Source organism: Hypomesus transpacificus, chromosome 22 (genome assembly GCF_021917145.1).
Source record: "Hypomesus transpacificus isolate Combined female chromosome 22, fHypTra1, whole genome shotgun sequence".
NCBI classification, from domain to species: domain Eukaryota; kingdom Metazoa; phylum Chordata; class Actinopteri; order Osmeriformes; family Osmeridae; genus Hypomesus; species Hypomesus transpacificus.
Genome location: NC_061081.1, coordinates 6,930,236 through 7,056,084, shown reverse-complemented (window position 1 = coordinate 7,056,084; position 125,849 = coordinate 6,930,236). Strand labels below are relative to the sequence as shown.

At 41.4% G+C, this 125,849-nt stretch overlaps 9 protein-coding genes across 20 annotated transcripts; 5 read left to right on the top strand and 4 right to left on the bottom strand.

Annotated features, from left to right (window-relative positions):
* Positions 1–14,349: 14,349 nt before the first annotated feature.
* On the bottom strand, positions 14,350–18,744 carry zgc:55461 (beta-tubulin family protein). 2 transcript variants are annotated; one of them, XM_047045050.1, is made up of 4 exons: positions 18,610–18,744; positions 18,301–18,409; positions 18,079–18,189; positions 14,350–16,858 (listed from the first exon to the last, which is right to left on the bottom strand). In XM_047045050.1, the coding sequence occupies exons 1-4, from the start codon at positions 18,664–18,666 to the stop codon at positions 15,798–15,800; spliced, it is 1,338 nt and encodes a 445-aa protein (XP_046901006.1). In that variant the 5' UTR covers positions 18,667–18,744; the 3' UTR covers positions 14,350–15,797. The 2 variants fall into 2 exon arrangements, with proteins under 2 accessions (XP_046901006.1, XP_046901007.1); XM_047045051.1 differs by lacking the exon at positions 18,610–18,744 and having other exon boundaries at positions 18,126–18,189; positions 18,301–18,343.
* A 2,685-nt stretch (positions 18,745–21,429) lies between these two features.
* LOC124483969 (green-sensitive opsin-2-like) lies at positions 21,430–24,003 on the bottom strand. The gene is made up of 5 exons (XM_047044587.1): positions 23,553–24,003; positions 23,261–23,429; positions 22,203–22,368; positions 21,760–21,999; positions 21,430–21,609 (listed from the first exon to the last, which is right to left on the bottom strand). The coding sequence occupies exons 1-5, from the start codon at positions 23,911–23,913 to the stop codon at positions 21,505–21,507; spliced, it is 1,041 nt and encodes a 346-aa protein (XP_046900543.1). The 5' UTR covers positions 23,914–24,003; the 3' UTR covers positions 21,430–21,504.
* Positions 24,004–34,660: 10,657 nt separating this feature from the next.
* On the top strand, positions 34,661–44,803 carry fpgs (folylpolyglutamate synthase). Of its 4 annotated transcripts, XM_047045465.1 has the most exons (16): positions 34,811–34,898; positions 35,531–35,606; positions 36,224–36,352; positions 37,310–37,363; positions 37,461–37,525; positions 37,700–37,814; positions 38,249–38,326; positions 39,189–39,250; positions 40,118–40,220; positions 40,480–40,557; positions 41,204–41,348; positions 41,576–41,659; positions 42,278–42,428; positions 42,639–42,714; positions 43,039–43,105; positions 43,375–44,803. In XM_047045465.1, the coding sequence occupies exons 3-16, from the start codon at positions 36,320–36,322 to the stop codon at positions 43,749–43,751; spliced, it is 1,488 nt and encodes a 495-aa protein (XP_046901421.1). In that variant the 5' UTR covers positions 34,811–34,898; positions 35,531–35,606; positions 36,224–36,319; the 3' UTR covers positions 43,752–44,803. The 4 variants fall into 4 exon arrangements, with proteins under 4 accessions (XP_046901419.1, XP_046901418.1, XP_046901420.1 ...); XM_047045463.1 differs by lacking the exon at positions 35,531–35,606 and having other exon boundaries at positions 34,661–34,898; positions 41,579–41,659; XM_047045462.1 differs by lacking the exon at positions 35,531–35,606 and having other exon boundaries at positions 34,664–34,898.
* A 46-nt stretch (positions 44,804–44,849) lies between these two features.
* cskmt (citrate synthase lysine methyltransferase) lies at positions 44,850–45,999 on the top strand. 2 transcript variants are annotated; one of them, XM_047045129.1, is made up of 2 exons: positions 44,850–44,921; positions 45,225–45,999. In XM_047045129.1, exon 2 carries the CDS (start codon positions 45,242–45,244, stop codon positions 45,899–45,901), a length of 660 nt encoding a protein of 219 aa, XP_046901085.1. In that variant the 5' UTR covers positions 44,850–44,921; positions 45,225–45,241; the 3' UTR covers positions 45,902–45,999. The 2 variants fall into 2 exon arrangements, with proteins under 2 accessions (XP_046901085.1, XP_046901084.1); XM_047045128.1 differs by having other exon boundaries at positions 44,856–44,971.
* Positions 46,000–46,112: 113 nt separating this feature from the next.
* epdl1 (ependymin-like 1) lies at positions 46,113–48,291 on the bottom strand. The gene is made up of 6 exons (XM_047045130.1): positions 47,990–48,291; positions 47,746–47,780; positions 47,316–47,447; positions 47,015–47,195; positions 46,832–46,919; positions 46,113–46,666 (listed from the first exon to the last, which is right to left on the bottom strand). Exons 1-6 carry the CDS (start codon positions 48,054–48,056, stop codon positions 46,543–46,545), a joined length of 627 nt encoding a protein of 208 aa, XP_046901086.1. The 5' UTR covers positions 48,057–48,291; the 3' UTR covers positions 46,113–46,542.
* Positions 48,292–49,981: 1,690 nt separating this feature from the next.
* On the top strand, positions 49,982–53,248 carry cdk9 (cyclin-dependent kinase 9 (CDC2-related kinase)). The gene is made up of 8 exons (XM_047045127.1): positions 49,982–50,260; positions 50,406–50,519; positions 50,811–50,892; positions 51,082–51,172; positions 51,459–51,625; positions 51,844–52,015; positions 52,170–52,318; positions 52,423–53,248. The coding sequence occupies exons 1-8, from the start codon at positions 50,220–50,222 to the stop codon at positions 52,786–52,788; spliced, it is 1,182 nt and encodes a 393-aa protein (XP_046901083.1). The 5' UTR covers positions 49,982–50,219; the 3' UTR covers positions 52,789–53,248.
* A 3,974-nt stretch (positions 53,249–57,222) lies between these two features.
* Positions 57,223–73,717, top strand: crb2a (crumbs cell polarity complex component 2a). Its single transcript, XM_047044539.1, has 13 exons — positions 57,223–57,332; positions 63,890–64,582; positions 65,174–65,369; positions 65,707–65,846; positions 66,019–66,189; positions 66,338–66,451; positions 66,573–67,535; positions 67,655–68,244; positions 68,396–68,561; positions 68,839–69,709; positions 69,934–70,047; positions 70,224–70,350; positions 70,504–73,717. The coding sequence occupies exons 1-13, from the start codon at positions 57,263–57,265 to the stop codon at positions 70,723–70,725; spliced, it is 4,437 nt and encodes a 1,478-aa protein (XP_046900495.1). The 5' UTR covers positions 57,223–57,262; the 3' UTR covers positions 70,726–73,717.
* On the bottom strand, positions 72,706–111,673 carry dennd1a (DENN/MADD domain containing 1A). 7 transcript variants are annotated; one of them, XM_047044540.1, is made up of 24 exons: positions 111,535–111,673; positions 109,672–109,736; positions 103,307–103,350; positions 97,310–97,359; positions 95,904–96,023; positions 90,777–90,846; positions 90,139–90,219; positions 89,670–89,723; positions 89,208–89,318; positions 87,648–87,748; positions 86,608–86,653; positions 86,163–86,264; positions 85,576–85,701; positions 82,552–82,653; positions 82,362–82,449; positions 82,177–82,217; positions 81,903–81,974; positions 81,599–81,655; positions 80,878–81,021; positions 79,789–79,890; positions 77,785–77,855; positions 76,721–76,858; positions 76,070–76,310; positions 72,706–75,703 (listed from the first exon to the last, which is right to left on the bottom strand). In XM_047044540.1, exons 1-24 carry the CDS (start codon positions 111,549–111,551, stop codon positions 74,627–74,629), a joined length of 3,120 nt encoding a protein of 1,039 aa, XP_046900496.1. In that variant the 5' UTR covers positions 111,552–111,673; the 3' UTR covers positions 72,706–74,626. The 7 variants fall into 7 exon arrangements, with proteins under 7 accessions (XP_046900496.1, XP_046900498.1, XP_046900497.1 ...); XM_047044542.1 differs by lacking the exon at positions 76,721–76,858; XM_047044541.1 differs by lacking the exon at positions 79,789–79,890.
* Positions 111,674–114,216: 2,543 nt separating this feature from the next.
* LOC124484405 (LIM/homeobox protein Lhx2-like) lies at positions 114,217–121,949 on the top strand. The gene is made up of 6 exons (XM_047045307.1): positions 114,217–114,322; positions 115,116–115,268; positions 115,932–116,134; positions 116,535–116,911; positions 119,256–119,461; positions 120,201–121,949. Exons 2-6 carry the CDS (start codon positions 115,149–115,151, stop codon positions 120,489–120,491), a joined length of 1,197 nt encoding a protein of 398 aa, XP_046901263.1. The 5' UTR covers positions 114,217–114,322; positions 115,116–115,148; the 3' UTR covers positions 120,492–121,949.
* Positions 121,950–125,849: the final 3,900 nt, after the last annotated feature.

Below are 125,849 nucleotides of genomic sequence, written 5' to 3'. Positions count from 1 at the left end.
CACCTACTCCTGTGAGGTATGCCCATCCTAGCCAGTAGGGGGATCACAACTGGTTCTAGTGGAGGTAGCCTCCATGCAGCAAGCCCCAGGTAAGTTTCTACGTAACTGTAGTTTTTCAGTTACATTAACATTTAGTCATTGAGCAGACACTCTTATCCAGACCGACTTACAGTAAGTACAGGGACATTCAAGTAGGGTGAAGTGCCTTTCCCAAGGACACAACGTCATTTGGCACAGCTGGGAATTGAACTGGCAACCTTCAGATTACTAGCCCTTATTCCCTACCTGACTCCCAGTTGTTAGTCAAATTTCATTTGAGGTCACCACAGTGGGTGTATCACCAAAATATTGTCTTGACATGAGTGCTCAGTACAAATGGGGCAAACTTACCCTTTCTTTCCAACTTTGACATGGGTAAACTTGTTCTAAATGTATAACTGTTATTCTGAAATAGACAAGAGTATGTCAACAGAATATGAAGGGAAATTCACCTAATGTTGATCTATAGAAGTTGGGAGGGAGGATTGTTGAGAAATGTTTTATTACTTTATTGAGACATTGGCCTTGGCCTTCAGAATGTTTTGTTGAGGAAAGATGGGCATGTTGAGAATATTGCATTTGCCTTGAACAGCCGTGCCTTATTTCACATGTTTATTTAGATGTAGAAATGGATGGAGGGAATGGTCAAATGGGAGGCCACCTGCCCTCTCAGCAGGCTGTGGGAATGTCTGACACAGGCCTAACCCACCACGCCACCCCTGGCTGCAAGGGAGTTTGTTAGCTGGAAAAATTCCTGCTAATTACACTCGCTCCTTTCACCAGGGTCACACTCACACGCTGTTTGCTTGAATGACAACAACTCGCATCCCCTTTGCAAAGAATTAAGTACAAAAACTAAAATGGGGTAGCATCAAGGAACAAGGATTTAAGAGATACGGGGATACCCCTATTGAGTGTATTGTACTAACTAGCCTGAACTAGCCGTGATCATGTTGGACCATAACGTTCCTTTACTGCTAACCGCTAAAGGAACCAGCTGTATCTACCTTTTAGTGTTGTTTTTTGTGTCCTCTTTGAGCCTTTCCCTCCCCCCTCTGCCAGGACTGAGGCTAGGGGCCAGGCTGGCTCTCAGTTGGCTCGCCAGGAACACGGGCCTTCATTAGCACTCTGTAATTAGGAACAGATGCAATTTACAGCACGGGGCCCTAGACACACACACATGCGCACACATTCTTCCTCTAGCTCCAGCACACACACATTCCCTTAAAACACACACACACACTTTTTAACAATACAGACTGGATTTATATATAGCAAACCTAAAGCCTGTTCATAAGGCAAATGCACACACTCAGAACCCCTTACACTTTTAATACACTGAGCTTCTATGTCTCCCCTATTCAACTTCCTTATCTGCCACACACTATACACTTTTAAGAATCACTCTTAAACACACACACAGTTAGGAGCCATATGTGTAATTAAGAAAACTTCCAAATTGATTAGACTGAGCTGTTGTCCCAATGCTATGGTCCCTCCCTCCCGCTTCCAATTTCACCTCCCCCCCCCTCCTCTCTCTTCACACAGTCTCTTCTTCCTCTCATGTCGCTCCACAGTAGGAATGCTTCTGAAGATCCCAAAGCCCCTGAGAAATTATGTTCCAGTTAACAATAACATATTTACATTTTGCATTGATCTACGGTGCATATGTTTTCATATGCTATGTCTGTGCTGCTTCACGACAGCTGTCTGTACAGAAAATTCAGCGCATGTCTGTGTTTGAGAGAGACTGAATGTGTGTGTGTGTGTATGTGTGTGTGTGGTCGGGTGGTAATGTTTGCCTCAGCAGAAGCAGACACCCCTGTGGGAATACTAAAGACATTTCATGGATTTTGTCCCTTTTGTTCTTTTTTGCTCCAAATGAACCTGACTCTCAATCTGATTAGTGTATTAAACATAGTTGACTGATTGTGATAATCATGTTGGTACTCAAAATCGGTCATTTAAAATCGGTCAAGGCCAACAGACACACATTCCCACACATATACCTGTTTAATATAAAGTGCTTTTTATGTACTAAAAGCTTTACACATGCTCACCCAGCCAATACTAAACACATTGCTCACTGTTATGGTATGTGCTATGGAAAAGATGATGCACAAAGAAGATTAAAAAGTTTGTCAGAACACAGAAACTGGAGGAAACTGTCTAATCCACCAAGCGTTGTCTGTTTGATTAGATTTCATGTCATGTTTACTGAAAATGAATCTGACAACACCTACAACAGTCTAGCGACAACCATTTCTCATTTATGGTTTAGATTGAACACCTTTATTATTGGAAAACCAGAAAAAATAAGCTCTAAATTTAGTGGCCGTTTTTTTCTCAGAGAGAAAATGTGTTTAAAGTTTTAAATCTCCTTATTGTAACTTTATCATAGAACTTGGTGGGGGGTGTGTTTTGCTATCATTTCTTTTCCCTCTTTTACTAACATGGCCTCTCCCATTATTAGCATGCGTTGCTGTCCTACATCCTTTTTCTTATTACTCTCCCCCATCCTGCCCATGTCCCTCTCTAACCCCCCACTTTGCAAATCTCTTGTAAGAGAGAAGAGCACAATATCACTAATTGCCCAGTTAAAGTCGACACAGAGCTTTCAAGCCATAGGACCCTAATTAGGCACCTAAAATAAAAGAAGGGTGAGGGGGAAACTACATTTCCCTACATAGGGGGAAATGTGTTGGCAGCTTGGGGAATGTTTTAATGAGGAGGAGGTAGCTAGAGCCCAGAATAGCCATGGAGTCATTTGTTATTGTTGTTCTGGGCACTATGGTGAGAGAAGGCAACTATTTCCGGAAGTGGACAAGGACATGGACATGAACACATCCTTTTTCCATTTAACCCACTATCCCACACGCACACAAATATTTGCATATAGTGTACTGTATAGTAATCTAGATGTATGGAGGGAATACAGTACACTGGCATTCCTTGTATGCCTCATTAAGTTCAAATGAGTCAATTAGGCAACATTCACGCATTTATTGTCAGGATTTAGCCTTGATTAGCGTTTGCAAAGAGATCTAAATATAACCGCATTTCTCGATTCATCTATATTATAATGCAAGAAATCTCTGTTAGTGTCTGTCTGTGCAAGTTTTATAGTGGGATTTTAGTGCAACGATTGTTTAACGACTTGCTCGAGAATTGAGAAGTGTGCAAAGTTATAGTTTGGCAGGTGTCCGTTTCAGAACCCAAAGACGTGCAACTTTCTAAAAGTGGACCATGTATGCTCCAACAAGTTGGAGAGGAGAAAAATGACAAGATATTCTGCCACAGTTATTCTCTCTCACACACACACATTTGAATATACTAACCCTTGCCTTCCCGTTTAAGAAAGTGGCTTGGTTCTTGTCTAGTTTATTTTAAATTTGTGCCTTGATTTTCGACATGGACCACTAAAGAGCCTAAAATGATTCAAATTCTCTGAGAGTGTTTGAGAATATAAACTTAAATGTCTTTAAGAAGACCATATGACTTTGCAAGATTGTGAAATGAGCCATCACTAATCTTCAACCATTTTTCAAATCAAGCTTAAGACAAATACAAGTACAAATCTAAACATTTGCTAACAATGTTGTCTATTTCAAATTTACCAGTACATGTCTGATTTTTCTCAGTAATGTCTTACCCTATGTTTTGACGAGGAAGTTATAATCTTTAGACAATGGTAGGTAAATTGCTATACAAACCATGGGGAAGAAATGTGTGGACCATGGAACACCTGACAGTGACACAACCTCTCTGCACCGACCTCCCTCCACCCAGATCGTGAAGGACGGCCATGCTGTTTTTGATCTGAGAGAAATAGACCATCACAGAGACTTTAGGGAGGGTGATGGAGAGAATGATTAGAGTATAGAAAGTACGGAGAAGAAAAATCAGTCCACTTGTTCATCCATCTCTCCTGCATCCTCTCAAAATCCATCCTTCTTTTGTTTAGCAAAAAAAACAAACCGTTATTTCATAACCTGCTCTCAAAAAGCTCTACTAGCACCGCATAATAATCCCCCTCCATTGATGCCTTGTCTGTACCAGTGTGTTGTTGCATGAGTGCCTGTGTGTGAGGAGTTGAGGGACGGCAGGGGACCCTTTATTGGCACAGAATGGAGGGAAACAAGGAGGATACTCATCTGTTAACATGTGGCTTTTGTTATCAAATAGAGCAAACCACAACACACCACAAAACAGAACTCAGTTTGATATGGTCTCTGTTCTGAGCTAAATACACATGCATACACATTTAGGGACATTTAAGATAGCACATAAATGACTTAATGCCCATTGTGTGCCCCACTAGAGGCAGACCCCAGGGACCAAAAGAAGCAGCTCTGCAGGCATGTGCGGGGAAGATCCTTAAAGAGCTTTGACTCTGCTGTGCTGGAAATGGATCAGACGATCAACATTGCCTAATACACATACTTAATCACAGAGGGAAATACAGATCAACACTGTATATGAAAACATTGCACACAAACATACACTCAGCAAGTCATAAACGTCACCTACATACTTCATAGTTACACACACACATACATGTTCCAACCTCATGACCATCTCATCACAGACTCCTGACAGTATCCCAATAAAACACCTGGCCTAGTGCTTTGTTACTGACTTCTCCTCAGAGGCCACACACACACATGTGCTGATTCACACTCAGCCCACTCCTGCTGCTCACTTCACACATAATCCCCAAATTTCCTGGAGCATTCCAACAGAATGGTCTCCGTCTTTTCCTCTTGCTGTCTTTGTATTTCTTTCCATTGCCTTTCCACAAGCATGCACATTATCTCACTCTCTTATTCAGTCCATATGCTTTCTCTTCTTGTCTTATAACCACTACATAACCATATCCTCAATATCTTCTCTTTCTCTCTCTTTCTCTCTCTCTCTCTTTCTCTCTCTTTCGCTCGCTCTCTTTCTCGCTCTCTCTTCGTCTCTCTCTTTCTCTCTTTCTCTCTATTGGAAAAAACTCAGAGAAACATTCCTCAAGGGAGTTCTACATGAATACCCTAGGATTCACCACTTGTGATACCAGCTTTCAAACATTCTATCCTCACTCAATAATGCAGGTATAAAGTATAACGTAAATACATGAAAATGGGTTGTATGTTTTTTGCTGAATCAAAAATAAATGTATATGTTGGGAGAAAGCAGGTGCGGGGAATTGATGTGCAGGTCTATCACATGCTTCTAAAACATTTTCTGTTGGCCACCCTTCAGTTTAGCTAACACAATCAGTGTATCTTTACAACATTACAGTGGCAGCATTGTCACACAGAGTCATGGAAGACAGAGAGAGAGAGAGAGAGAGAGAGAGAGAGAGAGAGAGAGAGAGAGAGAGAGAGAGAGAGAGAGAGAGAGAGAGAGAGAGAAGACAGAGAGAGAGAGACAGACATGGAAGACAGAGAGAGAAAGAGACATGGAAGACAGACAGACAGAGAGAAGAGAGAGAGAGAGAGAGAGACAGAGACAGAGGCAGAGAGACAGAGACCAGAGACGGAAAACAGAGAGAGAGAGAGAGAGAGAGAGAGAGAGAGAGAGAGAGAGACAGAAGACAGAGAGAGAGAGAGACAGACATGGAAGACAGAGAGAGAAAGAGACATGGAAGACAGACAGACAGAGAGAAGAGAGAGAGAGAGAGAGAGAGAGAGAGAGAGAGAGAGAGAGCATGGATTTTCAGAGCAATGATGGTAGGTATACAGGTCATTGTATGTTATTAAACACTGACTTGTGCAAATGAACTGTAAGTGTAATCTGACCTTCTCTGCCACATTGCGAGTCACTTCAGATAAAAGCTCCTGATAAAGGAATACATGAAAATGGTCGGGTTTCCCAGATTCGTTAAGAAGCTCTTAATGCTAAGAGCTTCTTAAGAGCGTTATAAGAACGCCCTAGAACGCTCTCAGAACGCTCTTAAGAAACTCTTAGCGTTAAGAGCTTCTTAACGAATCTGGGAAACCCAGCCAATGTGTGTTCAGCACATAAAGAATGTTCTTTGGGACAGTCAATAGCCAATGTGGGGATACTAGACACTTTGACACAGCAGAACAACATGAATGCTGAAATGCGAGTGCATTAGTTTTTTTTTGTTTACGTTTCTACTCATGCATTGTGTGTATGTTGTGTGTGTATGTTGGGAGTCAGATGGGTGAGCGGTGAGGGGGTCGGGCTAGTAATCAGAAGGTTGCCGGATCGATTCCCCGCCGCGCCACATGATGTTGTGTCCTTGGGCAAGGCACTTCACCCTACTTGCCTCGGGGGGAATGTCCCTGTACTTACTGTAAGTCGCTCTGGATAAGAGCGTCTGCCAAATGACTAAATGTAATGTAATAAATGTGTGTGCCCTTGCATTGAAATAGTTGCTGGGTGGTTTCAATAAAGCTCTTTAATTGGGCAGGTGAGGCTCTGCTTACTGTGTTGGAGCTAATTGGCTATAAATGAGTCCGTCTGGTTTCGTTTGCAGCTTCGAAGCAGTGGGTGTATGTGTGTGCAATAGTGTGTGTGTGTTCGTGTTTGTGTGTGTGTGTAAATGCATGGAGCAAAGGTAGAGGAATGAGGAGTACATCTCTAAACTTCAGTGCAACCGAAATACCAGAACAGCAAATGCATTCAACTGATCTCAAGGGTTAAAGCCTAGTACATTTTTGGGATCTCCTAGACCTATAGGATCAACATATTATATATTCAACCTAGACCTATGGATATGGATGACATAATGAATGAGCTCATCAGTTAATTGAACAGGGAGAAAGAGAGAGACTTGGAGCCTGAGACAGATGGAGAGGCTGTACACCGGACACCTCTCAGAGAAGCACTGGGTAGGGAGTCGAGCAAAACAGCAAGCTTCCATGCTGAAGAATTCTCCTAAAGGCTAGTGTGTGTGTGTGCTCTGCATAGGGACCGTTATTCATGGCCTGACAAGACATAAGAAGGGAGGGAGAGAAAGTGAGAGTGTGAGAGTGAAAGGACAAAAAGGGACAAAGAGACTAAAGAGATGAAAACTGTGCAACCTATTCAGAGCCTAGTTATGTTTGTGAAGCTTGTTAATCAACACAAATGTGATTGAAGGAGTGAGCTATGCCAATCAAGCTCAGCGGACAAGAGCCAAGACGAATCGCCCCTGTCCCATTCCCAACCTGCTGCTTCACCCTCAAACTCACACACATCAAATAACTTTTGAGGACGTCACAGTCCACACACTTATGTGTGTGCATGTAGAAACACACCCATGTACTTGATTCAGTCTGACTAGTTCATTTAGGCCTTTAGTCCCTAATGCAATTTCCTCCTACATTGCCCTCTAGAGGATCTACATTGCAAATACTGTTTAAGATAAACTCATGTGCATGCATTGGTCAGAAATACTTTCTATCTTTCCTCTCTACTTCTGTGAGCCCATCGAGAATAGCGTTTGTTAGATAGATGAGTGCAAATGCTAGTCTATGCATGAGAATCCTTTAAACCAAAATACTAGAATTCAGTTTTAGTAGCTGTCATTTCAGCATGGGCCAGTGGGAAAAAGTCATAAGTCAAATTGACTGACGCCCAACTCCTTGCCATTTATGAAAAAACGATTTCACCACTTATTTAATCTGAAGTGGTATAAAAGGTAAACTAAATACCTCCAAGCTCACAGTACACATTCACTGGACTGCAATCTCACAATGAGCTTCTGGACTTCTCAAAGATGCCTCTGTCTTGTGCTCATGGTCAAGGCAGACCACCGAGGGTCAGGATGATTAGGGAGGTTCAGTGTCAGGACTTCTGTGTCCTGCCCCTTATCATTTTGTGCTTCTATTTATAGGTAAACAAGTCAAAATGTATAATATAGCTAGGAGAGGAGCTATCTGTTCTAATTAACACATTTTACAACACCTTTCTGTGATCAATTGTTGATCAGTTTACTTACTCTTTCCTTCTGGTTCTCTGATGTCTAGAAGATTTTCTACTATAAAAAAATTAAGTGTTATGTTCATATTTGTATAAAAAAACTAAGCAGCAAATAGGAACATGATATTTCCTGGTCTACTCATACTGTTCATCTCACAGATACAATTTCAGTAAATATTGAATTCCCACAATAACCCTCTTTCCCATCTTTTCAACCTGTCATTTCCATCTTGTGATGACCATGTCATGGGAGACTGTATACTGAAGTTTTGGCCACACAACAACTCCATCTATCCATCCATCTGTCCCCTCTTTAACCATACCCTCTCTTCTCCTATTCAATAGGACCACCTGCAGATGAAACCCCCTTTTCCCTCTTTTTCTGGACGTCTACCGACCTCTGGCACAAAGTTGGCTACCTAGGGGGCGCTCTTTATCCAATCCTCTGCATGATAAAATCTCTTTTGACATTTCCCTTTCCATTCTATCTGAAAGAGGCCAGCACTGACATTACAGTTAAGCGACTCAAAGGCCCTGTCAAATGGACATTTCTTATATTCAAGCTAGACCAGGTCTCCAGAGAGCCGTTGGCTGGGGGACAGTGGTATTAAGAAGAGATGACAGAAAGTGTCTGAGATTGTGAAACATATCATCCAAAAGCAGGGAAGAGCCAGACAGGTGGACACAATGTGACATCAGCTTGTCCAGTAATGTGTTACAGTAGTTTGTAGAGTTTTAATAGTGTGTTTGAGAAGTTAGCAAAACAGTACTTGCACCTACAATTGCACATGTTATCCTATATAACACCAACACACATAACCAAGAATACCAACAATGTACCATCCTACTCACAACAGCCATGGCCTTAGTTAGAGTTTGTTCTGCACTTTCATTCAAATTGCGAAGCCCCTTGGCACATTAACTCACACAACCAATGCTTTGCCATGGACACCATTTGTATACAAATAATTTTAATATTTCGCAGACCCTTTTATTTAAGGCAACAACCAAAGGGTGGGGGCGGAGATCTTGGAGTGGGGGTTCAAACCTTCAACATAATTTATCTCAGGGGATTTAATAAAGTAGTGCTATACATTGTACCTACATCCTTGTACTCTACTCTTGAATCTCTGGCCAATCTCAGGTCTCAAACACTTGGTCTCTCCTTTGTGTCCTTGGCAGCCCCCTGGTGGGTAAAACACTGGTATGTTCAAATCCAGGTTATTGACTGAACGTAACTGGCACCAAGATATACATTAATACCCCAAACATTGAACCAATGACTGCCAAATTGCAGGTGAGGATAGGGTTATGGTAAGCCAATGCTTTAACGGTTAAAGATGGCATTGTCAGGCTCAAACATCCCTTTTATGTCCGTGTCATAGTTTACCTTGGCAAGCAGGTAGTAGATTCCTGGATCAGTGCTTGAATCACACTGTATTGTCTGAAAGACTTTAAAGACACAAGTAAACCAGAACAAAATTATAATAATTGGTCTACAGACGGTGAACTGGCCTGAAATGTGTGTGAGTTGGAACTGAGAATAACTTGCTTTCAACTCAGACTTAGTGTCAACCACTTAAAATATTTCTATCTTCACCTCTGCAGGCAGTCTTGACAAATGGTGTTAAAAAACTGTGTAACGTTTTGTGGCTGCAGTGTTCAAATCTATATCTCCATAACTTTCACCGGTCTTAGGGAACATCTGTCTAAACTAACAGAATTGGCATAATGGTTATGCTCCATCTAACCACAATAGAGAGGATGGATAGAGTGATGAACTGAATGCCCTGGTGAGCAGAGAGCTGATCATCTCCTCCAAGTATAGCATGTGTAATTTCCATCCTCTCCCTTTCCCATGGTGGTTTTCGACTGACGTTGGCCATGGTGTGTATGTGTGTGTGTGTGTGTGAGAGACAAGACAGCAGCCCCTACCACATCCTTCCCTCCCCTGAGACAGATGGGACGTTCCACTAGAGCTCCTTCCAACAGCAGGGGGCATAGCTGGGAGAGGGTGACTGACGTGCCAGCTCCAGGGAGAGAGAGAAAGAGACGAGAGGAGAAGAAAGAAGGAACATGATAAAAGAGCTCAAGAAAGAAGGCAGAGGGGGATAGGAAAAGAAAACAAGTTCAAAGGGGAGCAGAGAATGAAACGGAAAATGATAGATGGAGACAAATGAAAACCAATTCCTCCATCATTGCAAAGGATGCTCTTGAGTTGATCAGACTAATAACAAATGTACTTGGGTAAATTGGTTTAGCTGGGTATGTGATGTAAGGATGTACAGTGTTTACTTTAACAGGTCAGACACCAGTATAACTTCTTTCTTTTTTTCTTTCAGCTTTGGCTTTGTACAAGACAACACACAATCATACACATGTACACATCTCAAACACATACCAAGAACCCTGCCTCTGCCTTGATGATTGACGTAACCAGCTGGTGGTGGGTTTGAAAGCCAGGGGCAAGGTGTGATTGTTCTAGTCTTCAAACTAAGGTGAGCGGCACACTATTCCCATTTTAATCTTCTGGCCCTCTAGAGTCCACCCCACAGCATGCACTGAACTGAGCATTTTGGGGGGTTTCTATAAAAATGCTGAAATGTCATTGACATAAGTATTCATACCCTTTATTCAGTATTGAAAGAAGCATTTTGTTAGCAATTACAGTTTCTTCTCGAGCATTCATTTGCCATCGTTGTTGAAGTCATATGGACAATAAGTCATTGGTGTTCATAAAGTATTAAACACAGATGATTGATAAGAAGCATCATTTGATTCTCAAGTTTGTATTTAGAAGAAAATTAAACTACATCTACACAATCTCAAACAACAGTCAAACAAGAGAAATATATGGAAAGGGGGGGGTACAAAAGTGAATGACGTCCTTATCGTCTGTAATGCATAGGAAGGAATAATCAAATTAAATAAGTAATTACACATTTTGCTAGAATATGTTCATATATAGTTTGGAGAGTCAACCTGAATAATCTGGTTTCAATATCTGGTCAGAAGTTTTGAGTTCTAAACACAGCACACATTTAACGTAGTTTTCATGCATAGATACTAAATGAGAACACATTAAGTCAATTGGGAAGGCCTTTTTCTCTTCAGTTGACAACGCTATTGTCTCTTCTAAAGTTTTAAATCAAGTATTTTGTTTGTGTTTATTTGGTTTTCGACTTTAGTGTATAGATCAACACAAACACAATGCTCAATTGTGAATGATTATGAGTGTTTTGAACATAATACATGCATTCAGGCATACTCACACACACACACACACTCACCCACATATAGACATGCACCCCAGGATTTCGACAGCTCCGGTGTGGGGACTCTTGATTGATGAGCCCCATTCCAAATGTTGTTTCATCTAAATCAGTGGGGGCATAGCTGCCTGGTGCATTTTAATACCAAAGAAAACATTAACCCCAAACAGTCCCTCCAACCATTTCATTAGTCATCCCCTCCACTGTGAACAAACACGCCCCACATGGCTTCAGGACAGAGAGGGGTAGAGATGGAGGGATGTGAGGGAAGGAGGGAGGGACAGTGAACGATGGATGGCGGGGGGCCATTACAGGATGATAATCTAATTTGGTGATGCCCTACTGCTCGGAAATCCCGGAAAGTTTAAGTGGAAAATGCCCTCCTTTTTATTTTATCTGGTCTGCTTACAGGGGGTATTGAACTTTCAAATGGCGGTCTTGAGGTCTCTGTCTCTCTCTTCCTGGTGTTTGGTGTAACAATGTTTGTTGGTCACAGACTAAAGGGTAAACAGCATAAAAAGTTGATAGGACTGAGGTTTGAATTCTGGGTCATCTCTAGGGAGATTTAGATGTGCCAGTGGAGAAGTCAGTCCTACAATCTGAGTGACAACCGACCTAACATACGTATATAGAACTAAATAAATTAGTTGCCAAACCATGAAAGAAGATTGAGACCAGTTTTGACTGTATAAATCATCTCTTTATCAATGGCCACATGGACAACTGTATTTGCAATGATCCAACCCTTCTGTAAGAAGGTTCCAGATGGAATGCGTTTTCTGTCAGATGCTATTTTAAATATTTTCTACTATTGGCTCTGAGTGTTAGGTCACACCTTGTAGTCTCAATTCTGACTATGTTAATAGGGCAGAAATGTATGATTTCACACAATGAGAATTTCACAATCAATCAACCCTATTGAACCCAAAATACAAGGATGGAGTGTCAATTTAATGGCCTGCAGATGGTGTGTCTGACATTTTCCACCATTTTAAATCTTGACCACTTTTTATGAGACAGTTCAACCTCTATGGTCACCACAGGACAGCTAAAGCAGATTCATAAAGTCTTGGCATATTTTTTCCTCAAGGCGTTCCTTGGACACAGTGGAGAAAAGTCTCTGCCGTGCCGCTAATGGTTTGATACGGCCCCCTGACTGTGTTCATTTCAGTGCAAAGCCAGCTCATCCCATCCCTACTGGGGCCGTGATACAATTACACCCCCGGAACTGCAAGGGGCTTTCTGTGTGTCCCTTCTAAAGTGGGGCCAAGCCTAAAATGATGTGTGTGCATGTGTATGTGTCTGTTGGTGGGTAGTAGGTCTATGCATGCAGTACTTGGTATTGGTTGGTACATCACACACAGAGCGGAAGCTTGCACTCACTATTCACGGTTAATCAATCATCGCGACGCCTTAATGACGCCCCGCTGCTCCTCTAATGTCTTCTGGCAAGGTTGGGCTGCCGCTGGCGCAGAGCTCACGCAGGCACACATATGGCCGCCTCGAGTGAGTGACAGGACCCCTTTCGCGCGTGGCGCCCGAATGCTGGATGCCATCAGCCACGCACAGCCGCCGCCGGCTAGGAGCTGAATGGCATGAAGAAAAAAGGGGTATGGAATAGAGAGTGAAGGAGAGAGAAAGAGAGATAAGTATGTAGGGATAAAGTGGGGGAAAGGGAAGGGGAAAGTATGATCCAAATAAAATGGCAAGATAGAAAATAGTGTGTTCGACAAGAAAAATGGGAGAGAGATTAGGCAGAAAATACACACAGACAAATACAAATCTAGGAAGAGATATATATTTAGAGTTTGAAAAAGGTATTACATCCCATTAGTATTGCTGGCTTGGCTGACCTCCCTGTGTCAAAGGTGAATAGCCAAGAACCACAAGTAGGGCATCTGAGAAAAAAATACCAACAACTTTATTTTAAACACTCAAACAGTGTAAAGTCAGTCAATTAACTTTATGAGCACAGAAGATCAGATCTAAAGATCATATCTAAAATCTCCAACTCCCACACAGTCATCTGTTTCCTTATTGACACAGAGTCTTTCAACCCTGTTTGTTTTGACTTCCAAGGTTGCCAAATCATAGACATGATATCTGAATTTCACAATTTACTGTATGCTGTGCCTGGGAGCTCCTAGGGCAGAAGGTCATATGGCAGAGTGCACTCACTGCCAGCCTACTCAAGTACATACACACTTTCTTGATAGGATCACCTCATAAGTGACTCAGAGAGCATATTATACATAACAAGACAGGATCTGTAATCCGGTCACTTTTTCCTTTGTCTCTTGCTCTCTCTCTGCCCATTTCTCTCTGTGCAGGTGATTCTTCAACATCAAAGTAGCCAGATATGGCAACCACCCAGAGCACAAGATGCAACTTTCTCAGGGCTTTGAAGAACTTTGTGACTGAGCAGGCTGATGAGTTACAGGATAATGACCAGAAGGTAAGTGGTACCAACACTATTGTCGTCAACACGGCGCTCTGCTGAAAACATAAGAGAAATCCACTAATGCCATGTTGTTGAAGTACATTTGTGTCACATCTCTCTCTGGCAGCTCTGGCTTCCCTTCTGTAGGGTGTAGACTGAAGTTCTGCAGGAAAGAGGACTTGATCAACTTGTTTCTGAATCTGGTGGCTGGCAACTCAGCCCAAGACTGCTTGCAGCAGTACTTCCAGGAGCCTATACTAAAAAGCTGAATTTGGCGATATTGTAAAATAATTACAAATTGATGTAACATATACAAAATTTAAAACATGCATATTTCACATGGCGGGCAAGAAAATAAATTGCAAATGTTTTTTCTTGACAAATAGTCAATTCAGGATAGGCGTGAATGTTTCAATTTATAGTTTAAAGTGTACTTGTAAGTACTTCAAGAAGTCTACATCATAAATTGATGGTCAAAGACAGCCTGCACATTGCAAACTCTAATTAAACTAACACCAAGTCAAATAACAAACGTTATCACTAGCTCTGGATAAGTGTCTGCTAAATAAATAAAGTAACTAAATGTAGCTGCATCACAGGCTTGGGCACCAACTCAACCATTGTGCATGTAATGACTTACGTAATGAACTAAATGTTCTACACATTTTTTCTACACATTTGTGGGAGTAAGACAATTTAATAGAGAACATGTATAACACGTCAATATATAATTTAACCGAAGCAATTGATAATGTAGGAAAGAGCAGACCATTTTTGACTGTATAATCATTTGCATGAATGTACCAGAGCATTGGCAATTGCTTTCATGTGCTTAATTGACTAGATGATGGAGGTTAAACAAGTACTTTGAGAATTTCAATTGTGATGACAGAAATGTAGGTACCAAAACCACTGAAGAATCACTATGTTTAATTCCAGAAATATGTGTATGTCACCGACTGCATCATGGGCACTGTGCACTAGAAAATGTAATCTGTTTAGGACAATTAAAATAAGTGTTCAGATCACTGTATTAACTTTGAGAGCCATTACCCGAGTTTAGACACGTGTCAAATCAATGGAGAAAAGCTGTAATGCAACAGTACAAAACTGACCCAAAGTAGGCTAAGCGCTCCGCCTATGGGAGGGAAAACATTACATGTAGTTTTTCACTGCAAGCAAACATGGAGAACTCATATAGCATAAGGATTCTAAATGGAGCCATACAGCTATTCTGCATAGAATCACTTTTAAGATGGAATTTTGTAGCCTTCAAGTTGTCTATACCAATTTTATATTACTGACCGTAAAGCATTTTTATGAAGATAATTGGCTATAATAGAAAACTACTGGGACATATCTTCTGATAGGAGGCCCATCACTTACAATGTCTTCTGGTGTGTAGTCTTCTGGTGTGTTGAGTTACAATCTTACAACTTTGGGTATCGTAATATCATGACGCTTCATCCATCTTTAATTTATCTGCGATATGACAGCTCCATCTACTGGATGAGAGTTGCCATTGCTTGTTGTTGCCTTACATTGTTTTGTAGAAAATATTTGTACATTAAGTACATTTTAAGAGATGTTGAATACAGGAACAGGACATTGACACTGATGTGCAGAATTTAAATTCTTAAGCTGGCGACAGAAATCAAGGGAAGAGTGGATTTGAGAGAACAGTCATTTTATTATGCAGCATTGTCTATGCTACTCGGTTATGCTCAGATTCCGTTAAAACACTCAAGAACAGATTTTGTCAAATTAAATGGCCATTGAGGTAACATCAAATGATTTGCGAAAAGCAAAACACTTGAATTTTTGTTTAGTAAAATCTTTAGCTTTACTGTCAAATGAGAAGTTTTTTAATTTGTTGAACCTGCCAACAGTTGGCATAATGCAAGCGTCAAAGTATTACCTTTTACTGCAACAAAGTGAAGGTGAAAGTGGAGTAAAGGATGGAACAAATGGCAATCACAAGGCATTGCCATGAAAGTAGATATTTGGTCAAAAGAGATTATGAATGCCAAAATTTAAATTTTAAAAAGAGACAGACTGACAAACAGGAATCCTGAAAGCAAGTAAAGTACTTGGACATGTATTTAGCCAGCTGCTCCTTTCCTTCCTCCTCAAGCCAGCTCCTCCTCTCCTTCCTCCTCAAACTCGCCCTCTTCCTCAGCAGTGGCATCCTGGTACTGCTGGTACTCAGACACCAGGTCGTTCATGTTGCTCTCAGCCTCAGTGAACTCCATCTCATCCATGCCCTCGCCGGTGTACCAGTGCAAGAAGGCCTTGCGCCGAAACATAGCAGTAAACTGCTCAGAGATGCGCTTGAACAGCTCCTGAATGGCTGTGCTATTGCCGATGAAGGTGGCGGCCATCTTGAGACCACGGGGTGGGATGTCACACACAGCAGTCTTGACGTTGTTTGGGATCCACTCCACAAAATAGCTGCTGTTTTTGTTCTGCACATTCAGCATCTGCTCGTCCACCTCCTTCATGGACATGCGACCCCGGAAGATAGCTGCAACGGTCAGGTAACGCCCGTGGCGAGGGTCACAGGCTGCCATCATGTTCTTGGCATCAAACATTTGCTGGGTGAGCTCTGGCACTGTCAGGGCACGATACTGTTGGCTCCCCCTGCTTGTAAGGGGGGCAAATCCTGGAATGAAGAAGTGCAAACGGGGGAAAGGTACCATGTTGACAGCCAGTTTGCGGAGGTCAGCGTTGAGCTGACCAGGAAAGCGAAGGCATGTGGTGACTCCGCTCATTGTGGCAGAAACCAAGTGGTTGAGGTCACCATATGTGGGTGTGGTAAGTTTGAGAGTGCGGAAGCAGATATCATAAAGAGCCTCATTGTCGATGCAGAAGGTCTCATCTGTATTTTCCACCAGCTGGTGGACGGAGAGAGTGGCGTTGTAGGGCTCGACCACAGTGTCTGATACTTTGGGCGAAGGTACCACACTAAATGTGTTCATGATGCGATCGGGGTACTCTTCACGTATCTTACTAACGAGTAAAGTGCCCATGCCAGAGCCAGTACCCCCACCCAGGGAGTGGGTAAGCTGGAAGCCCTGGAGACAGTCACAGCTCTCTGCCTCCTTTCTCACCACATCCAGGACTGAATCCACTAGCTCTGCCCCCTCTGTGTAATGGCCCTTGGCCCAGTTGTTTCCTGCACCACTTTGGCCTAGAGACACAAAGTCCTTTATGGTTAACACTTGCCACAAAGTCTAAGAATACACACATTTTCAACCAATTCATTCATATTTTGTTGTAAAAGTCATAGGTTTGTGAGAAAATTATCAAATGCTAAACTAAATAACATAAATCTGATGACACCAGCAGAGTAAAAACTGCAGACTTCTACTGGAACTATCTACTAGGGGTGTAACGATACACTCAGCTCACGATTCGATACGCATCACGATAAAGGGTTCACAATAAGATATGCATCTAGATATGTTGAACCCATGGGGGGGGGGGGGGGGGGGGGGGGGGGGGGGGTCGCACTTCAGGGCCACCGTACTTAAGCCCAATTGATTTCTTACAGTCGTTGTTGCTATTAACACGCTAGCATTCTGCTAATGGATGCTGATTGTATGACATCATTGACATTTTAAAAGGCTCTTTAGAACAAAAAAGCGACTTAAAATGTTTTTAACACCCAACAGTATATTTTCTTTGCCTCCTCTTTCGAATGCAACATTCAAATTACTAGACAAAAAATTATACCCTGAGAAGTGCATTTTGAGGGGTATAGCTCCATAGACCTCCATTCATTCTGCACTCACTGGTGAGCGCCATCAAATGGAACCAGAGTGGAACTGCAACCAGCCCAGAACTCGGAAGTTTCCCGAGAGTGGCAGTTATATCAAAGAATGTCTAATATGATTTAACAGGCCCTGGTTATATGGTTCTCCCCATATTAGACATTCTCTAGTAGGCTATCGCACCCATTACAAGACTGTCGTTACCTATGCACTTTTGTAAAACTCTCTTGGAAGTCGCTTTGGATAAAAGCGTCTGCTAAATGCATAAATATAAATGTACGGTTTTAAATTAGACAAAATGAGTTCGACGTCTAGCAGATTCTCCAGTCACTCGACAAGAGGACGGTAAAAAATAATAAATAAAAAACAACGGGCCTTCGACCCGGTTATATTCCATTTCCAGGTTCTTCTATTTCAGTTTCAGCCGAACTCATTTTGCCCTGCTAGGCTCAGGCTGCCCAGTTATAGTTGGGAATGTACTGTGCACGCGTGACGCAGGTGCAAAGGTTGCGTGTTCGTAGTTCAAACGGATGTCATATCTAAAAAACTACGTTAGCCTACATATTGTTACACGTTTGCACCGCAACGTATTGTACTACGATTTATTGTTACACCCCTACCATCTACTGTTTCTCACCAAAGACAAAGTTATCAGGTCGAAAAATCTGTCCAAATGGACCCGACCTCACGGAGTCCATGGTGCCAGGCTCCAAGTCCACCAACACTGCACGGGGAACATACTTTCCTCCTAGCAAACCAAACAGCAACGTAGGTTTTAAAAATGGGACCAGTACAAACTAAGTAACCAAGTACAATATATAATTTTTTTGTAGGCCTACACAATGAAGTAACAAAATACCTGTTGCTTCGTTGTAGTACACATTGATTCTCTCCAACTGAAGATCGCTATCCCCGTGGTACGTTCCAGTGGGGTCAATGCCATGTTCGTCACTTATCACTTCCCAAAACTGAACAGGTGTTAGTTAGTCATAGTTAATATCAGTCAGAGTGCCAATAATTTATATAATCTTCCACAAATCCACTTACAAAGTACACCGAATATGGCTCCTACGGATATCTAGGATGGCTAATGTTAGCAACGACGTTCAAGTTAGCCAAGTTTGAGCAAATTGGTTACCGTAACATAAGATTTCCAAAACTGACCAACCTTGGCTCCAATTTGATTCCCACACTGTCCAGCCTGCAGATGTACAATTTCCCTCATTTTGATTTAAGTTGGAATACAAAATACACACATCTACGACAAGCCTCTTGTAGTAAAATGCTGAAATGAAGATGACAGAGGTGTGTAGCTTTATATACCCATGCAAAGAAAGGTAATTGAAGTGATTGGATCAGTATCCTGCCAGTCACATTTTGTAGGAGGTTTCTTACTCAGAAACTGTCAGTTCATAATTCTCATTGGCTATTAGTTACAATAAACTGTTGTCAACAGTAACAAGGACATATGTAAACATTGAAGTTCTTTCTGTGACCCGTTTGTATTATTTGTAACTAGGCACGCTACCCAACAAAGGGATCAGTGAAGATCTACAGAAGATCAAATGAAATGAATAGGCCTACATACATTTGAAGTAAGGAAGTAGAACAGGTGTATTCCAGAAAGCAGGTTATGCAACATAACCAAGTTAACAATGATTCACAATTTTGCAGCAACCTACTGATGTTGCTAGTTGCTAGTAGCAACATCAGTTGCTGCGTTGTAGCAACTTGCTACAACTCTGGGTATCAACTGGGGAGTTAACTTACCTGGGTATATCACATAACCTGCTTTCTGGAATTGGAGGGCAAGTAAAAAAAATTCATTTGCACCAGCCGACACAGTATGAACACGATAGGGGGGGAGGGGGGGGGGGGGGGGGGGGTGAGACCACAAAAATAGGCTTTTGGAAGAACTTGTGAGATGTTTATAGCATATTTTATCAACTTATAAAATGTACAGATCTATAACTTATTAACTTTAAATTAAACAACTGCATTGATACTCAAAAGGTATATTGGGAAAAAATATATAGTGCAGGAGACTTGCAGAGGATCTTGAAAGAACATGATAACGTCAGCGGACCAGAAGTAGGCTAGTTAGTGTGCGCAGTATTGGAGCATGTCAAGCCTACTTCCTCTTATAAGTGTACTTCTTATTACGCGGGGGGAGCAGCCTGGCAAGCAGCTCCAGATACTCTCCACCAAGAGACCCGCCCTCCTCTGACTTTGATTGGCCGTGACCCTGAAACAAACCGATCAAACCAACGATTGCAGCGAGTATTACCCAATCGGGGGTAGAATAGGACGAGTCTTCATAGAATGTGGGTGGGATGATTTGCATTGGATGTTGCGTTGATGACAAGACAATTCTGAAAATACGCGACAAAACCCGTTCCGTAATGATTCAAAACGGGACGCGCTATTTTATTCTCAAATACGGGACGATTCCGTATTTTAAAGGACGTGTGGCAAACCTAACACAGGGTATTAAGGGCTCAAGAGTTTATACTTATGCTGTGTTCACACCAAACACGAATTCGTCTCATTCGAAGGCACATACGAGCACATTAGCGTTTGGTGTGAACACAGCATTGAAGTTCCTCAACTGAACGTTTGCCATTGGTGATAGATGCCGGAAGGGTCGAGTACAGGCTTCAGCATGAAAACACCCTCAAAGCAGTATCCACCATAAAATACTAGCCTAATACAAGTCATACGAACGTAGGCTATTAAGTCAATCAAAGGACACTGCAAACTGAAATACCAAAACATTAGCTATTCAATCTTTAAACCTACATATGAGATTGTACTGTATGGAAAAGTCAATTTTATTGTTCTAATGTGTCTCCAGATCTATGGTGTTGGTATAAAAATTCCATATCAGGCCATGGCCTATTTTTTGTTGTTGTTGTAAATAGGACCGTGGCCATAGAAATAACCAACGAAGCATGTTGGCAGGTCATGTTTTTACAAATAGTTATTTACACACAAAGAGGTAAATATATATACACATTTAAATGTAAATAGCATTTAACAAATATTTGCTATTGGATACCTAAAATGACCAATTGACAGAAGTGGTATTAACAATCTACATTAAGGTTATAGAATAGGCAACTCTTAATGATGGAGGATTGCATGTTAGAGGCTGTAGCTGTTCTCTTATACTGCAAGTTTAGCAGTGATGCCACTAATAATATATTTATACATTGTCAAAAACCGTAACACATTAAGTGGTACTGATAAGAATTCCCACTTTTAAATTACTTTTCCCAAAGGGCAGGTTTTGTGAGATGTAAAGAAAAAAGAAAATATTCTGACTAAAGTTAAGTGATATTTCACCATAGCTCACTTTCTTAAATTGATTTTGTTTGAATTTAGGAGCTGTGAAGAGATCTTTAGTGAAATTGGGAAAGGGGGGGTTATAACTAAGTGAATGCAGGCAAGAAGTGATGCTGAGTTAGTTGATGTGTTTACTGAGATTACTTCTTAGTGTTTTAATGAAGACAAGAGACTTTTTTTCATGCATGCATTTAATTAACTTAATCTAACTTGTATATTTAAAAAATAAATTATATACAGCAAATGATGACACAGGCCAAAAATAAATTATTGCCTTTCAATAACAAAATTATCTCTTGTTACTGAGTCAAACATCAGAGCTTATTGGCAGGTCTGATGCTCAGCCATTCCAACATTTGTTACCACCAAGCAGCGGAAAGTTTGCTCTTTATTTTAGTAGCAAATTTTCTGACTCTTCAGATGCCTTTTAAATGGATTTACCTAGATATTGCCTTGTTGTTTATCCAGTAGTTGCTGTCCACATGGTATATTACAAACCTCCAAGCCCTCTCTGGAGATTGCCTTCACTGTGATGAGGGTACAGAGATATAGATTGCAAATAGAGTTGAGTCTCATCTCAAACAGCCTTCATTCTCTTTTTCTTGCCTTTCTATGTCTTTATTTGTATTTTTTGTATTTTTTGAAGATCATATTCAGATCAGACTGGAAATCAAGGTGATGAATTGCATGTTGTCTTGCTTGTTGAGGTGGGACATCTTTAGGCCGGTGCCACAGAAGACACTTCTGTTTTACTCTGTGACACTGATGTTTCGTCATCAGTCATACCGCCCATGCCCACAGTTGTCAGCATACAGTTACGGAACTGGAAGAGAGCAGAGAATTGGTACAGAGAATCTGAAGCTGAACTATACAGTGCCATTACAAATATTCAGTAGCAATATAAGAAAACTGCAAAGAACTGTAAACCATTTGGAATAGGTATTACTTTCAAGTTTTGGCTTGTGCTACGCACCTGTTTGTTCAGCAGCACATAGATAATAGGATTGAACAAGGCTGAGCTTTTGGAAAAGAAGGCAGGGATTGCCATGGACTGGGCAGTGAAGGCAACTCCCTTGTTGAAGAAGATATAAGCAGCAACACTGGCATAGGGGGTCCAAGCCACAAGAAAGCCCACCACCATCAAGATGCACATACGTGTCACTTCCCTCTCAGCTTTCTGGGTGGAGGCTGAGTCCTGCTGTGAAGCTGCAGCCTGAAATTGTGAAGAGATAAGAGTGGAGAAGGACTCCATGAGTGATCAACATTTAGCTGGGTATTCCATTCATCTCTCTGGACTAATTAAGAACATAATCACAAAAGTGAGTTTCAATGAGAAGCTTGTTTGCATTTTTCAGTACTAAAACTGTTTTGGAAAAAGCTTTTTCTATTAGTTATGAACATCAAAACATATCTTACCGCCTTGACTGTGCACACAAGGTTTCCATAAGTGAAGAAAATGACGATAACAGGAATAATGAAGTGGCAGCTGAACATGTACAAGACGTAGGATTCATTGTTGAAACCTGGGGCCAACGTGTAATAATCAGGGCCACAGGAACACTGCAGCCCCTCAGGAATGTACCTGTGTAGAGAATATATCTTTACTTACAATGCATTTCCCAACCAAGTACATTATTGGTTAACATGGATGACGAGCTCTCCCTCACAGCCCACATTGCTGCGGTCTCCCGGTCGTGTAGATTCACCCTCTACAATATCCAGAGATCAGGAGATACCCGTCTGAGCATTCCACCCAGCTGCTAGTCCAAGCACTTGTCCTCTCAAAAGTTGGACTACTGCAACTCGCTGCTTGCCGGTCTCCCAGCATGCGCAACCCGCCCTCTCCAGAGGATTCAGAACTCAACAGCCCGTCTGGTCTTGAATCTACCCAGACGCTCCCATGTTACCCCACTCCTCATCTCCCTCCACTGGCTTCCCATCACAGCCCGTATCAGATTGAAGACTCTGGTACTGACCTTTAGAGAGGTGAACGGGACTGCACCCGACTACATCAAGTCTCTCCTCCATCCTTACACCCCCATCCGCTACCTACGGTCTTCTTCTGACAACCGTCTGGTGGTCCCACCGCTCAAGAGCTTGTTTGTTGCAACTGTCTTAAAAGTATTGTACTCACCGTAAAATATATTATTGTTGCTTGCTTTTTTCCACAGGTACACTCTTGCACTTTTGAGGTTCTTGCTGTTTAATTGTAACTTGTCTAACTACATGTTCTTATTGTTCTTCCCTTTGGGACATATTTGGTTTTCACAATGTATGGTTCATGTTTGGCTACCCTCAATGTTTGGGGCTATCTCATTGTTATGATCAGTGTCCTATGCACTTTTGTAAAACTCTTGGAAGTCGCTTTGGATAAAAGCGTCTGCTAAATGCATAAATGTAAAAATTTGAACAAATATTGACTGTGTTTGTATGTAAGTACTATGTAAGTACTATGTAAGTACTATGTATTGTACCTTGACCAGCCAACAAGTGGGGGAGCAGCACAGGCCATTGCCATGACCCAGGTGAACGCAACTCCTGCTCCTGCATGAGTGGATCCAAACTTGAAGCTCCCCATGGGTTTGCAAACCACAATGTATCTCTCAATGGCCAGGACTACCAATGACCACAAGGCAACTTCACCTAGAATTGAGAATGAATATAATGATTAAATTGTGTTTAAAATCTCAAATGATAAAAATCATGCAAGTTGCAGATTTAGTAATCAATAGAAGAATGTATAGCCTCATATACAGTTTTTCTTACCTCCAAGGGTAGCCATGAAGCCCTCAATGGCACAGCCCAGTGGCCCAGCGATAAAGTAACCATTAACAGCAGATGTGATGGTGATGGTGAACCCAAAGAGGACCATGATCATTCCAGCCACAGCCAAGTTGACCAGGATGAAGTTGAGAGGTTGCCGGAGCTTCTTGTGCTGAGCTGTAACCAGCAGTGTCAGACCGTTGATAGGAAAGCCAAAACAGATCAAGAAAAACATGTAGACGGCAAGCAATTTGAATTGCCATGGGTCTGCCAAGTAATACTGTGTGTACTCAAAAGGATTCCTGACAAGCCCAGTCCGGTTGGACATGGGGATGTAGAAATTGTTGCCCTCCGTGCCGTTCATCTTCAGTCACTAAGGTCTGCTCTGACAGGGAACTTGCTGTCTAAGGACAATGGTGTTAATCAACTCCACAGTAAGTGTTGTCTTGGTCATGGCTTTTATACCCTTTGGAAGCCTGCACCAATTGTCTAAGTAAGATTACCAGGGGATTGTAAAGAAGTTAGGCGTTAAACGTCTAGTCCGTAATTGTGCTTAACACCGGATAGACACCCATGCTAAGCAAGGATTTATAAATTAGCCAAGCACTAGTTTTAAAGTCAGAGGGTCAAACCCTTCAAGACCAGTCTATTTGGACAAACCCATCTGTTGAACGATTCCAGTGCTGCCACTTTAACACAAAATTAATCAAACACTCAAACAGAGACAAGACAATCATGAATCAGTCAAGATCAACCAAGCAGAAATCCCTCGTCGGCTACAGGCAGCAAATACCTTTGGTCCTGTGTGGCAGGGACGGACCAGATGGACTCAATGCACAGAAAACAATGACCTGTCGTCCACAAAAATCTTGCTATATGCAATTACAGCACTCTGTAAAATGTACTTTGATGGTGTTTTTCTTTCCAAAATTTTAATTTGGCTTACTGCACTTGCAGAAAAAGCCAATTTAATTTGTCACTAAAAGATCACATCTGGAATGATGACAGTATGAGCAAAGTACATTTTTTCTGAAAATCTGCCAGAGGGCAGTTAAGGTAAGGTTAAGTTTCCTCTGACCTAGTTCTATTCCATTCATTAGCCATCCACTGTACTGTTAATTAAGAGATTTGAGCACCAGAAAGGTGCTGTAGTGCGCCATAAGCTTATTAGATAAGTGGTTAAATAGTTTGCTTCTACGTCACTCCATCTTCTCCTGTCACTCTTTATACATTAAAGGATTTTTTCCAACTTAAAACGTTAAAGGGTTTTCAACAGGATTTGGACATGTAAGGCTTATTCCATTTCACTTGGCATCCAAGTAACCTTAACGGAAGTACCAAGAACAAGGATGACAGACCTGCACTAATTAAGCACAGTGATTAGTGACACTTGTGCTGTCATGCCCGCATGAGCTTGAAAATTGAACATTGTTATTAGTATTTTCTCTGTGGCCATGTCCACACTAATAGGCCTACGTTTTTGTTTGAAAACGCATATCTTTTAAATGTGAAAACTTTTAGCGTTGTAGTGTGGACTGTGAAAACAGAGGCTTTAGAAAACAACGTATTTGTATTCATGTGACGCAGTCATATGACTAGTGATGGGTAGCTTTGCTCGCATCTTTCTCCGCCGCCATTACTGAACAACAACTCAAACTAATGCACGACATCAACGTCATTGTTATCAGCCACTCCCTTAGTACGCTGATTGGACATACAATTTTTTTTTTTCTGAAAACAGAATGATGCATTGAAATCCCAGACCTAGTACAGAAGCAAAATCCAAATTGAGCGGAAGTACGTAGGAGGGCAGAGCCAGGCTAACCCAGACCAAACTTCACAATTCTTTTGTGGGCGGGGCTAAATTGGGCTGCCAGCCAGGCTAGTTTATTGTGGTAAATCTTCATAAAGTAGGCTACTTCATGTCAAGGCAGTTCTGTATATCCCAGCATCAAATTATTCTTACTGTACACTGCAGGGATTCGTATGAGTAACCACAGTCAATTTTAGGCATGTAACACTTTCTTAGTCAGGGTTAGCAGGGGGTGCATTGCACTTACATCAAATGGAAAACCATGCCATGAAATGTTCTCCCTTCGCATTTCTTCCCTTCTACTCCAGCATTATGTACATTTAATAGCATAAATTTAATACCAATAGCCTACATGTGTATGTATAAATTGGACAGGTCTGAAAACAGAATAATCCATGGTAGGTGGGGGATTATTATGTTTTCATTTATTTAATTGACTTAAACAATAAGAGTTAGATATCCTATCTTAAAAAAGGATTTTATGGTGAGAACATTTGTTTTGATGTTGATACATCGTTTTTAGTAGGCTACCTACTTTTGTAGGCAATAGGCATGTGAACCTTTGACCCCTTTTCAGGACATCTGATAACCTATTCTGGATTACAAGGCTGTTGTTTTCGACCTGTGAGTAACCTTATACGCACAAGCTAACTGAATTAAAATCGCATGCCTTTGAAGAGCCATGTAAAATAGCCTACTTTGAACCTGCTACACAAAATACATTTCCTTTGGTAATCATAGCTGGGGTATATTTATTTCCTCAGAATGTGATGTCGTGCAGCAATAATGTTGGTTCGCGTTCGTTACTATACGGTTTGAATGACGAATTTTAAGGATATTGTGTTGAAAATAGCATCTGATATTTACACAGATAACCGACATACTGTTCTTGAATTCTATAACAAATTCCATAACAAAGAAAGTATAATGTGAGACTTCTGTCTACCCTTCGTTTGGTTGAGTTATGAAGATGAAATCCACTCTTTGATTCCGAGTGGTTTGCGCGCGCTCCCGCGACGGGGTGCATTGGGGCGCGCAACACGGGAATGCCCATCACTACATGTGACCCATTCAATACAAGAGTTTTTTTTTTTTTTACAAGGGTGAGTTCAAGTAATGTGGGACATCTGGTAAAGTGGGACAGTTATGCATTTTGATAATGTAATAGGTGCAAAACGGACATCCAATCACCAGACCTTATCTTGACAAATACAACACTTCTAGTCACAAAGTTTGTATTTGTCTGACATCATCAGAGTAGGCGTGATCTGCCTGACAAGAGATATACAGAAAAAACGCATCGAAAGCTCAGAGGCATATGACTTTATATTTCTCAATAATAAAGCTGGCAAAGGAATTTAAATTAAGTTACAATGAGTACTATTGCAGCACATTGAAGGGGTTTAACCACTGATTGAAACACATACAAATTTGTAAAATAATGCTTTGTTAGAAAGACAAAAAAACGTTTTATGTGACTGTCCCACATTACCTGATCATTTCAGGTAATGTGGGACAGCATTTGTCAGGTAGGTTAAAGTGGGACATCTAGTATGCTGTGTTTATGCTACAAAAGTTATTTAATTCGACAGTTCTCAAATGTTTAATACCAATGCATCATACTGCACTTAAGTTCCCAACTAAATAACAACTTACACTGTCATCGAACTAGCGCTTTCAGACTTGTAAGCGTGACCACTAACGCTAGTCCAACGAAATGCTAACTCAGCGGGACTTGCTAGCTAGCACAAAGACTGCAGATCACCAAGGTTTACATCAGTTACACTTTATGCCTATTGTATAAGTCAAACCCCACAACTTAATGAAACTTGCCACACCTTTGCACCTAGCATTGTTGTAGGCCTATATAAACTAATTATTATTATTATATTAGCAGACAGACTACCTAACCCTAACCCACTTTACCAGAAGCTGTCCCTCATTACCTGAAAATGCTGCCTGAGTGAGAGAGGGGGTTATGTTAGAAAGTGTGTAGCTTCTAAAATAATGTGTATTCCCATTTTATTCCAACATGAAAATGTTCCTAAACCCTAAAACGATTTACAGAAACACCACTGGGGCGAGTTAACAGTTATTTTGTAAGTCTACTGGAGCCTCTACCAAAAAGTGTCCTATTACCACCGAGGTGAAGTTAGTTTCATATTCGACATTCGACATTCGTCTCACATTCGGAAGACGCTACTTTGCAGCGCCGAGTTAGGGACCGGGTGAAAATTACCCATACAATTTTGAAAAATGATGACATTTATAATATTTCTATGACTATAAAATCTCAAACAAACAGCAGAGCATTCCAACAATGTCTGGCCTACTTCCAAACCCTTTACTTTTTCAATAAAACATTTTAAAAAATGATAGAAAATCGCTAATCTCTGAAAATAGCATGAAATCATTGATAATCTCAATAACTTTTTCAAACTTGTTTCAAAAAATCTCGAATATACACCATATTATTTTAATAGTGTCTGGCCTACTTCCACACCCTTTACTTTTTCAATAAAACATTTAAAAAAATGATAGAAAATCGCTAATCTCTGAAAATAGCATGAAATCCTTGCTAATCTCAATATCTTTTCCAAACTTGGGTCAAAAAATCTCAAATACACACCGGATTATTCTAATAGTGTCTGGCCTACTTCCACACCCTTTAGTTTTTCAATAAAACATTTAAAAAAATGATAGAAAATCGCTAATCTCTGAAAATAGCATGAAATCATTGATAATCTCAATAACTTTTTCAAACTTGGGTCAAAAAATCTCGAATATACACCATATTATTCTAATAGTGTCTGGCCTACTTCCACACCCTTTACTTTTTCAATAAAACATTTAAAAAAATGATAGAAAATAAATCGCTAATCTCTGAAAATAGCATGAAATCTTCACTAATCTCAATCAATAACTTTTATGGAACCCCATATATATTATGATTACAGCCTTTGCTTATTTTCATTGCCTGTTTCTTTTTTATCTGAAGCGTGCATTTAAACACAGTGGCACAAGTTGTGGCAATGAGTTTTGCCAAACAAAGAACCAGATCTCTGACAATAAATGACAACACAACACCAGGCTTAGGTCTCAATCATGTCTCTCTCAGCTCTGAAAGCCGGAGGACCATCTTTTATAGGGGCACAAGAATGTAAACATAGATTGTAACAGTCAGACAGTATTGACGTTACGACAGTCTCAGAGAAAGAGATTCACTGCTCCCAACACCATGACAACTCTCAGACTAGAGAGTTCATATGGAGCTCTAATTGTAGTCATGACAAGGAACGTTTAGCCAGTACTTTCTCCTGACCCCGAACATCTATTAATCCTGACACATAGACACAATCTACTCTTATTAATAGCAAGTTTACATGAGAACTTACTAACTAGTATCCAATGACTAGTTCTATTGATAAGTGAATAATGTAAGCACATAGGAAATCCCAATTTCTTCATAACTCTTCTTTCATTGGCTCCCTTGCATAGACCTTGCGCACGTGTGTGTGAGTGTTTGCGTCATCAACCCTAGTTGACCATATAGGTGTCAAGCAAATGGTCACCAGAGTTTGCGTCTCCATCTATTCCAGGTTTGGGAGTAGGCCTCTCTTTCCACACAAGGAATGCTGAACACAGTATCATTTTATACAGAATAAAAAAAGATACATCTTCAATTTTTCTGACAGGCAGACACTCAAAGTGATGGGGTGTGTCAAGGGGTTACATCAGAGTAATCTTACACATACCTCTCTCTCTAATTCGCGCTCTCTGTCTGTCTGTCTGTCTCTCTCTCTCTCTCAGTCAGATCAGTATCGACTGGATTCAAAATATTCCTTATATATAAAGTGTTTTACCTAAGACTTGACAGCTGAGACTGTCAATTGATCCGTTGTGGTGGATTGTGATCCTGTCTTCCTGTATGACATGATTACTCGTCTTCTATAAAATTTCTGAGGGATTTCATGCTATTTTCAGAGTTTAGCGATTTTCTATCATTTTTAAAACACATTATTGAAAAAGTAAAGGGTGTGGAAGTATGCCAGACACTATTAGAATAATCAGGTGTATATTAGATATTTTTTAAAACAAGTTTGAAAAAGTTATTGAGATTATCAATGATTTCATGCTATTTTCAGAGATTAGCGATTTTCTATCATTTTTTTAAAAACATTATTGAAAAAGTAAAGGGTGTGGAAGTAGGCCAGACACTATTAGAATAATCTGGTGTATATTTGAGATTTTTTGACCCAAGTCTGGAAATATTATTGAGATTAGCAAGGATTTCATGCTATTTTCAGAGATTAGCGATTTTCTATCATTTTTTAAAAGGTTTTATTAAAAAAGTAAAGAGTGTGGAAGTAGGCCAGACACTATTATAATAATCAGGTGTATATTAGAGATTTTTTGACCCAAGTCTGGAAAAGATATTGAGATTATCAACGATTTCATGCTATTTTCAGAGATTAGCGATTTTCTATCATTTTTTTAAAAACATTATTGAAAAAGTAAAGGGTGTGGAAGTAGGCCAGACACTATTAGAATAATATGGTGTATATTCGATATTTTTTGACCCAAGTTTGAAAAAGTTATTGAGATTATCAATGATTTCATGCTATTTTCAGAGATTAGCGATTTTCTATCATTTTTTAAAATGTTTTATTGAAAAAGTAAAGGGTGTGGAAGTAGGCCAGACACTATTAGAATAATCTGGTGTGTATTTGAGATTTTTTGACCCAAGTTTGGAAAATATATTGAGATTAGCAAGGATTTCATGCTATTTTCAGAGATAAGCGATTTTCTATCATTTTTTTAAATGTTTTATTGAAAAAGTAAAGGGTGTGGAAGTAGGCCAGACACTATTAGAATAATATGGTGTATATTCGAGATTTTTTGACCCACGTTTGAAAAAATTATTGAGATTATCAATGATTTCATGCTATTTTCAGAGATTAGCGATTTTCTATCATTTTTTTAAATGTTTTATTGAAAAAGTAAAGGGTGTGGAAGTAGGCCAGACACTATTAGAATAATCTGGTGTGTATTTGAGATTTTTTGACCCAAGTTTGGAAAATATATTGAGATTAGCAAGGATTTCATGCTATTTTCAGAGATTAGCGATTTTCTATCATTTTTTTAAAAACATTATTGAAAAAGTAAAGGGTGTGGAAGTAGGCCAGACACTATTAGAATAATCTGGTGTATATTTGAGATTTTTTGACCCAAGTCTGGAAATATTATTGAGATTAGCAAGGATTTCATGCTATTTTCAGAGATTAGCGATTTTCTATCATTTTTTAAAAGGTTTTATTAAAAAAGTAAAGAGTGTGGAAGTAGGCCAGACACTATTATAATAATCAGGTGTATATTAGAGATTTTTTGACCCAAGTCTGGAAAAGATATTGAGATTATCAACGATTTCATGCTATTTTCAGAGATTAGCGATTTTCTATCATTTTTTTAAAAACATTATTGAAAAAGTAAAGGGTGTGGAAGTAGGCCAGACACTATTAGAATAATCTGGTGTGTATTTGAGATTTTTTGACCCAAGTTTGGAAAATATATTGAGATTAGCAAGGATTTCATGCTATTTTCAGAGATAAGCGATTTTCTATCATTTTTTAAAATGTTTTATTGAAAAAGTAAAGGGTGTGGAAGTAGGCCAGACACTATTAGAATAATATGGTGTATATTCGAGATTTTTTGACCCACGTTTGAAAAAATTATTGAGATTATCAATGATTTCATGCTATTTTCAGAGATTAGCGATTTTCTATCATTTTTTTAAATGTTTTATTGAAAAAGTAAAGGGTGTGGAAGTAGGCCAGACACTATTAGAATAATCTGGTGTGTATTTGAGATTTTTTGACCCAAGTTTGGAAAATATATTGAGATTAGCAAGGATTTCATGCTATTTTCAGAGATTAGCGATTTTCTATCATTTTTTTTTATGTTTTATTGAAAAAGTAAAGGGTGTGGAAGTAGGCCAGACACTATTAGAATAATATGGTGTATATTCGAGATTTTTTGACCCACGTTTGAAAAAATTATTGACATTATCAATGATTTCATGCTATTTTCAGAGATTAGCGATTTTCTATCATTTTTTTAAATGTTTTATTGAAAAAGTAAAGCGTGTGGAAGTAGGCCAGACACTATTAGAATAATATGGTGTATATTCGAGATTTTCTGACCCAAGTTTGAAAAAGTTATTGAGATTATCAATGATTTCATGCTATTTTCAGAGATTAGCGATTTTCTATCATTTTTTAAAATGTTTTATTGAAAAAGTAAAGGGTTTGGAAGTAGGCCAGACATTGTTGGAATGCTCTGCTGTTTGTTTGAGGTTTTATAGTCATACAAATATTATAAATGTCATCATTTTTCAAAATTGTATGGGTAATTTTCACCCGGTCCCTAACTCGGCGCTGCAAAGTAGCGTCTTCCGAATGTGAGACGAATGTCGAATGTCGAATATGAAACTAACTTCACCTCGCTCCTATAACCTGAAATCCCAAGTGTCACAGTTGTTTTGGTTACTCTCCAGTTTGATTCAATCTACAATATTACCGTGCAACAAAACAATAGATCTTAAATTCAACATTTTAGGCTACACTATTTCTTATGTGCAATACGTTTTGGATTCACGACTACAACATGCACAAGAGGACAGCAGCTGTTACACAAGTATTCTAGGCTACCGATAAGTGCAGCTGTAAGCATTTTGTACATATAACATTTAAAGAGGTGGGTTTTTAAGACATCGTCGGTAGTGACGGAATGCTGCGTTGCTGAACGACAAGATTATTCCACTACTGTAGAGCACGGAAGGAGAAACACCACATGGTATGTGGTATGTGTGTGAGAGCACTTCTCATGCGCACAGGTGTCACGAGATGACTGAATGCTGTCCGATTAATTATATAATTTTCTAAAACTGGTTGTTCCCATCCTTGATTGTGATTGGCTATATGGCATTCCATGCCGTTGTAAAATCCAGCATAACCTCACAGGTTGTCCTCATAACATTCTTTAACATTCCATATTACTGCGCATCGAATATTTCAAATTGAAAAAGACGGCAAAGATGTCCATCTGGCTGTTGCGTGGCAACGATTTATGTAGGAACTATACTTTGTAGTAGCGGAAGAATGACGGTTTATTATTAAACTATTTTGTTTTTCTAATTGTTTTTATTGATGAATCCATATCAAATATTTGTAGTAACAGTTTTAGAAAAGCTCCGCTTCGCGTCGTGCCTAAGAAACTCCCCTTACCTGTTCTAAAATCAGCGTAAACCACGGCCTCTTGGGGTTTATTGCTTAAATATAGAAGGCTCCATTACCGATAATTCGACGCCCCCTTGTGTCGACCAGAGGCAATAACCATCGATATTGATTTCCTTTTATTTTTGTTTTTGGGGCCTGGTTTTCGTATCTAATCACGTGACGTTTTTAAATAAGGAACAATACATTGATTTGATCAATTTAGCCTACAATTATGAATCCAGTATCAGGATTGGACAAAGATGAAAATGTATTGGATTATGGGATTATTTGGTTCTGCTTCTCTGAACAATCAAAGAGGTGATTGAAAAAGAAAGAGTAATTTTTTAAATGAACAATAAAACTGTATGTTGTGCATCCATTTTACAGACTTATCTAGAATTCTCCTGAGGTGCCACAACATCCTGAAGGGAAGATATAGTAAAGTCCCCTGCTAATGGATCAGCTAGACACACCAGTCACACTTCTCTACCAATTGAGCTATATACCTTAGTCTGTCCTTTTGCCTCTTCAAAAAGACTTGAACTTGAACTCTCTGCTTCCAAAAGCTGCAGATGTATCCACTCATTTGCATACACTGAGATGTGAGCATGGTTTATAGGTTTAGCTATGAGGATACCAATTTGAGTTACAGTTTATTCCTTGAAGATGGGTAATTTATTGCTTGACCCTTTTTGAATGGAGTGAAAAGGGTCTAGTCCAGGGGTGTCAAACTCATTTCGCATCGTGGGCCACATACGGCCTAGGGAGATGTCAAGTGGGCCGGACCATTAAAATTATACCATACTCTGCTATAAATAACCAAAATATCATGTCTTTCTTCTGTGTTATCTAGTTTAATTGATATAAAGACCATATCGTATAAACTCCGTCCAACCGCTTTAACAAGTAATGATCTCTTCGGTGGTGTAGTTGGTTAAAGCGTTGTACGGCTACATATTGTTAATGCGAATCTGGGATCCCAAGTTCGCGCCCCAGTCCAGTGAATCTCGTACGATATTCTTTAACTTTTACTGTGAGAAAATGACATAATTCTAAAGGCCTACGGATGTATCACAACATTTTAATGTGTGAGCACTAATATCAGATCAAAATGAACACATGTAGCCTTAATTAAATATTGAATAACGTAGGGTAGTCTACCGTCGGAGACAACCACTACGCCTCATTCAGCCAGTTTAAACGGCTGCTAGATGACGCTGTTCATTTTCAAAGCGCCGATAGTTCGGCTCTTTGGGCCGGCACAATCCGGAAGAAACCACCAAAGCTTCACAAGGCATCGTTCGCCCATCCCTAGTAGAGACCAAGGTATTAATTGATACCGTCTGCTGTTTTCAGTCTGTCTCAGTGATGCGGCTTGTCTTCTACTCTGATGGAAAGAGTGCGCCCCTTAGCGGATAATCCATGAATTACAGCGAATTAAAAATATTAATTCCATGTCTTTTATGCATTTTTTCCACTTTCAAATTATCCTGCGGGCCTGATCGAACCTCCTTGGGGGCCGGTTCCGGCCCGCGGGCCGTATGTTTGACACCCCTGGTCTAGTCTATTTTGTTTCCTTGACAGAAGTTGGCCCGGTTTCCCAGATTCGTTGAGAAGCTCTTAACGCTAAGAGCTTCTTAGGAGCGTTCTAAGATCTTAGCGTTAAGAGCTTCTTAACGAATCTGGGAAACCCGGCCATTATAAGATGACACAACTGGATATTACTGTGCTTAAATTTTGGAATCAATAAAACACTGGATTAACTCAATACACTCACTGGAGCCCCTGTCCACTGTAGCCCTCACAGATGGCTTCACGGGCACTGTGCCCTATTTATAATTCCAGGAATTTGTGTGTCACCTACTTCATCACAGGCACTGTGTGCGATTTATTTTTTCGGTGTGTGTCTCACCGACATCTTAATCACCGACTGCATGATGGGCGTTGTGCACTACAAAGTACAGTTTGTGACATTACCTTTATTTTGAAAAGATAGGAATAAATCAACCGGAAATTAGATTACACATTGAGGCTGGCTTCCCCTACTGCATAATGTAATAAAAAAGGGAAGCACCCAAATTTGGTTAAGACTTCCTGCATGCAATTTACTCAAACCCCACGATGGTACGCTTCTCCCGCGTGCGGGAGTGGAGCTCCGTATTTGCGTTGTTCAAGCACAAGGGCTGGACTTCAAAGTTGACGTTGTCATTCAACTGCTCAAGTACCAAGGCTGCTCCGCGGTTTCCAAAAATGGAATATCAGGTAATATAGACCCCTTTGTAACTTCGTGTGGCTCGTATGCGATATGTAATAACCAATGTGCTGATCTAGCTAGCTAACTAGCTACAAGCTAACTAATTTGCAACCTAACTAGATTTCGTTAGCCAATTTGCTAGTTTGACAAGTTTTAGATAGCTGACATGCCCCTATTCAAATGGTCAACTTTAGCCAGATGCCACGTGCAAAATGTGCTGTGGAATAGACATGTTAGCTAGTTAGCTTTATGAAGCAACATTACGCCAGTCTCGAATTATGTTGAATCAATTTACGTTTTCTGGGTGATTCTCATTTTCGAAACTTGAAGTTAAGCTAATGGGCTTGTAACGTAACGTTATAAATAAGTAAAAACAAGAAATGCAAAAACATGAACAGAAATATACACATGCGATCTAACTACATGTTTGCTTATTATTAGGCTACACTAAATGTTTTCACTTCGGTAAAATGAGGTATTCTGTGTACACCTGGAAGGAAATAAATGCAGCCCATTTTCTCCCTTTCAAATTCAGACTAAGGTTATTAAAAGTGAAACGTTTGAAAGGATGCACAACACCCTCAATGAGAATTAAACTTGCTTTTGTTGCAATTTTTTACCTTTGTGCCCCAAAACTCAGTTGACGTTTTGGAAAGCCCTGCCCCCAGACGGCCTTGACCAATCCTACCTTAGCAACCGGTCACTACCTGAAGAAGGTCCGTCAAGCTTTAGGTCAGTGGTCTTCAAGCCTGGTCCTCAGGGACTCCCTGCTCTGCATTTTTAGATGTTTCCCTGCTTCAACACACCTGAATCAAAGGAATGGGTCATTAACAGGCTTCTGCATAACTAGATAAGTGAATCAGGTGTGTTGGAGCAGGGAAACATCTAAAACGTGCAGGACTGGGGTCCTTGAGGACCAAGGTTGAAGACCACTGCTTTAGGTCATTGAGGGCGCAAAATGGCCTATGGAACAAATCAGACTGCAATTTACGATTCCTGTTACTTGGGATTGTATGCCAGGTTTTTTCCATGTCATGTGCATATCTTGGTCTTTAACTTAATTTACATTTAGAAAAGTGCGGACAATGGACAAAACTTGAATTAACAATATTTTGAAGTAACATGATGGCCATTTTCTTGAAAATACCTTTATAGAAATTGTCAACCCCTTTGCAGCCCTACATAAAATAGTTAAACTTGTCATTGATCAAGTGACATTGTAAATGTCAAGTGAATATCAGCTGGATTAAATAACTTCAGTTGTACTGAAACTTACCAGTAAATGGATGTTTTATTTAAATTCTAAACAGTATATACAATTTTTCCACGACAGGATGCTGTGTGCACCCTCAATACCTTACAAACCAATTCCAGTGCACTTGAGCAGGTGCGACGGGAGCGGGGGAATCCTCAGCTCCAGCTCCAGGCCATGAGGGGCTTCCTGGAGCGGACTGGACTGGAGGTGAGTAAATGACGATCCCTTTGCTACCTGGCACACCCAGCACACTGGCAATTTATCAAGTGGTTTTTATTTGTCAATTCAATCATATACGGTTGTACACAATTAAATGAAACATTCCTCTAGGACCATGGTGCCACATAAACAACTTACACAACAAACAATACATGAGACAGGTATTTCACAAGGTTCCTACATAAAGTGCTTGCGCAAACCGGGCAATAGGCACAGTGAGAGACAGTGCAGCGCCGACCAGTTCACAGGTAAAATAAACAAGTAGTGTGTTGAGGTAGCAGTTATTAGGTAGCACTAAGGATACTGTGGATGTAATCATGCATACTGTGGCATAGTGCATTAGAATGTGAAAGGAATTGCAAGGTAAGTCTGTGTCAATGCCTTTGTTTATATCTTTTGAGTATGAGATAAATTAAACCTCTCACTAAAGTATGGTGGCACTAAAGCTGGGCAAAAAATTAAATGAAGTAATTTTATTAATTAATTTCAAATCTATGGTTTAGGACGATGTTAAACTTGGGTAGCCTGGTACGGAACCTCCACTGCTTCCCTGAGCTTGAGTAGGTATAAAGGATAACTGGGCATTCACATATCCAGCGATGCGTTATGTGGATTCCACACTGCAACAACTTGCTGTACGCACTTCAACGTGGGTGTAGGGGTCTTTTAATCTTTGGTTGTTTACTTCTTAGTAATTTTTATTGTTAAAATGTAATTGAATAATTCCCTTGTCTTTTTGTATTTTGTTTGTAAGAAAAAATAATCAATGTAAAAATGTAATGTCGCCCAACTTGGGTGGCACATTGTAAATATTCCTAGCCTTATCCTCAAACCTATTGAAAAATCAGTTTACTCAAATAGCATACTCATTCTGCATTGTCTTTTATAGATTATAATATAGTTTTAAACTAAATTAAGTAAAAAAACTTTTTTTGGGGTTCAAAGGTAGAGGATCTTGACCATCTGAATATAATTCATGTCACTGGAACCAAGGGCAAGGTGAGCCTTTGTTTGTGTGCATTACTCTAAATATTAATTGTACATGCAACTGTGCTGTGTGTGTTTGTGCATATAACCACTGGTCTTATATCATCAGGGGTCAACGTGCGCTTTCACAGAGAAGATATTGAGAGGCTACGGCTTTCGGACTGGATTTTATAGGCATGTCTAAATCAGTATCAAATAACAATGACTCATACAATGTGTAGTTGTAGTCGTTTGCCATTGCAATGCCATTTTCCTTTTCCCCAGAGAGTTTCTATCTTGAAAGACATAGAAAGAGAAAAATATATTTTAAAAAGATTCTGGTTAAAGAGTGTATGCGTCTCCCTGTAGTTCCCCACATTTAGTGCAAGTAAGGGAGAGGATAAGAATTAATGGACAACCCATCAGCAAAGAACTCTTCACCAAATACTTCTGGCAGGTTTATGGGCGATTGGATGAAACAAAGGTAGGCCTGGTAAAATGTCCCAGTGGTACACACTTTTTAAATGTTATTATAAGACATTCCCCAGTGATGCATAGAGAAATTAATTTGAGTTTCAAAACCATAGGAATAGCAAAAAGAAAAGATGAATGAGTTCAATGTTGAAAAGCGACCTTTAGTTACATAGGACGCACAGCATAGTATCATTAGCCAAGCAACTTTTGTAAACATTACAAACTATGTCTCAGTTCATGTACCATTATCAGTGGATTTAATTTAAACAACTTAGCTATTTCAAAGGATAGCTGAATCCCACAGCCACAAACTTAAGTTTAGTGAGATAATGTGGGACTTCTCGTTCCATAATGACCAGTGCATGCACATCATGTGACTGCACCCTTTGTCCAATGTAATAATTAGCTGCAGCTAGTAGTGCCCTGTACTTCTACCCCTCACAGGATGGTAACGGGCAGACAATGCCTGCCTATTTTCGCTTCCTCACCATCCTGGCCTTTCACATCTTCCTGCAGGAGAAGGTAGGTCATGTTCATGTATCATCCTTACTATTGGATGCAAAATGGTTAGCCCCTAGTTGGCCCTTAGTTGTATTTAGGCAGTAAGAACTTGAAGGGAATAGGAAAGTGTCCCACCCTTGACTTCCAACTCTATACACTTGGTTGGTTTGTTTTCCTGGCACTCTACTCATCCTCATAATGTAGTCTAAAGTCATCTTTAAGCTCTCCACATAGTATTCTTCTAAACCTTATTTTCTCTTCTGGATTCCTTAATTTGAAATTGCACAGTTTAATCAGGTGTGCAGGTTCCTTGTCCAAACTTCTATCCAAGTACCTAACCCCATCCCAACCGGAATTTATAAAAAAGCTTTTTGTATGAACATGTAAAATGGAGATTAAGGTAACACCTTGACGTGTTCCCAAAACGCATTACATTTTACAAAAGCAAATATGAGACAGATTTCAGCTTGTGACTGCACAATAGTTGCTAGTTATGACAGTTCAACTGTGCCGTTCATTCGGAAATTGAATATATTTGACCAATGCCACCACATGGCTCAAAAGTACTGCCTGCATTGTAGCTTTTCAATGTTGGTCTAATTATAACACAATATAGTACAATGCTTTGATTGATAGTTAATTTACTGCTAGTATATTAACACCAACTCGTTGAATTTACTGCTAGTAAATTAACACCAACTCGTTGAGCCATCCTTGCAAACCCTAGTTCCAGTAAGCCTGTCAGGCAAAGTATGTTTGGTTTTAAACTCAAAAACAGTGACAACCTCATGGTCACCTTACAAGTGCAAAGAAGATTGTTTCCAGGTGAATATTTTGCCATGAACTGTGGATTAGTAAATTGATAATTTTCCTCTTTGTCTAGGTGGATTTAGCTTTGCTTGAAGTTGGGATTGGTGGAGCCTATGACTGCACAAACATAATCAGGTAAAATGCCAAAATGGCTGTGCGACGTGACCAAAATCTCATATCCTGATAAAGGTCCTTTCATATCCCAATAACGATGACATACATATCATGTATGTGATATGTAATATGTAAAAATGACTAAATATAAATCATGATATGGCACATTTTTTGTAAATTCAATGAATAAATAGTTAACATAAAGTGACCACATGGAGAGGCCTATTTCTTTGTAGGCCTACTTGAATAAACAACACACAAAGTTGCAGGACTCAAGTCCCTCACATTCGCCGCAAGACTCACTCATTTCAGCCATTCCCCACGCTCTCATGCAACACCATATATTTATCCATACACCTGAGATGCTGCTAAAACTATTTAAAAGTAATTTATCTTATATTTAAGACAACATGTTAGACTACAGCTAACTTAATAGCAACAGGGATTTAAGTGAAGTTGCTGTAACATGGTTCCAAATATAGCCTGACCTGTGAAGAATCTGTAACTGTGAGGTCCATGTGCTCCTAATTTGTACCCCCTTCAAATATATTAAACAGCTGTTCTGAGATTGAATGTAGGGAAGGTTACTCTGGAAGTTAACTGTTACATTGCTAATGTAGAACTTACTTACTCTATGTTGAGCAGTGGCAGCATGGACTGTGGCAAAACAGTAGTCGATCAGAATATAAACTGATGAAATTTGCTAAACAATATTAACATTTGCACAATAGAAAATGCAGCACGTCAAGAAAGTCTTATAAATGAGTGTTGTCTGTCATATTTTTTGTTGTTGTCCTTAACTGGAATTATTGTATTCCTAGTGATATCTAGAGAGGGTGAGAAAGAGAATACTAACTGACCCCCCCCCCCACACACACACACACACAGGAGACCATGGGTGTGTGGCATCTCATCTTTGGGTATCGATCATACCCAGATCTTGGGGGATACCATTGAGAAGATTGCCTGGCAGAAAGGGGGCATCTTCAAGGTGATTGCGATGTTAGAAAGATAACTTACTCCGAGAATTCATCATTCTGTTTTTGTGTGTATTTTGTGGTTCTTTACATTTATTTCTTTCACCCTTTTTGACCATTTGATTTGTGTGACTTCCATGTTCTCCTGTAACTGCATACAAAGCAATAATAAATAATATCCAACAGTACTGATATCACATAGCAGAAAAAGTTACAATCATCAAACTACAGAAACGTGTCATTAATCAAATGGTTCTCTGGACGTCCCCCCAGCCAGGGGTTCCAGCCTTCACTGTGAAGCAACCTGAAGGGCCTATGACCGTTTTAAAAGAGCGTGCTGTGGAGATTGGGGTGAGAGACTTCTCATTAAATTGACAAAGCACAAAATACAGTTAAACAGAGAATGTAAAAATGTATGTATTCAGCCCTTGAAATGCCATGGAAATTAAATGTTGATGAGAAGTTAAATATTGCCTTCTCACCTTGGTCAACCTCTCTTAAGGCAGTAATAAACTTCATGCTAAGGACTTGAGCTTTCAATGTTCCTCTTGTCACATTCAAATGTTATTTTTGTCTAACCTGCCTCCTAATGGATATAGCTTTTAAGTAGTGGAGTATATGAGTAATGAAAGCAGACATACTTGTACAAAACTGAAGTACATAGAGGCCTTTATACCCTCTGGGTTGGAGGCTTGCTCCATGTTGAGGCTGTATTTGAAGCTCACTGAATGAATATGTAGAAAATATAAATTTCTGGTGTTCAAGTCATATGAATCAAATTTTGTTGGAGCCTTCGATTTATGCAGATTGTGAAAACATTGCTAAAACATATTTATCTGGTTAGCCTGATCTAACAAACATATTTATAATGTCATTAATCAATCCCAATGAAGGGGAAATCAATCAGATCAACAGCGATACTAGAAACATAGAATTGCAAACATCTGTATGTCCTTACTCTGGGTCTTGTCCATCCTCTCTTTGGTGTGTTTCCCAGTGTCCGCTGTCGATGTGCCCAGAACTGAACGAGTACAGAGCAGAGGCCACCCTGCATCTGGGCCTGGCTGGGCAGCATCAGTACTCCAATGCCTCCCTGGCCCTGCAGCTCAGCCACACCTGGCTACAGAGACGCTGCTTGCCCGGTGTGTGTGCGTGTGTGTGCATGTGGCTGTGTCAGATTCAAAAAGTGTACACCTGCTTTCTTTAGTGTTTTGGTATTTTTGTGTTCATTTTGCATGTTTTTTGAGTTACTTCCTTCATCTTTTCAAATCCTAGTTGTAGTCTGATTATGACCAACATTGTGTAGTAATTAAGTCATATAGTAATCATTCAATCTTTATTCACAACCTAACTGTTTGTCCACCCACAGAAGATGGCCTCCCATCCCTAACAAGTGAAACCACAACTGTTCCGTTGGCGTCAGCCTTCCAATTAAGCCCAATCATGGCAAAAGGTGAGTCATGCTGAATAACTCTTAAACCCTCTTTTGTAACAAACCCATACGTGAACAAAAGGTGAACTCCAGTATCCGAATGTTGATGTGTGATGTGTCAATAAATTGTTTGTGTGTTAGTGGTCAAACTCCTTCCTACCACTCACACGTTTAACGGTGGTGGTATGAATACAGATACTAAGCTGTTACGCCCTGCAGCAGAAAGTAGTGTAAGATTCAGCTTTGAACGTACTTTCAAACTAATATTATAACGGGCCAGAAACTTAAATCACTTGTTTATTGATTTGACTGCTTGCATGTTTATGCAATGCTCATTGCATTGTCATAGAGCACCTCTATAGTCATAGAGAATAATTAGACTAGCTCTTTGTAAATAACATGTTATTCTTGCTATGAAATTACTATTGTCTGGCCAAGTCAACATTTGCAATGGTAGGCAGTCAATCACTGGCCACAATAAGCAATACATGAAGTGTGGTCTAATGAAATTACATTGTGATCCCAACAAAGCAAATCAGTTATTGTAATTGGTGTAGGTACTACAGGATGGTGGTTTCTTTTGGCTCATTAAAACACTTTCTTGCCCTCCCTTCATCGCTCCACTTCTCTGGTCCACAGGACTAGCAGACACAGAGTGGCCTGGCCGCACACAGACTCTGGAGCACGGCCCTGTCACCTACTTCCTGGATGGAGCCCACACCATGCGCAGCATGCAGGCATGCGTCCACTGGTTCAACCATGCTGCCGCTCAGCATGAGAAGAGGGCAGGGTGAGCATGGAGATTTGGAAATGTTTTTAGCAAAATGTCATGTTTATACGAATACATAACTGTAGCAGATGTCATTACTCTGTAGTTAAGTTTGCAGTATTCCGATTGCAGTATCAATTTCTATCATGGGCACTGAAATGATGCAAACTATTAGTTCAAATCCAATACACTGACCTGACCTTGTACTCCCATGCCTTGTTACCCGCACAGTGGACCTGTGGTCCGAGTGCTTCTTTTCAACGCTACGGGAGAGAGAGACTGTGCAGCCATGCTGAAACTGTTGGTGGTGAGTGAACAATGTGTACCAATACTTGTGGTTCTTGTGGTTCGCTTGAATTAGGTCACCCTGTGTAAACCAAAAAGGGCACACTACAAATCAAACAAACTTCAAATAGTTTCAAGGAGAGCCAAATGAATAGATTGGAGTGATCTCTTTCCAAATACAGCACATTTTCAATGTACTTAAGACAGATTTGGTTAGGTTGCAGCTGTAATCTTTTTGCACAGCAACGAATATGTAGTTGTGGTTGACCTATGCAGACCAGCTCCACAAAATATCCATATTGAACTCATCTTTTTGCAAACAAGTGTTCCTTTCCCCCCCCTATAGCCTTGTCATTTTGACTTGGCTGTGTTCTGCCCCAACATCACTGAAGCCACAGCATCATGTAATGCAGGTAAGGCTACCATTGTCTACAATTGGGTGCATATGGAGGCTTTCTTTAAAGATGTGCTGTGATCATTTTTAAGTAAATTTTACATTGCACTATGAACTGGTACAAATGGAACAAAATAAATGCTGTTGACCATACATAAAAACATTTTCTCATGGTATATGTTGGAGAGCTGAGAGATGTAACTACTACTAGACCATCATTTTTGATGCCATGTTCTCAGCATGGTGGGGATTTGTCCCTCTCTCACACTCAGACCTTTACTCCCCCAGACCAACAGAACTTTAATGTATCTGTGGAGAACATGCTGACCCGCTGCCTGGACAACCAACAGAGCTGGCGTCTGCATACCGGCGAGGAGGAGGGGCTGAAGGCTGCGGGGCTCATCCATGACCATCTCCCCCTGATGGCCAAACACAAGAGCGACACCCTTGTTTTCCCCTGCATCCTTAGCGCCCTCCAGTGGATCTGCCAGGGAAAGGACTCTGTCCTGGCAGACCCGGCCAAAATAGCCGTACCAGTCAAGGACAGCATCACAGCGAAAGCATCCCCCTTAAGAGAGGCCACTGGGATTCATGTCCTTGTCACAGGCAGCCTCCATCTTGTAGGAGGGGTGCTGAAACACCTTGACCCTTCTTTTGCTGTGTAAAACAGAATTTGAGGTTAAAGTTTGTGGATTGTGTACAAGTAGTTGGATATAAGTAGTAGCATACCTCTGGGCTTGTTCTATGTGAAAAAGCAGAATATATGCCTATAAAGGTAAAATGTTTAGATGGGGTGTATGGTAGGGGTTAGTAGCATCATTGGTGGTTTAATGTGGTTAAAATATCTAATTTTAATAGACATGGCAGTTAAGTTTTCAGAGATGTCGAATATAGTCTTGTTTAATATGAATACATGACCTGGCATGTACAACTTGATGCCAAATGTATTAGCCAGAAACACACAGCTGCCTTTTGTGTATTGCAAAAATTAAGCCTCTACTTGAAGCCAAAAACTGTTAACACTGACTCTTGAAGGATATTCATAACCTCATTAAGTGGCATGATCATAAATTGCACAAGTTGTACTTTAAAAGCTTTAGCGTTTATTATAAAACTTTTCACAAGCACGGCATCATTCAAATGTGTATCAATTGTAGATAAAGGCTTAAAAATAGCTCTGTTAGTAAAATACTTAACAGTTTTACTGATCTGATAAGAAAATAATTAACATTTATTTTAATTTAAGTGCTTTGTCTAAGACACGGCTGTACATACTTACTTGTGCTGTAAGAAGGCATAGTTACTATTTATGTTTAACATGACTTATTCACACTTGGCATTAGTATGAATACCATGTTAAAATGACAGTTTAAGAATGGGACGTGAGCTTCATGTATTGTAACACAAAGTTGTTGTTGCTTTAGAAATGTCACTGCGTCAATAGATTTGTCAGTTAGAAACAAATCAAGAATTGTTCGTAGCTAGTCATCTTGTATACTGTCTTAATATATATATTTTTTGTATGTTTGTGCAATAAATATACAATTTATATTTACCATGTGTTGAAGAATGTTGTGTTTAAAGTCATTCACATATATGGTAACATGTAATAGTATGCTCACATCATAAGACATGCATCGTGTGGATGTGAATGAATGTTGGTGGTGATCGGAGGGGCCGTGTCGTTGTCTTGCACAATGTCCAATATTTTGGTAAATAAATTGGGCCAATTGACGCGCATGCGCGTTTCACGTGCAGTCTGCGCATTTGCGCAGTTCAACGAGCATCATCATGGCGCCGTTGATGTCCAACGTGTTGCTAATGTCATACAAAAGGTTAGGAAAGCTTGTGTCGGTGATTTCCAGGAACCATTCTTCACTTACAAGTATGTTTGCTACACAATATACGTTCAACTAGACGCATGATTATCATAAAGACAAGACATGCCATTCTGAACTGCTAACTCGTAGCCAGTACGCTACGTCACAGGCTATACCATTGCCTTAGCGTTATCATTCATCACACTTCCTGTAGCTTTATAAACACCTTTATCATCAGGGATCTAATATGAGACATGAAGTTGTAATGGAAAATGTTGGCTGATTCTTTTTATTTAACACATGTATTTATTCCTCCAGCTGAATTAATTGAGAACATGGATAAGAAAGCAACGTGGGACCGGTTTTACACTGAAAACCGCGGCAGAACACCAAACTTTAAAAACTTTGAGTGGTTTTTTGGTTTTGGCACAGTTCAGGACTTTATCTTGCCCTTGCTGCATTCGAAACCTGACTCTAATACTATTTTCCAAGTATTGGATTTGGGCTGCGGAACCTCTGCCTTAGGTCTTGATATATACAAGAACTCCTTCTCTGCAGTGCAAGTTACCTGCGCAGATATTTCCCCAGTAGCTGTGCGCTTTATGCAAGAACAAATTAGAACCAAAGCAGCAGAACCTCGTAATCCTGATTCAAGACTGGAATTCTTAGAACTGGATTGTACAGAACTCCACCAACACTATGGCTCTGAAAGCCTAGACCTAATAATTGATAAGGGTACAACGGATGCCTTGTTGAGATCCAGGGAAGGGAGAGGCAAAGCTGATCAGGTTCTTCAGCAGTCTCTGCGAGTATTACGAAGTTCTGGGTTATATCTGCAGTTTTCGGACGAGGACCCTGATGCCAGGCTACTTTGGTTGGAAACGGTGGGCCAGGACCTTGGGGGGATGACTGCAGATGTATGCGTGCAAGAGGTAGGCGATCTGAGGGGAATTTGTTACTTCTGCTACCAAATCAGACCACGACATGCTGCATAGTAGCCTAGTTGGTACTACTGTGCTGAATTGGACTGTTCACATCCTGAGATCAGGAGGTGGAGAACACTTGTTTGCGATTGCTTTGTGAATGGATTTAATTAAATATCATACAACTATGCCTCTTTCCTAGTGATTTAGTAAATGGGTGTAGCCTTAACCAGGAATGTCTCGTAGGTATATATATATATATATATATTAGTGTGTGAAATCTGTGCAACAATATTGTCACTGTGATCAGAACTTACTGTTTATTCATACATTCCCTTTTTATAGTGACAATGATTGAGTGCAATTTAAGTTTGATCAGGGGTGCAGCCTGGAAAACGCCAGTGTAAAGCTGGACTAAAATAGTATTGAGAGATTACAAATTTCAGTCAACTTTACACATGACACAGAAACTATTCCAGTGTTGCTTGGAAATAGAAGCTTAAAGGTAGAATATAGTAACATATCCCAGTGTTTGATTACATGTCTTGAAAAATGCCTATTGCAGGTCATCCCTTTTAACTCCTATAAAAGTTACATTTTGTTCCTTCATAAAACTTTCATAGCAAATTAAAACATATATGATTGTGATCTAATTAATATTAGCACAGGTTTAAGTATAAAGAACAAATAAAAGACTGTTGAACTTGTTGTTGCTACTCAAAAAACAGGCTGTAGAAGTCAGCAGGTTCTCCTTTGTTGTCTGGCACTGCATCCTGACAGAACTCAGGAGGGAAGAAATCTTGAGGGTCCTCAATTCCAAGGAGAATGTTGAAGAAACTGGAAATGAACAGAGAATACAGATCAGACATCTATGGATATTTACCTTTAATATACTATTAGCTAATGGAATGATCAGATATACCACACATACACAAGGAATATAATAAAACCTTTTAAGTACCAAATGTGTTGTAGCCTTTTGCTAAATAAATGCAGACTAACCTTGTCAATATCCATCCAGTTCGTTCTGTGTGAAATAAAGTGCTGACTGGCAAACATCCGAATTCCGTTACAGTGCTCACATATTTCCCTGTAGACAAAAGCATCACATGATCAACAATAGTACAGATGTGAGAAGAGGAAGGGACACCAAAGAACACAAAACGAACTCTCATTTGTTCTTACCCCGTTTCATTTCTCCATACCAGCTATTGACCAGAAGACCCTCTCCTGGACCAGAGGAGCCACCCAAGATGACTTGCCCCAGCAGAGTTGCATTTTTAGGAACTTCCATAGGATGAAAGTCTGCCCTTAATTTCTCCTTCTTACACGTGCGGTTATGATGGTTGATCTTATAGATGACACCCTGATAAAACATTTCTTTAAAGGGGTGGCAATGCTTATCATTGTATTTTTCCCCCCACACATAATTGGCCTTAGACTTAGCAGAGAAACATCAGATGTTTTGGGAAGATTTGTTGATTACCTCTCTGAAGAGCAGCAGCGCATCAATCCAGAATGTCTGGTTCTGGTAAGATCCAATTTCTCTGAAGCGGATTCGCTGCCCAAATGCATCATAGGTATATTTGGCACTGGCCATCAGATCATGATGAGCAATCTGTAATTATAAACCAATATTTGAACAACAGGTGTAGGACGAATTCTGAATACAATTTTGAATTCTTGTGAAATTAAATTATTTAAACACAAATACAGGAGGATGGGTTAGTTGGTAACTGATCTGGAGTTTAGTCGAAATGGAGTCAAATTAGTCTGATTTTGTATTGTACCATGTATAGAGATCTTTAGTATATTGTGTATCCTACACTTTTTGCAGGGTACAATGTTGCAATGATATGCCACTAAAGGGGTCGATACAGGGTATGCTTGGCAAAATCCCCTTAAAGGAAACTCACCACAGAGAGGCTACCTGTCAGAAGAGGTGGAGATTCTAGGGCAGGAAGTTAAGAATGATTTTACTGACACAATTTGCATTAAATATGTTCTTTGACCCAAGTAAAATGCCATTATATTGCATTTAAAACGGAACAAAATTAAGCATTGACCATAAAGTAGGTAATAGGTCATCTTTTTTATAGAAAGCAGATATTCCCAATGCTAGGTGTCTCTATCACATACTCTGTTAACTTGGTTACTTACTGCAGGGGTGAGGTATCTGAGCCAGGCAGCCCAGAACCAGAGACGCGAACAGAACAATCGTTTTCATGCTGCTTTCCAACGTTTCTTGTACACACAAAACACACTAATGGAGGAATGCTTAGTCACTTCCTTATAAACAGTTCGTAACAGATACTCCAGCTCCAGTACAGGGATCCAGGATTGTATTGTAGCCACAGCAGACATTAAACCTCTGCCCTATTTTATAATGGTGTATTGCGTCACAGAGCTTCGCTTCCCCATCACTACCTGCAGTACTCCATATCGAATGTACTCTATTCTTGGTGTGTGCAACAAATCACGAGACAGTTGTTTGGATTTTTAGAGAAGGAGGTTTGTAAAACCTGTACTGGATCATAGGAGTATGCATAGGACTGCGTGTTGATAGCAACACCTGTGACAGTCATATGATTTGGAGGCGGGCGAGATCTGAACCACATAACTATTAACAATGCAACATTACACAATGTTATGTTAGTCCTACTCACTGAACTAGTTGTTTGAACTGTGTGGCCTGTAAGTAAGTAGAAAGTGGGTTTGGTTTGAATATTATGTGCTACTTGAATATATATTCAAAACATGACGCATAAATCATACTGTAGGCTGGGAGACATTCCGCCACCTCTTGCTGAAGACTTTAGTTGCTGGGTGCTTGTCACACCGATTGTGCAACGTCCATTATAGTGATATAGGGATAAGAGTCAAGATGTGGGCAGATTGGTTGTTCTTATAGAATATAGATGATATTTGGGTTGGGTAGGCTATAAAAGTGCATATTATCTATTCTCTTAGAAACCTTTATTCTGTAACATGATTGGCTTATAACTGATTTTATGTTAGTAAATGTAATGTAATGTATAGTCAAATAAACACATTTCCGTTGGTCGAACAGTACTGGCCCCTTGTACAGTTCAAACACATATACAATTCAGGTGAATGGACATTTGTTTAGGCTACTATTTAATGGCACTCATTGAAATATAAAGTTGATGTTTTGTAGATCAAAAAGATTAAGGTTTTAAAGAGAATGCATTTTGAGCTAAGGTCCTCCTTGTACGTTTGATTATAGTTTAACACAGGGGTGTCAAACTCATTTCGCATCGTGGGCCACATACGGCCTAGGGAGATGTCAAGTGGGCCGGACCATTAAAATTATACCATACTCTGCTATAAATAACCAAAATATCATGTCTTTCTTCTGTGTTATCTAGTTTAATTGATATAAAGACCATATCGTATAAAGTCCGTCCAACCGCTTTAACAAGTAATGATCTCTTCGGTGGTGCAGTTGGTTAAAGCGTTGTACGGTTACATATTGTTAATGCGAATCTGGGATCCCAAGTTCGCGCCCCAGTCCAGTGAATCTCGTACGATATTCTTTAACTTTTACTGTGAGAAAATGACATAATTCTAAAGGCCTACGGATGTATCACAACATTTTAATGTGTGAGCACTAATATCAGATCAAAATGAACACATGTAGCCTTAATTAAATATTGAATAACGTAGGGTAGTCTACCGTCGGAGACAACCACTACGCCTCATTCAGCCAGTTTAAACGGCTGCTAGATGACGCTGTTCATTTTCAAAGCGCCGATAGTTCGGCTCTTTGGGCCGGCACAATCCGGAAGAAACCACCAAAGCTTCACAAGGCATCGTTCGCCCATCCCTAGTAGAGACCAAGGTATTAATTGATACCGTCTGCTGTTTTCAGTCTGTCTCAGTGATGCGGCTTGTCTTCTACTCTGATGGAAAGAGTGCGCCCCTTAGCGGATAATCCATGAATTACAGCGATTTAAAAATATTAATTCCATGTCTTTTATGCATTTTTTCCACTTTCAAATTATCCTGCGGGCCTGATCGAACCTCCTTGGGGGCCGGTTCCGGCCCGCGGGCCGTATGTTTGACACCCCTGGTTTAACAGGTTGGACGACATTTCATAACAAAGTAGGCTACTGCAGGCCTAAAGGGAAATTTAACTAGCTTACATATTTGACTGTCAGCTAAACATCTAAATAGGATTTTCACAATAGCTTATTGTTTTTATGTCTCCACTAGAGAGAAATATTTTGAAAAAGAGTGAAACTGTTGAATACAATATCAGCTACTGAAAAAAACAATGACAGGCCTACAACCCTCTAAGGCTTCCGTAGCTTATGGCTTCCGTAGAAAAACGCTTTTTTATTGAAGCGTCAAACACACACAAACAAGGATGCAGCGAGACAAAAGTGGAAACGCCGGTGCGGCTGAAAAGTATGACCAATATTCATTTATCACACAATGTATGCACTGTTGCGTAATATTATATACTTCATAAAATACTGTATTTATGTCTGCCTCAAATGTGCAGATCCGTGAAAATGATATCATGTTAACGAAACTAAATTATCATCCACAGGCCCGACCGGGAGGCCGCCATCATGTCCAAATATTACGATGGCGTTGAATTCCCTTTCTGTGACGAGTTTTCCAAATATGAGAAGCTTGCTAAAATTGGCCAAGGAACTTTTGGGTAAAATTGTCTTATTGCATGCTGTTAATGCCAGGGAATACCCCTTGATAGCAACGTTAAAGCTCAAGTACACTTAAACGAGGAAGTAGATTCCCACATTTGCTTCTTCAGAAGTTGGTAGCTTGTTAGCTAATCTTCCTAGCTTGGCCTGTATTGATGTTATTTAGTAAGATTGGTTGGGTAACTGTACCTCGTCGCATTCTAATTGAGGCAGGTATGTGTCACTCGTGTTGCTAGCTTAGCGACCCATTATTTGACATTTATACGGATCAATAAACATTATTTTTCCAGTGAAGTGTTCAAAGCCAAGCACAGACAAACTGGAAAGAAGGTAGCACTGAAGAAAGTTCTAATGGAGAACGAGAAAGAAGGGGTAAGAAATAGGCTTTTGTGTTCGTTCGTGCTCAAGTCATGTCAAAATAGTTGGCTACTTTACGTTTACCCTGTCCATACGTTTACTCCATCTCTGTAATGACATTTGTTTGTAAAAGTCAGACACATGCATTGCCCTTTTAATTTGCTGTTCATTGTTTCATCGCCATTGTTTCACATTTGTTCACAGTTTCCCATCACAGCACTGAGAGAAATAAAGATTCTGCAGCTATTGAAACATGAGAATGTTGTGAATCTGATAGAGATCTGCCGTACCAAAGGTGGGTGTCATTGTTGGTGCTGTTGTTACAGATGTGCAGATGACGTTTGTCGTTTTGACCTTTTGACAACTTTTATTGACAGCTTGTCTGTTAATGACCTATCTGGTTGTGCATGGCCATCAAGTGAGGACAGTCACTTACATGACATGTCAAAGTATTAGTTTGTGTAACAATGTGTGTAATTTGACTTGGTGATCATATGTGCACAAGTTTATACAATGTATGTGACACTGAAAGTGGGAAAAGTTAAATTATGTTAAAGCCTCATCTCTCCTTCTGTTTGCAGCTACACAGTTCAACCGCTACAAAGGCAGTATATACCTTGTCTTTGACTTCTGTGAGCACGACTTGGCGGGACTTTTGAGCAATGCCAATGTGAAGTTCACATTGGCTGAAATAAAGAAGGTGATGCAGATGCTGCTCAATGGGCTTTACTACATCCACAGGAACAAGGTAAACATATAAGATGTTGTCCACTTACATTGATTTGTACTAGCTGGATCAATGAGCTTGCAAATGGCAGTCGGTAACATATATAATACATTCTGAAATGAGAAACACGAATATGCTTCGTCTTACAATCTTTTAGATATGAATACTTTCTGAGTGCAATGTGTATATATAGGTGTGTGTATATATAGGTATATATCTTTTCTTCTCAACATTTACAGATCCTTCACAGAGACATGAAGGCAGCAAATGTGCTGATCACCAGAGACGGTGTTCTAAAGCTGGCAGACTTTGGCCTGGCACGAGCCTTCAGCCTGGCCAAGAACAGCCAGGGCAACCGCTACACTAACCGTGTGGTCACACTCTGGTACAGACCTCCAGAGCTGCTCTTGGGTAAGAAAGGCAGTCAGATGTACACACACAGAAATAATATTTGATGACGCATGATTAGTTTAATAGAAAGTTTGCTTAGGGGGTAATTTCTGTAAAGGGTGGACATTCTAGCAATAAGAGCCTGTGCCTAATTAGAAAGTCTGACTTTTGGTAGGCGAGCGAGACTACGGTCCCCCCATTGACCTGTGGGGAGCAGGATGCATCATGGCAGAGATGTGGACACGGAGCCCCATCATGCAGGGCAACACAGAACAGCACCAGCTCACGCTCATCAGTCAGCTGTGTGGCTCCATCACAGCAGAGGTGAGAACGCATGGACACAATTATGCACCATGTACACAAACATACACCAACTGTCTTGTCATACAGTCCCTAACCAGATCCATATTCCCACTCTTCCCACTCAGGTATGGCCAGGCGTGGACAAGAAATATGAGCTGTATCAGAAAATGGAGCTCCCCAAAGGCCAGAAGAGGAAAGTTAAAGACAGACTCAAAGCCTATGTGAAGGATCCCTATGCCCTGGACCTCATTGACAAACTGCTGGTGCTAGACCCTTCCCAGCGAACAGACAGTGACGATGCTCTCAACCACGACTTCTTCTGGTCAGACCCCATGCCCTCTGATCTTAAGAACATGCTCTCCACACACAACACCTCCATGTTTGAATACCTGGCCCCACCCAGACGGAGAGGTCACATGCCCCAGCAGCCAGCCAATCAAAATAGGAACCCTGCCACCACCAGCCAAACAGAGTTTGACAGGGTGTTTTGAATAAGATGGGGATTTAAAGTTGACTTGGGTCCCTTTTTAAATTACTTCCTGTCGAGAAAATATTCCCTTGCTCTCTATCAGAAATCTGAAAGGTTAAACTGGACTACTCCTTACTTTGGCATCCACAATGCGAGGTAGAGCCTTCAGTCCGAAAACCAACTACTGCTTCAAGGACCTGAGGTTGGAGAAGGGTATGCTCCAGTCTCTGGTGTGAAGAAATTCTTAGAGCTGATGTATCCACTTTAGTTTGGTACTACATCCTATGGCCTGGAAGGTTTACACAGTTCTAATGACCCATCTGGAGACAGTGATTGCCATCCATGAATGATAGTTTCCTCTTGTTTTTGTTTCTTTTTTTACAGTTTATAATTTAACAATTTAGCATAATCATGAAACTGCACCAAGTATATGCCGTGTATGCCATATGATAGTTACACTAAATAAACTCAGATGCACACTCCCTCAGTATATAGTCACATTTTGTTATCACTTGTTTTGGGGCCTTTATTGAGGCAATACAGGTTTGAATGAAAAATTATAAATGTGTGCTTAGTATAGCTAAGTCAAATCTAATTTTTGTCCAATTACCGTTGGTCCCTTGGGAAAAAGAGGGCTATGTATTCCAGCTGTAATTCCTAAACCCTCCCTTTCATATTAGATGTGCATACCTTCAAAATGAAGGTAAGCCTATATTCATTATTCAACTGTAACTTCAATATGTTTGAGAAACAGCCAAAATAACAAAACGTGTCAGTTTCCAAATATATATGGACATGTCACTGGACATGAGTTTTACCCTGGTCTGACAATAGGTGGTGCTACAATACACTTACCAAAGTTACCAAACTCTAAAATATAAAAACTCCCAATCTAGATGAATCATGTTTATTTGGGGGTTATGATCAGTACTTGAATATCTAATTTGGTAAAAACTGGCCACACACCATCACCAGACCAATTAGCAAATGTGAATGGATTCTGGAACCTCTGAATGGATTCTGGAACCTTGATCTGACCTGTACATTTTTTACTTCCAAGCTACGTTATCAACGGGTCTTTATAGATTATTACAGAAGTTACTTAATGGCTTGAATGTCACATCATCTTAATATAAGATACCTATCTCAATGAAAAGTATTGTTCCAATTATGCTTACCAGTAATGATAAACATTTGTTTTAAATTTAAGGATAAACTAAATAAAGTATCAGTATACAAGATGTCTGAAATACTACCGCACCTGCTTTATAATTTGCCCTTCAAGATAAATAGCATAGAATCTGCTTCAAGCAACCTGAGCTGTCTTACCTTTGACCATTATCTGATGCTGTTTGCTGTTGATTAATGTATCTAATAATGTATCTATGAAATAGCCGGAGAACATGTCTGTCCTTGTCATGACCACATGTTCCTGCTGGGAACAACAGGGACATCTTGTCCTGTTGCACTATGGCTGTTCTTCTTGTACGTTTATGAAAACACTAGTTTAACACTAACCAAGGTACAAACCAAACACAACAATCATTGGATTATTACAAACAAAAGGGTTGCATTTCAGACACCCATCTTTCATATATTTAGTCGCACTGTGGCATTGTCAGTTCATGTACTATTGTCTCTCTACATAATATCTAAACTGCGGATCCTTTAACAACCCTCATTGAGAGGTGGCTAATTAGATGCCAATGAATGGCTTAATGGCCCCTGTGATTAAATCAGCGTTATCCACTCACCTGTGGGGTAACTGGCCTGTCATACAATCTCTAGGTAGATTGGGGACAATATGCCTTGAGCTCTTATATAGGGAAAAACGGAGGTGTGGACTTCCAAGGGTCATAACAAGGCACAATCTATCTGCAAATGGTTAGTAATTCTTGAGTACTGTGATATTAAATAAAGATTCCTGTATGCTTACTGTGACAATTGGAATAGGATTATGAAGCAGATAAGTAGGCTCCACTTCTAAACCACATACACTTTTGTTTGTTTACATTACTCTCTTAAAGTAAGGAGCAAAGGAAAGTTTCCTTATCTCATTGTTCTCAGATTCTTAGCCATTAACTTTCAAAAAAGCTTTAGAAAGGTCAAAAAGACTTTAAAGCTTGTAGACATCCCGAAGCAGCATTGCAGACCTGAGCTGGCTGACTCCCACCATTGCCAGCAGAGGTTTAGCAGACCTTAAGTGGCCTCCAGTCCTAATACAGTACACCCTTCTGAACCTTTCCACTTTGCAGCAAGTAGACACATCTGCTGTGGTGATTGATATGAACAGCATGTAAAACCTTTAAAGGAAATGTTTGTGAACTATGTATTTTTTGGCTGATAACCCTATATAATAGAGCTTTAGAGTTGTTTGTGTGTGCGTGTGTGTAAAATCCTGGTGGTTAATAAAAGTGACACATAGTTTTGGTTTGAATCTCAGCCTAAAAAAGCACAGTGGACTATTTCCTCTGAGTTATTTCGTTTTCACACGAGCCTGTGATATCTATTCCTGATTAAAGAAGGACGAGTCAGGCAAATGCTTGACAAACACACTTCCCTATGCATGTCAGCATGCGTCATATCTTGTTTCGGTACATTTTGCATTCATGGAATTGAAAACAGTGAGACAATTTTAGAAAAAGAGCTGTGTAGCTCCAAATTAGGATTCCCCACAGAACACTGTGTCATTGTTCTGACAGAGAGGTTTGTAATTCAACTGATATGCCACATGCCTGTGTCATTGTGTCTTTTATTGAACCTGATAATCACCTACTTTAATTATGCATGATGTGCCATTAAGAAAACATCTCTATTTTGAAAGAAGTTTTGCTAAAACAAAAATTGCTAAAATGACTTGGAATAAGTTTATTCCAAGAAGTTTCACCTATGGTGAAGTAGAGTCCCCTTACCTGACCCATACATTCATAACTCAACAGGGAGTGGCCAGTAATCATTCATTTTGTCCCCTGAAAAGATATATCAATTAAGTTGTGTCCAATCTATGTCAACACCCCACTCCGTTTTCAGTAACAGATGCTGCCATTTAGAAGTGTATTGGTCATATAGAGGTGTGGGGGCTACTCCAATTTGTAGACTATTTAGTGTGTGTTATAGAGGGGGAAGGAGGGATTTTGACTCATCCCCTACAGTTTAGGGAGGCTTGATGTAAGGAAATTAATTGATGTCTGTCTGTTGGACAATGTATCTGTCACACATACATGTATAGAAATAAATATGTTCACACCAGATTAAGTCCGAAACATACATAACTCTGAGGCCTATTTACTGTAGCACTACTGCATACTCACTTGACACAAAAAGTCTCATGCTGTGCCAACGACGTGGTGTGACGACAGTCGGCTGGTGGTACAATGGGTGTGGGTGAGCCCTGGGACCCAGCAGCATGGTGGAGCCATTACTGCTCGCTAGGCTTGGTGCCGTACAGCTCAGGGATAAGCTCCACACACACTCACAAAGAAGCCATCAGGCAGCTGAGGATGCTAATGAGACAGCTGCTAAAACCTGGACTGGACTCTACTAATACTGCTTAGAGGATCAAGTGATGAATCCTGAAAGCAATACAATATTTATGATGTGTAATCATTTGATTCAATGATGTTTCACTCATTTTGGAGCTTGATACATGCTACATTCATCACAAAAGTACAATATCATAATTCCATTGTTATTTCTAAGACTGGAACTGACATAAGCATTTAAAACTAATGTTGAGGTGACATTATCTCAACTTTCTGTATGTGTTGCTTCAATGAAACAAGTGAACTCTGCTATTATCCCCCTAGTTCATATGGAATCACCAGAAAATGTTCTGTTCCTTTCCTCCTGAAACAAGGAGGTTTATAATTATCAAGAAAAAGAAAAAATGTGCATCTTCATGTATTTGAAGTACAAACCCCCAGAATTGGATTGAATGTTACTCTTAAATATAGACTGCATTTCAATATCTTTGTGAATAATCATCTTTAATGAAGATGACCCTCAACCAGGATTTCATCTGAAAATGTCACATCTTTAGCAACTCAACTGACCCAATCCTTAACTGATATTGAATTAGGGTATTTGTTGAATTCCTAATTTCACAATCCAATCTATATATATTCCAAATATGTCCCTACAATTTCACCTACATACCAAACACATTTCTCAAAATCATCAATGTTAAGTAGAATGAGCTGTAAAAGACACAAGGTTAGTGAAAGGGATGAGAATCCTCCTTCCCTCCCTCTAACCCTTCTATGACTCCATGTTTTCCTGTTGTCTCCCTCCACTCTGGTCCAGGCTCTGTCCAGGCTAATGTGGCTCTCATAAGTTACAAAGCACTGACTGCTTGTAGTATGTCAACTGCACCACACAGGGGATACACACAAGGTGCTTGCTAAACTGCAGGATGCCAAGACGGGTACTTTTTATATGATTTTTACCTTTCTTGTATTTCCCTCTATGTTCTTGGAGGACTTCAGGTCACCTGCTTAATGATGGAGTTTGGAAGAGTTCATTTAAATCTCAAGACGGTTTTGCTCACCATGATGATGTTCAAGTGGGGTAAGGATATTTACAAATGTAGTAGATTCTTGTTTCTAAACTAATATTATGTTGGAGTAATTTCTGAATGTGATTGAGGACTGTGGATAACAATGGCCATAAGCTGCCAGACAAGAACAAATGCAACCGCTTGCTAGTTTGTAGCCTGTTTGTTGGCAGCTTGTAATCCCTTTTCTGAGAAAACAACAAGTTAATTGGACTGAATTAGTAAATGAAAAGAAGTGAACACCGTGTACCAGTGTACGTACCAACTTCAAACAATTAGGAGGCATTTAAATAATCCTGCACACTTTAAAAGAGAATAGGCCAACGCAAAGTTGTGCTTAGTCTGCATGACAGGAGGTCAGAAATGAGTTTCAGACCAAGAATATTGATGACATTTATTTAATTCAAATGCCTCGTAAAAAAAACAAAATTGGGCATAGTCTAAATTGTGCAAATTGGATCTCTTAGTCCAACACTGTTTGACAAACTTTTAATTTGCTCAGATGTAACTCTCACATAATAGTTTTACCTCTTCAGAAATCATTTCCCAGCGACGCCAGAGTTAACTCTTTACAACAAGTGGTCCTCAACACCACGACTATGTCCCCACCACTACACACCCCACCCACAACCCCCATTTGAAAGAGTCTCAAACAGAAGAGCTGGGGGTGGGTGTCCATTGTTGCACATAACCATGACAACGCTGCCCGGACTGCGCCCGGCATTATTGGACAGGGCTCTGAAAAAAAGATTAACATTCAAGATGAATATCTTGAAAACAACATTATTGCTTTGCCGATATGGGACCATGTCAGATGACTATTTGCTAATTAAAGAAGAGTTGTTTAAAGCTGAAGATAAAAGCACTCAAAGTAAAACCATTGTTTGGGAAGTCCAGATTTTTGTGGTCATCCTATTGATTTTGACCATTGCAAGGACACACTTTATATTTAATAATTTTAGTGGAGAAAAGCCGTGAGCAACATTTGAAGCCTTATCCCTGTCAGAGACTGCTCTGTCACAGTTAACTAGCCTGTATTGGAGCCTGATGTCCATGTTCCAATATGCATGTTGTACATGCATAGTTACACAGGCATGAAAAACTGAATTCAGTAATGAAAACCCTCCACCGACAGCCTTTGAATCAAAATGGGTCACACAATTCACAAGGAAAGCCCAAATGATTGATTGGAAATGTAGTCTATCAAAAGAGCCCATTGAGTAGAGTTAATTACCAAAGTACTGAGTTGGTGGTTGGCATCTCGTTAGCTTGGTAGCCTCCTAGCCTCCTCGCCTCCTCGTTGGACTCAGACTGTGAGACCCCCTGGTATCTGATTAGGAATGGTCACTTGCACACAGACAAATAATTATCTCTCCTTCCATTAGGTAAGGCATTTTCCCATCACATGGGTTTACAAGGGAAGACAGAGATAAAGTGTTACCAGAACAAACATTCTAACATCTAATATCTCAGCTTCATCACACATAAACAATGCCATTCGGTCACCTAGCGCCTCCAGATCTTTAACTGTGTGTGTGTGTGTGTGCATAAGAAGGCATATGGGGGTGGTGGTTAGATTGCCAATTGTGGTCCAGAGCCAGAAAAAGAGAGTAATCAGAAAAAACCCGATTTGGCCTTTATAACCCATCTGAGTCACCCATTGACCTGTCCTCCCCCGAGGTGACCTCACAGAGAGGAGCAAACAGAAAAGGAGAGAGAAGAGATAGGTCCTGTCAGATGTCATTGGTGGTTTCTCCTGCCTTCTCTCTCTGGGTCTTGACAGTGTTATCAGATAATAAGGAGAGTGGCAAGCAGTGTCTGAGCTCCTTCAACAAGGTGAAGGCATAGGCCCTCTGTGACCAGGAGGGTAGTCAGAGATGTTGGGCAAAGACATTAGCCGTTTTCTATTTGTGAAAAGATATGGAAAAAATGTAGATGACTGAATCTGGAAGACTTGTCATCTTCGTTGTCCACCCCACCCCCAGACATGATGCATGCTTCAGAAATCCTCTATCACGCAGACACATTAGAACTATTTTCTTATTTTTTTTAAACGTTGTGTTTGTCGTTTGTGATACTCCTAAACTTACACCAGGGACAATATGTATCACAAGTAAATGGGTAGGCCAACCCCAGCCTCGATCTCAAGAAATTTAAACTAGAATAGAAAGATTGAGCCGTCTGGCCAAACAACTTCTCAACAGCACGAGTGCAAAGTGTAACATTGTTTTGTAATTTTGCGTTAGATACTCAATATGATTAGTTAGGCACCTGATGAGATATGAAGCAAAATACAAAAAGAACAGTAAATGCCTATGCCTACATTCAACCTCAATCAAAACGGATCTATAAAGATCTGTGCCCATTGCTCATATAAGTTATGGTTTGCCCTTCAAACCAATAAAAACAAGGGAAAATATTTATTTAAGAAGGAAATTAAAAGTTTGGCTGAGTGGTGTGTATGAAAATCTACTTTCATTGTGTTTTGTATATAGCGCTAATTTATTTCCCTCTCTTACTGAAAACTCTCTTAGTAAACTCAGGACATAAAGAGGGTGAAAAAATAAGGGTCTGTGTTGCATGTACTTAAGTCTTCATTTGTTTGTTTATTCCTGCACTGTACTTTTATGTCCAAGAAACATTTCCCTTGGGAAAATTGAAGCAATCTTGAATATTTTCTTATTTCCAGAAGTTCCCGAAAAGCTCAATTTGGGATGCATAGTGGTGTGTGTGTGTGTGTGGAGAGGAGGGAGGGGGGGGGGGGGGTAGAGCAGGGACGTGTCAAGAAGCAAGGTTAGAACCTCTGCAGTCTGTCAGAGTTGTTGAGTGGAGATAAAACAGGTGTGGAAGATAGCTGTCTATTCTGGCTGCTCTGTAAGAGCTTGTGTGTGTGTGCATGTGTGTGTATGTGTGTGTGTAAGAATTGCATTGTGCGTTTGCAAGAATGAATCAGAGTGTATAAGTTGTATTTGGTCTGAGAAGTCTGAGATCAGCCATGAAAGTCACTACAGCAAGTAAACAGGTCTTCAGTTGCACATCAGGGCAAAAACCAAGCAATCAAGTAATATTATCTATTCAGTCCTTCGAGATAGAATTGTGTTGAGAAATTGATCTGAACAAAGCTATAAAAATGCTGAAGCAATGAAAGTTGACAGCACCACAGTGGGCTCAATCCATATGAACCTGAAGAGATGTGAAACCATCAAGGCTCGTAGAGCTGTCAGTCTGGCCAAAATCAGTAACTGGGTTAGATGGGCCCACCTGAACAAGAATATGTACATGGGCCTACTTTTGTATGATTGTGTAACTGCTGACCAGTAGTCCTCTATGTTGGTAGCATTGCTAAGAGCTTAGAGGAGCAAAGCGATTGGGCCAAAGAGATTAGAGTAGAGAAAGGCTGTCGAGGTCAGATAGGCACTGGAAAGAAAGGACAGGGAGAGAAAAGAGATGGAGGATAGCCCATTAGTTGTATGAGGATTTAGCTAAATACCTGACTTTCTTTGGAGGTTTGTAAGTGACATGCGTTTTTGAGGATTCAAAAAAGGATACAGATAGGGTGTTCATTGCAGTGTTGTTTTTAAGCTGTGACCAAGAAAATATATTTAAGTTTCTTATAAATTCCAAGTTCACAACAGATTGTTGTGGCTATTAGAAAGTCATGAACACTTTTTTCAGGAAAATGAAATCAGCAAAGAAAACCTATATGAACCTCCGGACCATGACCAAAGTGCCTGTAAATGAATGTGAATGAACTAAACATTGGGAAAAATCCTGTGCTGGCACATTAAATGTCTTCCCACTTCTTTTTTTTGTCTACAGTACCGGTACCTTCCTTTCACATGCCAAATGACCATACCTTAAGCACCAAGTCTTAGTCCACACCCCCCCTAATGTTTGTAGGGGTAGGTGTGGGTTAGTAGGTGGTTAAAGCCATTCAGTAATCCACTGTATTGAGTGGCTTGTGGTGTGGACTTCCAAGAGGCAGGGAACCAATCAGACCAGAATTGAAAGCAACGACAAGCCTTCTTCTGACCTTCAGTAATGTTTCTCCATGACTGGGCCATGTCAGGGTAGTGAGGTAAAGCAGCTTGACTTGCATCTACCTCACATGCTCTAAAGTAGATGTCCTGAACAATAAATCCGTATCTAAAATAAGATTATGTTGTTTACGATCAGTATTTTACCCACAACAGCCAAGTCTTTAGTTAAGTTTGTGTACAGATGGTCACTTGGAAGTCGACCAGGAGACTCAACACACTTTACAAACTTTAGTTAAGCATAAGATATTGAAGAATGACGATCTATCCCAACATCCTTTATTCTGACAAGAGGTGGTAGAGGAGGGGAGGTCTGGGGAGGTTGTCAGCTCTCCCTAAACCCCACCACATAACTTACCATTACCAAAGAATTACCATGGAAACACCACTCTGCTGGACACAGGGAGGTTAGGGGGCGTGTGTGTGTTTAGGGAGGGAGGGTTCAGTCATGTGTTCATGACTGTATTTCCCAGACTTAGGGGCAGGGTAAAAGAAACAGAGAAAGAATAATTGCTTTGGTAGCTTTCTGGTATCTGACGGTTTCAGGCAGCAGGTTTGTACATTTCTAATTAGTCATCTTTGTCTGGACGTTTAAGACAACTGGGTGAATCAAAACCCAACAGTCACACAGCATCTTCAGGAAGCTCCCTGGAGCTTCTCTTTGAGTCAACTTTGAGGTCTGTTTCTGGACCACAACTGTGTGCATGGATGGCGTTTGCGACAAACACTCTAAGCTTGCTGAGCCAGGTGCTCTGGTTCAGATCAAGCTATAAGCTACTTCTGTTGTGATAGATTGTTAGCTAGCTTACAATCTGCTCAGGGATTTCTCTTGCCCTGGAGGTTACACTTTGATGAAATGGTTTGTGACCAGTTCTCACCTTGAGACTCTGTTCCCTAAAATAGCGCTTGGATCTTTTGGAATCGAGTCCAGTACAGTAAGGGTGGGTTTTGTCCGTCGCATAAAGTTACTTTTTATCTCTGGCTCCATTTGGGCTTCATTGAGATCCAAAGCTTACCACACAATGGTACTATGGTTGACTGCTGCCAATCTTGCTAGTCACCTCACTGGTAATATGTTTGTCAGGGGTGTTAACAGCTTATGTCCAAGGCCATCTGTCAGACAAAGCTATAAAAGGAGCGGCCATACACAAACTACATGCAGGAGTTCCAAGCACTGTTGTAGGATGAGGCTACGTGACATACTGGCCGTCCATCTCCAAGACATGACAACCTGCAGAACTTCTCTGACTTTGCCCTGCGTTTTGCACAGCAAACATCATCTGTTTCCTCACATTCACGCGTGTCTCTCTCTCTCTCTCTCTCTCTCTCTCTCTCTCTCTCTCTCTCTCTCTCTCTCTCTCTCTCTCTCTCTCTCTCTCTCTCTCTCTCTCTCTCTCTCTAACCCTACACACCTCCCTTCCTCGTCTGCCCTCCCCTACTCCCCTTCATCGTTAATATCTTCTGGTTGAATGAGAATCTGGGAGCACAACACTGATCAAAGTGGGATGTGAGTCTAGAGGGGGATGGGGGGTGAATGGGGAGAGGGGGTACTGGAGTTGGCCGGATCTGTGGAATGTGGACTGATTCCACAAATGGCTTAGTCCTTTGGTTAATAGGGGGGGATAAAGAGTGGACAGAAACCCTCAACCGTGTTTTCCCTTTTCTAGGGTTTGATTCCATTCATTCTTATCCACAGACAGAGCCTCAACTGTCTAACAGTTTCCTATGATAATACATGAATGTTCAATCATTAATGTCAAATTTAATTTTAATTGGAATGTGTGCAACCATGCTGCCAATAAATTAGTCTATGTTCATTCACCAGGATTTGAGGAACAAATGGAAGTCCTTGACCACATTTCTACAGGAAAAATGCAACCAATAAGGTGTTGACTGGGAAAACTGTGGTATTGGCTCAGGTTCAGCAATGGCTAGTGACCGACAGAATGAGCTTGGCCCTGCTTGTAAAGTTGTCTGCCACATGAACCTTATCTGTCAAATTTTCAATCAATTAACATCACATAACTGCTCACACAAAGGGATTTTTTTTTTGCTTTTTTGCACAAGCATAATACTGACTTCAAAACTTTGCTTTAGATAGTTGTCTATCAATTAGTCGTTGCTCAATGGTCCTAGGGGTATTTGTTGGTTTGTTTGTTTGTTTGTTTTACGTAATATACAGTGACTAAAAGAGGGATGAATAGAGAAAGAAAGAAAGAAAGAAAGAGAGAGTTTGTAGGAAGTTAATCATGCACTCAACATCCCTATCAAATTTGGAATCGAACTTGTGTCAGTGTAGCCAAATCTGTCAATTTGGGTTGTATGTAATACACATACCAGGATTAGTACAGGGATATAACTTTTGTCATGGTTTACTTATTTTGAACAGGTACATTTGGACATGGTTAAAAGTAGTGCACCAGCCACTGTCTGCTCAACCGTAGCTCAAAGTTCATCTTTATGTGGAGGTGCCCCATGTAGATGGTTTTATAGATCCTCAACTTATCACAACCCTATTATGTTCTTGTCCACAGGAATATTTTGTTCGGCCAGTTCTGAGAAGTGCCTGTCGGGGCCTTGCCAGAACGGTGCCGCCTGTGTGGACACCATGGATGATTACGCCTGCCTCTGCAACCAGGAGGGGGTCCGCTACATGGGCAAGGACTGTGATGAACTCTATGACTCTTGTTTGTTTGCGTCTTGCGTCAACTGTACCAGCACTCCAGGCACCACGGAACATCTCTGTATCTGCCCGGACGGATTCACCGGAGAGAACTGCACAGAAGAAATCGATGAATGCCACAGCGACCCTTGCTTTGAGCCCCATTCTGAATGCATTGACCAGCTGAACAACTACTTCTGTCGCTGTCCCTCCGGGTACGGGGGAGAAGACTGCCAGACGCACGTCACAGACTGCGTGGACAAACCATGCCAGAATAACGGATTATGTAAACTGTTACCTGAAGGCTACGAGTGCGAGTGTGCACCTGGTTACGAAGGGGAGCACTGCGAAGAGGATGTCGATGAGTGTATGTCCCACCCGTGTCAAAATGGGGCCATCTGTATGGACGGAGACGCAGAGTACCACTGTTTCTGCGTGCCTGGTTTCCAGGGTTACAACTGTGAGATTGACATCAACGAGTGTGCTTCGCACCCTTGTGAGAACAACGGAACCTGTATTAACGAGAAGGACCGATACGAGTGCGAGTGCCTCGTAGGGTTTACAGGTAAGCCGAAGATATGAAGACTTCCTGATATGGCTGTCCTCCCAGCGTTTCTGTTCCGGACATATTGGTTCTACAATGTCTGTTTCTTCATCAGATGGAACGCGTCGGGTATTTTAAGTGCATACGAATACATGCTGATTGATAGAGGCATCTAATCTTCAGCTCGACCTGTCAGATAAGAAAGGAAAACAGCCCACCATTCCTCCTTTTCTCACACTCTCTTCTTTTCTTAGCAGGCCTGGTCTTTGTCTGGGAAACGACATTGTTATCTCCAGTTGGGGTGGGGAAGGTCACTTATAATGCATTCCTTTGTCAGTCTGATTGTGCCAATGGGGATTCCCCAGTAAAATGGGAAGACTGAGTCCATCATAGATTAAGGAAAGAGATAGTGAATGATTTTTGTGACAGTCTTGAATGTTTTTTATCTCGATATCCATGAAGTATAATATAGTGAGGATTAGCTACAATACATAGTACACAACATCACATTCTAGCCACTTCCTCTCAGAGGTACTTTAACCACCATCCACCTCCAGGCCTGGTCCTTTCTAAATTCCTCTCATTCATCCTCTCCTTCTTTCCCCACTCCAGAGGTGAACTGTGAAGTGGAAATAAATGAATGTGAGTCGGATCCCTGCCAAAATGAAGCCACCTGCCATGACCTCATTGGCCTGTATACCTGCGAGTGTCAGCAAGGGTTTGAGGGCATTGACTGTGAGATTGACATTGACGAGTGTGCCAGCGAACCTTGCCAAAATGGAGCAGTCTGCAATGACATGGTAGACAGGTACTGACTTAAAGCTTCTGTAATTGTCTCGTCTTACTCAAGCGAACTTGTGTCCTTGTATGACTTAAGAACCTGCCACTGCAGGTTTGATAGCTAGTATAATCCCATAGCAAAATGATACTAAATATGAGCAGATGCATATCAGTGACCTACTGTAGAGACAACATACAGCTGGGTCTGTAATATAATTAATTTGGGTTAGATCTATGATGAACCCTGCTGATTGATTGACAATATGTGTATACAAAGTATTCCATTCTGTACTATATCCTGTCTATGTAACATTTATATGTTTTGCATTTGGTATTGTATATTGACGGTCCACCCTTTCCTACAGCTACGAGTGTGACTGTAGTGACACAGGGTTTGTTGGGGACCACTGTGAGGAGGACATCCTTGAGTGTGCTTCAGACCCTTGTCAGCACGGTGGCACCTGTTTGGAGGGAGTGAATGAGTACACCTGTCTCTGTTGGCCAGGTACAGTAATCCATTGTACCTCTCACTCAACCTCAAAATAAAACAGAAAACAAATACAATTGTGCAGAAGCAGCAGCTGCTTCCGAACTACATATTTCTGTTGAGCTTAATCTGTGGAATGTTTTCAGCTCAAAGGAACCGCTCAGCTAGTTTACACTGTCATGTCTGATAGGTTACATGGGGGAAAACTGTGAGATCGACATTGACGAATGTGCGGAGGTGCCATGTGAGAACGAAGGGGAGTGTTTCGAGCGTTCTGACCCCTCTCACTGGGAAACAGACTGGGAGTTCAACTTTGCAGAGGCTTCGGGCTACATATGCCAGTGTCAGCCAGGCTTTGCAGGTGAATTTCAAAAGAATTTTGAGGAAAACATAATGACTTCCAATCTTGGAACAGTGCCCTCTGTAGTCATAATAAGGTTGATATGACTTACTACTTACACACTTACTAATCAATAAGTTATGTGGACTGTTTCTTAACTTCCTCTCAGGGGAAAATTGTACTGTGAACATTGATGAGTGTGAGTCTGATCCGTGCCAGAATGGAGGCACTTGTGAGGACCAGGTCAACGAGTATACCTGCATGTGTGCAGACGGATTTACAGGTAAGTCCTTTCACTTAGCCTAAATATAAAAGAATGCTTTTCCGGCTTCTAAAGACCTTCTAAAGACTTCTAAAGACAGGCACGCCTTTGGATCCCACATTGTAATCAACCTCTGTTACAGGCGAAATATGTGAAGTAAACATCGACGAGTGTGAAAGCCAGCCATGCCAGAACGGTGCTTGGTGCGAGGACGGCGTGGCAGACTTCACCTGTCACTGTCCCGAGGTGGAGCCGGATGTGCTCCCCTGGGGCGGTCACCATTGTGACGTCCAGCTCCTGGGCTGCATGGACCACGAATGCCAAAATGGCGCCACCTGCCTGCCCTGGTTTGAATACGGAGAACACACCCACACCTGTCTCTGCCCTCATGGCTTCTTCAATGACCTCTGCTCAACCCCAACCACGTTCTCCTTCTCCACTCCCGGATTTGTATTAATTGAAGTAGATGTGGAAGAGCGCAAACGAAGAGAGGCAAAGCACCACAAGCACCATGGATCAGGTGTCAGTCTACGCTTCCGGACAACCCTGCCTGACATGCTCCTCTTCTACAGAGGGGACATGGAGAACCATCTCCTGCTTGAGCTCGTAGGGGGAAGTCTTCACGCAAAGGCGTTCTCAGAGGAAGCCGAGCTGGAGGTCACGTTCCCCAGGTTGGCGAGTGACGGGGACTGGAGAGATGCCGAAGTGTGGTTGAGTGAGGAAGAGGGCTTACTATTGATTGTGAAGGGGCCAGGGTGCCACGCTGAAGGATGCACCGTAGAGGACGGTGGCCCTGAAGGCCCATACTTCCATCCCTCAGAGACTTTTAATCATGTGTATGTGGGTGGTGCTCCAAAGGAGTTTTTGGAGCTTACCGTGAGTGGTGCCGGGTTCATCGGATGTATGGAGGACCTTTTCATTGACTCCAAGCCTGTCCTGCCTCAGAACCTCCAGAACAACGATGCAAATGAGATGGACATCGGGTGTAGCAAGACAGAGTGGTGTGAGCAAGACCCCTGCAACAACCGGGGCCACTGTGTGGACCTGTGGACCAGCTCCCGCTGTGACTGCTACCGGCCACACCACGGCCACAGCTGCTCTGAGGGTAAGCAACTCTATCGACTAGGCTTGTTCATACTGCCAACATACATCATTCATTCTGCTTCCTTGCATGACAAGACCACATGATCTCAACCATAAACCATCCTGTTATACCTCTGACAGAGTTCCCTGCATGGACGTACAGCCACGAGGACACATCCAGCTACAGTGCCTACGACATCGTCGAGAGCCATGGTGCCAACTTCAGTGTCTCCTTCTTCCTACGTTCGCTCAAGCCTGACGGCCTCCTCTTCCAGCTGAGGAGGCCCAGTGAGGGTGGGGATGGCCTCATGGAGCCCTACTTCTCTGTCTATCTGGGGATGGGGAGAGTTCTCGTGAAGTCTCTGCCCGAGAGCTCTGCCTTGACAGCACCCACCTTCGTGACCACGGGTGACAAGCAGCTTCTGGAGGTGGAGGTCCATCACGGAAAAGTTTACTTCAGACACGAGGGGCTACGCTACAGTATAGGTGTGGTGCCTGAGGTGGAGGTGCTGAGTGGGGACCTGGCGTATGTAGGTGGTCTTCCTGGGGATGATGACTCGGTGGCCTGGGGGGGACACTTTAAAGGCTGCCTGCAGGATCTGCGTCTGGATGGGGTGCATCTTGATGTGGATGCGTGGAATACTTCGCTCAACAACTCAGAGGGACTGGTGTACTTACCAAGTGGGGCGGAAAACGTTGAGACCGGATGTATGAGCGATAACACCTGTGAGGTAGAACTATATTTAAATATATAACTATATGCCTATGGTCAACTACCTTAACTATTTGTAGTCATTCATCAGGGGCGAAACAGCCGTGTACTTGCTCAATGTTGCATTTTGTGTCAATTTTGTTTTTTTGTTCATTATTTTTGCTCTTTAGGTGGAACCATGTCACAATGGAGGCGAGTGCACCATCACCTGGAATGACTTTGCATGTTCGTGTCCTGAGAGTTTTACAGGACAGACTTGTGAGACACGCGTGTGGTGTGTGAGCGACCCCTGTATCATGGGGAGCCAGTGTGTGGACCTGACTGATGGATACGAGTGTAAGGAAAAACCATTTATTACTTTTAGCAGAATCAGTATTGAAAATGTTTACAAAAAAATTCTAATAATTTCCCAACACTCGTCTCGTTTTATAAAAAAATGATATATAATCCACCTGCCCAAATTAATTTAACACTGTCCTGATTGAAATAATAAATAATAACGAATCATCAAACCATTTTAGAGGAATAGCACTAAAGTACAACAATAATGAAAGCACCCAAATAAAAAGTCATTTTCTTATTTTTAACCTAAAGTATTTTTGAAAACCCTCAGGTGTGTCCAACGCCACATTTGAGAATAACCCAGTGCAGTACAGCGCTGATGGTTCCCTAGCAACCCCAGTGACCAGCGTGTACTTGGAGCTTCGTACACGCTCAGAGAACGCTGTTCTGCTCCGCGCTTCCCACGGGCCAGAGCTGCTGATGGTGGGTCTGGTGGACTCATCGGTTCAGGTGGAGATCCACAGCGGGAACAGCGTTGAAGCACTGATGTTCTCTGGGGTGCGAAGAGTGGCAGACGGTAATTGGCACAGAGTGCATGTCTCCATGGTGGAGCCTGAGAGTGAGGCATCCCATTGGGTGATTACAGTGGACGGGATCACAGATGCCAGCAGTACCCCAGAAGTCACTGAAGGTCTTCACTTCCTGAACAAGGACGAAGCCGTGGTGGTTCTGGCAGAGAGTTTCATTGGTTGCTTGGGTGTTGTTCGAGTGGGCGGGGTCTATCTCCCATTTTTGGACAACTTTGACCCTCCTCAGCTGACCCGCTTCCACAAAATTGGAGATGGGGAAATCCATATGGGCTGTACCAGTTCACCTGTATGCCTTTTGGACCTTTGCCAGAACGGAGCAACATGCAAGGATCTCTTTAATCTCGTTGGCTGCCTATGTGCACCGGGTTGGGAGGGCGAGCATTGTGAGGTAGACACGGATGAGTGTGTCTCCGGCCCTTGTGTTTATGGAGACTGTCAAGATTTGCTGGCGGGTTTTGAGTGTGAGTGCCATGCTGGGTATGAAGGATTGCATTGTGAGGAGAATGTGGATGACTGTAAGGAACACAAATGCCAAAACGGGGGGACTTGTGAGGACAAAGTGAACCACTACACCTGTAACTGCCTGGATGACTTCAGTGGTCCACTTTGCCAGTAAGTAATAAGTAAAGCTCACAGTTTCAGTTCACCATCCTTTTAAATTAAGTAATACTTAATATTAAACACCTGCAATTTATATAATTTGGTCAAAGGATTTTGGGTGATTTAAATATTTTTTAGTTAGAAATACCACAGACACCTTTTAGCCCTAATTTTCCATGTGTCAGCTATAAAGCTTTGTGTATATTTAATACATCATGTTCTTAATTTCCCTTCAGATGGCCCTACCCCCCTTTGCAATGCGATGATGTCCAATGTGACAATGATGGAATCTGTCATGATGGTTTGTGGGGTGCAAACTGCACCTGTATGCCAGGCTTCGAAGGGGACAGGTACGATTATTAACACCTACAAAATGTATTTCAGTTCGTCATCACCAATTTTCTCAAATACTTTCTGTGCCTGCAGAGCAGCATACCTAGAAAAAAGGGACAAGTAATCAAAAATGATCCATGACAGCTGATTTTCTATGATCAATAAGAAAGACCGTCATGTTTGTTATACTTAGGTGTGAGACAGAAGTGAACGAGTGTGACTCAAACCCTTGTCAGAACGGTGGCACCTGTCTGGATCGCATCAACAGGTTTCTTTGTATTTGCCCTACTGGCTTCAACAGTCCAACTTGTGATACAAATGTAAGTCGTCTCAACGCCTGCGTAGTCCTATGACGTGATTCCTTTTATGCCACAAATTCATTTCCAATTACTTGCATGATATTCCATCTAAACCCTAATGAATCACATTTACATAACCTCTAAAATACCCTGTCTTCTCTTATCTCCCCACAGAAACAAGCTCAAAAAGAGCGAGTGCCCTGGCTGGTAATTGCCATACCTCTAGTCTGTCTCTGCATTCTCCTGGTGGTCATCGGCCTGACCATCATGGTGATGACTGCCCGCAAGAAACGGCAATCTGAGGGTGCCTACAGCCCCAGTTCCCAAGAAGTTGCTGGGGCACGTCTGGAGATGGACAGCATGCTCAAGGTTCCTCCAGAGGAACGCCTGATCTGATCATTGCCGTTGGCGTATGTTGTCGGTTTACAGATGGATAATTATGCAAACTGATTGTAGAGCACCGCAGGCAGGTGCGCTAGACGTTGCTAGGATAACAGACTATATGGGTCTGGCTGAAAAGGAGGGTGAGAAAGCATGAAAAGGACTGCTGCCCTCTGCTGGTGTGGATATGTTATTGGCCCAGTGGTGCCATTTTGTTTCATCATTTTGTCTCATCTAATAAAATATAGGTTTGGTAAAGGTCAAAAGAAAGCAATGGTGTACAGAACAGGCAATGCATTTGCAGTGAAAGTGTGGGATAACAGATCTAACAGGTGGATCTTCCTACATGAGACAATGGGATAAAACACTGACACCCATAACCCCACATCAATGTCTAATTGGTTTGTTTTAATATCAGTTTCATTTAAATGCTTGCGTACAGGAAAGAAAGGTTGGACTCACAACCCATATGCCACTACACCTAAACTGCACTATCATGCAGGGTTAGGAGCATCATTCAGCCCTAAACTCAGTCTTCAGCACAATGTGATACAGGATATCATTGTAACAGCTGCAAACACTGTGTTCTTTGATGCAAAATGATTCCAGTGTGGTTGATATCTTGTGTTTTTCGAGACGTTTGGCAATGCACCATTTTCCTAAATGAGTTGAGTTTGTACAGATAGGATTATTTTAATGTGCAGATACTGTATAGTTTGTGTTTTTTTGGATGGTGAAATGTTTTTTTTATTTTAAGTTTAAATATAAACATCTCTGAAACACAGAAAGGGAGTTTGACCTGTATTTGGCATGACTTCCTATGTGGCATGCACACATTTGTTTACAAAGAGAGAATGAGACAATCTTGTATATGAGCAAACAGGATATAAATGAATTGGCGTACTAAACAGGGAGAACTAAGATCCACACACTGGTGCTATAGAGTTCAAACCTCTTACATTGTTTATCTGTTATTTCTTTTGTATTGGAATTAAGAAATCGAAAACACTTCAAACTATTCACTAAATGTATACAATGACCACATATTTCAAAGTATACATTTACTCTCCATACTGGTCATGCTATCAGTTTGGTCTGACACTGGAGGGACAGAATGTCATCACTAAATACTGTAAATGTTACCAAACAGAAACATATGACATATTACTTTGAGTGATAATCAGTTGAAATCAAATCATAATACAACTGTATAACATAATACCACTTTATCTTATTATTTTGTTTAAACTACTTAGGGAAAACTCAACATGTTTTAGTTTTGTCCCTAAATGTTGTACATGATTGTATTGTAGCACTACTATGATCAGTACAATGTCTGGATTTAGCTTACTGTTCACTGCTGCCATTCCACCCAATGTAAGCCTGGATATTTTACATAACTATTACCACTCCTACAGTGTTTAATTCACAAAGCAAAGGAATTCAACATATGCAAGAAAGCGTACAATCTACATTTAACAGTTATCAGAATATTCTTTCAATAAAAACATTTTGCTGGAAAACAGGAAAAAAAAAACAACACTAAAATGGACTCCTTTTGTAGATTAACTATACACAACCAGGGTTATTTGTCTGAGGGGATTTGCATGTCTATTTAACTTGAAATGATCATTGCTTTACCAGCCCATATGCCAATACTTGATGGTGATTAATAAAAGAAACACTATCAGTCAAAGACTGTTAGGGATTTGTAATTGTAGTGCTCTTTTATTGTGATACACTAACGAAAAGAAGAAACACACTGTATAATGTAACAAAAACAAATAAACAATTAAGTGCTCAACAGTTCAAAAATGATCAGATTTTGAAATGGTCAGAGTTGAAAAAAAGGGTATTGGACACATTTCTAAATAGTTCAATGACACACAAAGACTTCCAATACAGCTGATATGAATCCAACTATCTTGAAGTTTCTTGACATTAAGGCAACAACTGCAGTCTAACTGTTCAGTGATTAACTACATACTTTGCTACTGTAAGTGTGAATGAGTTTCTAAAAACGCTTTTCTCTCAATTAATCAAAATGAGTCTTCAATGGTGAACGTGGCCCAACAAAAAATGTTGCATTGCAGCAGTTAGGTGTAGCAAGGTAAATACCACAACTTTTTTTTTATAAAAGACAAATGAATTACTAACAGTAGGTATCATTGGGATAAATATGATTGTGTACTTATCTAATAACAATTTTATGCTGTTTAGTTGTATTTTTATGACACATTTTTATCATTAAAATGGATACACACTCATACAACTTTGGGATTAGGGCCAAAACATTTAGATTATAATACTTATAAAGCTTCCTTTAGTGCACACAATCATGTTTTGTGTGCTGGGAAGTACTTTAAGTGTAAGTTCTTCAGCTAGTAATGCTTCTTCATGATGATAATAGTGAGCTTGAAAATATGCTCTTTCTTGATCTCATTATGTTACTGTTGCTCAAGACACATGTTTAAAAGTCTTCCCTATTGCATTTATCTTAGGTATCTGACATTTAAGAACACCCAAATGACCTTGACAGCAATGTTTTCAGAAGGTCTAATGGCATGCACATAACTAGGTATCGCTGGTTAAGACATATCTTAACACCCGAAACAGGTCACAATTGTGTTCTCTGAAAACAACCTTTTAGATTTTTGTGTCATCTTTCATTACCTTTTCAACATTTAGCATTAGCATGTTGGAGTTCAGCTAAACCTTAGTCCCTATCCCGTGTGAGGTGGGATTAATAGCAGCCCTGGGGAAAAAAGTTTCACTTACATCACAGAAATGTTCAGTATGGTTGCGTCATGTCGGGTTCAGAGAGAAGCCCACTAGCCATGACTGTGAGTGCGCCAATAGTAGCACCCAATTCTCAGTACTGTATACATCTTTTTGTTTTTACATTTTTTGAACACTCAGTAGCAGCCCATTGAGCAAGCAGTCAGTAACTCAGGAGAACGTGGCTGTCCTCTGACACAGAAATAAAACACACTTAAATAAGGCAAAACAACTGACAAAGACAAGGAGGGAATACATGGGTTGAGTTTAAACATAACTTTACATGATTGCTGTTAAATTGGGTGGTTCTACCACATGGGAATATACAATCATGGGTTCCCCCTGTTGGACAAACACATTTTCACATATCCTTTTACAAGCCTAAATAAAATGTTCCCGCAAACCTTTGCAGTCAGAATCCTGTAAAATGGTTCCAACCTAGGTCTACACTCCACACCCAGTTTCATCATTGAGAATGAGGGGAATACACATTTTAATTAGGTGTGTTTTTTCAACTCAGAAGAGGTACTGCTCAGCATGATGATTTAAAGGACAATTATGCTATCCATTCAAATTGCCTGATAGCTAGCTAGATTCTCTACTTAGCGTTAGCATCACAGTAAAAGACACTGCTTTAGATTTCTGTTGCAGGACATTTGACCACTTGTCCTCCAGTGAAAGGAAGAGGGCATTTTTTAGGCCACCAATATTTCAACTAGAGTGCTAAGCGAACAGCTACATGAAGGCATTAACGACACATACAACTGACACAACGGGGCAGCAGCTGCGCTAGCATGTGTGCTAGTACTGTTAGCATAGGCGTATACTGACGGAGAGCGTATGGGGTCCAATTTATAAGCTGGAGGACGATAGAGATGGCACAAGCTCGAAGAAGAGAGTGAAAAAATAGTTAAATGGATAGAGACAGACAGAGAGCGGCCTGAACTCAAACACGGATCATACAGAGAGAAGGACATGTCCAAGTGATTGGGACAGGGACACCTCAGAGACCAGCTTCTCCATCAGTCACCTGACTTCAGTCTCACAGACTCTTGATCCTCATTGCTCAGCAGCAGGAGCTGGAGTAGGGGAGGAAAGCACTGCCCCCCTGGGTGGAAAGTCAGGGCAGAGGGAGGGGTTAATCAAAAGTCTCCCACCTCCTCCGTAGGTCCTCTGGCTTCTTTGTGGATGGCGTGACTGGCTTGGCAAGAATCAGCAGGTCCCCAAAGGGATCCGGAGTTTCGCGGGAGTCCACCTCAGCATTGGGGGGCTTTGGCAGTACCCTAGGGGCTGGGGTGGGGGCTGAGGGTAAGTCCAAGAGGCTGGAGAGGGTGTTGCTGCTGACGGATGAGGGGGGCAAAGGGCTGGCGGACTGGGGGAAAGCAGGCTGAAGTCTAGGGGGGAGGGTGGAGGTCCCTGCAGGGGAGGGCTGCCTGTAAAGCCCTTGAAGTGTTGACAGTGGGTTGGGGTGGGGGGACCTCTGAAAGTAGGCACCCCCTGGAGGTCCGTAGGGGCTACAGAAGGGGTTCCTGCCCATCGAGGAGGTGTAGTGTCTGTGCGTTGGGGGGTAGTGGAGCGACTGGGAAAAGGGGTTGAGGGACATTTGCGATTGGGGAGGGAAAGGTGGATGGGGGAAGGGCTGCGGTGACTGGACAAGATTTGACGAGGGATTGGGAAGAGCACCAGGGTCTCCTCCCCTTTCAGCAGCAGCAGCAGCAACAGAGGGTGTCCATGCTGTGCTGTTGAGAGGGTCCAGCAGACTAAGGAGGTCCAGATCCTCGTCATTGACCTTGGTTGGCTTCAGGAGATCACCCCCTGAAGACATCCCCAGGGCTTGGCGGAACTCCTGAGCCCCCACGGTGGTCCCCCCCTCCCCCTCCCCAGATGGTTTAGACCGAGGCTGGGGGACAGGAGGTGCCAGGACCTTACCTGGCTCGGGTGTCTTCCTCCCTTGGGGCCGGGGGATGGTGATGGACCCCTGGTTGGGGGTGGTAGAGGGGTCCATCTGCTCAGGGTACACGAGGCCGAGGCTCTCGTGGCTGGCGGGCTCCTGGAGATCCAAGGGGGGCACTGAGAGAGGTCTGTCCAGATGAGAAGAGGTCATCCCAGGTACGGCCATGTCATCCTGCCCCAAGCTCCACAGCTTGTTGTAGGGGTTGCTGTGTTTGAGTCCAGGGAGTGTGCGGGTCCGTTCATTGCCTTTAAGGTCCATGCGCTACAGAGAATGAATAAAAGGTGTACATTTTAATATACAGAAGTGTGACCTACTTTTAAACAATACGTGACCCTAAAACTGGTTTCACACAACAACACATCAGTGAATGATGATAGATATCTGATAAGGAGGTTATTCTGAAAAAGGCAGGCCGGAAGGAGTCACAAAAAAGGAAAGGAGTTTGACTTTGGTTTATTAGTCGAGCGCCCGGATCACTGAGGGTCATATAAACATTTGAATTATTAGTTGCAAACTGACTGTTTGTGAAAACTATTTAGCGCTCAATGTGACAGTCATGTACAGTATTCAGCTCTACTCTAATCTACTCAACAAACAAGCACCTTCCTACCCTCTCACCCAGCCTACCTGGTAGTTGAACTTTGCTTCCAGCTTCTCAGCTTCTTTGAATGTCCTCAGGTCCTCCAAGCTCTTGGCCAGGGACTGGCTCTCAGGCTCATCCTGGCAGCTGAAGATGTCTCCAAGCAGGTTGATATCTGTGAACTTCTCAGTTAAAGGACTGGGCGGCGCAGTCTGGGACTCAACTCCAATACCTGATTCTCCCCCTTCTGTTAATTGTGCCTCCTTCAAGGACCGGTAAGGCTGTGGCCTGGTGGGCAGATCATTGGGTTAGTTTTTAATGCACGCGTATAAACACAGACGCTAACAATAACAATATCAGAGGTTCTCCAGTGCAGAAGACTTCCTACAGTGCTTTTTTGCATGGATATCTTCACTAGGGGTTGAATCCCATTCATGTTCCGTGGCTTACACTACTGTACGTATACTTTTTGAGCAAAATGATGATCTGCTTCTGTAGTATGAACTGTAAGCATGAATTGTAAATATGTGTATACTATCAAGAAAAGTGGTCATAGGTCAGAACTACAAAGACGAGCCACTCTGAAATCAATCCAGCAGATACAAAAGAAAAAGTGACAGTCATGCATTAAGGGGGCTACAGTAATCAAGGAAAGGGAGACAGAGGAACCGCATTGGTCAGGTAAGGCTTGAGCATACTGTGGTGACCATTCGAAGGGGGCAGAGAAGAAAAAGTTCTCAGGAAAGCCGACAATGGAGTCGTCATCTGTCTGTAGCTCATCCCCAGAGGAGTCTTCTGACAGAAAGACTGTGTAGTGACGCGTAGGACGAACAGGACTGGGGGTATAACAAAGATGGAGGAAGAGAGAGGGGAGAGGAAGGGGAAGACAGGGGTAAAGAGAAAGAATGGGGATGAAGGAGGAATATAGAAATAGATGGAGATGTAGGAAGAGAAGAGATGGAAGAGTGAAATAGGGGAGGAAAGATGGAGAAAGAGGAGAGGAAGACAGTGGATGCCACACAAGAGTGAAAAGAGAAACAGGAAAAAGAGGTAAAGAGACAAATTCATAGAAGTTGAAGCTATATTACTTTCATTCCACAGGCATTACTCTTAGAACTGTACGTGTGAATAATAGATACATAGAAGGAAATGGACTCTGATCCACAATTTCACAATTTTTATGGGGTTGAAAGAGAGAGAACATTACTTGGATGAAAGTTAGTAGGCATAAGGCAAAAAAGATACAGACCAAAATGGTCAAAAGTTAACACAGGTAATGTATTAAGTCGTAACTCCCCTTCACTATAGACTTTACTCAGGCAAACATCCACTTCCAGTGGTGTATCCCGAACTTTTCCTAATCCTCCCTGTCTTTATTCATGAATCCTTAGCTGTTTTAAGAATATTAATTTGCCTGTATTACGTTTGTGTCCCATTGACCATTTCTTAACATTATTGATGATCACTTGATAATGAACTCATTTGTGAATCCATTCATTTAAGGGCCTGGACATCCCTGCAGTGTTATGTCTTCCTTCATAAACATTAGAAAATGTACAGAGTGAATGTAGATTGGAATATGCTGTCAGGTGTATGATGTATGTATGGAGGAGGTGTATGATGTATGTATGGAGGAGGTGTATGATGTATGTATGGAGGAGGTGTATGATGTATGTATGGAGGAGGTGTATGATGTATGTATGGAGGAGGTGTATGATGTATGTATGGAGGAGGTGTGTGATGTATGTATGGAGGATCTTACTGATCAGGGCTGTTCTCTGCACCCACGTTGCTGCGAGGCCTCTTCACTACCAAAGGCTTTGGAGGACGAATCTGCAAGGTAGCAAAGTGGAGACATTACAAGATCATCTTACTTGGCATATGCTGAAAAAGAGATGAAAGTATACAATATACACATGGAATACAATGAGTTATTTTCTTTTAACACAATTATATTGTGAACCAAATTTGGACGCCATATACATTTATAGGTTTATGATTTGAAAATATATTAAAAAGCCATTAAGCTAAATAGGTGCTGATTATTGTGATATATAGAACAGTGGACCCTACTCCTATGCATTAAATCAGTTTACTGTTTAATATAAAAAATACATTTATTGGGTATTCAGGTGATGGCAAGGATTCAAAATACCAGAACTGACTGCATTATACAGAAACTAGCAACATCCTGCTTACAGACATCTTTTAAGTGTTAGGTCTCTCAACTCTCTTTAAACACATTAAAAGACCTGAGAAAACCATTGTTGTTGATTCTTCTCATATTCCAGGGCCTCCTACTCACATGATTCCATAGACGCATAAGTTCTTCATTTATACTAACCCCACAGGCCTACAATGTCCTACACATCACATAATAAAGTCGAAAGCATTGATGAGGAAGATGCTGAACGTCATTAGCCTTATCCCTAGAACTGCCACCTCAGACCAGGAGGGTCAACTGAGGTCAGAGGGGTGTGTGGAGGGGTCAGGGGCCACACTCTCTCCCCACTGCTGTCACTCTGACCCAAACCACCAGGCAGGTCAACTCAGCGTGAGGGGCAGGAGCAAAGGGCCTAATTAGAGGGGAGCTGTGTGGGTGTCTCTATGACACAGAATGTCTGAAGGTCTGGTCATCAGCTGGTCCTGTAGCACAGCACTTCATTAAGACCCACAATACAATAGTGTGGGGGTGGGGTGTGGGTGAGAAAGGCTGCCTAATTAATCCAGAGCAAGGGTGAATGGGTTGTTGAATTCTACTTTTTTGTACTACTCTTCAAATTGGAGGTTTGATATCAATAACTAGGCAATCCTTAAATTGGTGTATTATCCACAGTCTTCTACATGTATATCATAGACACTACTTAAACTATTAACTACTCTTAATGATTATCTCGAAAAAGCTTGATAAACAATCTTTCAAAACAGGAAAACAGATTGTATTGAAATGATACTATTGCAACGCTTTCTCATTTCGTTGCAACATCTTGGAAAGAAAACCTCTCCAACCACAGGTTATGTATTGTATATATGAGCAGAAAGGACAGTTCCATGCTGTGTGGTCCCCAGCCAAACAGCAGGCTGTCCCCAGTGAGTAGCCCCCGAGGGGCGAGAGCAGCCAGGCCAGGTAGTAGCTACAGGAGCTTTAGTAACTTATGCAGTAATCGGATACAGTGTTAATAGTCCACAGCGCTGGTCAGTTCACGTCCAAAGGCAATTAAATTCACACACACACACACACACACACACACACACAAAATGTAGAATGACAGAGGTAAATCTTCTGTCCAGGTGAGCCTTGTAGGTCACGGTGGTGATTAGGTGGCAATGTGTTCCCCGGAAGCACAGCAACATGCTACACCTGCGAGCCACACACTCCTTCAGCCTCGCAGTGACAGTCAATGGCAGTCTGAGGGTGAGCGCACAGCACAGCACACACCTCAAGGGGCTTGGTTCCATTAAAACAACTCCCTTCTGCCCTATTAAGAGAAAATAAACACAATAAACAAACTAAACATGGACAAACAGAAAGGAATATGCTCATATTTGGAGGCATAATGGCCCTTAAGTCCCATAGGTCTCACCCATGCAATTCAGTCAAAGTTGTAAGGGCTAGATGCAAAAGGCGCAAGAAAAATATGAAACGTTTTTAATGGAACCAGGCTTGGGGCTGGGTTGGGGTCAGGGGTTTAGAGGTTGGCACAGGTTGGTTAAGAGTGAAGAGTTCTTAGACAGAGGGGGTTGGGAGGGAGAAAGGTGTACTCACGGGCCGGGTGCCTCGCTGGAGTTTGGGAGAAGGGGGCCGAGGGGGCCTGGGGGGCCGGGGGGGCCTGGGGGGCCGAGGGGGAGGCTCTCGGAGGGGCCTGGGCTGCACCACATACACCCATACGTGCATCATAGTAGGGTGACATGATGATGACAGTAATGACGGACATTTAGACACAGACACATACTGCATACTCCCTCTTGCACACACAAACACCACACAATGAATATGCACACTAACTGTTTTGTGTGATTTTTTGGGGGTGGTAGATATTTAGCTTTGAAAACACTGCATCCCCAACGTAGGTGGTGCACTAAACAGAAACACCCACTGTTCAAGCAACAGGACAGGAATATACACACCCCAGCACATATGCCACTATAGTTCCTTCCCTTATTACAATGCGTATTGCCACGTCTTTCTCAACCTTCCTTACATCGACTAATTGGCACCGTGTCCCCTAACCAATCATCATGCACCTTTCAAGAACATGTTGAAAGCTCTGACGGGGGTGCATGTGTAAGAGAGTGTCTGTCCCAATTATTTAAACACGCTAATGAGACAGTGAAAAGGATGGATAGAGCTGGAGGGGGGGGCAGTACCCTTATAGAAGCTGTGTTCTCTCCCTATCGTTTCTCTTGCTATTGATGCATTGCTTTTTTTTCTTCTTTCAATAAGAAGGACAGTGGCAATGTCGTCAGGAGTACCCAGAGGTGTCCGTAGCGATATAATGAACATTGTCATAGGAACGTCATGGTAGTGTCACCTTGGTAGGAGGACAGCGGCCCCTGGAGCTCTTGGTGATTGGACAGAGAGCAGGGACCTACTGTAGTCTGTGGATGACTACTAGTTCTAATAGTAGTGCTTTATAACCTTTAATGATTGGTTCATGATATAGCCCCAAAAGTGTTAATACAATTATAAATTAAATTATATTAGGGCAGAAAAATTATGAATTTCCAACCAATAAAAAAGTTATTTGAGAAGTCAAGGTCACTGCATCATGTTTCTTCATGAAGATGTAATGAAGCGACCTTGTAGCCGAGTGACACAGAAACACAATGATACGAGACCCTTTCTCATCCACACCTGTCCAAAGTGCACCGTGATGGGCCGCCGATCATCCCAGGTGTGGGACGCCTCCTTCCTGTCCGTGGTGGAGGGGGGCGACCCGGCCGTGCCGTCCCCCCCCCCGGGGCCTGCTGCTGACGAGTAGCCGTTCTCCGTCAGCTCCTGGAAGAGAGGAAGAGCACACCAAGGAGGTTGGCCAGGCTGCAGGAGGACGAGGGAGCTTTGGCAGTGAAAGGGGAGAGGAAGGGAGAAGGAGCGCCGGGGCTGCAGGGAGTGGAAGAGAGGTCGAGGGAGGTCGAGGGAGAAGGGTTATAAAACATGTCGATGGAAGGTAGGTAGTGGAGTTAAGTAGGGAGGGTGGGGGGGATACAATGCATGTCACAAAAACGAACAAGAGAAAGAAAAGAGAGGAAAGACAAGAGTAAGTCAGGGATGTAAAGGACCATAACAAGGTGAAAATGTTTTATGAAGAGTCCAGGAAAAGGAGTGGAAGAGCCATTATTACAGAAGTCCAGGGTGCTTGTTGAGGTTAATACATTAGAACCATTGTGAAATAGTGACAAGGTGACAGAGATAAATGAGCATTTTTTTGTATTATCTTGGATTTTTTGTATTTAATGCTAAATTAATGCAAATACTCAACCATAAACGCCCCTACATCCATGTGTCCCATTTAGAACAATTTAATGGGAAAGGTGCCTTTAACCTTCCATTAAAAAAGACCAAAGATGATGTTTACCTTTTGTTTGAGCCTGCTCTTGACTTCCTTGATACCCATCTTGGCATGGTCTTTAGCCTATGGAGAACAGAGCAACACAACCATGAGCAACATATGATGCTTCAAGTTATAGTACAGTATTACCAAGCAGAAGTTACATTTCAGGGAATTTATGTTTTGTAGATTGACACCATGTTGGGAATCCCTGTCAATACTCGTGAGAAAATGCTTTACAATATTTGAAGCTTTGCCAATAATACTGAATAACTACAAAAAAAAAAAAAAACTCAATTAAAACAGTGAATGCCAGTCACAATGTACTTACAAACTTGTAGACAGTTTTCATGGCTGGGTTGGCCTTGGTCCTTACGGTGTTGAAGATTGCACCACCTCCTTTCTGTTGTTTGAAACCAGGGGGAACACAAATGAAAGTCACAGACGTCTTTTTGCATTTCTGTAAATTCAAGTTTTATTTGCACATAATCTCCAGAGGAGTTTCTCCATCTGCATGTTGTATATGCTAGCCTTGTGAAACAAATGTCCCTATTTAGGGATTAACAAAGAGGTATTTTAGCAAGCCTGAGTCTCACAGTCCTCACCTTTACAGTGAACAGCCACTGGTGGTAGGTCTTGTCACTTCCTGTGGAGTGTATCCAGAGGTGATGTCAAAGGGTACATAGGTCATTGTAATTACACAGTGGACGGACTAGTTGTAGCACTTCAAGATCAATAAAGGGGCAGAGAGAGAAAGAGAGTTAAAATTGTGTGTGTGTGTGTTTATGACCTGCATATTCGCCCATGTTGATTTCCTCTTCAAAGTCATCACTGAAGCCCTCTCCTGCATTCAGCAGGTCCAAACGGCCATCTATAAACTTTAGAGGGACAGAATCACTCACTGAATGACGGCACCTAAAATGACCATGGTTGGTTACAGTGAGGCTGGTTACAATGTTACATGTGTGTTGTGTGCCTACCTGTTTAAAGAGCTGAAGCTGGATGGCATTCTGGAGAAACTGTTTCATGGCACTGGAGCGATGGGTCACAAAGGTCTCCTCGCTGAACGTTATTGGCTCTCCCTGTCAATAGGAAAACACACAGGCTACATGCAATGGAAGTGACACCCTGAGTTCTGCTTACAATATTTGCTCCTTTGGTAAAAATGATGGGTGCCTGAAGGTATAACCAAGTAAATACATATTTACACGTGTGTGTGTAAGGGGTAACACTGCTACACCTCTACTCTCCTAAGCGAGACCCATGACCACTGACAAGCATTGTCTGACAGTACACCTAGGCCAGAGCCACACAAAGATACAAGCACAGCAGATACTAAACACACACACACACTATAATCTATTGAAGCCTCTTCCAACCTCTAGATGGCAGTAGCACAAGGAATATAAATATTGTGTCAGACACGAAAAATATTGTAGTTTACAACATCGTTTTGAGTTTGGTGTATTTCGAGTTTTGAATGATAGATTTGAATGCAGCCTGCCAGAGCAGATGACCAATGGGGTGATAACGCTTGTGCACAACTGTGCATCCACACATGCACGTACACAGGGGATTCCGGTGTTTTCCACTCATGCTGAAATGATCACCCAGCCCCCACTTTCTGTACACAGAAAAAGAAACGCACAAAGAAATGCCAATTTGCCAGGCACAGGTATTTTCATCCTAATGCGTTCATTATTCAAATCCAACATTTGCTATATTGTCCACATTAGCTGGTTTTCTTGCGCACCAGTTCAAGACCACCTGGCCAGCCGCTTAAACGTTAAAGGTGCCTACCAACTCAAATGGGCCAAAATAGATCATATAAACTGGTGGTGAGGCCAGAGAAGAAGATGCCTCACTACTGGCTAGAGTCATCCCTAATGGCCTGTGTGGAGCGTGTGTGGAGGCACACATATAGGCAGGGTAGGAGTGCTCGCTGGTGTGTTTGTGTCACCTGCATTCTCACCCTTCTGATCTCCACTGGGCTGAATGTAGCATTTCAACATGTGGGTTTCAACAGTACCAAAGCCAAATGTTTTAACTGCAAATTAATTATGTACGTGACACATAAATTGACTATGACTCCAAAAATGTATACACAAGGTAGATGTTGTAAACATATAAGTATAGTTTTGATACATGCACACAGACAGTTATTCTCTCTCACACACAAACACAAACTCAATAGGACACATTGCCACCGATATGTCAGGGTGACTACAGAATGTGTGTCTCTGTTTGCCAGTTGGTGTGTGGCTGCTCTTCATCTGTGAGTGTTTGTCTCTGCTTGTGTCTATGTGGGGCACTTCAGTGTGTAGTCAAGCATAGCCTAAGAGAGAGAGAGATACAGACACACACACACACTCACTTATCCCTTCATATCCCCACTATCCCTAGCACTGCACTTCACCATCCCCCTGGATCAAAGTAATTGGCTTTTCAGTTCTGACTTAATAACCACAAGCACTGCAACCGAGACAAGAGAGAGAGAGAAAGAGAGAGAGAAGACAGAGTAAGACAGCGTGCACAAGAGAGATGGTAAGCAAAAAAAAGAAATCAGGAAGGAAGATATAAAGGAAGGGAAGTGAGAAACAATGGCGAAAGAGAAAATAGAGCGAGTAAGGGTGGATTTGCTCTCCACGTTTCCCCCGCAGGCAGTAGAGCTACAGTACCTCCCATATGCAAAACAGAGAACAACACTTGTCAGTCACTATAACAGAAAAAGAAGACAGTCTACAGTCACACTCTACAGTACAACATATGTATTGTGTGTCGTCTGAAATGGATCTTTCCAGATTCGATGGTTCTACACACTTGCTACGCACAGTCAGGACAGACAAATCCGGTTCACTCCAGTTGGATTCGGTGTAAAATATTTGGGTAACATACCATACAGTTGCCAGATAGGGCGTTTACTTCAGAGGAAGTGTATGTTTGTGTTCAGGGTCCCAACATCTAGGAACAAGGGCTGAAAAATCGAAGGCATAAAGTCTAGTGTCCAAAGTCTACATTGGGCCTGAGCCGGCTTAGAGGAAGTGACAGCTTGTAGATATAGACAGTGACGGCTTCCCACATGCAGTGCTGAGGACACCAGCTGTGGCATTATTCCAGCATGTAACCCCTTCTCTATGGGTCCCCCCTGGTGGCAACCAGTAACCTGTGTAGATGTGTGCATGTGTGTTGGGAAGGGGGGGGGAGGGAGGGGTCACAGAGATCTACATCACTAATGCTATTATCCATATCCACACACACATAGGCGTATAGCACACACATACACACAAATACTAAGACACACATATACAATACCATCTATCCCGGATAGAATTGGTCCATGATTGACACCTTTATTTGTGTTATTCATATGGCTCCTGTCTAAAATATGTAAATGAATGGGAGTGAAGATTTTAAAATAGATGCATTGGGCAGGGGGACACAAAGATCAGACTTGTGCAATGACATATGGCAGAATATTTGAATAATTAATCTTTAGACAGATTTGCTTTCACTGTGCTTAGTGTTTGTGAAAATCCCTGGCTGAGCTTGCTTGCTAGGCATTTCCCTTAAAACCCCTAAAACAATGTCATCATGGAGCATTACCAGGGAGATATCACAGTCAGAAAGGACCATCGCTCTAATCCTGCCTTCTTCTACAGCCTATTCCTCTTCCACTCCTCACAGCCAGAAAAGATTTATTTATCTTATTCAGCGTTCCCCATTACTGCATTGTTTTGAACTGCTTTACCCTCTTGGTCAATTATTCTTTCCCCTTTCTCTTTCTCCAGACTGGCTGGGGATCTTACCCTACCTCCAACTCATATTATCCCTCCCCTTCCCTTCCTTAAAAGTACATTTTCTCTTCATCATCCTTTCTCCTACTAAAATTTTTCTTCCTTTCTCTTTCCTTACCTTGCTGACTCCACTGTTCACAAACCTCTTTCGCTCCATCCCACCCTCTCCCCAAGACCTCACTCAGTCTTCCCATCTTAAAAAATACTCACTGGTTCAAACTGCAGAGCATTCCTGTAACTGCCAAACAGGGCTGCCTGGGTTTTGAGGAAGGCTCGTGCAACTCCATCTCCCGTTGTCGTCGAAACCTTTTTCAGACGGTTCTTCAAGGACGAAACCTGAGTAAAAAAACAACGGCATTAGCTTCTCCAGGGCAAGCACATTCGAAGGTCATCAACAGCTTTATGTCGTAAAGAAAGACATACAAAACATGATTTAAATGATTTCCTAGACTTGATTCATGAAATGATTCATCTTATGTGTACGGCCAATGTAGCATGTACTCTAGATTTGTTGTATCCTGCTGGTATTTATATCCAGTCAGTCAAGTCTTGCTAGTCTGTTAATTCAGGGTTGAGCCCCACTGCCAACCCACCTCCAACCCATTTCCTTTCTCTCACCACCTGTGGCTCCTGTATCTATCTGTCCTTCCCTCGCTTTACCATTGCCTTTAATTTCTCTTTTATTTCCCTCGCTCTCTCTCCTTCCCTCTATGTCTTTTTGTCATCTGCTATCTTTTTGTGCCTGCTTGTATTGTTGGATCCTTGCATGTGTGGGTTTCTATACGTATCTGACCCACCACATCATTGGGAAGGCCTTGAAGGTCATCAAAGGGCGTCTCCAGAGTGTTGGTGTCCACATTAAGGACCACAACATCATCGAGGGCCATCCCCCTCACCTTCTGCAGGGAGTAGATCAACAACAAAAAAGATTTAGGCTCACAAACACATCAGAACACATGAGCAGACCGGCGCCCGAACACACGTGTGAGCCCACACACATGCAAACACCATGTGTGTGTGTCTGTATGTGCATGCCATTTATATGCATCCATTCAGTGCCTTCAAACACATCTTGATTAGTAATTGTATGGGCCTAATACACTGTGTCTAGAGGCAGTTACTGGAGTACTTGCTGTTTCCATAAAAAAAAATATTAATAAAACCTCCAAATAAGAATATCATGCCAGTTACGTCACTACATGATACAGAACTAAAGGTAGATCTGGAGAATCAGAAGCATACCTCCATGAGGCTGGAATGTACTCCTATGAGGTAGGGCATAGGTGCACTGTAAAACACACACACAGACAAAGGATTAGTGTAATCTATCGCACAGCAACATTTGTATCAACTTACATCAGCGTCATTGTTTTTGGCTCTATTCTTTTTCTGGATGTAAAATTAGGTTTGAACTTTGAGAGTTTGAAATGCACCGTGTGTCAACTAAGAAGCAAAGCAGCTAGTGGCTGAGTGTGATGGAGATACAGCCACCCCCCCCTCAGCCTGTCATTAACTGTCCTGTGTTCCATCTGTTCAGCCTTGAATGGCATTCAATCATAACAATGAAGGTTTCAGAGTAACATTTGTTAAATTATATTAATGTTCAACTCTATGTATCTATCTATGTTTCTCTCTCTCTCGCTCTCTATGAACTGAAATTCCATTGAATGGAATCCTGTTGAATATTAAGTAATCCAAAAGCATTACCAATTGACTCCAACTTACAAAATGGCTCATGTTAGTAGTGTTGACTTTTTCACTAAATAATGTCCAAGAGAAAGCCTGCTTTTTAGTTTATTAAACAACGAGGGACTCCAACTGTTGCCTGAACGCTTCTGAAAGCCAGTCGTTTCTCACACCTTCCCTGCACCACTGTACTATAAGTGTTTGAGGAACCATTACACTGCGTGGACACACACTGACATATAACCTCCACTGAACTTAACTGGGCTCACATCACATGGTTGTGGAAATTATTGATGTGTTAATTGTATTTCCTGTGGCCAGTATGATAGTCGTCTCCCATCCTATCACAGTAATACCTTTTTTGAAAGAGAATGCTAATTCTTCACCTTGTCTATATTTTCATTATTAATATGAAAACTGTAATGTAAAAAGAAAATAAACTGTCAGGCAGTAAATGTGGGAGAACTCATGAGGAAAGGCTGTGTGTGTCTGTGGGTGCTTAGGAAGCTCAGAAATATCATCATGCAGACGGCCTTGGTAACAGGTCCTATGTTCAAAGAGCAAGTGTTCTACAGCATGGTAGGTATGGTACTCACCAGCAGTAGTCTATGAGATGCTGAGGCAGAACAGGAATGTAAACATGTTGCCAGTACATGGGATATAACATGGCCGCCGACCCATGAACACAAGCTGTTAACTGTAGAGGCAAATAAAATAGTATTTAACATCCCCATTATATACACAAATATTTGATGTGTGGAAAAAAAACATTCTTTTAACTAAGTTAAATGGATTGTGATAACAGATTATCTTGCAAAGGAAAAAGATCACATTGTCAGAACATCTAAGTAAAAATCTGTTAACAGGTGCCAAGTTTTACATTTCCATAGTGCTATAATGAGTATTCATTAAATACGAACTGATTTTTTGATCCGTTCTTGCAACTTTCAATTTAAGCTAAATAAGTAAAAGCACACATAAACAATAAATATATCACTAATAGTAGAAAGGTGAATCTGGAATCAACATTTTCATATCGAAAATGTTGAACTGTCAGATTTCTATTGTTGACCTTACAACAACAGCCTTGTATTTCTTCATACAAGAGCACTTGCCTGTACACCAAAAACACAAACTTAAGTAACCCTTTACTTATCTGCCTTGTGTAAAAGTCTTTCTCTCAAATCAAAGCACCGCTAAACATCCCCTCAAAATTCAACACCAGAAATTACAACAGTTACTTCAGATTTCTTTGTCAGTTCCAATCAATAGCAGCTCATATATCATGTGATAATCCACACAATCCTTTTGTGTGTCAGGAAATGTTGCATTGGGTGAGACGCCACCACTAATAAACTTTAGATATGTCAATAATGACACAGACAGCATAACCACCACCGCCTCCACCACTACCAGCAAGAATATCCAGAATAACATTGTTTTCCTCATCCCTGTAGTCAATCAAAATCATATGGATGGAGCCCAAATGAGACTTTGATCATTGAAGGGGGGAGGAGAACAACATTGTTGACCATGTTTATGTGTCCTCCTGAGGGGGAATTTGCAATCAAGAATAGGAGTAGTTGGAATAGACTTATGTCATAATGCTGGCAATGTTAGCTTCTGAAAACAGGAGGAACACAGATTTCTGACAAATGTGTATTTTTAACAAAGTACCAGCAATATTCAGGAAAGATTCTGTGAAAGCTAGTGAATAGTCAAACAACCTACTATCATTAGAGATGTGGGTTTTAGGGCAAGGTTCTTGCACCAAAAGAGTGGTAGGCTTCATTCTAGAATTGACAAACAGTACAGTACTGTACATAGCAACATATTCCAACTGACACATGGATAACATTTTCACAATGAACACATTCTATACAAAGTACTAAGTAGAATAAAGTACAGCTGTAACCCCAGACTAAAGGATTTGTGTCTGACTGTTACTGTATACACTGTACATTACTGCTCCATTTGGACAGACACTACAGAGGGCAATCAGTCAGGTAGAGGCATTAACAACCATGAATCAATAATGATTAAACAGACAAGGACAGATTGATGAAGAGAGAAGTGGAGAGATAGACATTTATAAATGAAGGTGGTGGTGGGGGGTGGGGGGGGTATGAGGGAGCGAGAGAGACTACAGTACTTACAGTGCTTAGTTTGCTACAGCAGATGAGGATTCGACGTTCATAAAGCATACTAGCATACAGATGAAGCATGTTATTGACATCTACGGCTACAAAATACTCTGTTAAGTTTCTCTGCAAGGAAAAACAAGGAAAAAAAACAACAAACACAAGGTTAGTTATGAAGCAGAGAGAGATCCATGACTGCATACATGTGGCACTCGAACATCATTATAGATTTATCAAATTGATCAAAGGGGCTTAGGTGATTGAACCTATTGAGATATTATAGCGGGCCATCAATGAAAAGGCTGTTTTGAGGAAGGTTCAACATCTCAGAGGTGGCCCACTGTTGAAATCTCTTTTGAGGCCTGTGCACCATACAGCATTTTCACCCAAGGAAAAGTGAATGCATGTAAATGTATGTCGATGTCTTTGCAAACAGGGGATATAAAAGGAGGTTGAGAGAAAAGAAAGGACACTTACGTTTTCAGGTATGCTTGGGAGTCCCCTTGTGTCAGGCACAGTGAAGTAGGAATGCTGGACATGGGGATAAAGAAGTGGTGTCAATAAAACTTAAGAGGTCAGGTTTTGTAAGCTGTAAAAGTAAACCAAAGATAAGACAAAAGGTGCAAGGCATGAGAAACAACGGAAATGATGATTGCACCTCAAACAACTCCTTTTAGAGATTTACAGTTGTGGGCAGATTAATTGTTGACAAAATAAAGACACAACGTTAGTCATTTGATATGTAAAACTGTGCTTCCAACACTACACCTACTCCAAACCCTACTAACACATACTCAACCCAACCCTGTGGAGAACGATGTGAAAGCACCTGAGGTGGCCTGAACATATCAAATGCCTTTCGCTTAAGGATGTGGTGATGATCAAGATATTAACCACTGAATGTGGTTCCTTCGCTGAGTTATGTGTCAATGTGTACAGTGCTTACCACACTGAGATGAACAGGCACTCCAGGATCAGGGACGGTGAGTGTGTGTAACGACTCTAGAAGCTCTCGCCATTGGCTCTCCTTAAACACACACAAACATGCACACAGACATTTCACATGCAACTTGATTTCAAATTGAAGTTCAGGTGTCTCAACAACATCAATTAAAAATAGGGCCCACTAATGTAATCCCTATAGCGTCAGTGTGTCACCACCAATCACAACAGACTCTTCACCTGGCACAAGTAAATACCCAGCAAACATCTGTCAAATACCAATCACTTTAGAAAAATATGTAAAAAAAGGGTGGAAATACTTTAATATTAGATGCGATGAGTATCACCCAGGATATAAAGGGGAAACTGTGAAACATCTTTCTCCTTCAGGAAAACAACTTTCCTTTTAGCTATTTTATACAATTCATGGCATTAACACAAGTCCTACAAATTCTGATCTGAGAGAATAGAAATTCTCCAGGATTATATACACAGGGATTCAATTATGTGATTCTTAAAACACGAAAAGACTGCAAGTTGATTACCTGCCGAGGTGGTCACATGACCTACAACTATTGCATTGATGTGGTCTGGTCTCCCAGGGTTGTAAATGTATGTGTTCTATACAGGAGAGGCACATACCTGGGCTTTGACTGAGTAGTCAGCGAGAATGTTCAGGAGCTTGTAGAACACCTCAAACCATGGGAGATAGCTGGAAGAGACAAGCACACTTTAGACCATCACGTTCTTCCTTGTCACCCACTTATAAAGATGGTGTCACACCAGCGGAAAGTTACAAGCTGTAACCAAGAGCTCAATTTCTGCATCCAGCTACCTTTTTAATACAGCCTACTGTTAAGACTATCTTTAAGATTACATGTCAAGTCATGAATGTTTAAGGCACTGCACATGTCCATTTTCTTGCATCTCAAAGCCACCGCAAAGAATGTAAACAATTGGGGAAATAGCTGTCAGCAAGACGGTTCAGCTCAACATATGGGTTTGCAGGGTTCCTCTGCACTTCTCTCACTAACGTCTTCATCTGACAACAGCTGTGTGTGTGTGTGTGTGTGTTTGGGAGGGGGGGTGACTTTGTCAGTGTGAACAGTGGGATCGACAATGAGACTGAGTATCTCTGGTAGCCAGCTATTCGAATATACAGATTACAGATGGAACTTCACTCACACACACACTCCCCTTAGACTGAGGGCAACAAAGTGAGAGGGAGGGAGCAGAGAGAGAACGTGAGGGGCAGGGGGAGAGCAAAAAAGAAAGAGAGGTGGAGTGAGCAAATGGTAAAAGTAACAAAAACCCAGACACAGAATGAAAAGAAGAGAGCTGCCTGAAAGCAAGGAGCAGAATCTCTCCCCCTCTCTCCCTCTCCCTCTCCCTCTCGTAGTACCACACATAAAAGTCCCGCAATGTCAAAACTCTCTTTAGTCTAATTAAAATTATTTGCCATGGTAGCCACATCAACCTGCTTTGAGCTTGTCGCTTTGCCGAGTGAAAACAGGGATCGGACTGGTGCTGCCGCAGCCGAAATGCCTCTGTTCCCTTATTACGGAGACAGGTTTAACACACAGGCCTCTGGTGGGGCTAATTTGATAGGGGTCCGGGATTTATACAGACATTCATAAGTGTTTTTATACACCTCTCTCCTTTAATTGTGTCTGGCAGTTGGCTGTAAATGTGTTGCGGCCAGAGAAGGAGTGGGGGTTTGGGCTTCTCATTACCAAAGCAGGCATCACAGTCTGGTTGCCCACCCTCCCCCACAGACATATCTATCTTTTCTCCTGATCCCACCCCTGCCATCAACTGACAAGTTCTTTCTAAGGTTGTATTCTATGCGCACTAATGATATGGGGCTAAGTATAGCCTAATGCAGCCTTCTGCAGTATATTACATCTCTGGATCACACCTCAATATTTAAATTCCGATCGATTCATTAATTAAAAACGATAGCAAATATATTTAACTGTCAGATCATCTTAGATCTACATTATTAAGCTTTCGAATTCATATACCACATACTTATCACATTTGTTTCTTGCTAAAATCTGTTTATTGATAAACTTGTCTCTGTCAGGATTTGTCAATTACTTGAATTTCTGCATAAATTAGTGATCAAATGTGATCTGATCTTCAAAATTCAGAGAAAGTAGAATATGTCTCAGTCAATCCTGAATTTGAAATGAGCAAAGACTTAACTGTATTGTTTTAACTGCAGGTTGATCCATGCCTAAACATGTGATCATTCCATTCTGTGCCGTGTCTATTGCAAGCATATTTAGAGTGGAAATGACAGAAACTTCAAAGAAATTTGGCAAGGGCATAAAAGCATCAACAAGAGTTTTAATTGGCTGGGAGAGAGTGACTCCTGTGTGCTTCCCAGGATGGCCTTTCCGTTCAGCTCAACCTTTATTGTCTGCCTTTCCAGCCTGTAAAAAGGGCCCTGGCAAGGGAAGTGATTAAGCCAGTGTTGTGGCTGCTCCTTGACACAGGTACAAATACACACACGCAGTTAGAGTCCATACAATCACACTCACGTGTCACATGTACCCATAATCTCTATGAGTCTGTCTTTATACATACACAGGTACATGCAAGGCATCACAATATTCCCACAGGGAATATTCTAACTGTAAAAACGGTCGAATGTATCCTCACTCATGATATAAAAATGCACAGTGGAACTCCTTAGGGGAACAGAAGTTGGCCACTCGTTGCCGTAGGGAAATCCCTCGTCAATCTCTAACAATCCATAGAGAGACCCGAAGACCAATGGCATTCAGTGTGTTGTTCTCAAGCAGCACTAGACAGCAGGACCTAGAAGTGTGCCGTTCTCACATTGAAGACCTAACCTCCATTGACTGCAGGTTAAACCCCATGACCAAGTGGGCTTCCACGGTCCACACATCACACCCCGTGTCCTCTCCAGAGAAAGCTGCTTGAACACACTCTTGGTGCGCAATCCACAATTTAACTAAGCCTATTCAAGACATAATCCTAATCTTGTCCACTTTCCCACCCTATTAAACCATGCAGAGTTCCATTTAGCCACAAACACGGCTAGAGGTTTGGCACCCATTGAGTGACAAACCAAATTGATTTTCCCCAATTGATTTCTTTCGATTGGCGCACAAACATGGTGGCAGGGTGGGGTCTGTCCATGAGCAGGTCATGGGTTCTATTAGCGATGTGAGGAGTGGGGGGTCTGGAATGGCTGAGGTTGGTATGTTGGAGATAAACAAAGGCAGGTCAGAGACCTAGTGGGGCACTAATCCCCCCCAGCTCAAATGAAGAGAGGGGCCAAAGAAAGAGGCACACATTGGGGGTAATGCCATGGTCCACTGCCCCCCCCCCCCCCCCCCCCTACCAACTCTTGGGGATTGTCCCAAATCAACCATCTAGAAAATCTGAATCGGATTTTCTTTCTTTCCCATCTTGTTTGAGTCATTATTTCTTTCAGCTTTGTTTTTGGCTCTGGGTTCAGACAACGTTTTGTGTTTATGGAAGAGACAAACTGATGGTTTTCCCAAGACCACTGAAACGCTAGTTTTTTTTCTGTTGATTAATAATGTCATGTTTTCTCATAAATAGATAATGTAATATTTACAGATTACCTTAACCTGATAACCCCCCCCTCCCCCCGGTCTCCTAACCAGAATTCAGAAAAGCAAAAAATAAATAAACTACAAACTAAACTGCTGTCAGCCCCACTTCTTTCTTCTGAAAGAAGCCCGTACTCTGCCAGTTGGCAAGGCCTGACCAGGAAATTGGTCAGTGAAATCAGTGTTGATTGAGATGAGTCCTCAGCAGACCTCTGGCTTTGAGAGGCTGCTCTGCCATGTCCTGCTTTGGAAAGGGGGCAGCCCACAGCTGGTTTCCAAAGGATGAAAATGGGGTTTACACATTCCACATACTGCCAACTGTAGCTTTCCCTACATTTTCTCTCCCCAACTCTCCCCAACTCTCTTGCTACATCCATCCCTGGAAGGGGATTAGCCGTGACTGAGATTAACAAAAGGCGTTCTGATGTCGGCGGCTCTGGCTGCTTTCCATGTCAACAGTTTGGCAAAGGTCAAAGTTCACACTAAGTACATTCATTCCCAGACCACCCCCCAACCCACTCCTTCCCTCCCCAGGCGAAAAGAGGAGGGGGTCAAAAACCTGAACCAAGCATACTCATATGCACTCCCAGTCACATCCACACACACCTCACCACTGCCACCATCTCTAATCCCCTGAGATATGTTTTAGCCCATATTTCTTTACCTTCTGCTCAACTGAAGCAAAATGGAGACTGATGGGAATGAAGGAACAAAGTGGGGGAAAGCATGATAGAGGGAGGAGGGGAAAGAATAAGACAGATGTAAATGGAAGAGTGAGAGAGAGAAAAAAGAAAGGTGAGAGAAAGTAGGGCAAGAAGGAAGGAAATACAACACAATGAGCAAGGTTCAAGTGATCAAATAAGGGGCAGGGAAAGAATTCTATATTTACATTTACATTTTAGTCATTTTAGCAGACGCTCTTATCCAGAGCGACGTACAGCAAGTACAGGGACATTCCCCCCGAGGCAAGTAGGGTGAAGTGCCTTGCCCAAGGACACAACATCATGTGGCACGGCGGGGAATCGATCCGGCAACCTTCTGATTACTAGCCCAACTCCCTCACCGCTCAGCCATCTGACTCCCTATATGGCCTAATCCAATATTTCGCAGCAGCCTATGCAACAAAGATGTGATTCCACTCATGGACTTAGATTTAGTGGATATGACTCTGGTAACAACAGACCCACATGACTTGAAATGGCACCATGACACATTACTGATAACAACATGGACAATAGATTCGTATCATAAACCTATTGTTTTTACTTAAGGGACTCAATTAAAAGACAGATAAAAATAGGATTTATTCCCAAATCCATGGAAAGCTTTACCATAAATGTTTTCCCTTGATATGATTCCAAGGGATGTTTCTGACAATTCTTTGAGGCTATGAATCCTTTGGGACTTGGCAAAGTGGATCATATGCAGTCAGTATGGAAGGGAGGAGAATGATGTGTGTACTTTGTATACATGTCACACCTGGGACTGCCTGCAACAAGACAGCTGTGTGTATCAACAGCAGTGACAGAGAGAATATAGAAAACTCAAATAAGAAGAGAAGCACTGAAGAGAGAGAGAGAAAAGAAGAGAAAGACAAACTGCAAATTAAGCGATTATCTTTGAAAAGATCTACTATTGACTGGAGCACATAAAAATTGTCCAAACCAACTAACGCTGTGATAAAGCTGCTTCGGTAGTGGTCAACATCTGAAGAGAAGAACTGTCTGGGGAGGTCTTCCTGGGTTTACCTACTGCAGTGGGGGCAAAGCTCTCCCGCCACTGTGAACATCACTCTGGACTGACCATCCATCATCCCTGTGTGGCGTTTTTTTCAATGTTTCTCTCACACAAACATCTCCCTTTTTAGTTGTCTCTCTTGTACACACAGAGACATCTCCTCACCTGAGGATGCAGTAACACAGACATCTCCTCACCTGAGGATGCAGTAACACAGACATCTCCTCACCTGAGGATGCAGTAACACAGACATCTCCTCACCTGAGGATGCAGTAACACAGACATCTCCTCACCTGAGGATGCAGTAACACAGACATCTCCTCACCTGAGGATGCAGTAACACAGACATCTCCTCACCTGAGGATGCAGTAACACAGACATCTCCTCACCTGAGGATGCAGTAACACAGACATCTCCTCACCTGAGGATGCAGTAGCAGCTGTGTGCCCCTGAAGAGAGGCGGCAGAAGCCAAACCGCTGCTTGCTCTCGATGTCCGTCAGCACAAACGTGAAGTTCTGCCCGACCTGACTTACCGACAGACTGCGGACGAAAACAGACACACACAAAGAGAAATATAAATATTGCACAGACATATTGAAGGGAGGACATATTCTCATTCAGTTAAAGTTAAGTGATACAGAAGGGACTGTGAAACAAGAAGAAGCAAAAAAACTGTTCCCCTGTTCTGTAAAAAGAATGTATGCAGTATACTGTTCCAAATGAGTCCTAGTCTCTCAGGGTCAATTTTAAATGTGTACATCAGGAAGGGCAGTCAGAGATAATATATGCTGACTACCACTCCAACCAATCCAAAACTAAACAACAAAGGCAATTTGAGAGGCTGGGACACTGTGGGCAAGCAGTAAAAAAAAAAAGAGGTAATCTCAATTTATATATATTTTCTTCTAGAATGGGCAAGGCTGAATCTACGATGGGGCAGAAGCAGATACTGTCATGAGATGATGGCATGGCCAGGGTCACAGAGTGATAGGGCTGTCTCCCAGATCACAGATAGCTTTAGAACACAGCTTCTCATGTGAAGAGAGGATACAGTAATGCAGTATGTGTGTGTGTGTGTGTGTGTGTCTGAGCAAGAGTGAGAGATGCTCTACTATGAACCGAGTTTCGGGATGATTGGTACAAGTCTGCATGTTTCTGTGTGTGTTGTGTGATGATGTCACACCACGTCTACCCTGAGGCTACAGGCACTGTAGTAGTCTTCCAGAGCATGAGCGAGCGCCAAGAGGAGGGCCAAGATGCAAAAGAAAATGCCCAACAGCTTCAAGTGTTGCCCAATTACTCTTTCCACCCTTCTTTGTACATTATTTCCCACCGCCCATCCACCCTTTCTTCCTCCTCCATCGCATTTGTCACTGCATCTGATCTTGACCCTCAGTGACTTAAGTGGCCACAATTCCCGGCCAGTACTCCAACACTCCTGTAGATGGCGATCGCAATTCAGAAAGCCTGTGTTGGGAGGTGGTGCACATTAAATCCTTATGTGCGCGTGATAGGTGATGAGAACAACCGCCTACTCTTTAGATGTGATACTTCATAGACAGTAAATAGATCTTGTTCCATGGTATGGAAACAGACCCCGTGCACTGTGTAGCGCCGATTCTCTGGAACTTCAGATTGTTAACATAGGGGTGTCGGCAGAGTCACCAGCTGGGTTTGGTAAATCACACTTTAATTGGAGGTTGGGCTGGAGAGGGGGTTGGGGTTTAAGCTCTCTAGAAAGCTTCTGGAGAACACAGCAGCCTGCTATGGAGGCATCACAAACAACCAGGAGACACGTGTGTGCCTGGGTGTGTTGGAGGCCATACCTGTCGGCACTGAATGGAAAGCAGAACTTCGGGACGGTCTGTAGAGTTTCCTGTGGGGGGGAAACCAAACAAAAAAGAGCATGAGATTGGGAGGGAGAAAGAGTGAGAGAGAATGAAAGAGAGAAAGTCATTCATAAATCCAAAGGGGCAGAGGTATTAACTTCCTCATGTCATACAACAGGGCGTTGCCCGGAGCGACGGAAGACAGATGACAGAAGGGGAAGAAAAGGAGGCTGAAGTGAAGGAACTAGAATCTAGAAAGACAAACATAAGGGAGGTGGGAAGACAGAGAGAGGGATAAAGGGAATGCAGTAGAGAAGGAGATGGAGATGTTGGAAGCGGTATTAAGAGACATATACTGTGATGTTCTCTCATCAGTACATTCAGTACGTTTATTCCTTAAGCGCCAATGTTTTAGCTATTGTTTTTTGTGTCTGTCCACATATAGCTCGTGTGTTAATGTGCTTATCTACATATTGTGTGTGTGGTGATAACAGGGCCCTCAGGGAGTGGGAGATGCCCTAACATATGGGGAACAGGGAGCAGGCGGCGGGATCCACGGGGACCTGCGGGAAACTGGTAAGCAGGGACTGAGGGAGAAAGCTGGCGGGTGCATATAACTACACAAGGGGAGACGGGGGGGGGGGGGGGGTCACAAGGGGTACTGTGACAGGGAAGGGGGGCAGTCTAGATGGCTCTGCCAAAAGAGCAAAAGAGGCAAAAGAGGAAGCAACTGAGTTAAGAAAGAGGGAAAAAGAGATAGAGAAAAAGAACAAACTAAAGGGGATGGGTAGTGACAAATTAGTGAGAGAAACACAGTGGCCAACAACAAGCACTTTTGTGTTCCATATGTCTGGCTTGCTGGCTGGCTAGGGACAGTTAGAGAAAGGAGGTGAGGGCAACATGGGCTTAGAGTCAGGCCTAACCACACGGCTCCCTGCAGGGCTACTACAACCATTTAGAAGCCCTCAAAGGTACCAGAGGGACCAGAATGCTGGTAAGCAGCAGCAGGCTTCATGTCTGGAATCCCAGAGGACTCCATGTACCACAGGTGCACACACACACACACACACACACACACACAGTGGTTGCCAGAGCACCAGAAAACAGTGACTCAGTGGAGGTTAGTGGGCAAGGCCCTCATGTCCCATGAAGCTTGGGGGGGCCAGGGAGTCACAATGGGACTGGAGCAGGTGGTGAAGAGGTGTTGTTAAGAGGAAGAGAACAACAGCACATCTGACTGTTGAAGGGGAGGAGGACACTGGAGCTGATGAAACTATTGTTTCAAAACACGCTTCACACGCTTACATCTGCCCAAAGCTTTGACCAAAGGTATTAAAATGTTTTCAGAATCCGCATCAGTCATACATTAATTCAAGATTAAAGACAACTTTGCTTGAATGCTTATTTACCAAGTTTGTTCTTATCTCTTAGGAATACTTTTACGGTCACAATTCCGAACAGTTTTGAACAGTGTTTGGACAAGATGCCCTAAAAAAAACAAGTTAAACCAAGTAGCTTTATCTCAGCCAATAACACCATGAAGCAATAATTCCACTCCATTCCAATAACAGAGAACATTCTGGCATAGAGGTTGATACGCTTTGTTCATTCTTGTTGAAATCTGTCAATTATTCCACTCCTCAAATTCAATGTTAACATAGTTATAATTGACTTGAGGTCCATGCTCTGATTACTTGTGGTAGGTGGTAGAGGGAGAGCTGGACTAACCTTAAGCCTGCCCAGCCCAGTTTGGCCACGTACAACTGGGTCCAAGGTACCCTGAAGAGCAGAGGAACACTCTCTGCACCTCTCTCTCGTTCTCTTACACACTCTCAGGACTCAGACACCAAACATGAACACATGCAGTTCTGTGGCCCGCTATGATCCCAGGGGGGTTTCACGCAACATATCTTCTTTGGTCAAATGCAAAATCATCATTTCAACTTCAAGTCTTCTCTTTTTGAGGCAGATTCTGTTTGAACTGTGTTTTCCAAGACCACAAGCCAAAACCCAAACTTGGAGTCAATCTTTTAACAGCTTCTCAGTTACCTTTTGAGATGCCAAGAAGATTAAATCGGAGATTACGCATGAGGTGAAAGACGAAGCAAAAGGTCGGATGTCTTAAAGGAATTACATTTCAATTGCGACTCAGCACATGACCATGGAGTTAATATATGTACACATTTATCAAAATCCTTGGCATAAATCATAAAAACAAGGGTTAATGTATGCAAATCCGGAGGGGTTAAAGAACAAGCAATTATGGAGCGTGTCTCTTACGTCTCTCTTTTATTGTCTGTCTTTTGAATCCATACCAACGAGGGAGGGGGGGTTCTGGAGGGGGGGGTTCTGGAGAGGATGAAGAGACGGAGGCAGAGGGGTATTGCCGGGCCCAGAGCATGCATATTCAACAGGGCGGGAACAAAGCAAAAAAAGGGTGAATTTACATTGGATTGTGTGTGACCAACTTCAATATGTACTGGTCCTCACAAGGACACATAAAGAGAGAAGCCAGGAAAGTGAATGTAGAAGCGTGGCAGATGTGAATACATTCACTAACACGTTCCTCAAGGGGTATCACCTCTGGCTACATAATCCAAGAAACCATGAATAGGGTTACCTCAGGCCACGACGAAAAACAACATTCGACATTTAAAATAATACTGCAGGCCCCAGTAAAGAAACTTTCAGGCCAGCTTCTGAAGTAACTGTAAGATGAACTCCAATAGAAGAACTTTCATTGTTTGAAGTGGAAAGACGAAGGTAGCATAGCATGTCTGGTGTCCAATGTCTCTGTCTAAGCATGGGAAGGTCTATACTGTAAACAGCCAGCTATGCATATCCTGTTCACTGGTCAACAAAGAAGTTGTGGATGATATTTTCCACACGTGGATGAAGATGACTCTGATTTAAAGAAATACGACTGGAAAGGATGAAGGAGGCTCTCCTCAACAGTGTGTCTTTAACTTTCTCAGCCACAGTGCAGACTTCCATCTGATCTCTTTCCCGTTGTCCCACTAGTCCCTCCCTTCCTCTACCGCTCCAGATGCTTAACTGTTGCCTTCATCCACAACAGTGCTGGCACCATATGTGCAGCCAGGTGTCCCTTGTAGCTGACGCCAAGCCAAGCTAAGGTGAGCCACAATTAAGAGATACTAGGCCAGGAGCGTCAAAAAAAACAGCAGGGGAACTAGCATCCCCATTATCTCCTCTCAGGATGAAGACAAAATAGCAGCAGCAGGTTCTCACTCCCTCCCCCCGCCCACTTGGGTTTACTGGCAGTTGGGATTCAATTCTAGCTTCTGGTAGAGATCGCAAAGTGCAGATCTCAGAAATCTCAAATAACTCAAGCACACCTCTAATGTTTATATTGAGGGAATTTTTACAGAACAACGGATCTTGGTTGGTTCTTCGGGGAGGATGGTGAAAGCTTTGTCGAAAGACACTGAAAAAGAGAAAGACATTGAAAGCACTCATCTGACAGGCCAGAGGACATCCAAGTGGTGAAAACCAAATCAGAAAATGTCATCCCGTTTGTGTGTGTGAATATTCCAAAACCATTTCACCTAGTTTTTCCTTTTTACCTCTATTTGGTAGAGGTCACATTTGAATATCTTCTCATTAAAAAATAACAACACTTCAGGCTTCCTGCATGGGAGGTAAAGTCATCCATTGGCATGCCGCATCGAACACATCAAAGGTGCCAGCAAAAAAAATTGTTCTCTACATTTTACAGAAAAAGTACATCTGTCGCATTAATTTGGGAAAAACAGTCTGCAGCTGCCTAGTTTAAAGTATTCAAAGGGTAGGTGTCACTGGGACATAGCTGTGTCAGAGATGAGGGGGAAAGAAAGGTGGAAGAGAAACTCTTGGACCCCTTTGAGCAAAAGAATGAGATAAAATAAAGGAGGGCAAATTCCACTCATTATGCAGTCATTTTGTATCAAACAGTTTTTACATTTACGATTACATTCCTTGTACCAACAAGGAGACAGAGAATCTAACGGTCAATGGGAGAAAGGATGAGGAAGCTAATGAGACATGCCAATTTATCCTCTTCTTACATATATGCTTTTTGTGTCAGAAAAATACTAGCTTTATTTTTCTCTATGCATCTCATATGGCAATTTTAATGAGCAACAGACATGCATTGAAGCATCTGTACAAAACCCCTTACTCTTTGTTGAAGCAGACTGGTATATGAGGTCAGATACTTCTTTGGAATCCTCCCCCAACCTTTGAAGAGATGCATTGGGGCTCTGCCAGCATTTCAGATTTCCCAAAAACTCCAAGGAGTTCCACTGCCCTGAACTTGCCATGCTATTCTGTGGCCTAGAATAGGTTGTGGTGTGTGTAGTAGTCTTGGTGGTTGGGCAGGGGGGCACATCATTACAATAACACAGATAAGAACAAAACTTGTACCAGTTACCCTTTTGCTTATCCAATTTTGTCCCATTTCCCTCTTTGGTCAATTACTCTACCCCTGTCTCCTGAGCCTTGCTCCTCTGTCACTCTGTAAACCTTACAGGGTTCAAATGAGACTGAACAGATTCCTTTTGCATTAAGGCTAGTTTGAGAGTCTGTGTCACAAATTTCAGGGAACCTTTGCTCTTAAAGTTCACATACACACAACTTTAATTTAGCACAATCTTTAATCTCAAACCAATAAGTTTCAGTACGTGTTTACTTAAAAATAAAAAATCTCTCCTATCTGAGCTGTACATGAGGATAATCCAAGAAAATCTATGTTTAATTACATTTATCAAGGAAATCTATGTCAGACATAGCAAACTTTTGCTTGTCATATGCACGCATGAAAACAGGGAGGGGGGTGTAGCGTGGTATCATAATTTCATTCATTTAATTCTAGAGCTATCCAAGGCCTTTAATTGAAGACAAGATTCTTCAATGTACAAAGCAAAGGGGGGCCTGCATGCAAGATTCACTAACTACAAAGGACGTTTCTACTCCTTGCATCAAATAATTGGACAGGAGAGAAACAGAAAAAAGAGACATGGGGGGGGGGTTGTATTTGAGGTTGTGCTTGGAATAAACAAGAATGGGTTATTATTGCATGTGTGTGTGTGTGTTTGTGGTATTTGCTCGGTTAATAAAATAGACCATTTGTTTAAGTTATTACTTTGGAGACCAACGTGAATGGGAATTCATGTCAATACATTGATTGAAACTGTCGGCTTGAGAGATGAAAGCCATTTCAAAGAATTCGGGTATAATGAATTGAAACTTATTTCAAGTACATTCTTTGAGTCAACCATAACCAAATAGTAAGGCGACTTTGTTTTTGTACATAGGCTAAGGTCCTTGCAAAGATTGGACAGATCAGGGAAGCATTTGGCTACTGTGACTTGCGGTTGCAATTACACAAATTGACACACACTCCTACTGAAAACGACAAAAACAAATATTGACACTGCAACAACCAACTGATTTGAAATTGTGTATCCAACCAGAACAACATAAGTAAACAATGTCTATAAATATCTGTACTGTAAGCAATCAATCGAGAAACTGTTTTTGAGGAAAAAAAGTGTAATTATTATTTTCTTGTTCTCTCACTGTAGAACACTGCACTAAAATCTTTTATTTTTCCCCTTTGCCTTTTTTCAGCACAGTTTGTCCCATAAAGACAGTACACAGCTACACTCACAGTAAGGATGTATTGTCCTGTTTACTTAATGCACACGCAGGTGGAAAATAAACCGTCTGGCCCCATCTCCCATGTGATTTTATAAAAAGATACCCCAAATGGCAAGCATTTATGAATAAAGGGCGGATGCATGCACATACAAGACAAATCAAACAGATATAATCGAAATGTAGGATACCAGCAGTGAGTGGGAAAAGGAAGGGGGTAAAGCTAAAGGCATTAGAATTTTTTTGTTAAGATGGAAAAGAGAGAGGTGGGAAGAAAGAGAAAGCGAAAGAAAGAGAGGGAAAGAGAAAGAAGGAGGATGTTAATTATGCATTCCAAACCTGGTCGATGTAGTCCTCTGGGAATCGCCTCCGCACCTCCGGATCTGTAAATAATTGACAGATAATATTAATTGGCTTTGGATTAGTGAGCAGGCAGAGTAGAGAGCATTAATATTTGATCTGAGGATGATAGGGACCCTGGCAGGGGATCCGAGGAGGGCAGCTGAGGCTGCCTGCCTGATTAGGGGCCAGAGAAGGTGTTACTCTCTCTCTCACCCTTCTCTTTCTGCAACAACTATTCGCCTCCCACCCCCACATCTCACTCTTTCTCTTGAAAGGAGACCAAAAAGAGGTTTGATAGGTCAAAAGAGGTGGGTTAAAAAAAAAGACAACCAAAAGGAAAGAGAAGTGGTTTATTGACCAGCTCTTTTGGCATGGGTGCTTTTCAGGAGCGAGTCCAAAAAGGGCAACACGCAAAACATCCCTGTTTGTAACACCTGTAAGTATCAGAGGTACTGAACGTCACCAAGCCTGCTTGTTGATGAATGATACGAAGGTGCAAGGAGTTGGGGATACTGCCAAAGAACCAGCTAGCGCTTCAGCCAACTCCTAGAGATTGCTTACAAACATGAAAAAACATACATAAAAATCTGCATTTAAAAGGGATAATGAATCAAATCTAGTCACAGAAAGTTTTCAATTTGCTTCACTTATTTCCCATTATGTGTTCATTTAAATTAAAACTCTCAAAACATGTAAATGTTACAGGCCCTGGGTAAATTAAATATGCATTTATCATCATTATTTTAAGTCTCTTAAGATACAGTCCGAAACCATAACTGGTCAAAAAACAGTCCATTGAGAGGGGGAGTCAATGGCCAACATATAAGAGCACCGGCATGGTGAGCTGTGTTTTAAAGTGAGGCTGTGGATGAGCAGATTCCTAAGGTGAATAGACAATGAGTTACAGCAGGAGTGTAAGGTTCAGCCTGCTGTTTTGCAGGCCATTAAAAGTGAATCTCCCTCAAAATGAAGTCAAAGTTGCTAACAGGACCCTCTAGCTTCCAAGGCTTAGCACACAAATCTGCTCAGCGCTTATTAAGTACATGACAAGGATACTAAAGCAAGTGTAGTTGTACACGGCCAACACACCGTGGATACCCACCCTTGACAGTGGATTAGTAGCCATGCAATATGTATCGTGAGTACAACCTCAAGCAGAAGACAATTTACAATTGCTTATGACAGCAGACACATAAGTCCAAATCAACCCCTGAAGGACAAAGACAAGTCCTCTGCGCAAATTGTAAAATGCATTTCCAAACCACTCTGGAGTGAGTAGCTGTATTTGGTGCCTGTTCAGATCACTGTCAGATCAAAGGACAGCTTAGGGTCACCAGGACTGGCCCTTTCTCTGGCTACTCACCACCAGAGTTCTGAGGACTTACTTTCCTTCTTCCTTGGAGGGAAATCAAGATGTCATGTGATGTAAAGAAGGACAACAAAGGGTGATCTGAGAGACATTCAGACAAACAATTCAGCTTGAGGGACAACATTTCCCTGAGAATGTTGGGATAGTTACATACTTATGTAGTTTTAGGATTTAACTGCTGTTCTGACAGCCTGGTAGATGGTTTTAATTGACCATCTTTGAACACCACACCACACCATAGCACTTCCAGTACAATGTGTACTGGAAGTAAAAGATAACTGAAAACAGTACAGTGCAAATGGGTTAGCATAAAGTCTACTACCACATAATTTCAAAATGTTATTTCTCAGTTCTTGTTTCCTGGATGATTAATGACAGCCCTTCTCCAACCTCACCTCCTCCTCCTCCTCCCTGTGCATCCGTCTCCACCTCCCTTATCCCCTCCTCACTGTGCATGCCCCTTTTCCTCTCAACCAAAAAATGGAGAGCTCTTAGTACAGGTCTGTGTTGGGGGTGGTAACTAAGGAGGACCCCAGAGACCTAAAAAGTTGGGGGGGAGGGGGGGAGGGATCTGTTCCATGATCAGGGCCTGATCCCCCTGGGCTCCGGGAGCAAGCAGGCTGTGTTAACTCCACAAATTGAGTCAACAGAGGACTGCTGACCTTGCTTGCATGCAGGTAACAATTCCCGGAATACCATGAGACATAATGGCTCCACTTAAATTGCAGGTATCTGTGCCAGGAAGAAGCTGCAGGCTTGTGGCCAGGGTTTCAGCTCTTTGGGCTGGTGTCATAGACTGTGTTTGAGTGGATAACTAGAACTTTGAGAGAAGGCTGGAGGTCCAACGGGTTCAGAGGCAAAGAGGAGATACAGAAAGATAGTACCAAACTAATAAAGCATTACCAAAATGTGCAATAAATGGATAGCCTTCAGAGCATCCTTTATGTCTTGGTGTGTACAGAATACAAACAAATCCTCTTCTATATGAACATACGAGACAGTGTAAAGACATCAAAAAATAATCAAAAGTGAATGAGATGAATGCAAAATACAACATAAAAGCTTTATTCACTGTAACAAAATGATCTCAACTGGTTTGCAATTTGAGCAAATGTTGTGGTTTATTACAATGAATGAGGCTTTCTGTTGAAACTGAAAGTGACAAATGGAGATGAAATGAGAGAACGAGCACTGCTTGTTTAACCTGAAACAAATAACGGCCCCTTATTTTTCAAGAGTGGCATAAAACTTCCTGCCCCCTTGCTGAGCGTTTCCTCTTGGGGGCCCTCTCAAAGACGGAAGACTGGAGGGGATGGCAGGGGAAGGAGAGAGGATGACTTGGTGACAGATCCCTGGAGTGCCGCTTCAGCTCTACTGTGGCCCGGCCAACCTGGCGACAGTTGCCAGGCAACATGTTCTGAACGAGGTGCAGGGGCAGCTGCTAGCACGGTCTCTGGTGCTACGTTCGTTAGTGCATGAGCGTGGTTGGGGCGGTCGGCTGGGTCGAGAGGAACTCCAGTGCAGTTTCAGTGACTGAAACGTCAGCTATGTGTAAAAACAGAGTTGGTGAGATCCCCTAAACACATCACGTTTGTGTTGCCATGTCATCTAACTTCTCACAGGAAGTGCTAGTGTGAATGTATAGGATGGTTTCCTGTGCTAAAGGTCATTTGCCTCAGGATGGACAACGGGTCCCATTCTTACAAGGACTCATTGTTGTCTCCCCTAACTAAGAAAATACTTTAAAGTTAAAGAAATAACATACCCTGCCTCCTCTAATGACAACTGTGATTATCAGTCTACCTTTCTGGATCAGTTCAGGTTGAGATGAACCAGTGAGCTGTTGTATATGGTATGCTCCTTCACTTACACAGCATCTAACTGACGCTTTGACAAGAGGCTGGACAAAAGAGTACACTTGTTCTCTCCCTTCTGTCCCTCTGTGTAAATACATTCACAAACATTCTTGCCTATTGTTTGCCAGGTTAGAGGCTACATTTAAAGTCCTACTGCCTCCTCCCCTCCCTTCCTCATCGTTTCTCTCTCTTCCAGAAACCTCTCCTGTAAAGCTGTCATTACAGGGCCTGCATTTACATGGATTAAGTCCCTTTCACTAAGGATGAAGAGAAGCGGTTTGCTGTGAAGCCTGTGCTGGTGCTAGTTGGCTACCTCGCAAGAGTGGCCACGATTAACACTGCTTGAATTGCAATCCTCTCTCATCCCTGAAGACAATGTCCTATTGTGTCTCTTGGGGAAAGAAGCAGTGTCACACTGTTCACTGTGATTCACAAGGCAAACTATACAGCTGTACCTTGGACAGGGCATAATCATCAACTCAAAAAGGTCAAATATACCACGCTACCCCCCCCCCCCCCCCCCCCCCCCCCCCCCCCCCCCCCCAATTTATAACTGGCATTGTATTCAACTGTAATTTATATGGTCATAGTTTTAAAAATGCATAGTTTACATGTTAAGTACCAGATCCTTGGAGTAGTAGCAATCTAGTCCAAATGGATTTCTATGGAAGAAATACGAGTAGTTCCTGGAAAGGAGCCACAGCTCTTCACTGTGGTGTGTATGTTCAGAGCCAATAGATAAAGATGTCAAAATACTTATTTTTTTTCGCCAAAAGAAAGCTCCTGAGTGGGGTGTGTGAGAGGGAGGGGGTAAGCTATTTGAAGGCATAGACTGAGAAGATCACTAACGAGTCGGCAGTGCTTCCACGCTGCCTGGCCTCGGCATGAAGGTTTGCTCTAGCTTCTTTCTGCTCAATAAAGCGCTCAAGAGCAAATGAGCACAGTCTTTTAGCTGAATTAGCCAGGAACTTTGCAAACAAAACATGATTAATCCCCCTCCACCGCTCTGTGCCTAGGGGGCATTAAGTGTGTGTGTGTGTGTGTGTGTGTGTGGAGCTACTTGTGCTTCCGTGTGTATCGTCTCTTTCATAAAATAGCCAGCTTCCATCATTGGGACAGGGGCCACGAGCTAACAAGAGAAAAAAAAACAAATGGGCCGAAGTCATGCAGAACACATTGATGGTCAGCTGTAGGGACTGTGTGCCATGCGAGGGGTACTTCACTGTCGGATCACTTTGATTGCATCAGTGCAAATTGGACAAATTGGGATTGCAGGCAAAGTGTTGTAAGAGCCTGTTGATACAGCCCAGTCCAATGCTACATATGTCACCCTGGTAAAGCATGAAAAAGGGAAAGGAGGTTGTCTAGGTATGAAGTGCTAAACTAAATTCATAGTTCCACGATTTCAAGGCCAAATTTTGTTTTCGTATTTCAACAGTATGACGAACCCTAAACCCTTATCCTGTTCTCCTTCTGTTCCTGTTTTACAGGCAGGAGATGACACAGATGCAACACACATGTGTGACACCAATGTGACTTTAAGCTATATTACTAAACAGTGATTTCTTTTTAAACACTTTATACTCATCTATGCCAGGGATGCCAATAATTCCAGAGTTGACAGTATAATACAGCCTAATTAAACTGCACTTCACACACAGAAGCACTGTCGCTGTCAATCAGACACCAGGCCCCACCCCCTGTCTGTGAATTTAGGACAATAGAACAGCTGTGTGTAAGGGGATACAGTAAACACACCCCCATGCAGCCCCGAGATGGTCCCTCATTTCTGACACAGGAATACATAACACACACGCACAGTTGAAAGTTTGTGTTCACAATGGCCCATTAATGGCATGGATAGTCAGTGTAAATTTTATCTATTAAATATTTTTTTACTAAAAGTGTGTGGCTCATAAAAGACTTACCTGTTACAAAAGTAACACACATTTGTAGTATTGCTGCAAGGGAAATCTTATGGTTATTATGACCAACTTCTGACTGACTTCAACCTCAGGAGCAGCGTTCAATATCCCCCAAAGCATTTTCAAAACCCAGATTTTTGGTGAACAGCACAACCATTTATAATATGTTCTTACTGCTGATGGTAGGGTATCTTTACATAGAGGGGCATGTAAATACGGTGGATTCGTAAAACTCACATCCACTTTACATTATTGCCCAATACCCAGCCAATGTTGACTTATGTGTGTGGCTGGAAAAGGATAGTTCAGCGAAATCATTCAAATGTTACGGAAATCTGACTGTTTGACACACAATAACAGCGAACAACACATCCTTTGTATTTTAATCGAGTCACCATTCAACTTTGATTCCATTTGCAAGATATAAACAGTTAGGGTATTATTCACATAACCATAACCAGCTATCTAATAATGTCAGGAATATGTGTGTGTGTCTGTATGGTTTATAAAGGGATTTTTAGGGCAACGAGTTTCTCACGATTATCTGGAGAACCTCTAATGTTCTAATGTTGCAGGTATCCATTTCAGAACCCAAGGGAGTGCCGCGTTTGACGTTCTTTGGATAAGCACTTCAACATCCTCAAAAAATAATTTGCCGCCAGTTTCGGGATGGAACTCTTTTAGATGGAACTATACATAGTATTGAGCTGCACTAAGGGGGATTGGGCTTGGTAGGGCCTACGTTTTGGGAGTATACTGTTACATCACTACAGCCAGGTGAGCAGTGCTGACTGCTGGCATAACATCTAATGAGCTTCTTTCAGTGGGTTGAATGGATATGGATGAAATGCTGGCTAGATAACATAAAAACAAGTGGATACTTAAATTTACTATATATCTGTGAATTGTGTTACATGAATTAATGCGTTTACTTATGCAAAAACTCTACCTGCACATTACAAATGTGCACAAACTCCAATTCAACTAACACTAAATCAACTAACCAACAATATAATCACCAACTGCATCACGGGCATGCACTATCTATAATTCCAGAAATCACAGACATCTTTCAGCTCTGTGCCCTATCTATAACTCCAGAAATCTGTCTTTGTGTGTGTCACCGCCATCTTTATCACTGACTGCATAACGGGCACTGAGCACTAGTACATAAAATGACACATGCCATGTTATCAGTTGTAAGAAACTTACCAGTTCCTACTGTTCCGGGGTGAGTCACTTCCACATAGACCTCGAAAGTGGACTGGGGGCTTTCCCTGAAACAAGAGGACTGAGCTTAGAGAGGTTTTCTAATCGATTGGAATAAAATGTTCTTATACAAAAAATGTGTGAGTTATATGAAGGAGACTTGTTGCCATTTATGATTATGATAGTAGATTATTCTTTAAATAAGAAAAAAGAAAAATGTAAATTGTGGAAGATTTGATTCTTTCTCAGCAGTAAGTGCCTTATTTAATCATGTTGGGGACAGCACAAACATAGCTTATTGTTTTAGGGCCTAGTCCTATATAAAGTCATAAAAGATCATGGAGAGTTTTGGTAGATCACAAGTCGTGAAAAGGGAAAACCCAACATAGGCCCCCCCAAAAATGGAGGACTCCATTACCTAAACTGTACTCAACATCTAGCCTACTGTGTCCAGTGTTATTGTAGAATTGTAAGTCTATTAACATGCTCAGGAGTGGGACTGGCTTTCATCCTTGTGGGACCACAGAGAAGACTCCAGTGTGAAGGTTGCAGGAACAAACAGGCCCTCTTTCAACTCACACCAATGGAAAACATTCTACGTTCATCCCCACATCATCCAATATTTCCCCAACAGTGGTGATGTTCTATAATAACCAATAGCGGTAATGTTTTATACTAACCTTCTAAAAAATATGATGACCACCTGATGTTTTTAACCCCAAAAATTCAAACATGACCACCTATCCAAATGTGGTTCAACATAGAAGTGGTTCACTTTAGTAACAGGAGAGGAGAGAAAGGCGAGAGGACAAGAAGTGTGGCATCTTGCATCTGTAATGTTTTATATCACTTTTGTTGTTTTGCAGACCATTTAAACTATTTCATGAGTCAGGAGCTGGTATAGCACAGCAATAATGACTTTAAACCACCTTCCACAGTGCTTCTAGCTTTAAACCAAGCCCTTGAGGAGATTAGCATGGATAGCTAACAACTTCAGTGTTATGTCTATGAAGGGTCATTTGGAAATGTGCAATAAAGAAATCACGTGACCAAGCTCATGCACTGGTAGACTTTGGTGGGCCACTACAGTGAATATTGCTCAGTGGGGGCTCAGTAGGATCACCTAAGAAAGCCTCTAACAATTTAACTCCTTTAAAACTCTGATAAACAATTCCCACGCCCAAAGTTGATGTTTGGGTTACCTTCTTGTTTAGGCTAGGCTACATTGCACAGCACATAGGCTACTGTGAGAGCCACATGCACAATGGGCAACACATTCATAGTAGACTACAGTAAAGCCTACACAGGACCAGAGAAACCCAATTAGCTCAACCCCAGCATTGCTTATTATTAAATAAATATGTATGTTGCGTGGTAGGTTACATCCATGAAGGCCAAGTCTGACACAATTGCAGCGAAGATCAAGACTGCATTCGAAACACAATATCAACACCCACACATTTAAGATCATGCTTTGCAGTACATCTACCACACAGAAGGATATTACATAGCTTACATTCTGATCCCAATGGTATGTCAATGTAAAACAAAAGGACAATAATTATCTATCTGAACGAGAAGACCCCAATGTTTACATTTGCTTTCCTGACTGTAGGCACCGCTTCGAGGTTATAAACCCGACATAGTCGCGTGTTCTTAAACATGTGTTCGCTGTGTCGCAAGCAGTATATCTTCTCAATTGATTGGTAAATATTACAATTAATTTGCCATTGAGGGGGATTGAGTAAGAATTTGTTCAGTATGTTGCAACAAGTCGGGCCTTGTCTGTATCTTACCTAAGGACTCACTTAAAGAATGTAGTCACGTTGTCATATCAAGGGAAATGCAGAAATAAATTACTCTTACTTGATACGAGACCCCATCTTTATTTCACACTTTATCCAAGTCTAGCTTTGTAATTATGGGGCGTTGACCCGTTTTCGGTGGTTATTTTTCTGGTAACCTGTCAGACAGTCCTGCATATCGCCATGGTCTCGATGCGCAGATCACGCACCTTTTGTTGCATCATGGGAGTCGTAGTTCTCTTGCAGAAAACAATAGGTCTGACAAGGCAGAGTATGTCCTTAAATGACTACACGGACCAAAATGCTTCTTCTTGACTTCGTTAACGTCCCATGATGCGGGAGAAAGGAACCGTTTTATTTGCTACTGCCTCGGATGATAACCAACGCACACACAATAAATCTTTGCACCACGACTTCTACATTATTGCAACAAATCGGCTGTGTGTGAACGGCAAAGTCTTGAAGCTCATTCTAAACTATCAGTGTTATTTTTGTCATAACAAACTTTTCAAGTTGGTTGATTAATTCACTGACCAAGAATAGATTTTGGAGTGCAAATATAGGTACTGTAGCTCTCCAGGAATAAGATTTCAAAGCCTAATCAAGTTTATTGTTACATCCAGCTGTACAGGTACACAATGACGCAACAACACACTTTTTTCTTTAGACACCTTGAGCTGCAATTCCTGTATGAAATGTGCTATATAAAAAGTCTTACTTACTTACATAGAAAATCCTCTTCAGCAGTGACAGAAAAGGGGAGTTTGGGTTCAGGGCTGCCAATGTCCTTATGATGTGAAGCCTGTGTGATGTTTCTTTAAGACAGTGCATTGAGACAGTTTATTGAGAGAGCATGTTAGACTCGCACAATGCCAACCTGTTCAGGCCTTATGATTCAGTAGTTCAGTGGGTGCTCTGTACATTTTCCATCTTTCAACTTCTCTCAAACACACACAAACAAAAAACTGTGAAGAAAAATGGCCTTTGCCAAGTGAGGATTTGGTTGCAGGCTGAGCAATGGAAAACTAGGAAGAGCAATTGCAAGGCCTATCTGAGGATTTGATATAGCCAACCAAAAAACGCACACACACACACGTTCCAATACACAACAACACGTTGTTTGGATGTATGAACATATGGTTTGCCAGTCTTGGCAGCATGCTCTGTTGTCTCTGGCAGGCGACTCCATGCCTGTCAAAGTAGAAACGTTGGACATCCTTTATGGTAGGCTATGATGTGTACAAAACACTTCCAACAAGGACACACGTGCTTGACCGACACGGGTAGCCTACTCTTTACCTATTTTAACAAGAGCAAACAATTATCCTACTTCATAGAATATTTTGTGATCTTCGCGACGCGTCTTTATTGACAACAAAACCCATTCGTCTAAATTGGATGTTGACTGTAGCCTACTCCATGTAGCCTGTGGCATATTCCATACTCCATATTGCATGATTAAACTTTAGCCTAAATCTCACATATAGGCTAATAACAACGATGTGTGAAGAGAACAAGAAAACCTTAATTGTTACTATACGGAAGATTACCCTGCCTTGTATTACAAAAAGACTGGATGGATAGATGGATTAATTATATAATGCATAATAAGATTATGATTAGGCTACTGTAAACGATAGGCTACAAAAAGTAATTCTAACATTAGGCTATATCACAGCAATATTATTATCACTAATAATTACCAGTAATAATCATATTATACAGGATAGCCTATTCTAATTGGAATAAACGTCGTAGGCCTATTTCATACAGTCTAAGCGGTTAAGCTTTAGCCTGCTTATAAGTAGACTATAGGCTTCCTAATTATACAGAGAGTTTTTTCTAATACACCGATTAGCCTAACTTTTCTAATTTAGTTATTTATTGGATAGGGCTACCATATAAAACGGCCTTATACGTCGACAAATTAATTCATGTGAAATACTAACTTTCCAGTGCAACGGACAATGGTGTTTAGTTGGCCTAGGACCTGCATTAATTAATCTTGAGGTAGGCCTAGCCTCGCAGTAGCCTGTTAATGCGAGGTCAGGTCGACAGAGCTTTGTCACCTGCGGCCATAAGCGTTGTTTTTCTTTGATGGATTTAAATCACTAGCCAATAGTGTTGCGAGGGGGCTGGTCCATCATTATGAGTAGGCAAGTGTATCATATGTCACTGTCATGGTTGGCGAACAGATGGTGCTTGAATCAGTGTATGACGTTGCTTAGAGGTCCAGTAAGGTAACTGAGGACCTGTGATTTGTTCGCCTCATGTCACTTTGGCTTCCTACTAAGATGGATCGCGTTAGTCTGTCAAGATTCATCTTTGAACATAGGCTACTCTTCTGTTGAAAATTGCTTGTCAATTTGTTTTTATTGTAAACAAGTCACGACTATAATATGATAAGTGCCTTAAATCAATTTACGAGTTTGCATTTTTGCAGTAAGCTATACATTGGAATTTAGAAGAAGCAATTCAAATCCCTACACATGTAAAAGTTGAACCGTGTCAGATGATAGATGATACAAATGGGCTATTAGTGATGTTTGCAAACCAAGAAGTGTAGGGGCTCCTTCTTGACTAACACTTCCTTGTACAAAAGATGGAGAGTGCAGGGATTATACCGAGAAGTTCGTAACGATACTCTGGGAGTTTTGACAGTTGTAGGCTACAGCTCTAACCAATAGTCAACTCGTCATTCGAAATAACACACACTCTCAGACACACTCTACTTACACAAGGAGGCGGTGCGCGTGGGTCAGGATAGGTTTCTCACAATTAAAGAAGAATTTGTTTGTGTTTCGTTGACACGTCCAATTCTCGAGGAGGACATATTAGGCCTACGTCAGGTATGTTGTAGCCTATTATTGCTGCGGGTTAAACATTCGACGGTGCTGGCGGGGCTATTTTAGCATCACTTGAGCGAATAGCCTTCATTTCCCTGAATTGCGAGTCGACACTTTCGGATCAATCTCAAGAGTGGAGCCAAGCTGCCAGAAGTCTGCCGGGTGTAGTTTGGGATTTTCTGTCGGTTTTGGAATACTTTTGACAACGTGGATTTTTCCGTAATATGCACGGTGAATAGGCTATTTAAACAGTGCCGATGTCCTATAGTCTTCAAGTTCAGAAATATTTGAGAACATTTTCTTATCGTACATTTTCTGGTATGTTCTTTATCATAACAATTCCTTGTTTATGAATGGTTTTTATTTTTTTCCAACGTATAGGCTAGATGTATATACATTTCAACAATCGCCTAACCGAAAAGTTGGTCTTCGGCTATTCATATGCTTATCCTTAATTGTCTGGATTTTTAATGAATGATTTGAAGTGAAAAAAACGTTGCTATAGCCGAGTGTTAAAACCTACTGAAGTTGAGATGTAACCTGTTGTAGATGTTATTGTTGTTCACTGGGCCTGGTTTCTGAGATACTTTACCACTGGCAAATAGGCTAACAAGACCGTTCCTTGACTTTTACTCCCGTAATCAAACGATCCATGCACTTCTGATAGCTAGGTAGGACTTGATTTTCTTGCCTACTTTCTTCAGGCTCATGCACTGTGTCATGTCTCTTTGGTTAAAAGCGTTTGCCAATGTCAATGTAAACAATTGTAGGTTATTCAGTGTAAACCTGTTTGCAGGTAAAGGGGAGCATTAGCACCCCTATCCCAGCGATGCTATTCCATAATCTCTCCGGGAGCGAGATGCAGGGGGTCATCGATGAAATGGACCGGAGAACGAAGAGCGATACCACTGCAATCAGTTCAGCCATAGACATGGGAGAAACTGACTCGGTGCGTAAACTCCTTCAAAGAAAATCCCCAGATGGCCAAATATAAATGAGATAAAAGACTGATTTAGGACGACAACAAAAAAATGTATTAGGAGTAGCTTACACAGCATATATGTTGGTTATCAAAAGTGGTTTCTAAAATTTAAACTAAAATTAAGTTTACGTTCTTCAATCTAGACGGACTAGGGCTTGATTAGATAATTTCGATAGTACATTATGTTGCAGAAATAGCCTGCATAAAACGTCTAGGTCTAGCCTACATATTTATGTTTGTATTTGTTTATTTGGATATGGCCTATTTATCCCAAAATGGGTCTTTCATAATGTTTTGTTCTCTATTACATACAATTGTCCAAACTCAGTTTAAAAAGTGTATTTATACGTGCATTGTAGCCTAACCTATTATTAAGTAGGCCAAACATAATTGTGACATTTTCCTTTGTTAACTATATGCACTGATGTCAGCTATCTGTAGGAATTTGACATATAACCGAATGCCTAATCATTTGTAGGCTATCACCCCAAAACCTAGTGTCTGATCAGGCCTTAAAGGCCATGCAGGCCACAGGGTATAGGCCTACTAAATATGAAGAAAACTGTCTGTGTAAAGCATTTGGTAGACAAGACGTCTGTCGTTAAACAATTTGTTCCTTTACTTCTCTAGAATGGGACCTCTATCAACTGCGACCGTGTTTCACTCTGCGCAGGCTGCGGGGAGAAGATTTTGGACCGCTACTACTTGCTAGCGGTGGACAAACAGTGGCACATGCGATGTCTGAAGTGCTGCGAGTGCAAACTGAACCTAGAGTCTGAGCTGACCTGTTTCAGTAAAGATGGGGGCATATATTGCAAAGACGATTACTATAGGTAGGCTAATACTGCATGCTACAAAGTCAAAATGTTGCAAACTGCTTTTGCATTGCGGTCTGTCGCATTTTGGCAAATCCTTGATTATCATGTTCCTATTTCCCCAGACTTGGCCTACTTTCATACCAGTTAGATGAAATTGTCATTAAAATGCCGTACTGTGCATTTCATTTTTTTTAAATGCCACAGGTCAATACATTAATTATTCCCCACATGTGGGAATAATTTTTAAAATTAGGTCCCAAATAGCCTATTAACCAGATTAAAAGCAGATTAAATGTGACCTTCGTTGATAAGCGATGACAAGACCATGGTTTTGATATATTTTAAAATCCACAGTAAAAATCTAAATTCTTTACGTGTTTCGGTGTTTGTTGTCATGCTATCTTCTCCCAAGCAGGAGGTTTTCGGTCCAGAGATGCGCCCGATGTCATCTCGGAATTTCGGCGTCAGAGATGGTTATGCGGGCGAAAGACCTGGTATACCACTTAAACTGTTTCACATGCACCTCCTGCCACAAAATCCTTACGACCGGAGACCACTTCGGGATGCGGGACAGTCTTGTATACTGCCATCTCCACTTTGAAACAATAATACAAGGGGAATATCAAGCTAATGTGAATTGCGGGGATGAAGCCTCGGGCAAAGAATTTGGTGCCAGCACTGCAAACTCGCTGGGAATACCATACTATAACAGCGTCGGGACGGTGCTTAAAGGGAGACCCAGAAAGAGGAAAAGTCCCGGACCTGGAGCTGATTTGGCAGCTTATAACGCAGGTAAGAATGGTCTACTATTTTCTAAAACTGTTAACTGTTTTGTACTTTTCTCTCAGGTTTTCACATTTATTTAGAAGAATTAGGCTATTTGGGGCTTTGGGCCTACTGAAAATAATATAATTGCTGTATCAAGATAAACCAAATTACAGACTAACGCCATATGTTTTGCGTAAAAGTAGCCTACTTAGTTAATGCAGTAATTGGCCGGTTCGAGTTCATGTAATACTTTGAATGGGCTGTATTTGATCAAACGTGGATTGTTTGATACCAGTCCACAATTCAGGTAGGCTACAACGTTTTTGGAAGCACAACTGGCTTCAAAAACATAAAATGTTAAATAGACAACGATATATCCAGACAAGTGGATATGGCTCAGATGGGGGCTGGGACAAAAAATGGAGGTGGGGTGACGGGGACCCCCCCCCCCCCCCACACACACACACACACACACAAATTAATTTGTAGAGTTTCAGTTAGCTCGGTTTCTAGGTCGGCAAATCATCGTTGAATAGCTTGTATAACACCTGTGCAGAGTCCTGAAAAATGCTCCCTTGTGAGAAATGGAGAGAATACCTTTGACAGTTTGTTTTTTGTTAGCCTTTTATAAGAACTAAGCTAGTTGTTAACTGCAAGTGGATCAGACTCCAGTGCAACTGGAGACACAAAAAATGTAATGTAAATGTCTTGGTAAGTTTAAAGGGGTGCTACTATGAGTTTAATAATTTGGTCATATTTATCATCATCTTGCGTCATAACCAATAAAAAGAAGAACAATAAACCATGGCCCTAGTGGGAAAAAATCTGCTAGCAGGATCTTTCGGTTGTGATATTAGAAGAGGATAAAGCCAAATACAATTTGGTGAGACAAGATTGAAACGTTTTAGTTGCAATTATTTAATACAGCATGGAAGTTTCAGCATGAAAGAATAAAAAGTCCTCCACTGAATGCAAGTCAGAAGATTGTATTTTTGTGCCATTTTACTTTGTGTAGCCAATGCGCTGGATATTTAAAAAGCATAAATAACAGTAACAAAATACCTCTGTTGTTTTACATGCAGTCACCCGTACATTCATTTCATGAACTAGAACAAAATCCTGAATACAGAAACAAACATTGCTATGCTGTTCTTTAAACAGTGTTTAAACACTGTACGATTTCAGAACAGGCTCTAACGCAGGCTTTCTAGAATTTGTGGATGCAACTAATGTTGAATTGTCTTCAATAAAAGTATTTTCATCAATCACTACTGTTCTTTCATTCTTTCTTTCATCTTTTTTTCTTGACTTCTTTTCTTGACTTCTTTCTCGATTACAGTTTTGACTTATGAGAACATTACTTTCTCTGGTACCCAGAAATTCAAACAAAACGATAGTGTGGGTAATTTATCTTTGCTAAATGTAACAAAATATGTTAGAATAGCAGACAGTTTCTGTCTACAACATTATGATATTTAGACAATTTGTGTCATCAAGTTTGATAGTTTAAATAAGAGTTAGTTTTCCAATGTTCTTAACATCTGTTGACTTATTCAGATAGTCAACATAAAAAAATCTGCATAACCATTCTTCAGATATAAAAAGTTTAAGTTTACCTTTACTCAAAATCTATCAATTTTTGGGGTCAAATAAAACAATTGTTTCCCTTTGTCATAAGTTATCGACATTGGTAGCAACTGTGTAATCAAAACACTGAGATTATGACAGATGTTATGTTTTTGGAAAGAAATGTTTGATTGACAAAAAAACTATAATTGCACTGTAAGGTAAATTATTTGACCATATGCTTGAATGGCTGTGTCAAGGTTTGTGCTCAGAGCAGGGGGATTTGTCACAAGTGTTTTTGAATACGTTTCAAATGCTAGACATCATACTTAAAACGCTTGTAAAGTGAAAACTACCACTTGTATATGGCACACATAGTCTGAGCTGACAGTCTTTAGTGTATTTGTTAAGTGTATACAGTCAGCAAAAAAAGGGTATTGATGGTAATGTAAGTGTATCAGTAACAATCTACATTTCCAACTTTTTCTTAAAAACAAATGATCTACTTTTCGGCAAAATCTTACTTTCTTAATTAAATTCTGTGATCAGATATTGAAATTCACATACATTCACATACAATTTATCAGCTCAGTCCAAAGCCCTTTAAGTTAAATTTATGGATAGTTGAAATAATGGAAAAAATTAAATATTAGTAATCTTCAAAGTTTCATTGACAGATTGTTTTTCATGGTTATAGAGCGTTGGTTTGTGCAGTATATGAATGGAATGGGATATGCACCATTTCACATTATAAACACAAGTACTGTAGTCTAACCTGTGTGTGCCATTATGCCCCTTCTAGTGTTGAGCTGTAATGAGAACGAAGGAGACCCCTTGGACCGCAACTCGCACTACTCATCCAGCCAGAAGTCAAAGCGCATGCGAACCTCCTTCAAACACCACCAGCTGAGAACTATGAAGTCATACTTCGCTATCAACCACAACCCTGATGCCAAGGACCTCAAGCAGCTGGCACAGAAGACAGGGCTCACCAAACGGGTCCTGCAGGTAAGAGAGGCTAATTGAAACTCAACACAGAGTCCATGAAGGCATAACATGCAGAAACTTATAAGCACATAAACAATTGCAGGATGCAGACACATGCATGCAAAAATCACTCCAAAGTTCTCTCCATACTAATAGATTAGAATGACTTACATCATTGTTTATGTACCTACTTTGTTGAGGTTATTTTTACTGACTTTACTTTGAGTTTAATGTTTGATAGAACCTCCGAAGCTCTTCCCACAGTGGGATTCTCAAACTAGCTACAACACATTGATTTGCAAACAAGGGACTTCTCAACGCAAAAATAATGTGTGCCCTGATGTTAATGACCTTTAAGATTCGAATTAATCCATCCCTTTCTTCAAGTGTTACAAGGAATGTCTACCGGCAAGAACACTAGTGAAAATACGTTGCTAGGCTTTATCTTTCAAAAAGGGGAAACGAACATGGAAAGACGATATAATGAGGGATCAAGTCAAAAACCTTGTTGTTTTTGTCAGCATTTTTTATATTGTCATCAGGGGTCTAGATGTCCTGTTGTTGTTTATGAATGTTGTTATTCCTCCAGCAATTACAGCCTAACAGCTCTGTGATGAGAGCTGAAACTGATCAGTGCCTTTATATGCTCAGTAAACCCCCCATACCATGGGTGTAGTTTATTCTCTCTCTATCTTAGTCTCTCCCCTATAAGCCTTCCAACGGTCTGTGTTAGTTACTGTTGTTTCTCTATCCTCTGCAGGTTTGGTTCCAGAATGCCCGTGCTAAGTTCAGACGGAACCTCCTACGCCAGGAGAGCACAGGAGGGGACATGGCATCAGGTGATTCCACTCTGTTGGAGGGATCGCCCTCTGGACCCCCATCTGAGCTCTCCAATGCCTCCATGAGCAGATCTAGTACCCCGACAACCCTGATGGATCTGACCAGCCCCTCTATACCCTCAGTGAATCCCATACTGACTGCTGTTAGAGGGGTCATGGACACTCATGACTCAATGAGCCCCTCTCAAACAACTCTTACCAGCCTTTTCTGACGTCACACTCCGCACCCCTCTCCTCCCCTTCATCAGCTCTCTCAGATACCAAGAGATGGCAAAGGAAGATTTGAGACTTAACATCCTCCCACTGAACGATAGGTTTCTCATATCAGTTTTAACATCTTCTAATAGTGAAATCTAAAGCTTCACGATGCAGTCATGGGATTTCCAATAGCTGAATAAATTTGTTCCCAATTTTGTGTGATACCAACTCGCACTTCCCCTGCCCTCACTATTCTTTGTCAAACTAGACTTATGAATAGCCCTGAGAAGGCTAATTCAACTGAAACTCCAAAGACTAAGAATGTTGGAGAATAGTGGCACTGCAGATGCAAAGCAAAGCAACACGTTTTTCCAGAAAATGGTGTGCCTTATACATTTTACATCCATTAAGAATCCCTGTTGTCACAAATCTGATAGGCTTCTATCATAGGTTACACATTTCTATAATCTTATTTAGGGCCTAAATACTTATATTTTTGTCTACAATAGAAAACTGGTCTAGTACAATGCACTACAAGGACAATTTATGAATAATTAATGGTAAAAATCTGCAGGTGTATAAGCTTGTTGGTAGAAGTGTGTTAAATGCACATTTGGGAAATTGTTTCAAATTACTTCCATTACTGCAGTTATTTCAGTTAACAACATCTTACATCTTTGACATGTTGAATAAGTTTGCAATCCCAATTTGAATATCTAAGTACTTGATGAGTGTAGATAGATGCTACAACATGACTGGATTAAATGCTTTGAAATGATCAAAGTGGTACGACGACTGTATTTCATTTTGGGTCTATGCGAGTAAAACACAAAAAACATTTTTTACAACACGTAGCTGCATTTCAATGTGTTAAAGATGGCAATTGTGTCTTCTATCCCAGGCTCACACTATGCTGTTGACACACACATAAACCGTGCTTACCTCAGTCCTTTTTAGATGCCATTCAAATGCAGAATGCATTAGGCAGTACTTTCTGAAAAGATGTGAAGGCTTATGGCTGTGTATGGTTATGAAAATGGTCATTTGTGCATTGCATAACACTATACCACAGAATGATGATCATATACAGAAAATCTAAATAATTGGGTTTAGAGTATGGGTGTATTTAATTACCTTACCCACTGTTCAAGGAAAAGTAAACCCCAACCTAAACCATTAGCTGGTTTTGTACATTGCACGTTTACGGCATATGTGTGTGACCACTGATGTTGGTGAAGTGAGGAGAAATCAGGGGGTTGTTGTTGGGTAAACCTACTTTTCATGGAAAATAGTACTTTGAGTGTTCTAGTATGGAAAATCCAGCTGCCTTCCTTTTGACTGTGACCTGGATGACAAGGGTACTCCAACCAATACTTCTGTGTTTTGGTAAGCTGCTTTTAGGGATTCCACACCTCCTTTCCTACGAGGTTGTGGGGACTCCCTTCCCCCTTGTACAGGTCCCTTTTTGATGTTCTGAAGTCTTCATCTCTTTAAAAACAAAATACAAAACAAAACTTTGACTTTGTCTTTTTTGTTTGTTGAGCTGTCGTTGTGCACCTGATACCGTTGTTATGCAGATTATCCAACATTCAGAGGTGTTACTTGTGTAAACAACTGAAACAAATTGATCATTTGTAATTAGGGAATATCCTGTTTCACCAATTTCACCAGAGATACATAACTTTTTTTAGGGTTTACAATATTGGTGTTTTGAATCTTTTTGAAATTTTGAAATAAGGCCCCAAAACAATTATATAACACAAGACAAAAGTAACAAGTCATTGGCACTGGCTTGTGTTTTTGGTCAGCACATGGCGATGCCCATCAGTGTGAGTGCTGTCAGAGCATTTGTAGACATGACATTGTTTAGGAAATAATAGACAGGTTTCAATAAAGTGTTAAGCCTGCTTTCAACACCTGGTTAGTTTCACCAAGACTTATGTCGGCATACTGCAAGGCCAGAGACAAAAATCGACAGCTGTGTAGAAATACAGATAGATGATAGATGTTTAAATAAACAACTTCAATAAAAAAGTCTGGTATCCGAAGGTGCAGTCCAACCAAACTGCAGATTAGATGTATCCTCTTTGTCTTTGCTCAACTGGTGTTTCCAACTGATTTGAGGAATCAAATAATCTCTCTTGGAAGTCGCTTTGGACACATTTAGCGTCTGCTAAATGATAACACGTAAATGTAATTCAGTCTTCTGTTGTCACAAATGCACTACTGTCAAACTTAAATGTTGACCTATATTCCGTTGATAAAGGTTATTTTGGGGGCCATGGAACCACTTGACCAAGAGGGAATAAGATGGTAGGATAAAATCACGTGTGTGATTGAAGTGTCAAATTGGATGTTAAACTGACCAGGTTTTCTGACCCTTCTGTCTGTGCGATGACTTTAAAATGAGGCCGACGGAGGGCTTTGACTGACATAGAAACCAGCATATAGCCTGTGGCCCTAAAACACAGTATTACTCCTCGCCATGCATCTTTATTCATGTCAACTACAACACACAAAGTGCATATTTACACACATAAATGTCAATTGAAGTCAGACATGCAGGCAGGCCAACTACATCCGTCCTCGTGGCCCACCACATCACTCAAGCAGGCCCTGAGGGCAAAACACCCTCCGGTCACACTGTGGTCAAGAATTCCTCTACAAGGGAGTGTGTATCTGTATCTGTGTATGTGTGTGTGTGTGTGTGCAGATCTGAGATCACAGCACATTTACTGAACGCCCCCATCGTTTTCATATTCCCCTCCAGGCCGTCAAGGTAGATCACTGTCTACTAGCCGCGAGCGACTGTGCAATGTGACACCCCTGTCCCGCCGTACCTCTCAGCTGCACACAGCACCCTCGCCCAGTGTGTCAGGGAAAGATCTGTCATGCAAAATACAAGGCTCTCTTCCTGTACTCCACAATACCTTCACTAAGAATCAGGGGCCTAGAGCAGTGATATGAAATTTGGACGGGGCTCAATGTCTCACTAATGTCCCCAGTCACTGAGGGTAATGACTGTGAGTGAACAGGACCTGAGGGGAGTTGTTTGATAGAGATGGGTGAGATGAACGATGAGGTGAAGTCGGAGGACACTTGGACATGGCAACTTAACTACGTGACAAGCAAGCCATGTGTAATATGCTGGTGGACATCTATAACAAGGGAAAAATATTATATGTTTCCAAGAATGATGAGAGTTTGCCAGCTTCAACCAATGCAAGCACACCTCACCATTTCCCCAGAAATTGTTCACTCTCTAGTTGTGGTTGCAATGTTTGGATTTATGAGGTGACTGTGGATGTTGAAAAGAGGGGTTGTGTGGTAGTTTTTCCCCTTTGGTTTGCTTAATGTAAACAACTACATGGGAAAATATGAAGCAAAGCTATGCGATTTGGCAGCAAAGGACACATTTACAAAACAACTGCATAATCAGATAATTTTATGATGTGTTAATAGAAGTCTCTGACTGTTAAAAAAAAGAAGCAAAATAATTAAGCAGCAATTAAGGTCAGTGTAAAGAAAACTGCATAAAAGAAAAAAGAATAAGTATTATGTGGGATCTTAACATTATTGACATCATCATACTAAATTTGAGAGATTCAAATCATTTTAAGATGTATGCCAAACCGAAGACAAAACAACGCAATGATGACCTACTGACTTACAACATAATATTACAATAGTGCTTTACATAATAGCAATTATTTATTATAAAAAAACGAAGCCATAAAGAATAACATTCATGTTCTTGATCCTGCTGTATATGTGAAGAAACAAAGTTACAATTGCAAAAAGATAATTTTGTCATAACTACATAACTACATACCATTGTATATCCGTCCCTTTCGCTCTGGCAGACGCAGACAGAGCCTGAAGCCATTCACGATATCAAACAACAATGCTTGGTGTTCTGGCTGATTAGTCTGGAGTAAAAGGAGGAGGCAAGGGCAGGAGAGGAGTGTGAGTAAAGATGTGTGTGTGTGTGTGTGTTGGGGGGGGGGTTAAATGAGGTTCAGGCCCCACCATGGAGTCACAAAGCCTGGCCATACCAGTTCCAGGTCGTTAGCCAAAACCAACTCAATGAAATAAGGAAAAAGCGGGTACCATAAATCCATAAATCACAATGTGACCTATTTTTTTTGTTTGACGATAATGTGATGTTTTTTGTCAAAAACTTGACTGGCCTGCTCAAATCCTTGATATACACACCATCAAACACATTTGGGATAACTTCTAACGTCATCTGCAAGCCAGGTCTAATCAACCAACATCCGCACCCAACTTTCCTAACATTCTTGTGGCTGAATGGAGCTAGCTTTAAAAACAGCTTATTTTTTCCTCCATAGACACACTTCTTACAAGACATTACCTTAACCCAACTATTCAAATGTGTGTGTGCTGCGTTAACATTGGGAAAAAGTCAGCAGCAATTACAAGACTTGGATTAAGGAGAGAGAGAGAAAGAGAGAGAGAGAGAGACACACAGAGAGAGGGAAAACTAGGGTTGTATGCACTTCAAAAAGTCTGCAGCCTGGGTATTTAGCCGGCCAGTTAAGGATAATTAGGACTCTCGTCCTCTGAAGCCCCTGAGCTTTCCTTTGACCCTTAAGTGCTTTTAATTTGACAATTCAAAGACCTTGTTTATTTGGGAAAAAATGTCAAATCTCAGTTTCGTCCTCCTTTCTAAAAATAAATGGTGTGAGAAGTACAATGGCATAACACCGTCAGCCAGAGGGACAGAAGTAGAATGATAAATCATTTTTTTGACATTTGGCCAAAGGTTTTTTCATTCGGAGCTGTCACATCAATGCCATTCTCTGAGACTGGATGGGTACCCCAGACTTTGGATATGGAGTGACCCCTAGCACAAGGATAAGGTTTCAATACTGATAATTACATTTAATTAGGGTTATGGGAATCAAACTTCCTTTAACGGGATGTCCCCTTGTCTCTAAGGATGCTGATACTTAGTAGCAAGGCCGTAGCCATGGGAGTCAACATTGGGGGGGACGAAATCTGCTGAGAAGTCTGAGGGCCCCCCCCTGAAAACCCCCCCCAAATGGGATTAACTTTGTATTAATTTTCTTCGGACAGCGTGCGTGGTTGCCTGTCGTAGCGTAGCACATTTATATTTCATTTATATTTTGATAGCAATATATTGTGGGGGGACATTTTGACCAGATTTGAATATTGGGGGGGGATGTTATTATGATTATGGCCCTGCTTAGTAGTCATGGTGCTATCATGTCAACCTTTCCAAAAGATAAATAAGGAAGGTTGTATTTTTCAATGCAATGAAAAAAAATTCTGAATGTTAGTGAATGTATGTATGTAGACTTTTGAAAGATTTCTGTAGATCCCACTGA

Excerpts from the sequence above, each read along its gene's own strand:
- zgc:55461 (XM_047045050.1), bottom strand. The coding sequence starts at position 18,666 with ATGAGGGAAATTGTACATCTGCAGGCTGGACAGTGTGGGAATCAAATT. Across the intron at positions 18,190-18,300 it reads GTACTACAACGAAGCAACAG|GAGGAAAGTATGTTCCCCGT; the intron begins GTATTTTGTTAC and ends TTGGTTTGCTAG. Across the intron at positions 16,859-18,078 it reads ACCTGATAACTTTGTCTTTG|GCCAAAGTGGTGCAGGAAAC; the intron begins GTGAGAAACAGT and ends TTGTGTCTCTAG.
- LOC124483969 (XM_047044587.1), bottom strand. The coding sequence starts at position 23,913 with ATGAACGGCACGGAGGGCAACAATTTCTACATCCCCATGTCCAACCGG. Across the intron at positions 22,000-22,202 it reads TTGTGTGCACAGTCAAGGCG|GCTGCAGCTTCACAGCAGGA; the intron begins GTAAGATATGTT and ends TCACAATTTCAG. Across the intron at positions 21,610-21,759 it reads ATGTGCTGCTGAACAAACAG|TTCCGTAACTGTATGCTGAC; the intron begins GTGCGTAGCACA and ends GCTCTCTTCCAG.
- fpgs (XM_047045462.1), top strand. The coding sequence starts at position 34,758 with ATGGTACGCTTCTCCCGCGTGCGGGAGTGGAGCTCCGTATTTGCGTTG. Across the intron at positions 36,353-37,309 it reads TGGAGCGGACTGGACTGGAG|GTAGAGGATCTTGACCATCT; the intron begins GTGAGTAAATGA and ends TGGGGTTCAAAG. Across the intron at positions 37,815-38,248 it reads GGCGATTGGATGAAACAAAG|GATGGTAACGGGCAGACAAT; the intron begins GTAGGCCTGGTA and ends TACCCCTCACAG.
- cskmt (XM_047045128.1), top strand. The coding sequence starts at position 44,878 with ATGGCGCCGTTGATGTCCAACGTGTTGCTAATGTCATACAAAAGGTTA. Across the intron at positions 44,972-45,224 it reads GAACCATTCTTCACTTACAA|CTGAATTAATTGAGAACATG; the intron begins GTATGTTTGCTA and ends TTATTCCTCCAG.
- epdl1 (XM_047045130.1), bottom strand. The coding sequence starts at position 48,056 with ATGAAAACGATTGTTCTGTTCGCGTCTCTGGTTCTGGGCTGCCTGGCT. Across the intron at positions 47,196-47,315 it reads CGCTGCTGCTCTTCAGAGAG|GGTGTCATCTATAAGATCAA; the intron begins GTAATCAACAAA and ends ATGTTTTATCAG. Across the intron at positions 46,920-47,014 it reads GTATGGAGAAATGAAACGGG|GGAAATATGTGAGCACTGTA; the intron begins GTAAGAACAAAT and ends TTTTGTCTACAG.
- cdk9 (XM_047045127.1), top strand. The coding sequence starts at position 50,220 with ATGCAGCGAGACAAAAGTGGAAACGCCGGTGCGGCTGAAAA. Across the intron at positions 50,520-50,810 it reads ATTGGCCAAGGAACTTTTGG|TGAAGTGTTCAAAGCCAAGC; the intron begins GTAAAATTGTCT and ends TTATTTTTCCAG. Across the intron at positions 51,626-51,843 it reads ACTACATCCACAGGAACAAG|ATCCTTCACAGAGACATGAA; the intron begins GTAAACATATAA and ends CAACATTTACAG.
- crb2a (XM_047044539.1), top strand. The coding sequence starts at position 57,263 with ATGATGGAGTTTGGAAGAGTTCATTTAAATCTCAAGACGGTTTTGCTC. Across the intron at positions 57,333-63,889 it reads CATGATGATGTTCAAGTGGG|GAATATTTTGTTCGGCCAGT; the intron begins GTAAGGATATTT and ends TCTTGTCCACAG. Across the intron at positions 68,245-68,395 it reads TGAGCGATAACACCTGTGAG|GTGGAACCATGTCACAATGG; the intron begins GTAGAACTATAT and ends TTTGCTCTTTAG.
- dennd1a (XM_047044540.1), bottom strand. Across the intron at positions 103,351-109,671 it reads CCCCGGAACAGTAGGAACTG|ATCCGGAGGTGCGGAGGCGA; the intron begins GTAAGTTTCTTA and ends AATTATTTACAG. Across the intron at positions 76,311-76,720 it reads CCCTTCGAATGGTCACCACA|GCCACAGCCTTACCGGTCCT; the intron begins GTATGCTCAAGC and ends TCTGCCCACCAG.
- LOC124484405 (XM_047045307.1), top strand. The coding sequence starts at position 115,149 with ATGCTATTCCATAATCTCTCCGGGAGCGAGATGCAGGGGGTCATCGAT. Across the intron at positions 116,135-116,534 it reads TGCAAAGACGATTACTATAG|GAGGTTTTCGGTCCAGAGAT; the intron begins GTAGGCTAATAC and ends TCTCCCAAGCAG. Across the intron at positions 119,462-120,200 it reads TCACCAAACGGGTCCTGCAG|GTTTGGTTCCAGAATGCCCG; the intron begins GTAAGAGAGGCT and ends TATCCTCTGCAG.